This window comes from Nelumbo lutea, chromosome 1 (assembly GCF_056320005.1).
Source record: "Nelumbo lutea isolate HS-2025 chromosome 1, American lotus-T2T, whole genome shotgun sequence".
Lineage (NCBI taxonomy): Eukaryota > Viridiplantae > Streptophyta > Magnoliopsida > Proteales > Nelumbonaceae > Nelumbo > Nelumbo lutea.
In genome coordinates this window covers 75,523,228-75,641,667 of record NC_142684.1, presented here as the reverse complement: position 1 = coordinate 75,641,667, position 118,440 = coordinate 75,523,228, and the positions used below count along the sequence as shown (strand labels likewise).

Below are 118,440 nucleotides of genomic sequence, written 5' to 3'. Positions count from 1 at the left end.
AAATTAATTAATATCATTTAAAAAGATTTAATAAAATATTGTGAACTCGAATATATATACACCGAAACGTAATCTCGGTCCACCACTACAAAAAAGGAACGATCAGACAACAACAAACACTTCCTAAGCAAACCGAAAATCCAACACCAAAACCAGCAAACCTGTAAACCCGATAACTGCCACTCTAGCAAGCCAATCTACCATATAGAACACAAATCATAAAGGGGCTCTCCCTCTCCCTCCTCTATCCCTACAAGATTTTCTCTTCCTCCCACTAGCTTTCACATCGCAATCTACGTAGAAATCAATTAAATTTCTAAGCTTCTGCTACACGGAGACCCCCAAGATTAAAGCCTTCCTCGGCTTCATTAAGTCATATATTTAGTAGGTTAAACATACCAACCAAATACTTGTATTAAGACATGACTTTCCGAAAAACTCATTCTCTCTCTCTCTCTCTCTCAATTTCTCGAAACCAAACCAAATATTGATGTTTCTCAAATTAGGGAGTGATGCTGCCAAACTTGGAGCCTAGGGCAGTGAAGTAATTTTCGAGTTCTAAGGACTATAGGTCCCACCTGCTAAGAATAAAAAGATATCAGAGGTCTCGGGAGTGTTCCTAAGGGTGAGGATTCCGACGGTCAAGTTAGCTGAGAGTTTAGAGTAAGCTAAAGTCATCACAAGAGTGTAAGTGATAGCTCAAATATATATGTTGTACCGTTTAGCCCATATAGGGAATAATGAATGGCCAGTAATTGTCCCATAGATTGTGGTCACACGGGAGTAAATGCGACATAACATTTAAGGGTGAGGATTACCCGGTTGCCCTTAGGAGATTGTCAACTATCAAAAATACCCTTGGCCAATTCCACGTGTCAGGGTCTGGTGGGACGACAAAATATACCTATATCATTTGCTCGCCACTCTCGAGGCTGAGGCCGAGGGTTGCGAGTGAGTTGCATTGAGGCCTTGGCTTTGGATGACGAGAGTAGTCAGTAGCTTTGTTGTGCCTATTCACTATTTGTGGTCCGTAAGCAAAACCGGTTAGTGCGGCCGTGGCTAAGTCATCGTGGCCTGTACGAGTGCTTGTTTCCGTTGCTTGACAACCACAAGCGTCGGTTTCATCGGTCAAGGAGTCATGCCCAAAACAAGCTTGGCTTCAGCTATTTAGGAGTTGTGTCCAAGACGAATGGTTGTATGGTCACGCCGGTTCAGCGTACCTTGAGCTTGCGACAATGGGCGAACCGTCTTTGGGCCTCAGCGCCGTTTCATCTTTTGAGGTTGATGCCATGTGGAGGCCATTGGCATGGGCGGTTGAGGTGGTTTCGTTACAACAATTGGATAGAGTGAACCTCTGTAGTCCATTTTCCTTTGAAAATAGGGAGGAGACATGAGAGACCTCATCCTTTTCTTATAGCAGGTTTGCTTGTAGTTCCTCAAACCACCTCTGCTTCTAGTAAATCGTTCTTCAATCCTTTCTTCATAGAAAAAATAGAAAAAAAAACTTTTCTTGGTAAGTTCTAAGGACACTTCTCGAACATCTAGCATGGAGGTCCTACGAGAGAGGGTCATGTCTCGGGGGCCAAGTGTGACCATCAAAGTGCAGACTCTACTAATGATAGTATTGGGTCTACTAGGCCGAAGGGTGATGTCTTTGTGCATCCTTCCGTTGGGCCTTCAAGGGTAGATGCCCCAAGGAATGCACTTGCACTTCCAATGGTGGTAGATGCTGAAGAGGCCAAGGGGCCGATAGGTGAGGAGGAGGCCGAGGCATGACCTTCAAGCATTATCCTTGCTTGGACTTAGATAGTATACTCGGTAGGGAGCATATTACGACCTTGTTCAAGAAGTATTTTATTCTAGGGGACTATAGGAGTAGAGTCCCCCGTATTGGTGATAGGTCGTGGCTCTACCCCAAAGGGGTAGTGTGCATTCATGTGCATTACCTTCATTTTGGGCGGTGCTTTCCTTTGCACCCTTTGATCCCTAAGTTACTGAATCACTACAAGTTAACCCTTAGCCAACTTGCCCCTAATTCCATCAAGACGATAGTGCGCTATCTTGGTGATGGCTCATCTCCAAGGGATCTTAGTAACGATGAACATATTATAAAGCTTGTTTGCCTTAAGAAAACACCTTGAAGGCGAAGGGTTGTAGTACTTTCAGGGCCGACGGGGAAAAGTGGTGGACGACTCATCATTTGTAGACAACTGGAAGAATATTTTTTTCTTCAAAAGTTGTCCTGAGGGCTGGTCCTTCTGAACCGGTTGGGGAAGCCCAGATGTGCTGGCCGAGAGGATCATGCCACATATCAATGATGAGGAGAAGGCCACGATGAATCGGCTTTGGTTGGGCGGGATGATTCATACCGGGTCCCTGGTAAGGGAGGAAGCCTTGGTGATGGTCAGCCTTAGTCCTACCCCTTGGTATGGACACTCCTGCTACTCGGTGATTATGGCTTTAATCGGGCTTTGGTTCATCTTTCTAATGCACAAATAATTCCTCGTTGTAGAGATGGAGGGCGACACGAAGGCCATATTGTTGGCAGAGGCGGCCACTTCCAAAAGAACCGCAATGAAGGGCGTGGCTGAGGGTACACCTCGGAGGCAGCTAGAGGAAGGTATGGCTAGGATGAGGGCTAAGGCCGACGCATCCAAGAAGAAGGTGGTTGATTAGAAGTGCCCAGTTAAAGGCGTTTGGGTTCCTAGGGCCACCAAGAAGCTGTCAATGAGGGATTGGTGGGTCGAGGGGCCTTCCGATGGATATCGATAGGTTGCTCCTTGCTCCTAAAATGCTCTAGATGATGGGCCTTTGACCAATTGTTGACTATATAGGCCAACCTATAATTTCAGAGAGGGGGATACCTATCCGACACTGGGATCAACCGACAACTTGTTATAGGGATGGTGTTTCTTGGTGACTATTAGTCTTGGACCTAGCATTCCATTAATTCGGTTTGAAACACCTTGTTAGACAAGGTGACCGTGGTATGATCTTAAACTTCATCATTTCTTTGAGAATTTTGATTAATTCAACTTGGCTTATATCTTTTTTCTACAGATGGTCTCTTGCTCTGTTGACCTCTGCAACAAAGTGGAGGTTTAGATTCAACAATTACGGCAGGCATAGGAGGAGGTTGAGCGGCTCAAGTGTTAATTAGCCAAGATCTAGACTGGGCGAAAGACAACTGAGGGCAAACACCATGAGAAGTACGAGCATCGTAAGAAGGCCGAGGCCAAAGTCATGGCCAAGAGGGAGTTGGTGAAGAAGCTGAAACCCTTAACTTGATGGAACGCCAACTCAAAGAATCATCTTCCTAGGTGGCATCCAACTACAAGGCCTTGGATGAGCATAAAAGGGAGTTGTCTCGCTTCACTTCCCGTGTTTATCTAGAGGGTTTCGAGGTTTGCAAGGTCCAAGTGCAAAAGGTTTTCCTAAACTTTGATATTAATCAATTGGATCCATTTCTTAACACCTAACATTCGAGGTTGTGGAGACAATCGATGACCAAGGTGGTGATGCTACTCTATAGGTTAACGGGTTGTTGCTTTCTGTCTACCCTTTCTAAAAATGTTTTCTCTGTCTATTGCTTTTTTTTTTATGTAAGTAGAGGGGCTGATCCCCCCAATAAGCATTTTTGTTAAAAGGGACAAGTATGAATAGAACATCTTTTTTGAGAACAAAATGCATTTTTTGCTTAAATGCATGCTTATTCTCATGTTTAATTAAGTGCTTAGTTAACTTAGGTTGTTTTTCTTGCACTTTAGTTGTTTTGCCCTGGAACTTTGATACTAAAGCCATTAACTATGAGTCACTTAATACGAGTTGTTGAAGTCTAATGGTCTCGTATTCCAGCCAAAGAAGGCTTGTTGGGTGTATAACCTGTGGAAGATTGTATGCCACAGGCCGGGGCTTGTTGGGCATTTAACCTAATATAAGGTTGTGTGCCATGGGCTATCGGTCGATGGATTCTGGCAACCGAAGAAGTGAGAACGTTTATGCACAATGATTGGCAAAGCAAACATAAAGGAACTTGCTCCTCTTCATTGATACAATTGTTTCAAGATACATTTGAACTCATTGGTAGTACATACAAAGGTTCTCTGAGTTCTAGGTATGAGTTATTGGTCATCCACTCAAATATTTTAGTTAAAAGGCATCGGGCCCTACCACTTACTTGATTCTGTAAGGCCCTTCCCAATTTGGGTCAAGCTTCTCGATGCTAGGCTCAGGGATGATGACTTTTCTGAGGACAAGGTCTTCTTCTTTGAAGCGATGCTCCCTGACCCAAGAGTTGTAGTATTTTGCTACTCTTTGTTGGTAGGTGGCCACCCTAATATGAGCTTGCTCTTGGGTGCCCTCTAGCAGATCAAGGTAATTTCTCAATTCTTCATTGTTCTCGGCCTCATTGTACACTTTTGTCTGAAGCGTCAACTAGCCAATCTTTGTTGGAATGATGGCTTCTATTCCATATGTTAAATTGAAAGGGGTTTCTCTTATGGTTGTCTGAGATGTTGTTCTGTATGCCCATAGTACATTGAGAAACTCATCTTCCTAAAGTCCTTTGGCTCTGTCCAATCTAGCTTTTAACCCATCCAACATTGTCCTGCTGGTGACCCCAACCAGCCCATTGGTTTGAAGATAGCAGACCAAGGTATATCGTTGCCTTATGCTTAGAATTGCACATTATTCTTTAAACTTAGAGTCGTCAAATTGGCAATCGTTGTCAGTGACTAGCATATGTGGAATGCCGAAGTGGCAGATGTTGTTTTTCCATAAGAAACTTTGGATGGTCCTTCCTGTAATGGTTCCAATGCCTCGGCTTCCACCCACTTTGTAAAGTAATCTACCACCATAATCTGATATGTCCATCCCCCACTTGGTGAAGGGCCAGGGGCTATTAAGAGCTAAGAGCGTGGTAGCAGGCTGATGGGAAATGTTGGAGTATCATTGGCATTGGTAATATTTTTGGACTAACTTAATTAAACCTTTTAAATGGAAGGACAAAAGTATCATTGTATGCTATCCGTGCAAGGGCCTTACCCCTTAGATGGTTGTTGTAGAGGCCTTCATGAATTTCTCTCAACACATATTTTCCCTCATCTTGGCATAAGCATCTAAGGTAGGGTAGAGTAAAGGATCTCCTATACAACTTGTCCTCCAATATGACATATCGAGTTGACTGTTGTCTAACTCTTTGTGCTTCATTATTGTCCTACAGTAGTTGCCCATGCTATAAGTATGCAAGCATGGAATCCATCTAGCAAGGGTCAGCTTGAATTAGGCACACTGACCTCGAGGAGATGAACTGCTTGGAGAGGGCGTCGGCTTGGGTGTTCTTGACCCTAGGCACTTGGTGCAAGCTGAAATGATGGAACTGTCTAACTAATTCTTGGACTTTGTTTAAGTACTTGGCCATATTAAGTTCTCTGGTCTCATATTCTCTGTTCACTTGATTCACAACCAATTGAGAGTCACTGAAAATTTCAATATGCTCAGCTCTGAGATCTTTTGATAACTGAAGGCCAGAATGCAATGCCTCGTACTTGGCTTCATTATTTGAGGTAGGAAACTAGGAAAACAATCCAACTTGTTTTCATCTAGAGTCAATAATATGAGGCCAACTCCACTCCCCCTAGTGTTGGAGGATTCATCCACATGTAAAGTCCAAGAGGGACGAGGCTCTCCCTACTCAAGAGCATTGTTGTGGATGAAAGTACACTCGACTAGAAAGTCTACTAGTGCTTGTGCCTTGATTGCAGGCCTTGGCTGGTAATGGAGATCAAATTCTAACAATTCTATAACCTATTTGGTTAGTTGTCCCGAGGTCTCTAGTTTCAGCAAAATTTTCTTCAGAGGTTGGTTAGTTAGGACTATAATAGTATGGGTCTGAAAATAAGGTCTTAACTTCCTGAACAAGATCACTAGTGCAAATGCTGTCTTTTCTACTTTTGGCTATCTAGTTACGACATCATGGAGGACTTTGTTGACATAGTACACTCGTTTTTCCAACCCCTTGCCTTCTCGTACTAATACAGAATTGATCACCTCATTCCCAACCAAAAGGTACAAGAAGAGGGTCTCTCCCGAATTGGGTCGGGTGAGTAATGGTGGTGAGGCCAAGTATGCTTTTAACTCTTCGAAGGCTTTTTGACAGTCTTGTATCCATTGAAAATCCTTTAACTTCTTGATGGTCTAGAAGAAAGGTAGACACTTGTCAGTCGACTTAGACATGAATTGGTTGAGGGTTGCAATTTGACTAGTGAGCTTTTGAGTTTCTTTGATCAATCATGGGGATTCCATGTCAAATATGACTTGTATCTTTTTAGGGTTGGCTTCTATGCCTTGTTGAGTTACCACAAAACCAAGAAATTTTCCCAAGGTGACTCCAAAAGTGCACTTAGTTGGGTTCAACTTCATGTTATACTTAATACACCAAAGGTTTCGTCAAGGTCAGCAATGTGTTGACTTGCCATGAGGCTCTTTACAACCATGTCATCGACATAGGCCTCGACATTTTGGCCGATCTGTTCTTTTAAAATTTTATTCACAAGTCTTTGGTATGTGGTCTCGGTATTCTTCAGCCCAAAAGGCATCACTTTGTAGTAGTAGGTCTCGTACTCAATGATGAATGATGTTTTCTCCTCATCATCGAGGTGCATCCTTATTTGTATGTAGCCTAAAAAGGCGTCCATGAAGTTTTGCAGTTCATATCATGTTGAGGCATTGACTAGGTGATCTATTCTTGGCAAAGGATAGTTGTCTTTGGGGCAAGCCATGTTGAGATCTATGAAGTAAATGCATATATACTATTTCCCATTAGTTTTCTTAACCATGACCACATTAGATAGTCATTTAGGATAATGTACATTTCTAATGAAGTCAACATTGAGTAGCTTTCTTTGATTGCTTTCCAATGCTTTGATGCAAAGTTCCTCCTATTTTATTGGATCGGACTATAAATCGAGTCCATGCTCAACTTGTGAGTAATGATTGAGGGGCCCATTCTTGGCATATTAGTGGCAAACCAATCAAATCTGTCGGCATTGGCTTTGAGGAAGTTGACCAGTTTTGAAAGTGTGTCATGAGGGAAGAGAGACCTCACTAGCATTGTCTTCTTGGGTTCAACCTCGTCTAGGGGAACCAAGATGAGGTGCTCAACTGGGTGACCTTGGTTGGAGGGTCCTTCCCTGAGGTCGGGCCCTTCTATTGGTAGGGCTTCTTTGTTCTTGCCTTTTAGTGTTATGACGTAGCACTGTCTGATAGCTTCCTAATTTTCCCTAACCAGCCCTATGCCATGTTCTGTGGGAAACTTCATGGTGAGATGATATAAAGAGATGACATCCTTGAGTGCATGGAGAGTCGATCGGTCGATGATGGCATTATAAGGCGAACCAACCTTCATGACTAACTACCCTATAGTGATGGGTAGGGTTATTCTTCCTTCTGGTCTCACAACTACTCTGGAAAATCCAACTAGTGGTATATCAATGGGTTGTAGTCAGTTTGGTTTTAGTTTCATCTTCTCGAATGCCTCGTAGAGCATGACATCAGATGAAGATCCATTGTCTATGAGGGTTCTTCTCACTTTGTAGTTGGCAATTATCATTGAAACCGCCACTACGTCGTTGTGGGGTATGGACACCCCTCTTAGGTCATCATTTGAAAAGGAGGTGAGCTCCTCTGACCTCTACTTCTTTGGTTTCCTTTGTTCAACGTTCAACTATCGAGCATAGGCTTTTCTGGTTAAAGTAGTCTCTCCCCCAGAAGCTGAGCCACCAATAATAACTTAAATGACCTTGGCTAGAGTACAATTAGGCTGGGGATTAGCTGGTGTCGGTGTAGATGATGATGTTAGAATTTCATCATCAATGTAGTCTTTCAGATGTCATTGTCGAATGAGGGACTTAATCTCATTCTTGAGATCGTAGAAATCGTCAATGTCATGGCCCATGCCATGGTGAAACTTGCAATATTTCATGGGATTTCCCCTTTTGGGGTTCTTCTTCAACTTGGTGGGCCACTTCATGTACTTTTGCTTCCCCACTTGCATGAGAATATGAGTTTGGGAGGCGCTTAATGGAGTGTACTTGTCAAATGATAGTGCCGATGGCTCCTTTTCATTATTCTTGTTGCTTGGGCCATTGGTCGGTCCATCTTTATCTTTCCTTTTCTTCTCACTAGGGCCAGCCTCTAGGTTTTGTAGATGCTTGTTGGCCTTGGCTTCTTTAGTTGCGATATATTTTTGTACTTTTTTGAGGAATTTTGCCTTGTTCTTAAGTGGTGTCTTAGAAATAGACCAGTTGAGGGGTTGTAGGTGGAGGCCACTAATGGCGGAAGCCATAGACACCGAGGAGTCGAGGTCTTTAACTTCACGTTCCTCTTAGCTGAATCTTTTCGTATAGGCTTGAAGGCTTTCCCTAGGCTTCTACTTGGTGGACATCAAGGAGATGACGGTCTTCTGACACCGTTGGATGCTCACAAAGTGGGCTAGAAAAAAGTCTGCAAACTAGTCCCTATAGTTGATGGACCAAGGGGGAGTGTAGAGAACCATCTAGAATAGCTCCCTTGGAAGTGGCCTGAAAGGCCTTGCACACCAGGGTGTTAGAGTACCCGTGGATGAGCATTAGGGCTTTAAAGCTTTCTAAGTGGTCCTCCATATCCGTGCTTCCGCCGTATGTTTCAAGAGTAGGCACCTTGAAATTAGGTGGGAGCGGCTCCAAGGTGATAGAGTCAGTAAAAGGTTCCATCCCAATGGGTGAGGTGGGTTGACTGGTGGAGGCATAACCCCTACCCTCCTTCACCAGTCTAATCTCATCCTAGATGGCGCCTATCTGCGCTTGGAGGTCACCAAGGCCTTGGTTACTCTAAGGCATGGGAACTTCAACTTATTCCCACGGCGATCATTGAGGTGATCATGGAGATCTGAGACTAGTGGAGGAGAGGCACAATGTCGACCAGCTCCAAATCTATTAGGGGGGTTGTAATGGTTAGAGTGCCCGTTGTCGTCCCTATCGTGGTTGGAGGCGGTGTGGTCGGCATGACGATCCCTATGGTCCTTTAGGGCATCATGGACATGGGAGTTGAGGTGATTCCCAACTCGGTTGCATGGAAATCGAGATGTATTGGATCAGTGCTTGCTTGCTCGGCAACTACTGTTGCCAGACTTCGTGGGGTCTCCACTGATGCACATGCCTAGGCATTGGCTCACTGAGATGGGAGTAGATTTCTTGCCCTGTTGTTCATGTTCATTGACAGGGCGGCCACTATGTGGGAGGCCTACTGTAGAGCATCGTAATTCATCCAATTGTTGGGCCAAGTTGTCCACTCACTAGAGCACCATGTTGAATTGTCCATGAGTGACCAAGTTTTGAGCATCAGGGACAGGTAATTGTTAAAGTTCTGTTAAAGGGGAAGATGCTAAGTCATTCCCACAGATGGCGCCAATCGATATTGTCAAACTTGGAGTCTAGGGCAAGAAAGTAATTTCTGAGTTCTGAAGACTGTGGATCCCACCTGCTAAGAGTAAAAAGACGTAAGAGGCTCTAGGAATGTACCCAAAGGCGAGGACTCCAACGATTAAATTTTCCGAAGACTCCCATAAGAGTGTAAGTGATAAATCAAGTATGTATTTCGTACCTTTGACTTAGTGTCCCTTTTATAGTTGGGATCATTAAGGTAGGGAGTAATGAAAGACTAGTAATCGTCGTGTAGATTGCGGATGTAAGGGACTAAGAGAAGCGTCTCCTGCACCCGCATTAAATGCTCCATAACTGCTAAGGCTGGGGATTACCCAGTTGTCCTTGGGAGATTATCAATTATGAAGAATACCCTTGGTATATATATCTACATCAGGGAAACATATTGATGCCAAACAATCTCCTGGTTGGTAGTCCTTTTCATACATTTGAATGGCTACAATGCTTTTGGAGCAGTATGGCATGATTGATTCTTTATACAATTATTCCTTGTCAGCAAATGTTTTATGATGGTAATTTCACTGCCTATTGGCCAAGTGGTTGTTTTAAAATACAAAAGTAATCCTATATATAGATCAATTTTTATCAAGTAAGCGTGGAAACCGAAATTTTGGTTATGGATTATTAGACTCTTTGTTTGAATTGTAATTTTATTTGCTCTATTATAAATTCACCGGAAGAGTGTTATTTTATTTCATTTACACGGTAAATCTACAAAATGGGATAAAATTTGAAAGGAAAATAAATAAGAATTTGCTTCAATTAATTTGTTTGTACTCTGGCACTTTTTCCCCTAAATTGATTTGTTTATTGGTTTTCTGAATGTATTATCCTAAACCCCATTATTGTCCAATACCTCCTCTTGAATTGTGAAAGATTCTCTCACACCTATCACTCTTTTCAATTACATAAACTCATAAAAATTTCTAAGTTGAAGGAATCAATATAGACCCCAAATTCTCTATTCAATGTAGGTCCTAATTTAGCCATTCTATTGAAAAAAGTGAAAAGACCTTGTTTGATTACATTCTAATAAAATGAAATGATGTATTGATTAATAATTTCAATTTCAGCTTAACGTAATGGCATACGCAAATATACATGACCCGTTGAAATTGTCTTTGTTTATTTGCACTAGTACAAAACTACAAATACATGGGAGAACAAATAAAAAGAATATAAATTCTGATTTAATTTTGCTTTGGGTTTTACTTTATTATGTTTCACATCTTATTTTATTTAATTTGTAATGCAGTAGAGAAAACAAGGTAGTGGATTGGCTGAAAAATGATACTGCTAATTTTTAGAACTACAGCAATAAGAAGAGAAAATTCAATTGGTTAACCAAGAATATTGAGTTGAAGATGAATTGGATTAAAATAAGTGCTAGTTAACTAGGAATTCTTTATTCTAGGCCAGATAATAGAGTTTATCTCCCTTTTTTGGTACCAATGTATCTTTTCTCTCAAATTTTAATGAAATCTGTGAGTTTTTGATGAAAAAAAGGAAAAGAAGGTAAAATTTGAAACAAAAATAAATCAGAATTTAAACCCAAATCATTTGCATATGCTCTAATTTATTTGCACTACAACAAAACTTTGTGTGAATGCAAAATTTGCACTACAATCAAACACAGAACACGCTCTAATTATTCTTTACTTCATTCCACTACACGGCCATCACTTTCAAAACGTTATATCATTAGGTGATTGAGACAAGGAGTGTTCTCCTCTCCTGTGGACGTCACAATCAGTCAATTCTTGGAGTGAAACCGAAAGGAAGAAAGAGAAGATAGAGGACCCACCCCATCCACGCCCGGGAAAAAAAAAAGGGCACCAAAGCAACAGACTCCACCCGCTCCAGTTCGACCCAACCAGATCTCACAAAAACCCTATACACACTTCACTGAAACCAAAAGCTAAGACTGAACAATCTTCTTATAAGAATAAGAATAACCTCCACCATTCACACACATATGGATTGATATATGAATATATAGATAGAACTGTTAATAAATCGGGTTTGGGTTGGGGCCAGTTAGAACTGGAATCCATCTGACATAAAATATTAAAAACCCGGAACCGAATTACCAAATCGGTCAGTTCTCAGGACAATGGACACGATTATAATAAATAAATAAATAAATACGTTTAATATATATATATATATAACTCGGATTGGGTTTGAACTGATTGGGGACTGGGTGGAACCGGTTTTAAATCAATAATAATCGGGATACTATATCAGAACCCGGATCTGACCCATCGGTTCGAGTCCATGGAATCCATCACAGCCCTATAAATAGATAGAAGTAAGCAAGATAAATAATGGTAAATAGTGAAGAATGAATGCCAATATTGCTTGTGTCTCTAAATCCATTATGAAAAACCGAACTGTACTACTTCTAGGAAGGAGCCAAAGTGAATTCTCCCACCCCTCTCTCTCTCTCTCTCTCTCTCTTTCTGTGGGCTATTTCTTAATTAAATAGGGGACACATCTGAGTTGTTATTCTCATTCGTTAAGCACCTAGCTATATCATGGAATTTTCATTAGCGTTTCTTCTTTTTCTTGTCCTTGAGACCACCTCATCCCACTCTGTATTAAGCGATGACATAGGAGAGAAGGAAACCGCAAATCCTTCTTTCTTCCCACTAGACTTTCTCTTTGGGACTGCTTCCTCCTCCTATCAGGTATAGCTGCCTTCCTTTCTCTTTCCATGATGCAACTACTATAGCTCTCTTCTTTCTTCTACTTCTTCTTCTTGTCTATTTTTCTGTTAATTGAACAAATAGATTTAAAAAGATATGATGGTGGTTAAGTGATCAAGAGAGCTCTCTATGTTCCAGTTTGAAGGCGCTTTCTTAAGTGATGGGAAAGGCCTGAACAATTGGGACGTCTTCTCCCACAAACCAGGTGACTCTATATTTTTATTACTCTCTCTTTCTCTACTGAATATAGGACTCTATATTTTCATTAATTCTCTATAGGAGATCATATATAAGCATGGGTTAACTGTTGCAGGTAATATCGTGGATGGAAGTAATGGAGATATCGCCGTGGATCACTACCATCGATATTTGGTACTAATTAAACCATGACTCGAAATATGGATATCTATCTATCTCTTTTATCTATCATCATATATATAACATTATTAGCAGCATCTGCAACTAAAAGGGCGACGCCATTGGAGTTCTTTTTCCTTTTCTATTCATTAAAAGGAATGACAACTTAAACAGGAGGTCATCCATCACAAGAAAGAAAGAAAGAAAAAAAGAAAAATATTTAAAACGGAACGACAAACGGCACCCCCAACTTTTGTTGGAAAATGGAAACCTAGGAATGGGGAAACCAAAAACAAACCAACCCCTAAGAGGAAGACGTCCTTACCTGTGGGACTCACTTTCCATTCCAGGAACAAGTTTAATTAGCTGCATGAGGAAAACAGCCTGAGCTGTTTTGAAGCTTCACCCCAGTTAGATGAGATCTTTATAATTTTGTCTTTTTTATAGGAAAAATATTGATCACAATTGCTCTTTTACCCCTTTCCAGGGGCTCAGGTCTCATGCATATCAAGCTTCAAAACAGTCCAAACTGTTTTATTTCCAAACAGCCAAACTTTTCTCCTTGGGAGTCATTTAGTTGAAAGTAGTGGTTTTACATAGTACCGGTCCTACCGGACCTTTTCCTTTTTTCTTCTGACTTTTTCGGGATATAAAAAAAAATATTTTTTGGTTAGGTTTAAAACCCTAATATAACACCGAAAATAGGGGGTGCAAAGTCACGTGAGCTGAACCGGGTTTAAGTTCAAGCCAGGCCCAACCCTAAGAATTGAGCATAAGGCTTGAGTTTGGCCCGAGCCTAAGGTCAAGTCTTAACAATCTAATTTGGGCTTAATTCACACTAAAATTTGATGAACTCAAATTGGAATCAGGCTTAGGCTAGGCTCTAGTTGGTTAATGAACCGGTATCCACATTAAAACTTGACATAAATGTAAACTTATATGCATGCATGTATATGATTTACAACAAAACAAAGTATGTATATATATGTGTAAATATGTCTATATATGCAAATATGTATATACATAGTTAGATTGAACTCGGGTTGGGATAAACTTGGATCAGGCTCAAGCTGGGTTTTGGCTACTAAAGGGCTAGGCCTAGGCCCAAACCCATGGGTCCTTATTGGTGTTGGTGCGTGCCTTCAAAGGCATGGTGGCATAACTTCTTGCTCGGTTCCCATAGATAGTAATATACTGTAGTCAAAATCTATCCAACATGTAAAGAGAATCTGAGAAGGAAATAGGGTAAACTGAGATGAGTAGTTGAACGAACTGCTTCCAAAGACTTGCAAAATGGTAGAGAAATGTCCCTACTCCTCATATGAGCTCTTTGATGCTTAAGTCAGTAAGTGAGGGAGGAATTGTTAGGCAGAGCTGAAAAGGCTATTAAGCAAGGAAAGTAAAGAAGTAAGGAGCTAGAAAGTATTTATTATGTACCTTTTAATGAGGTTGTACCTACATATAAGAGAGGTGTTGTGTTCATAAAGGAATTCTAGTCCTGCTGGGAGACAGCTACCAAGCCCAAGGATCCCAATGGCTTGTCCTTATCTAAGCATACCTCATGGTTCGTATGAACCAACTAATTGGATCAATGGTCGGTTTGATTTGTTTCATTGGGAACTAGTGTTTTAAAAACTGTGTCCGAGGCCAAACCGTTTTTGCCTTCAGGTCTGGGCCACCGGTTCAATCGGCCAGGTCAAATGGTTCAGGCCATGCCATATCATTGCATGTATGTCTGTATGTATATATATATACACATTATATATGTGTATAAATATATATTTTAGTAATAAATAATGTATAAATATGTTTTAAATATGTTATATGCATTATGTTATATTTAATTTATATTTTTAATTCAGTTTTTAATTTTTTATTTTTAAAAAATATTAAAATTTATAATTTGATGCCAAAAACGGGATTTTTTTTCACAAAAATAGCGAGGAAATGTGCCTATGACTTCTTAGGATGCATAGATCTCGAAAAGTTACCAAAAAAAAGAAAAGAAAAACACCCCAATTGGACATCAGAGTGCAAAGTTATAGCCTCCAAAAGTTTTGCATACATTGAGTGTGTAACCCACGAGCCGGTCATTGGGTCGAATGGGTCAACGATTCAACTAGCCGAATTGAGTGGCTCTTGACCAAATCCACAGTTTTTGACCATCTAATGGGTCTTAACTGAACCAGACCTGGAATCCTGACCAGGTGACGGTTCAAACGGTTCAACAGCGGATTGAAAACATTGTTGGGAACTCTCTGATTCGTTCTAGGATACGTGGCAACACGGGGTTGGACTGCGTGTATAAACCTGTAATTTTTCATCAACAATAATGATATTGAGAAATCATTTATCAAAAAAAAATAATGATATTGAGAAATCATAAATCTCTATAAAACTTTCGATTGGAAATAATTTGGTCGCGCAAACTTTTGAATACGATTCCTGTACTCTTTGTCCTGAATTCATGAAAAGATCAAAAGACAAGCTAGAAAAACAAAGTTTAAGTCTTTTCATGATTCCACTTGTTAGTAGGGCAAACTCGTTTTTCATTAGCATTTCTGTACATGAAAAGAGGTTCCCTTATTGGGTATTTCTCCCACTGGAGAGTTGGGAAAGGATTCTCCTTGATGGGCCAAGCCAAATCGCTCATCCCACTTCTGAAGCCAAGCAAAAACTGTTAGGTTGTGTTTGTTTGCATTAGTACAAATGTATGGGAGTGTAAATAAAAATAAAATGCAAATTCTCATTTAATTTTGTTTTGGGTTTTATTTTATTCTGTTTCATGTCTTAATTCATTTCATTTGTATTGTAATTAAATAAAATAAATTAAAATTTAAAACAAAAATAAGTTAAAATATACATTCAAATTATTTGTACTGCCATAGTTTTACAATAATACAAATTTATTTACATTGCAACCAAACACAGCCTTATGTACATTTATCAATAAATTTGGATTTGGGTGGAGAAAAGATGAGGTTTGGTTTAGTATGTTGATCAATATGGGAAGAGATAAGGTTAGTATTTTTTTTTAAGCCATGAGATGAGGTTAATATTCGAATTAGACCAAAGCTATGAAAGCGATCCTCCTGATCGTGATGGAATGGAATAAATACCCTCTAGCATTTACTTTTTTAATACTCGTGATTCATTAGTGGGCTGGGCCCTGTCTAGCTAGGTTAGGGTATATTTAGCCCCAAATAGATAAAGAAAACATCTGGGTCCAATTTCCACTCAGGTCTGTAGGACCCAAATTCAATCTTGGGTATACCATGTCTGACCCAATAAGATATGAACCTACAGACCTTTAGCTACTAATCATCTTGTTCGCTTTTCTCAAAATAGTTTATAACAAAAGGACAACAGTTTTTAAGTATCTTATATAATATTAGATTCTGGATCTACTGCAATTTTTCCCCTTAACTGCCATTTAATATGTAGCGATTTCCTATTATATATGTGGTTTCATATACATCAGTATTTATATAAGTTAATGGGATAACAGCAAGAGGTTCTGACTCTAAAATTATCTATACTATAATAAAGTAGATAATTGTTTTGATTTTAATGGAGGTCATAAAAATTAAATTTAATTATATAGTACCAAATTGTCAATTTATATCTTTATGTTCATGCCCTTAGACTAGTTTAAATAAACCATAAGAAATATATACAAACTTTGGCCGGTTAATTGTTCGAATTGTTGATTTTAGTCAGTAAATTGCTGAACCGGCTAATTAATCGTTCAAACCGTTTAAACGGTTTTGATCATTTTTTTTTAACTATTTATTTTTTTATCAGAACGGGCTGACCGTTCAGGTCAAACGGTCAGATGGATCGAATTGGTAGCTGGACCCCTGACTGGTTAAAATTTAAAAATCATGATTTTAATTGACTATGGGTCAATTAGTTTGATGGTTGACATCATAATTATTATTATTATTATTATTATTCTTGTTGTTGTTAGATGGAATGATGGATAGATGGGTTGGTAGTTTTTTTTTCATTGGGATTAGTTTTGATAGACTAGACGTTTGGGAGTATATTTAATTTGTGGCACAATATATCGAATTGTAAGATTACATTCCATGAGGAAACTGGAAACACTGATGTGATTGAATAGACATGTAGTAATTATATATGCAAGAAAAGTTAGGGAAAAAAACATTTATGCATACTCGAAACTTGCATCCAAGAAAAAAAAAGAAAATAAGAAAAAGGATCAATTTATTAGAATACCCCTTATAGTTTTACATATTTATTTATACCTATCCTTTAGTTTTTATTTTACTAAAACACCCCATATAGTTTGTAATATATTTACTTAATTGACATTTCATTAAGAAATATTTATTTTGTCATATGAAAATAGTAAAATGATCACCTAAACTAAGTGAAAAAAATTCAAGGGCATGGACCCATGGTTGTTTATTCCAAAAGTACCCCTAAACTGAATGGAAAATGTTCAAGGGTATGGATCCATTGTTGTTTGTTCCAAATGTACCCCTATCACTTTTTTGTGTAGAAAAATTTTGACCAAATAGAGAAAAATAGAGTGGTTGTCTATGTTTATTAGGAACAAAAATGGTCTTGTTTTTAGTTTCTTTTGATTAAATCTATTTGAATAGATGATAAGGTTAAAACTGTCATTTTCCATTTTCATCTAAAAGAAGGTCGATTAAGTAAATTGATTTCATACTATAGGGGATGTTTTGGTAAACCTCAAACGATAGGGTAGGTTTCACTAAATTTATGAAACCATAGGGGGTGCTTTAATAAATGACCCTAAGAAAACCTATGGGTTTACTAATAAATAAGCAAGAAAAATTGTGGGTGTTATATAAGCTTTGATATGTCAGTGGTTAGGGCACAACCTTGTTTGGTAGACCAGTGCATCCCTAATGAAACACAAGAAAAAAGATAGGGAAAATTCTCAATTAGTACCCTGAACTTTGGGCCTAGTGCCACTTTGGTTCCCAAACTTTGAAATGCAACAATTCAATACCAGAACTTTCAAAACGTGTTAATCCAATATCTACCGTTAACCAACTGTTAACCAGCCGTTATGTGACATTTTAAAAAGACGCAAATGCCCTTCAAATGTCATCTAATTTAGTGATTTTCTTTATCAACCATCTAAACATTGACAAAAAATTAACAATCCCAAATCCTTACCTCTTATATTCAAGAAAGTTGGGGTCACCAAAATGCCCATTGAGATGTGACCCCAACTTTCTTAAATATAAGAGGCAAGGATTTGAGGCTGTTAATTTTTTGTCAACACTTGGATGGTTGATAAAGAAAAATAGTTGACACTCAAAGGGCATTTGTGTCTTTTTCAAATGTCATTTAATGGTTGGTTAACAGTAGGTACCAAATTGGCATGTTTTAAAAGTTTAGGTACTGAATTGTTGTGTTTTAAAGTTCAAGGACCAAAGTGGCACTAGCCCAAAGTACATGGTACTAATAAGAAATTTTCCAAGAAAGATAAAACCCATTGATGTCTAATACAAATGAACTATAGGTGTGATGTGGGCCTTACTGGGTTCCGATTGCATTTTTGTGCCACCCACATTATTGTTGATTGTGCTGGCAGAGTAGGAGGAGAGTCTGACATGAGCTCAGAAAATAATAATAATAATAATAATAATAATAATAATAATTTAATAAGAATACAAAATAAATAACAAATTAGGAAAAACTCTTAAAATTTTGTTTCACATGAATATGAATTTCAGTATATACAATTGTTCCAAATAATAAAACGAAATTAAAGAATTAGTGGAGTAAAATAGAAAATCAAAATTTATAATAATATTAAAAAATTGTATAATTATTGAATATTGGCTACACTCTTCTCTTAAACTTCCACCTCCTTGATTGACTTAGTAATTGGGATAAAGTATCATGTCTTCCTTAATCTTGTAATCTATTCTCCCCATCTAACCAATCTTTCTGCACCTGCACATGCCAAGTCGTGTCAACCCACAGGCAGCCCAACCCGTTTTAACCTTGAAGCTGAACCAAATTTTTGCATATAAAAAAGTGATTACTTTCAAGGGATCTATAATTATTAAAAACAATATAAAGATGGTTGTTTTTTTTTATCTCTATTGCTAGTGATGATTAATTTATTACAATTTGTTGGATTTTAATCTCATAAGAGATTAAATCCAATGGGTTTGGTTCGTCAATTACATGAGAAATTGCACCTGCACACTTGATTGAAAAATTAGCTTTTCTCTTGTAAAACCCGGTTTTGAACTTGTCCCACATTGGAAAATTATAAGATTTGTTTTTAATATTTTAATAGGAGCTGATTTACACTCCTTAGAAATAGTAGATAATAGTATGGGGGTTTGATACTGCACAATGCACGCACATGTGTGTGCAGTGCCTTCTCTGAACTAGTACCTACATTTTCTTTATACTTCTTCATAAACTATTTAAGGAGCATGAATCAGATTTCAAAAACATACAATTTCGAAACAACTTATTTGGCTAATTCGCTCTTAGGAACTAAGAAGGAAATTAATAAGTTCCTTTCTTCTACATAATTCTGCCAAGGGAAGCCATGGTTTCTTTCTGCAGAACAGTTGAATTGATTTCCCCTTGAAACCATTCTCCTTGTCCGGTCCAAACTCAATGTTAAGAAAAAGGGAAAATAGAACCCACTAAAATCAGATCAAGAGAAGGAAAATAAAGATTCAATATGGGGTATTATGAAAAAACAGGAAGATATAGAGCTGATGCAATCTCTTGGAGTTAATAGTTATCGCTTCTCCATTTCGTGGGCAAGAATTCTACCGAGTAAGTACACAAGTTAGTCCATTCACATATAGTTCCCCTTCAACTGCAATGCTTTCTATACTGAATTGTTCTTTATTTTTGAATTTGAAATTAAATCAGAAGGAAGGTTCGGAGAGAGAAATCCTCAAGGCATTGACCACTACAACAATCTTATCAACGCTCTCCTACGCAAAGGTTGTTCTTCCTATTCTACTTCATCATGGGCATTCATTAAATTCAGTCTGAAAAAGGCATTCTTCTTCTACGTATGACATTTTTTAATCTTTCACAAACTAATCAAAAATGGTTTCTTTTATTTTACAGGGATTGAACCATTTGTTACTTTGAATCATTATGACATCCCTCAAGAACTTGAAGACAGATATGGAGCTTGGCTAAGTCCTGACATACAGTAAATATCAGCATTACACTTAATTTCGTGCTACATTTACTACCTTTGTGACTCACACTATTAATTTCGTGCTACATTTTTTTTTTTTTTTTGAGAGGGGGAAGTGGTTAATGAGTTTTTGGTTCCCATTGACCAAGATACCCATTTTCGTTTTTCAGATTTATGTGGGCTTTTCTTGGGTACCACTTACCTGGAATTGGGGTCTACTCCTCACAGAGCACACCTCATACTAACCTCACAGTCACATCCCACCTTGAATTGAGAACATCTCCGCATGAATTATAAATGCAAGTATGGGAGATATTCCCGATGTGCGGCCAGGACGTGCTGTGAGGTAGGTGTGAGGTGTGCTATATGAGGAGCAGATCCGGACTCCACTTACCTGAGTAAGTGATGCTCATTTCCTAGGTGGGTTACTTTTCCACCTGGGGGAAAAATTTTCAACATTTGGATGGGACAAAGTCGCATTTAATAATGGATTTTTATGATTAAAATGGTCATTTTTTATTTATCTGGAAATAAAAGAACATAATAAGTATTACCCACGTAAATAACTTTTCGAAAAGCAAACACAGCTTTAGTGGCTTCTCTAAAGCAACTCAACCAAAGCTTCAGCCTTCCCAAACAGGGCCGGAGTCATTAGCTTTTGTGCTTTTGTTCCTGCAGGGATGATTTCGGATATTTGGCTGATGTGTGTTTTGAGGCCTTTGGAGACCGGGTGAAGTACTGGACCACCTTCAATGAGCCCAATGTCGCAGCTGTGCGTGGTTACCGATCAGGGATCCACCCACCATCTCGTTGCTCAGCATCATTTGGGAATTGTCTACATGGAGACTCAAAGACTGAGCCCTTCATCGTGGCCCATAACATCATCCTCTCTCACGCCATTGCTGTCAATATTTACAGAACCAGATACCAGGTATTTTCTTTTATTTGGGTTTTGTGGCTCCTATTTTTGAATCTCTTTCCACAAAAGAAGCGTCAAATTTCATGGGCTCAACCCACTTTCTGCATTAGGGCGTTTCAACCTTCAGAAAGTATCAAAAGCTTTTCTATAATTTATGCCAAACTAGACAGGATACAGAAAATATAACTGAGCTTAATTAGCAACACAAGCTAAAGAGACAGTTCTTGGAAGCTAGAAGCCTACAGCAAATCATTTGGAGCAAACTATTCTTTTTACAGCCTAATTAGCAATAACTTTTTTCAGTTTTCTGTGTTAAAGGTTACTAATAACTTCCCTCCTTTTCTCGTTAAACACAGAAGAAGCAAGGTGGCAGCATTGGGATTGTGATGAATGCCATATGGTTTGAACCACTTACCAACTCCCCGGCAGACAGGTTAGCTGCCGAGAGAGCTCAGTCATTCTATCTGAACTGGTAACGCTCTCCATCCATTTATCTATATATGTATGTAATGACTGAAACCATCTTTAATTTATATCTGCGTGTATGAAGAAACCCATACGAGCTAACTGGTGATTGTGTGAATGTGCCTGCACGGCTTATTTGGAATGCAACAAGTCTTGCAGGTTTTTAGACCCCATCATATTTGGGAAATACCCTCCAGAGATGCATGAAATTCTAGGGTCTATTTTGCCTGAGTTTTCAAGAAATGAATGGGAAATACTGCAGACGGGCTTGGATTTTATTGGCATCAATCACTATACTAGTCTCTATGTGAAAGATTGCATTAGTTCCATGTGCAAACCCGGAACTGGAGGCTCTAAGACAGAAGGTTTGGCCTTAAGAACAGGAAGAAAAGATGGTGTCCCTATTGGTGAACCTGTATGTAACCTCATTGCCAAATAAATACAAATTTTCAACTGATTGAAGCTTTACTTCTCTCAGTAATTTACTATTGTTTTTGTTTGATCTTGTAGACTGGGATGGACTGGTTTTATGTTCACCCACAAGGGATGGAGAAAATCATTATCTATGTTAAAGAGAGATACAATAATACACCCATCTTCATCACAGAAAATGGTGAGTCAAGATACAGGTTTTGTCATGTCTTTTCATGCCTGTCTTCTATATATTTCGAACTTCAATACAAAGTTATGTTTGATGTAGGGTATGGTGAAGAGAATAATGCCAGTTTCTCCACTGAAAATTTCCAAAATGACATCAAGAGAGTGGACTACTTGAATGGCTATTTGAGTGCACTACAGAGAGCAATGAGGTATATAACTCCATTTTTTTTTTTGGTAGAATGACTCCACTTACAAGGATGAAGGAACGAAACCTCTAAAATATTGGTAGTTCAAATTAAAACATGGAAAAATTTTTATACTTGGCTTTTTTATTTTTTGGCTCATGCTGCTCAATTTCAGAGTTCATTGAATTAAAACCAACTACCAAACATTCTGAATCTCATGAAGTCACAGTTATGTGTGAACTTTTAAACATGACTGTTCTGACTGTGCTTAAAGACTTACAGTATATTTGTTACAATGAGCAGGAAGGGAGCAGATGTCAGGGGGTACTTCATCTGGTCCTTGCTTGACAACTTTGAGTGGATATGTGGATATACAGAAAGGTTTGGGCTTTACCATGTTGATTACAAAACAATGGAGAGAACTCCAAAGCTATCAGCAACCTGGTACAAACAGTTCATTGCAAGGCAGAAACCAATCAAAGCTATAATTCCCCTTAGCAATCAAGAATTCTCCTAAAAAGTGAGACACTGATGTTTCATCTGCATGTGTAATGAGTTGAACAAGATCTAAATAAAAACTTGACCACAAGATGGATGCACATTAGATCATGGATTGGTAGGAAAGAATTTTAGATACAGGCATCACAAGGAGGAAGACCATTCTATGTCAATCAAAGCCATAAACTAAGCGGCCATGATTTGAAAAACAATTAAGAAAAAAAAAGAGGAAAAAGGTAGAATGATGCACTTAATTACTTGGGATGTATGACATATTTGCTTAATGCAACAATAGATGTATGGCATATTTGTTTCAAAGAAACCAGCCAAAATACTACTATTTTCCAGTAGTATATTCTAAAACATGAAATACAAGTATGAACAAGAACAATCAAAATTGCATAGCATTCCACAAAACACATGTCTTCAAGGAATCCTGTGTACTTTTCTTTCCAGAATCACGGAGAACAATCATCTTCGAAGAACCTGCTTGAAACTCCCAAATGTATTCTTGTTCCAATAGATGATTCCATTGCATGGAACAATAGAATGGTTCCTAAAGAACCTACCTAAAGGAAAATATTGGAGGTCTACCCCTGCACATTACAACTCAATTCACCTCATCAGCCTTAATCCCAACAATTTGGGTTGGCTACATAATCCTGTCCCACCAATGTGTTATATCAAGAGCCATGTTTTTCCTTTTTTTGTCAAGTTACAAGCCTTTAAATAATTTTTTACCACTTCAGATCATGTTTTCATTGACCTTCCTTGTACGTGCAACCAAAACAAGTTACAGAAATTGATACAACCGTAAATCCCAGAACTCTTCAAACATAAAAGAAATAGAAATAAATGATGTCTCAATCTTGAGTAAATCAATGGACATCTCATTAAAAGAACTATGCATCTTTTGTTGACATCTCATAGAAACCCATTTCAGGGGAGTTGCCAGATAAAGCATAATTAATTACAATACCATGAGATTACTGAGTATTGATCATCTTCCAACTTCTATAATCCGATGACAAGTGACAACTTCTCTAACAGTTCCGTCTATCTTGTAACAGAAATAAGGGAAGCTTTTATCATTTTTCATCTATTGTTACATTCTGGTTTTAGATAAATGACTACAGTCCTGTTTGAAAAATATGCAAAATTATAATTTACTAAATGTTGAACTTGGATCATGGCATAACTACAAGATCAAACTCAAGGTAAAGGGAAAGAGTATCCATCCTTTCCTATTTATCCTGATTCTATAAGGGTCTTTTGCATGATCTCCCTACTTGATGCCACTTTCCTTAATGAATGACCTGAAGAATTGACCTCAGTATTAAAGCTTTTTTATTTTTCATCTCCACCATGGAGATCCAGCCTCATAAAAATGCTCCCCCTCGTCCCAAGAGATCTGGCATGCTTGGAGTCCAATAGCAATGCATGGTTCTTTCCCATGATGAACAATCCACTCTTCAATAGCTTTTGTTCGATTATCATCGTTTGTATATTTCATCCCGTATTCACCAAATGGATTCAGCCCAGGATTGGTCATCTCAGCAAGTGCAGCAGGCATGTACATTGAATCACCCACTATAGGTGCACCACAAGCAGCCAATTGTGCTCGGACCTGCATACTTAGACTGTGGTCAAATAAGATTTTCCTTTAATTAACACTACTGAGAAATTTTCTTCCTCTATGAAGGTAACATAAAGAACAAATTTCTATGACACCCATTGGGATACAGAGATAAGTTTTAGCAGACCTAAAAAAATTGTGCATTCACTCTCTCTATGATCATTGAGAGAGAATTATTATAGACAAAAAATGCACATGATAGGATGTGCAGCTCTAACAAAAGATTCAGACAACCTTCCTCCAAAAATACTAGGGAGGTAACTTTCCATTAGTATACAGGAAACAGCAACAACGGTTTTCCAACATTCTTTTTCCTTCCAATGGACAGATACCAACCCATCAATACTAGGGGTCTCCCCATTAGAACTCTTAAGACATTCCATCATCCTCCATGTCAAATTATGTAAACCTGATCTCCGAACCCAATCCCCTACATTATACATTGGGAAAACCAATATTCTCCATGAAAACATTTCAACCCTATAACAGTGGGAAAGTAAGTTACTTAATAAAAATGCTAATAAAACGAGTATTAACTTTTTTCCTGTATAAGAACATTAAGGGATAGGACAAAATCTATGCAAGGATGAAAAATTCTATCACCTGGTGAGTTCGGCCAGTCAAAAGGTTAATTTTACACTCATATGCAACATCCTTCTGAGGCCATCCACAATCATCAATGCAATACTCCTTTTCAATGTTGGAATTTGGCCAAGGTACCTCCTTGCATTCCAAGACCTCAAGTTTGCATAAATGCCATCCCTTGATAAAATCTGCAGATATAAGATTCATTAAAATCCATGATATCAGATGCCTGATAGATCAAAAACATACTAGCTCATAGTGTAGCAGTATGACAAAGAAGCCAAAGAGGACTGCTCTGAACTATATTCATGATATTTCTATCTGGCAAGGTTGAGTTCCATTTATAATATGTCAAAATGAAGCTCAATGCAAAGTTTCAGAATAGTACTGAAGAGTATAACCAAGGTGGCTGACATGTTACCAGATGCCTGGCATGTTCAAATTTAAAAGAAGCTCAATGCAAGTGCAACTCTAATAAGATCCAACTGAAGCTAGTAATGTGGTTAAAATAAATGGGATAGCTTCCTCTGAGAAAGTTGTATGCTTTGTCCGGTTTCAGATGTCATAACAAAAGGTCTAAATGCATGTCTGCTTATTTTCTTGGTATGCAGCATGGTGATAAGCATCAAGACATCTCTACATGTAACCTTGTATAATTCAGAAATACATAAATAATTTAGAATAGGGATTAATTTAAACTATATATAAAAATGCGGATGTAGAGTGAAAGTTTTTTATGGACTAAAATTACCCTCTATTTCTTTTTTTGAGAAAGGATATAAAAGTCATTTTATTACAGTCTTAATGTCAGCTTTAATATTAATGTATTAGTCTATCTCTAATTGTAAGAGTTGAAAATGTAACTTCAATTATTACTTTCCACCTTATTTAATCCCCACTCATTAAGTCTTATAATTAAGGTATTTCTCTTATTAAATCCTATATTTAAGTTTTTTTTAAATATATAAATCCTATAGTTTTAAGTTTTTTTTTCACTAATAAATGCTACTAATTAGGTCTATGTCAATATTTTTAACAATATAAACCCATCTATTTTAAAACTGACTAACAAAGTCATTCTTTATCCAAGCGGTGGCTAAGCAATTCAACAATCCGAATCAAATTGAACCACCTATGAAGTCATAGATAGGTAATAAAATTTTTAAAATAGAAATAAATATAGAAAATTACAAAAATGTAGAAAAAAATAGACACATCTATGATATTTTAATTAATCAAATTAAAAAATAAGTGCAATAAACAAGAATTATTTTTTATTGATAATGGAAGTGAAATACATAATTTAGAACTAACCAAAAATGAAATTATTTTACTGTTTTGCAAAGATCAATAGTTCAACTTTTGGGTATAATATCATATATTTACCCAAAAAAAAAACATAAATTTCGCAAAAAAATATCCAGGTACATGTATAAATATCATATATTTATCATATTAAATAAAAAGTAAGTGCGACATATCAAAATTATTTTTACATAGAAATACAAAAAAAAATATAGAAAAATTGAACACATCTATAATTCAATATTTACATTACTATTAAAAATATGAATAAGATTGTGGAACCTTCTTTTGACTAAAATATTCATTTTTGAATTTAGTCCCTATTTAATTGTAAGGTTTAAATTGTAAATTGAACTACTACTTTTCACTTCATTCAATTCCCCCTATTTAAATCTTACATTTTTTGTAAATGAACAAAAAAAAGATACACCAAAAAGATAAAACATTACAAAAAGAAGAGTCTAGCCAAGGAGGCCTATCAATGATACTTGAAACTTCACAACTCGATCCGATTATCACACATTTGGATGAGGTGTTTATGTTGGATTTTGGAATCTACATCCAATGAATAATAAAAAACAACAAAATAAAAAAATACATAAAGTTTATAGAAAATTTTGGATACATTATTACTATCATTATCATCATCTAGAATTGTCACATGCGCACTTACTAGTAGAGAAAAATGAAGAAAAAATTAAGGAAAAATAAAAGAAAGCATGAAATTGTGAAAAAAAATATCAATAAAAATCTGTCAAATTGACAGTGCAGTTGTCATACTCTATTTATGTCCAACCCCGCTAGTTAATCAAGGAGAGGAAGGAAGAAGGGTTGAAGAGATATTCTTGATGGGATATAGGATTGGATTGTAAACTTGTCATTTCTGTTGGCCACTAGATCCTTGAACCAATAAGATCACTTTGGAGATTGGAGACAGGCATGGAGAGATTTTTTATTAGGGATGCGTAAGTTCTTACAGGAATTATGGGATGTTGGTTGTTTGGTGGGCTCCACTTCTTGGTGGATAATCTAGTTGATTTGCTTGATCCATTTGGGGGATGAGGTCCAAGGATAGTGTTTTAAAAGGTGTGGGAGGCGTACGCCAGAGGCACTAACACCTCTAAGGCATACTCATGAACACCTCCAAGGCACTAACACCTCCAAGGCATACTCATGTGCTAGAGGTGTACGGCTCATGCGCCTCATGAACACCTCATATAAAAAGACTGAAAAAAAAACGAAAAAAGAAAAAAGAAAAAAAAGAAAGGAAAGGATAGGAAAGGAAAGGAAAGGAAAAGAAAAGAAAAGAAAAGAAAGGGAAGGGAAAGAAAAAAGAAAGAAAGAGAAGAAAAAAATAGAAAAGAAAAGGGAAGGGAAGAAAAGATAAGGGAAAAGAAAGTGGTATGCCCCTGATCCCTTCGGTTGGGGGGCTTCGCCCCCCTTTTCAATGCAGCTCTTTTTTGGTGTTAGGGGGGGTGGTCTTTATTCTTCTTAATATAGAAGATTTTTATTAAAAATAAAGAAAAAAACGAGATCCCCCCTTCCTCTTCTTCCTCCTCCCCTTTCTCTTCCTTCTTCCTCTTGACCCCCTCCTCTTAAGGAGGCGTAAGCCTCCTTGTGTTCGGGAGGCTTACGCCTCTTACGTTCTGAACTACACCTCATGCCTCTAGGTAGTGGAACGCCTCGCGTCACGTCTCCATGTTTTAAAACATTACCGATGACTATATACGACAACCATATGAACTCACCACTGATGGAATGTATAGGACCAGTATGGATTAATTACTTTTAGGCAATGGCTTAAGGGCTTCCTTCAATTGTATTTCAAGTAGGCCATTAGAACCAAGCTTAATGGGTCAAGGACAATGGTTTATTTATATAGAGAAGATGGGCCGAATGGCCCATAGGCTGTGGTTTATTTATATAGAGAAGATGGGCCGAATGGCCCATAGGCTGTTTATCTTTTTTTATCTTTTATGTTCTTTGCTGTAATGGACCTTAATCTGGGCTCTTATTCTTTCTTATGTTATGTTTTTAATTTTCTGCCCAACCAAGGGCCTCTCTGTAAATTACTAAAGTTTAACTTAATGAAATGGGATTAGGGGTGTAAGAGGAGATTATGTTCAAAAATCTCTCTCTGAACCCTAGTTGCCGCCACCTTCTTCTTCCTCTTCTCTCTTCTTGAAACCTGATTTCTGCTACTTTCTATTGATTCCCTGCAACTTTTTAAACAGTCCTTTCATTTCAAAAGGCTGTTTTTCTTCTATTTATAACCACAGTCTTGAATGGCCTTTTTAGTAAGTCGTATTTTCTAGTGAAAAGGTTATGCGTTTTTTTTCATGTATGGTTTAAAAGTGATATCAGTGCCTAAACTCCATATTAAGTGCTATAACCCAGTAAAAGAAACGATAACCAGTGTATCTATTATCATCTTTTTTTTTATGATCATGTTCTATGATATCTAGTCTAGGAGTGCCAATTGCCAAAATCTCCTGTTGGCATCCCCTTGGCTTGTCACTGGTCCATGGGAAGACTGTATTGCCAAGTCAAGGAACAACAACATAATGTACAAGACTACAAATGCCATCATGGAAAGGACCCTTGGTTTTAATAGCATGACCATTAATCATGAGTGGTAATTGGTAAACATTCAGAGATCAAAAGATTAAATTGCAAGGGATGCTTGACAATGATAAGGGTTACCCTTTGAAATAAGTCTTGGAGCAATATTGATTGGACGCATGTGGTGGGTGATTGTCCCAACTGGCACAGGGGCAGCAGCAAGAGCAAGATAAAGCTTTTTCACCTTTTTCTCCTGGTTGAAAATATAAAGTTCATCAGCTAAGAACCTAAAGAATATAAGCAGAAAAGACTTGTGTCAATTGATTAATAAAAGTCTCTTTTCCAGTTCAGCATTTATTCAGAAAGGAAAAAATAAAAGGACAAGAAACTCCAAAAGGAAAAGCAAGAGGGGAAAAATCACAAAAACCTTACCCTGATCTTTCCATGAAAAATAGAACAGTACTCTTTAGTCCTAGCTAACACGACACTGCAAGCAAACAAATTTAACTCGTTACTTATTTACCATATTCATAACTAGCAACTTGGCCATTTTGGATACAATACCAGCCTTCAGTGCAGTTGTCAATCTGATGTGTAGTCATTAAGGGAATTGTCAATCCCAAAGCACGAGTGGCAAATGTTACACAACTTTCTTCAATATTATCTGATGTTCCCCCCACCTAAACAAGGTTAACATATAAGCAGCAAATAATTAATAATTTTATATAGAGAAAACAAATGATTGATGTAAGCATCAAATTATTTAGTAGAAACTTCAGATGTAAGACAACAGAAAGCGACTACAAGAATAACCAGGTTTTCCATTGGCGATCTTGGTTGCCTATCTAAGAATTTGTTTACAAAACATAAAGTTTATAATTAATAAGTCCATTATTTTATATTTATGTAAACTCATTCTATATGTAAAAGTCAGAGTGATTATCATTTTAGTTTTTCCTTTATTTTAAAGATAGTGAAACAGACTCAGAATAAACCCAAAAATCTGATAGGATTTGAATCTCCTCCCAGAACCCTTTTTTTTATAAGTGGTACAAATGATAGTATTAATTATAAACTACAGGGGAGGGCAAGAAACCCTCAATCGTGTACAAAAAGTGTGTTTGTAAGTATGCACAAAAGATATACATTCAGCTCCTATACATAGAAATAAAAAAATAGGAGATGGAACTCCCTCAAAAATCCTTGAAATACAAGCCCGTTTTTTCAGGGACCATTCCACGGTTTCCACCTTGCTAATGACCACCTCTAATGGAGCATATTTAACTTAAAATGTTCTGCAATTCCGCTCCTTCCACACTGCCCATCAGATAGCAAAGGAAAGATAATTCCATAGGAACTTCCCTTTGGTTGAAAACAGACCCATTCTCCAAGAAGATAATAGCTCGGCCAGAGTGAGGAAAGACCCATTGGACCTAAAAGATCCTAAAAAAGTGGCACCAGATCTGGTAGGTAAAGGGGCAATGAAGTAACAAATGTGAAAGACTCTAAAGCCAAACCACAAAGACTACACATAGCATCCATCTGCATTCCCCATCTCACTAAAGTCCACATCATCTGAATCCTTCCACTTCCAGCAAGCCACATAAATAAATTAAAAAAAAAAAAAAAAAAAGATTTCGGATGCCACCAAAGATTTCCAAATCTCAGATCATGCAACCTCTTCAAAAGGCCCCAATAGGGCAGGGCAGCAAGAGTTAGTTGAAAACCGGCCATCCTTCTCCTCAACCCACAGCCAACTATCGTTGGATATGTGATAATTCTTCACCTCATACAGCCTGCTAGCAAGTCCTCAAGGAAAGTAACTTCCCAATCATTTAAATTTTTGAGGAATCTGGGGGACCGGACTGCTTGGCCATTAAACAGCTCAACAAACTCTTTAATTGACCCTTTCTTATTAGAAGCAATGGCAAATAGAGAACGGAAGAGCTCACAAAGATGTTGATCTGAACACCAAGAATCTTTCCAAAAATGGATGCTGCTGTCATCCCCCTGTTTGTATCTAATATTCTTCTGGAATTGAAGCATCCTAGCTATCCCTCTCCACACACTAGTGTCGTAAGACTGCAGCCCTAAATATATGCATTCAAGAAACTTACAACTACATCCCAAAAGGCCAATATTATGGCTAAAAATATATAATTACAAGGAAACTCCTGAAGGACTACATTCATTATACAAGATATATGAAGGGGATGAAGAGTAAATACAAAAGGGACTAAATGGTAAATATAGAAAATATAGGAAAGCTAAAATAGTAAAATATATAGGTTACTTCTCATTAGCTGTACAATATTGATTGTTCCCCCCTAGAAATATTGACTATTGCAATACTTTAATTTTTTTATTTAGTAACTGCACACATAAAAGAGCTTATTTTAGGCACACCACTAGGATTTTTGAGTTCAAGTAGGGATGCCAATTTTCCCCGTCCCTGACTGGGATCTCTCTCAAACAGAGATCCCACACCATTGCAAGTCGCAAGTCTCTCTCTCAAACAGATCTGAATCTACTTCCAAAGAGCAACTTTGCAATCTGGGATCTCTCTCAAACAGATTTGATTTTTGAAATCTCAAACAGATGTTACAGATCTGAAACTTTGCAACTTGCAAGTCGCAAGTCTCTCTCTCAAACAGATCTGAATCTACTTCCAAAGAGCAACTTTGCAATCGGGGATCAGGGTCTCCGATGGGGAACTCATCCCCAATGGGGTCAGGGATGGAGGAGCATTTCTTTCCCCAACTGGGATCGGGGACGAGGATGGGGGATGATTTGAAAATCAGGGTCGGGGATGGGGAATGTAATCCCCGCCCCGTTGCCATTCCTAAGTTCAAGTGACAAGCATGTGATGTCCATGTGTAAGATATCCACTCCCATATGTATTTTTTTATCAGAAATGGTAACTTTCATTAAAGGTAAATAAAACTGAGATACAGGAGTCAACCCTTATTAGAAGAGGTTGATCTAATAAACACCAACCATTACAGCACTGCCCAGTAAAGTCTCTCCCTTACAGTCCCTTGTTTAGCTAAAGCATCCACTCCCATATGTGTGTGTGTGTGTATATGTATATATATATACACCATTACAGCACTGCCCAGTAAAGTCTCTCCCTTACAGTCCCTTGTTTAGCTAAAGCATCCACTCCCATATGTGTGTGTATATATATATATACACGTAGATAGACAGGTAAGCAGGGGCATGCAGGCAGACATACAGACGAAAAGATTCAACTTTAGTAATGTCATCCCATCATTCACTGCTTGCACATTATGCATCATATACCACCATTATATCTTAAAATTTGATATAGAGCAGTGAAGTAATATGCTATTTACATACTGATGTACCAGCAGGTTTGTCCAGAACTACATAGGATTCAGTCACAGCTATAATTCTTGATCTCCAGTCAATTTCATAGCACCTGATCAAATTCAAAGACAACAAAACCACATATGAAACACATTAATTTCCAGTAAAAGCAAATGGTAGTCAATGCAGGTTAAATACTCAGAGAAAGGGAAATTCCAAAAGAAGTTGACGATGCAGGAGCAGATGAGTCAAAGTTGGTTTGTCTAGTTATAGTCTGCTAACGTTATAATTTATGATGTAAATCATGATTTGAACCATGAATCCAAGGATCATGATGATATCTTAGTCTTACAACCAAATCCTCTTCTAAAGAAACCTATTGTCTATTGCTTGAATTGTTAAAACTTGATTTTTGCAGAAGGGGAGGTATACTCAGAGAAGTGTTTTAGGTGTACATGCACATGCAAGTATTTTCAAATTCATTAATGTGGGTTATCCAGAATGTTTTCTGTGCTTCCTGTACAGATTTATAGCCAGATATTATCATGAACCTAGGGATCACGATAATATCTTACAACCAAAACCTCTTCTGGAGAAACATATCATCTATTGTTTGAATATTAAAACTTGATTTTTGCAGAAGAATTTTCTAGGCAAATATAAAGGTTGCCTGTTGATCAATTACCTTGGGAAGCGTTTTGGGTGTACATGCACACGTAGGTATGTTCCAGCTTCAACAAATTCATTAATGTGGGTTATCCGGAATGTTTTCTGTGCTTCCCGTACAGTCTTCCCTTTAATGGAAAGTCTATTTTTAAGAACCGATGGTGCTGTCACTTCTTTATATACACGAATTTGCTCAGGCGTTGCATTTGGAGGTGGCTCTGGACAAACCAGAGCATAATATACAGCTCCAAAATGGATGAGATCTGCAACAAATCTTCATAGACAAAGTTTTCTACCCATCACTCAACCTGTGCTAGTCTCAAGGTACTAATATACTGAAGAAAATTTTCCGAACAGTAAAAGAAAGAAAAATGAAAATGGCACTTACAGAGGAGGAAGATCTAAAGCTTTGCTAATATATTCAAGAACAGGACCTCCTTCTGAAACAACAAGATGTTCAATTCTTGGTGGACCATTTTGTAATGGGCAAGGAAGTAAACGAGTGTATTCAGGATACCTGCAACCAATAGTTCTGAGAATTAGTATATCCATAGTAAATGGCTAAGAGCCAAAAGAGAAACACAAAGAGAAAATTGAAACCATTTCATGTCAAATGGACAAAAGCAACTACAACCTATTTCTGGACAAAAGCAAAATATCTCTATCATACAGGTCACACACACACAGATGGCAACTACAACCTATTTCTCTAACATGGAATGCAAATGAGATTTAAGTTATTTGCGATGGAAGGCATCTAAGCATCTTATCTACCAAGTACCAATTACATGAGACAATAATGTCACTATAAATTTAACATTTTAGGGCCACACCTTCAGAAAGAGCAATAAGATGATAAAATGCATTTTTAACTATGAAACCTCCCTTCAAGAAAAGACCTACATAAGTAAAAAAACACGAAAAACAGGTATATTCATGCATGCACATATGTTTATGTGTATTATTGCTATAGCTAATGGAATACAATAACTTACAACAGTTTTAGAGACTGCACCACAGCACCAGTAATAATGTTTTCTTTTCTTTTCATAGGTAAAACCAAAAATAGATATTAAAAAGAACATACATGGACTATGTGGCAGTCAAAGTGGCAATTGCACAAAATTAAATAAATTATAAATATGCATGATGTCCTTATTAATTATGTATCAAGCAAGAGAAAGAAATAACATAAGAAAGAGTATATGCTATGCATGACTGGTTCACCTAAAATGGTATCTATGTTCTGGCAATAAAGAGGCTGAGTAAAGATAATCAATCACTTCTTTTGGACAAAATGCTTGACTAGGATATTTGATTTCATTCCCAATATTGTTTCAGTTGTATTCCACTGCTTTGATTGTCTAGAAGTTAATAAAGTATTTTTATCAACAGTAAGAGCATACTTGAATTCAAATAAATAAATGCATTCTAAAATGTACAATTAGTATCCTCAAGCCCTAAGGTATATTAAAAACTTCTCTGGTAGAAATAGCTCTCTCTCAGACTGAGACGAAAAGTAGCACACAATATAAATGATCCTCTGGGATTTAGGTATTCCATTACCTGTCCTATTGACCATCTTGGACAACATTGGATTTGAATCAATTGAAGGTCTCAGTATGCTCTGGGTACAATACAACATTTTAACAGTTGAAATAGTACACCAAGAAGCACACGGCAGAACTTTGAACAACCATCAACCAATTCAGAATCCTGTAAACATCTTACAGACTCATGCGCTATTAGTCAAGTGAATCTATTCATCCTTTTATTCCTCATTTGTGAGGGAGATTCGGTTTTAGGCAGTTGATAAAAGAGACTAAAACACTGACCATTAGTGAGAATGCATTACAGCCATGTAAATTGACCGAAGCCATTTTGCAGTTATAGTGTTATACTAGCATTTTGTATCTTCCAAGCTCTACAAGAATATACAGACAGAGATATACGCCGTGGAATTTTCTCCAAAACATAAAACCAAGTCAAAATATGAAATCTGGTTCCGAAACAAGCCGAAGGTGGATGATCTAGCCCATGAACTAAAATCATCAAAACCCAGTAGATGAGTACACGGGATTCCATATCTTCAATAAAGAAGTTCCAACAATAACAAATCCAATTTGCATAGCTACTACGCAATATCCACAACAATTAGTTTGAGAAACATGAACTTTGCCACAAAATAAGCTGAAAACAGGAACAAAGATAAAACAGACAGCCCAAAAAAATACAATAAAAATAGAGCATGAAGATATGAAGTACCCGTTAGCTGAAGGACTGCTGACAGGGGCACTAACATCTGTTCTTGAATTACGGCAGGAAAATCTGGAGTGGCTTGAATCCCAAGAACACCGACCCAAGTTCTTGTCTCGCCTTCTGTAAACATTATTGGAGGCGGCTAGTCTACGCACAAGAGCAACGGAGCCTGCAAAAGCTCTACAGTGTAAAGAACCCAAGCTGGCACAGAAGACTAGAGAGTAACTTAAGGCGCCAATCGCCATTTTCAGATGAAATGAAGAGAACATAGATAGAGGGAAATCCAATTGAAGTATCACCAGCTCGGTGATGTGAGGCTCCCAGTCCTACTATATTAAATTATTATCAGTATCTGAACCGTTAATATTAAGATAAATTTATTATTCGTCATCCAAACCGTTGCTTGGTTGACCATAAAGGTGTGGAGAAATGGTCTCATGGGCAGATGGGGTTCATTCCCTCCCAGACACACAACATTCGACCTGTAATGGTTGCCGTTTCCCGCCATTTGAGCAGAAACAGGTTTTTAGCCTCTTCCCGTTGTTACCACTCTCTACAACAAATCCAGCAGTTAACCTTTCTTCCATTCTCTGAACAACAACGACAACAGAAACTCTTAGAATCTAGACTTGTTTCTCTTCTCCATAGCTGCAACGATGTCAACCAGATCAGGCAAGTTCACGCTCATCTCATTCGGAAAGGTCTCGATCAGTGCTCATTCGTTCTGGCCAAGCTCATCCGGATGCTTACTAAACTTAACGTATCCATGGACCCTTACCCCCGTCTCATTTTTTATCAGGTCCAGCACCCAAATCCATTTCTTTGGACGGCGCTTATTCGAGGCTATTCTCTCCACGGCCTCTTCAGTGAGTCAATAGTACTCTATAAGTGCATGAGAAGGGAAGGTACAGGTCCTGTATCATTCACTTTCTCGGCCCTCTTTAAGGCTTGTACTGCGGCCCTCGATGTCAACTCTGGGCGGCAAATACATTGCCAAACTATTTCGATTGGTGGATTCGAGTCGAATCTTTACGTAAGCAACACATTGATTGATATGTATGTGAAATGTGGATATCCGGAATGTGGCCACCGAGTATTTGATGAGATGCCTGTTAGAGATGTAATCTCATGGACGTCGTTAATTGTTGCTTATGCGAAAAATGGAGATATGGAAGCAGCGGCAGAGTTGTTCGATGGGTTACCAGAAAAAGACATGGTGGCATGGACGGCAATGGTCACGGGTTACGCCCAAAACGGAAGGCCAAAGGAAGCACTGAGATTGTTCGAAAGAATGCAGGATGTAGGTGCGGAAACAGATGAAGTCACGTTGGTGGGTGTCATTTCGGCCTGTGCCCAACTAGGTGCATTGAAGTATGCTAGTTGGGTTCGGGATATTGCTGAACAAGCAGGATTAGGGCCTCCTTGGAATGTTGTCATCGGGTCTGCTTTGATAGATATGTACTGCAAATGCGGGAGCGTGGTGGACGCATATCAAGTTTTTGAAGGAATGACTGAGCGGAATGTATTTTCTTACAGTGCGATGATTTTGGGATTTGCAGTTCACGGACAGGCTGTTTCAGCAATGAAATTGTTCTCTGAAATGGCACAGACAGAGACAAGGCCAAACAGGGTTACATTTATTGGGGTGCTTACTGCATGTAGCCATGCAGGGATGGTGGAGCAGGGACGTTGTTTATTTTCAAGTATGAAGGAAGTCTATGGGATTGAACCATCCGTGGACCACTACACGTGCATGGTAGACATTCTTGGTCGTGCTGGACACCTGGAAGAAGCTCACAATCTTATTAAATCAATGCCAATCGAGCGCCATGGAGGTGTGTGGGGAGCACTTCTTGGTGCATGTCGTATTCATAAGAATCCTGACCTTGCTGAGATTGTCGCCAGTCATCTGTTTGAGCTTGAGCCCGATGCTATTGGAAACTATGTATTGCTTTCAAATATCAATGCATCCGCAGGTAGGTGGGATGATGTTTCAAGGGTAAGGAAGTTGATGAGAATGAGAGGCCTTAGAAAGAACCCAGGGTGCAGTTGGATGGAAACAGAGGATGGGGTCATTCATGAGTTCTTTGCAGGGGACATGACTCATCCTAAGTCCACTGAAATAAAACAGGCTTTGGAGGACCTTCTGGAAAGATTAAAGCTTGATGGATACAAACCAAATCTCAGTTCTGTGGTTTATGATGTCAGTGACGAAGAAAAGGGGAGGTTGCTAATGAGCCATAGTGAAAAACTAGCCTTGGTGTTTGGGCTTATGACCACAAGCCCTGGCAGCACCATAAGAATCATGAAAAACCTTAGGATGTGTGAGGACTGTCACTCAGTTATATGTGGTGCCTCTAGGATCATGAGTATGGAGATTATAGTGAGGGATAACATGAGGTTTCACCATTTTCATGATGGGTTATGTTCCTGTGGCAATTTCTGGTGATTGAGTTGGAGATCCAGTTAAATTTGATTCGCAAGGTTGGCCTATTAGAAATTTAGAATCATGCATGAGTATAACAGAGTTGCTTCTTTCCCTATTCTTGTGCAAGCTGATGAATCGTGGTTGTTGGTGTCAGTTTTTTGTTAATAGCCACATGTCAGCCACGTCTGCAATAGGGCAACATCAACAAACTAAGGGCTGACTTGGATCCCATTTCTGTATTCTTTGGAGACCTCGCTGGCTAGCCTTTATTTCTTGACATGGAGCGTGCTTGACTGGTACCAGGGCAGACGCCCTGTTGACTGTTGTCTTCCCAGGGTGATGGTTGATCTCTTGCATGAAGACTACAGATAAACTGATGGTGGACGTCCTACCTTTCCTTGCGAGAGTCGTGTTTCTCTTGCCCTCATCTTGACAATGAGTGTATGTGAAGTGAGGCCACAGTAGCAACATGCGATGCACCTTGCGAGAGTCGTGTTTCTCTTGCCCTCACAGACTGCTGTTCTGTGAAAGCTTCTTTTTCATTAATGTATGCTGCCTATATTTTCCTTTTCTCTAACAATATCAGACCTGACTTATCTAAGATCTTCATGGTATTGACTTCTACTTTTATTTTTATTTTTTTGTTTTTTTTTTCATTCCTTAAGTTCTTGGATGATGAATTGATTTAAGAAATTGGTACCAAATTCTACGAGGCACATATTCGTATTCTCTATATACACCAAAGGTGTCTCCATTATGGTGGCATGCTGGCATTGTTTTTCCCTTGTATAAAATCTAATCCCCATTGTCTTTCTTTCCAGAATGTTTCTGTTAGAACTACATGGTGCCAAGTTATTATGGGCAGATGTCTGCATCCTCTGCTGTACCTAAGATGTCTTCATATGGTGGAACTGCTCTATCCACATATATAAATCTAATCCTCGTTGTCTTTCCCTCCAGAATACTTTTTTTCTTTCTTGATCAGCAGTCTTTCTTTCCAGAATACTTCTATTCACTATATTATTTTAGTAAGTTACCTTTTTTATTATCAATAAGTAATTACTTATTACATACACCTACAGAATCTAGTTGCCTTTCCAAGAAAGAAAAACTGTGTTGCTCGACAGATCTTCCAAAAGCTTGAATATGTAATTGAATCAGTTTGCATAGAGTAGAAATCACTATTTGCTGATTTAGTCAAGCTTCTTGTGAAAGAAAAGAGGGGTAAGGTGAAGATTTCAGCAGTAGAGAAGGAAGGAGAAGAAGAAAAGAGTAGGAGGTCAACTAGGATTGTGAGAAAAGTTAACCCTAGCCGCCTACCTCTCATTATATTTATATTTAACTTAAAGATGAGATATTATAAGGATGCCCTTAGTAGGGTGGCTACTAGACCTGTTCATGGGCCGGGTGGCCCGATCCCCGAACGGGCTTGAATAGGTATATAGGCCCGCGGGCTTAACCTAAGGCCAAAAAGCCCGGCCCGCAATAAATTCGAGTCGGGCTCGGGATTTGTCAAAATAGCCCGGCCCGACCTATAACTAAACCTAAAAACCCTAGTTGAATATCCCTCTTTTTTTCACCTCTTTCTTTTCTTTTTCCAACCGAATTCTTCTTCTCCACATCCTCTTTCCCTTCTTTATATTATTTTTTTAATATAAAGAAATTTTGAATTTATATATTTTTTAATGTAAATAAATTCTGATTTATATTGATTATTGAATAGGGAAAATTTCTAATTTTTTTTATTAGGTCGGGCTTCAGGCTCGGGCTCGAGCTTCGGGCTTTTTATTAGGGTCGGGCTCGGGCCCAAGTTGTAAGCCCATTGGTCGGGCCGGGCTCGGGCTCGGGCCTAACATATTTCTGTTAATGAAGAGTAAAAGCCCGGCTCGAGCCTGGCTTGACCCGGCCCATGAACAGGTCTAGTGGCTACTAAAACTGAACAGTCACAACTTTAAAAAATATAAACTAATGGGCCTAGGCCCAACAACTTCATAACTAAATAAAAACAAACTAAAACAAAATTGGGCCACTCAACACTCCCCCTCAAGTTGGGAGTAAATGTCACACATTCCCAACTTGCTTAGATCATGCTCCAGCTTATTCTTTGCAACACCTTTTGTGAGAAATCGACGAGGTGCAGATCAGAAGTAATGTATGGAAGGCAAACTTCTCTAGAAGTTACCCTTTCTCTGATAAAATGTCTATCCACTTCAATGTGCTTAGTTCGGTCATGCTGGACTAGGTTATGGGCAATATTAATTGTTATCTAGTTATCACAGTATATCATCATGGGTTTTTCTACTTATACATCAAGGCATCATGTCCAATCTGCATCTATATAAGCCTCTAGTTTCAACTGTCCATGATCAGTGAACAATATGCCTTTGCCCAGGTGTCCCTTCAAATAAGCAAGAATCCTGTCAACTACCTCCCAATGCTGGACTCGTGGAGCATGCATGTATTGACTTACTACACTCACTGCATAAGAGATGTTTGGTCTTGTCATACACAAGTATAGCAGCCGACCCACAAGTCTCTGATATCTTCCAATGTCCTTTATTGATTCACCTTCTGATACATTGATTTTATTGTTCTAATCAATAAGGGTGTTAATTGCCTTTGTTCCAAGCTTCCATGTCTCTTGAAGAAGTTCCAAGACATACTTTCTTTGAGAGATAAAAATTTTATGTTTCGATCTTGCAACTTCAATGCCTAAGAAGTATCTTAGTTCTCCAAGATCCTTAATTTCAAATTCCTTATGTAGGGTCCTTTTCAAACTATCAATCTCACTCAAATCATTCCTAGTGACAATAATATCATCCACATAAACAATTAGGACTAACACCAAAGATCCCCTGCGCTTCACAAACAAAGTGTGATCGGATTGAATCTAAGTGTATCTAAAAGCAATAAAAGCCATTCTGAATTTGTCAAACCATGCTTTGGGAGATTGTTTCAAGCCATAGAGTGACTTCTTAAGCTTGCATACCCTTCCGTTTTCAATGTCATTGTAAAAACTAGCAGGAAGATCCATATATACTTATTCTTGTAGATTCCCATTTAGGAAAGCATTCTTCACATCTAATTGAAACAAGGGCCAAGAGTATGAGGCAGCAAGAGAAAGAAGTATCCGAACAGATGTCATCTTTGCAACTAGCGCAAAGGTCTCTAAATAATCAATGCCATAGGTCTGTGTGTATCCTTTTGCAACAAGTCTTGCCTTGTACCTTTCTATGCTTTCATCTGCCTTATATTTTACTATGTAAGCCCATCTGCATCTAGCTGTCTCATTGTCATCTGGTAGGTCCACGATGTTCCATGTCTGATTCTTAATCAAAGCTTCCATCTCTTCCTACATAGTTGTCTTCCACTCAGGTTTGGAAAGAGCCTCACTAACACCCTTGGGTATAGATACTAAATCAAGAGAGGAGAAAAAAGCACGGTAGGAAGGAGAAAGTTCATTGTAGGATAAGTATTGTGAAATACAATGACCAGTACACTTTCTCTTCCCTTTTCTAGTAGTAATAGGAAGATCAAGGTTATCTGTAACAGAGTTACTAGGATCAATGGGAACTGAAATAGTAGCGGGACAAAGAGGAATACCTGAATCCATGTCAGCCGAATCTGGAGTCTCTAAGGGATCGACTGGAAGTGGTGTGAGTTCTGCTATAGTAGAATCAATCGCTTTGTGAAGTCTTTGTCGTGAGTAATACTAAGAAACAGAACGCAAAGGAGGTGGCAAGGTAGGTGCCACAGGGTGGTGGTCAAGCATAGGAGTAGACACAAGGACTAGAACTGGGAGAGGAATAGATTGTTGACTTGCTTCCCCAAAACACTCCTCCTGAGAAGGATTCTTTGAGAAAAAGTACGTGGATTCAAAAAATGTGACATCCATGGTAACATATCGGCTCCTAGAGATTGGATCATAGCAGTAGTACCCTTTCTGATTTTCTGTATATCCAAGGAGGATACACTTCTTTGCCTTGGGATCAAGCTTCGAGCGGTGAGGACCAAGGATATGTACAAAGCAGACACACCCAAACACCCTTAGAGGAATATGAAACATCTCCCCTTGAGGAAAAAGAAGACTTAATGAAGTATTGAATCCAAGTATACGAGATGACACCCTGTTAATCAGATATACTGTTGTAAGAATTACATCACCCCAAAATCAAACCAGAACTATAGATGTGATCATCATGCTTCTTGCAGTCTCAACAATGTGTATGTTCTTCCTTTCTGCAACACCATTCTGATGTGGACTGTCGGGGCAACTGTTCTGATGGACAACACCATATTCTAATAGATATGAGGCAAGATGTCTTTCAAAATATTCTTTGGCATTGTCAAATCTGAACACATTTATTCTTGTTTCAAACTGTGTTAGTACCATCTGATGAAATTGCCTCACCAAGGATAGTACCTCGTCGCGGGATTTCATCAGGTAAATCCAAGAGTATCGAGAGAAATCATCCACAAATAAGAGAAAATAACGATAACCTCCCATAGAACGGACATGGTAAGGGCCCCACACCCGAATGAATAACACCAAAAGAAGAAAAACATCTTTTATTACTAGGTTTAAATGAATGTCTATAATGTTTTCCAAGTTGACAACCTTCACACTCTAGACTTGACAGACGAACAGATTCAAAAAGTTTTTGGAACAAATAACTCAAAGAAGAAATATGTAAATGACCAAAACGATTATGCCAAAGCATAATTTGACTCACAGATCCTGACTCACTATCCCTATTGACATGATGACTCTAATGAGGAGGAAGTACATCCAAGAGGTAGATTCCATTCACTTTACGACCACTCTCAATCATCCTCTTTGAATTCAGATCCTGCAAAATACAACGTCTAAGAGAAAAAATTACTGAGCAGTTCAGGTTTTTAGTCAAACTACTAAGAGATAACAAATTAGTATTCAATCTGGGAACATGAAAGACAGATGGTAGACAAATAGAATCACTAATCTTGAAAAATCCCTTTCCCAGCAATAGGAACATGGGATCCATCAGCTACGGAGACCCTATCTCTGCCAAAACAGAGCTAGTAATGAGAAAAATAGTGGAGCTATGGGTCATGTGCTATAAGGCTCCAGAATCTATAATCCAATGAGGTCTCTCTTTACCTGAAGTGGAAACATAATTTGTAGTGGCGTGTGAACTACATGTGTGAGCAAAGGAGATAGAGTGGACTCCACCAGTGCTACCTGTACCTTATTGTCCGTTGGCGGCTGAACTGGAACTAGTTGTATTCCACTGGTTCAGAAGTAGCCCATACCTCTTAAGTTCGGCCCTTACTACAGCAGCTGCAATAGACTCCAAAGCAGTTGTAGTAAGAGGGGCCAGAGTGTCACCGGTAATTGCCATGTGTGCATTGCTCTTCTTATTTTTCAACCTAATCGACATAAAATGTGAGTGAAACTTCTAGAAAGTATCTCTTGTATGTTTAGGCTCCTTACGGTAGTCACATATCAGATCTTGTTTGTCTTCTTTCTTGATTTCATTGCCACTTTGTTTAGGTTTCACAGCACTTACCATGGCTGACTGATCAGAAATGAGGTTTTTCATCATCACATCCCTCATGCACTCCTCCCCTGACACAAAGGCATATGCTTGGGAGAGAGTGACACTATCCTTGAAAAGAAGATGTCGTGCAATATCATACTCAGGATTAAGGCCAGCAAAGAATTCAAACACCCTATACTTCTCTAGATGTTTCTGATAGGTAGCTACATCATTAGTGGTTTTCCAAGCAAATGTCTCTAAATGGTCAATCTTCTGCCACAGGGTTTTAAGGACTGAAAAATAGGCTGCAACAAATCTATGTCCCTGTCTTGTAGCAATAATCTGATTTCTCAGTTAATAAGCCCTAACAACATTCTCCCTCTGTGAATAGGTTTCTGCAACCCCATCCCATATCTCCTTAGCTATATTTTCCCATAAAAAATTTTTACTTATATGTGGCAACATGGAATTACACAACCAAGTCATCACCATATAATTTTCCTGCACCCATTGGGAGTTGTTAGTTTCGGGTTTTACTTCTTCACCAGTGATATACCCTAATTTCCCACGAGCACCAATGGCCATTTTTGCAGATTGTGACCATTCCAAGTAATTTGCACCATTCAACTTGATTGTAGTAATGGTCCAAGTAATTTGCACCATCCAACCTAACTGTAGCACACTGAGAAGTCTGTCATCTTTTGACTGATGTCTTTTTACCAATAAAACAACACATGCCTTAAAAAAGTGTTATCAAGAACTATAGCCAAACACTTCAGTACTAACAGAATGTATTCTATAAGTGATATTTGTGATATAAGAATTCTATGATATGTTTTGCAATGCAGGAATAACCATAGAAGTAGCTATTACATGTAACTCAAGCATTTAGGTAATCAATGCAAACAAGGAAATTAAAAGGTTAATTGTTGGTTGAAAACTAATGCAAAACGGGAAGCAAGGAAGAAAGAAGTCACCATCTTCTTCAATGAGAAAACAATCCTTGAATCCACAAATAATGAAAGAAAAGAACCTCAAAGACAATTATATTTAATTTACTATATGATTGAACATGTACAATGGCCATGTTTGTAGACAATTCATCAACTAAAATATTAAACTCTTAATTAAACACATAATTTCTAAAACATTGTATTTACTCAAAAAGTAAACTTCTTAATCCGATTCGGACTCAAAAGCTCATAGCTAGCATTTTTCAATTTCTTGCGGTCAACAGTGCACACCTTAGTAAAATGGTGATAACTTTGTATAGGAAACCCCAAATTTGATTCCATTTGATATTCTAGAAAGTAGACTTCAAGAGTTTTCCAAGAACATAACTTTCCCCTGCACTTCCCACAATATACAGTGCAATTCTGCTGCAAAGCCAACCTAAGATGCGACTCTGTTTTCAGTGATTTGAATCTCCTCTTCCTTACTTTGTGCTCATGGGCCTCCAAGAACCTTTGGGCCACTTGTAATAAGAAAGAATATTCCTGAAAGCATACTTAATAGGACTCAATCTTTACTTTCCTAGTTATAGAAACTACTAGAACAGCAAGAAAAATTCTAAGAAATTTTCAAAAATAAAAATCTTCCAAATATCAAATCTAGCATAGGATCTTCATCCTACACAAAAAAACAGTGGATAAAAGTTGTTTATTACTCAAAATCGTCTCATGATGATGGGTTTAATTTTTGTAATCCACCCCATTATATGCATTAATATTATTGGTTTAATCATACATCCACACAATAATCAATGAGTGATGTACACAAAAGCTGTACCCAGTGAGAGGGTGCTCATTGGATCGATCACGACTCCAATGCTATGCTTTCAAATCTACAGTCCTACTTCTTTAAACTCAACTAACTTGGCAAGAGAGAAGAAGGGCCACCATTGATTTGAGCCTGTATGTTGATTCTACACTTGAGGCTTATCTCATTAACCTCAACTTACCTAGAAATGAGCGAAGATGAAGCCATATCTTCTGAATGGTGATAATGAGTTAATGACATTCACAAACACTACAAGTTAATATTCGCGTGTTCATATGGCAATAATTAATTGAAATTGAAAGCCATTCTTACAGAAAGATTCGATGCTCCTAAATTTGTCAATTTTAAAATAAAGCCCATTCTTAACAAGTCAATGCTTACACGTTACATCAGGCTGGGAGCCTAGGACCTAAAAATATCTTTGTATCCTTCCGCCAGAAGTCTGTTTAGAGGTGTCAACGGATCGGTTTTGGGTTGAATGAATGAAAACTTTAATGGTGCAAAGTATTTATTGGATTAGATTGGACCGGTCCATCCATAATGGATTATATTGAATTGGGCCAGACTAAATCAATATACGGTCTATTGATAGAAGATAAGAATGCGGACCTATTTGTTTTTTTTTTTTTATTTTGAGAGGGGATTTTGATTCCTATTGACCAAGATTCCTATGTTTTTTATTCAGATTTAAGTGAAGTCCAGAAAAAATTTATTTTCCCTTTCGGGTAAGTGATACCCATCTCCTAGATGAGTAAATAATCAATATCCGATCCATTGATAGAAGATAAGAATATGGACCTATTCGTTTTTTTTTTTTTTTTTGAGAGGGGATTTTGATTCTCATTAACCAAGATACCCATGTTTTTTATTCAGATTTAAGTGAAGTCACAAAAAATTTATTTTCCCTTCCGGGTAAGTGATACCCATCTCCCATATGAGTAATAATCAATATCCGGTCCATTGATAGAAGATAAGAATACGGACCTATTCGTTTTTTTTTTTTTAATTTGAGAGGGGATTTTGATTCCCATTGACCAAGATACCCATGTTTTTTATTCAGATTTAAGTGAAGTCCACAAAAAATTTATTTTCCCTTCTGGGTAACCCTAGATGAGTAAATAACTTTTCCACGCAGGGCAAGTTTCCAATACTTGGATGGGACAGAATTGTCCCTATTAATAATGGCTTTTTATCGCTAAAATGGTCATCATATTATTTATCTGAGAATTAAAAGAACACGAGTAAATGCACTTACCTGGATAAGTATTAATAACTTATCGAAAAACAAATGAGGCATATGGGTGTCAATGGACCAGGTTTGGTTGGAACCAATCTAAATTAAAACCAATTTAAACAGATTGGACAATCCACACATTAAATTGGACTGATCCAAAATGGTCCAAAAAAGTATTCATTGGATTGAATTGAACCTAGTCCATCTGTAAAAGACTCATATCGGATCGGATTGGACCAAATCCAGTCCAATTTGACACCCCTACCTAATAATCAGGTTGTGTTTTCACCAACTTTCTTTAACTGCTCGGTATGATAACTTCTAAAAAAAAGGATAAATTTCTGGTAGTCCTGTATCGAGTGCCAATCTAATACTAAAACTTTTTAAATGCGACAATACTTTGACGCTAGAGCCAAATTACAGCGTACTTTCGGCACCATAGTCAGACTCTTTAGCTAAACAAACCATTCAGCTCTTTGGTATAAGTCAGCTTCAAACCACGATATAAGAATTCTTGGTTGAGGCTTCAACTCAAGGTTGCCGTGTGCCACTCGGTGCAATGAAGTGGAGAGCATTGGCTATTGCCAAATGGCAACTTTTCATAACCGAATCAACTTTTGTTCTCTACTAGTTGTGTCACTCTCTCTTTCTCTCCCCTCTTTTATTGATTCCTCAACCTTTAATACATCTCGCCCAACACATCACACCAGTTTAGTATTTTCTTTTACGTTTTCACATACAAATCACAATGCTTTCCTGGAAAAGGGAATAGGAAGGTGCCCTTCCTCTTCATTCACACACACACTTGGTTTGTCATAAGATTACATTTCTATCTAGCATTTTGCAAAAGGGAATTCCCCAGGTTGGGACCTTCATTACTCCATATACAATAGACAAGGTGCAATATCCACATCAGACATCACGTGGGTCCCAACAAAAACAAAAAGAAAAATGAAGGGCTTAGAGAGATTGACCCCATTTCCATCTGCATCTGATGATCATCTTCTGGTTTTCTTTCTTTTTTCTTTTGTTTGAATAATTTGGTAAACCAGTTTGGCCCACTGTGCCCACAGATATGATCATATTCATATGAACACTCAGGATTCATTGAACGCGGAAAGGAGACGTGGTGTCTATTCAAACATGGTGTCTATCCATCCTTGTACCCTTTGTTTTCTTTTATCCTTCCTTTTGAGTTTTGTGGTTGTTACTCTGTTTGAGAATACGTCTAACACCCTTGTGGTACTCAGGAATGGAGACGTGGTCTCTACTCTGCAATTTTCTTCTTCTTTCTCCACACAAATTCAGACAAAAGTAAACGCAAACCCAAACCCAAGTTTCTGTTACTGGGGACTTAACGACTAAACAACCCGGGAGACCAATCATCTCCGGTCGTTCTTTTACTGGAACTAAAGTGAATTTGCTATTTACAGATCGACTGCCAGTGAGATCTTTACGGCCAAGAAACCATTAGAAATCAATTATGGGTTCTCCAACTGTCAGATTTCGCTCCACTGTCCACGGCAAGTTGAAGAGTTTGGCTGTGATGAATTTGAAGACCTTGTTGACGTTTATGTTGTGGGTGGCACTCGAGAAGAAGAGGGTTGCTTTCATTGCCCGCGCGTAATCTCTTGCCTGGTGGAAACACAACAAAATTCAAAAGAACAAAGGAAAGTTTAATTGGTCAATCCAAATTAAAACAGTGAAACTCTTAGAAAATAAAGCAAGCATAAACTCGTCCTAAAGATGGTATGAGCTGAACTTTAAGTCTAATCAGATCCAGGTTCCTTGGATGATATGATGCATCAGATCAGTTGATGACTATCCATGGCACCCGGTTGTTTAAATTCTAATTTATAATGACCCACTTGGTGCTCTGAAGCAGTACCACACTGTTGCTGCAACTGAGTTATAAAAAAAGGCTAATTTGTACCAGAGAGAAAGAGAGAGAGAGAGATTCAGAGGTTGTCTTTTGCAATGGGCGCCTAGTGTTTGTCGTTTTGCTTAAAGGACAAAAGTGTTCATCCAATTCCTTCTCCACGTTTACACCTAAAGATGATGGCTAATTTCTAAGGTTTGGCTCTACCCCATCTGTCCATTCAAAATCCTTTGGAGGAATTTATGATGAAGCTGTTAAATCCACAATTCAGTCTTTCTGGGGTATTGGGTCCATTTAGGACGACGAATCTCACGCTCATCTTTGTAATTATATGCAAAGAAAGACAGAGATAGCTCGCCCATTCATTTGTTTTGACATAAACAGTGCATTCTGTAAAAAGCTCAATTTCACTTGGGTGGTTAATGTTTTGAGAAATTCTTACCTGGCTAACTATTGTCCATTGGAGATCCAAGGGGAGGTCGACGAAATCATCAAACTTGGTCCCGATTAGTACAGGAACCGCCGTCTGTAAAAGCATATGATAATTGAAAAACTAGAAGTTTTCAGAAATCTAATGTGAAAATATAGAGAAAATACAGAGGAGAAGAATACATCATATTTCACCCTAATCATGCATTGGTAATCTTTATAAATTGGTTAATAATTTCAGCACCATAACTAAATGCTGAAATACTTTGATGCCGGTGACAGCCTGAGACTTTTCAGGCTGAAATACTGAAAACCCATTAAACAGGAAACTGTAAGAGAAAGAGGTTTAATTACCCGATTCCATTTCCTTGCATGACGATACCAGCCAAGAACACTGCAATCATTAAAAAAAGAAATGAGAAGACAGGTAGAAGTCTAATCAATAGTTCAGTCAGAACTTCCATTAATAGAATCGGGAAATGGGTTCCTTCTAAGCTAACCCACTAAATTTCAAAATCCTTCTTTCGCTAGGAAGAGGGGAAAAAAACAGAGACAGAGTGCGTAAGTCGGACACCAAAATGATTCTGAACGAACCTATTCAGAGTACATCGACTGGTAAGATCAAACATGAAGAAGATTGCTGCTGCATCTGTACATGCAAGTGGAACATGATCAAGAGACTTATTATGATCACCTGCATCCAAAAGTTCAAGTTATCCATCCTTCGTTTCCTGAAAACCAGTCATCCAAGAAAAAAGCAGAAATAATATCAACATTACCTCCTACATCCCAAATACTAAAACCAATCCTTGCACCTCTAACAAATAATACTTTGTTCATTAAATTCAGTCCTTCCATCTGCACGCTTTTCTGTTCTTGCCCATCTCCCACATACTTGGTCTTCACCATAAAAGGAAAAACAGAATCGTTAACTCCCCAAGCAAACAAAAATAATTTAAGTTCGGACCTAGAGGTATTAAATCAAAACTAAAAACCCATTAACATGGATAAATCCTAAAAGAGAGCTGCAATTGAAAACCCAGAAGGGAAAAATGGGGGGAAATATGAAATTTATCTTTATCATTATAGCAGAGAGAAACTCACCACAAAACTAGTTTTTCCAATCTGACAATCACCCATCACGCTAATCTTGAGGCTCACCAAATCCGGATCGACATCATGATCACCGGACGCCGATGTCAAGTCCCCAGACACCAAAGCACGCTCTAACGCAACCGGAGACGGAACAGACACACTACGAGGCAACCGCCGGTACCTGGACGGCTTTCCCACAGAACAAACGAGAAAACGATTGCAAAGGACCCGAAAGAAGCGTCGGAGGAGCGCGGCCCTGTCCACAAGACTCCATTCGACGTCGAGGTGGACGACCTTCCGGCAAATCTCCTTCTCGGTCATGGTCATGTTGGTGATGGCCTCAAGATTCCTTTCAGCCATGAAAATTGAAACTAGCTCCCGGGTGGATCATATTTGCGTTTGCTTGGTTTTTTTTGGAAAATCCTCCTATTTTTCGTCCCCTGAACTACTCATGGCTACCCAGTCTCTGCGTAAACCGAACGGTTGACCGTTTTTTAGATGAGAGATCTTAGAGTCAGGAGATGAACTCGATGGATCATCAATCATGGATTTTTTATGGATTGGATATTTGCAATTGGATTGGATTGGGCTGGACATCTGCCCAATGCCCACCCTAATAGTCCAAAAATGCTGGCCTCTCTCCTTCCTCTTCTTGGGCTTCGCGCAGGTGCCAGGTGGTGGTCCTGATGGAGTTATTTCTAATTTCTAAAGGAAATTTTCGTGTTCGTCAACTTAATTAAGGGTAGTTGGGTCATTTTGTCGACCTACGTATAGCAGTAGTCAATAGACACAGAGCACAATCTTCTCGTGAGCTACGCTACATAAACATAAGCAATCTCGATAATTCACCAAAAAAAAAATGCAATCTCGATAAATAAACAATGCATTTTATAAGAAGAAGTGATCAAGTGGATGTAGGAGCACATCTTTCATGGTCCATGGCTTTATGCTGCAACAGAAAAGTCAATTGATCAAACGGTAGGTGGTGAAGTCCAATCGTTGATTGGAGAATCTGGATTCATGTAGATGTAGGGAAGGAAATTCGTATAAAGTCTATAGAGATGGAATAAAACCGATCCGAAAACCCGCATGTAAAGCCGTGGCTTAAGCTTCTAATAAAGAGATTTTGGTCGATGACCCACTTACTGTTCTGTATCGTTTCAGTATGCTATGAAATGAACCGGATCCAGTCAGATCCAGGTTGATCATTTCATATTCAAGCATCAACTTTCCATACACGTTCATATCTGAATTAAGAGCTAATGATATGGATCTTCCCCACACCCGACAGAAATACTTAAAGATGCAACTTCAATGCTGACTTATCCTATCCATCCGAGTTCGATGTACATATTCTTGCCTGCTCCATTTAAATTCAAACAAGGACCCGGTCCGACTGACCGGATGGCATAACACCAATGGTCTCAGTGACATTATTGTTACTTGCTTTTTAAGTTTTACCAATATGCCAATATGGTTCTGGTTGTATAAACTATAAAGTATTCATTATAGTAAGGAAAACCCAAAAGAAGGAAAAGAAAGTAATGAGAGAGTATTATGTTATGGACCATATGGTAGATGGTCATTAGTTGGACACCTAGATGTACATTTTGCTTACAACAACCGGGTCACGACCCAGCTTAGATTCGGTAATAGGACCCATATAGAATCCATTTCGTGTTACTTCAAACACGTGTCAGATTCTCAAAGCACAATGAACATACACCTAGATCTTCATCAACAAAATGATACCAATCCAGGAAATAAAATGTAGTGATGACCCGACCCGGACCGGACTCGCTTCTCTTAATAATAGAACATATGCGTATTATAACTTGTTTTCCAAGTTTAATTTTATATACCCTGTTTTTCTCAAACCTTATATAGTAAGGAAAAGAAAAGAGCAAATGGAGGTAATTAATGAGATTATGATACGAAGGAGATATCATTCCAATACTATTCAAAGTATTAAACCAATAAGAAAATGGGCTCCAAATTGGGTGTTAGATGGGCCGACTTTGGAATCCAAGACCGACTGACCATTGACCAACCAACTAATATAATTTAAAATATATAGATTTCATGCAGAGGAAAAGGATAGAAGATAGGTTTGGGTGGGATATCACATATCAGAAAGTTCGGTTTCGGTACCAAAATCAAATTAAATATTGCAATGGCGACATGGCACATTCAATCAAACCTCCTTCTCGTTGAGCTTTTTGCCCGACCCGACATTGATGTATCTGACATGTCCACACATGATTGTGGCCTGATACCAGTAGTAATTGATTAATGGGTCCTCAGCTGCCTTCCGGAAGAACCCAATTCGGATGCCCTAGATTTCAATTTTCAAGGTTTGGAAAACCTAATCCGGTTTGGAACTTTGGATTATGCAACATATACCCAAACCGGAGCCGGAGGATAAAGGGGTTGACCGGGTGGAGTCCTCATGGTAAAACCAGGATGCAGGATCCAAATCGACCCGAAAATTAGAATGTCAGACATTGGCCAACTGAAAAAAAGGGAGGCTGCTTCCGGCTGCCTCCCCCGACCGAACTAAAGTTAAGGCGCGATGCCGTGATCTCTTCCAAGCTGTTCTGGTGTCGTGTCACACAAACTGACAAACTCCTCCCTTCGGTACGCCACGTCTAATGCTCGATTAGCTTGGGACCGAGCTGGAAGTATCAAATTCAAATGATGATAAATTTGGCAATTTAACCTAAGGAACCCATTAAGGGGTGTTCTTTATGGTGGATGAGAAATTGATGACATCACACCAAGGCAGGGTTTTACGAACCATTGTTGATCTGAACGGCCGGATCGTTCGACCTAAGTAATTAGTTACTTTTCACCCTTGACCTGGTCTTTTCTTCCAAAAATCGTCGATTTAGTAGTGACCCACTTACTCGAGTGGTTAAACCGTTAATTGATTTAATTCAAATGATAATTTTTAGCCATTTCTTTGTTTTAATTATTTTTTAATTTTTTAAATTGGAATGGACCATCTTCAAATCAGACGGTTAAACTGCTGACCCAAAAACTAGTGGTCAAAGTAGTTCTAGTTCTGAGTCAATTTTTAAAATATTAATGTCAGGGATAAATCCATATTACACCATAATCCACAGTTGTTTTGAACTATGCATAGACTATGCAAACAAAATTAGTCTATACTCACAATTGTGTTATGTATTTTGATTCCATGCATCTCACATATACTTTGTTAAATTGCTATAGAATCCATTATAAATGAATAATTATACACAATTTAATTTGGAAATAATCAATTATAAATGTTAGCTTTGCAAGGAACAAAAACTCACAATTGAATGGAAATCTAAAAACAAGAGAAAAAACTCACAATTAAAATATGACAAAATTGGGAGCATTATGTACCATTTTCATTAGAGAAAACCAACAAGTGGTGGTCGACAGTGGGTATATGCTCAATAAGCTTAGTTTGAAAGGAGTATAAATGCAAATATATACAATACAAATGTATGCAAAATAATATAAAAATAGCGAAGGGGGCCCTACGTTGTAGGGGCTCACTCATAAACTATCAGGCTTGATGTAGCACGATCTAACTACTCCCTACTAGAGGATGATCTGGCTTCCAATCGAGCAACGAGCTAGGTGAATCTGCAAGACAATGGATCAGAGAACCCGGGGTGGCTAACCCAGTGAGGTCGCTCTGACGCTTAAGTTAGTATACTGGGGTGCGAGCTGAAAGCTTTGAGAGCTAGAGAGCTAGAGAGTAGAAAAATCATGCATACCTTGTGTCATTGGGGTTGGTGCCTTTATATAGTTGAGCTCTCGCGGGTTTTGCGGGTCGGTTATGAAATCTTTGCTCTGAGGGGATCCGTTTCCGCTTTAATTGGGGAGTAACGTATCAAGTAATAAAGATTATCAATTTCTCCTGGTCTAGGTGGGGAGAAGATTAGGCCTGCCGTTACGCGACGTGATCCCGTGAGGTTCGAAGTCTGTTGGAGAAATTTTCGGAATCGTTACGTGGCGGTTCGGGTCGATAGTCTTGAGTTGATACTTCGGTTCTTTAGTTCCGAATTGGATTGAATGCCGAGGTGCCTCAACGCTAAGGTGATTCTGTGTCGAGGTGGTTGAATACCCGAGCTCAGTCGTTGCAAACTAGGCTTACTAGGCCGAGTTGTCATCCCTTAGTCAGGTCGTGTCCACGTGTCCCCTTTTTGCTAGATTGGGCCAAATCATCCTTTATCAATTGCCCCCCACTCCCCGAGCCGGGAGTCTCAACCCATTGTGGGGAGTTCATGACGAGTCCAGGTGGATTTGGCATGAGGTCTAGGCGGCTTGACGAGCGAATCGCCGGTCGGACCTATTCAGCCGCCCGACTCAACCAAGAATAGCCCAAGTCTTGTCTAATCTATGCATTGATGTCATGCCATTTATAAACTCTACGAACGTCAAAACACGCGCTAAACCGATTTCAACCTCGGGGGTCGTGCAACCAGTTTTCCTAGGAGTCGTTGGATCACGATGATCTCGACCGTTGATCCCCGGATACACCAGCTATAAATAGGGGCAAGGGGCTCATTATCTTCGCCAGAAGTCCGCTAATCCGCAATCTAAGATCACGCTCAAGTCCTTCAATTCGGTGTCTTTCCGAGGTCGTCTTCCTTTCTTCGGTCTTTCTTTTGGTAAGTCTCCCTTAGCTCTCTCATTTTCGATTCCGTGTCTTTCCATCATGTCTAGCTTTAGTTTTGATGGCCTCTTAGACGGGAGCGGTGATTCCGTTGAAGCCACCTTGGCTCAAGCCGTAGATACTCGTCCTACCGAGGAGGTTACTTTGGGTTAGGATGCGGTCCACGGTCCTCCTGAGGTGGACTCACCCCAGAGGGAGCGAGAGGCCTCTAGTAACATGGCTTCCACCTCACATCGAGGTTGGATGCCAGATAACTTTGGATCGTCGACAATGACGACACACAGGCTCCTATCCTTAGTAGTCCGGTACAGACTTCCTAACGACCTCATTAAAGCATCCCTTTAGGTAACTTCCCTTGGGAACATGGTCACGACGAGATTGTGATCTTCGAGGAACAGCTCGTAGCTGGTCTTCGTCTTCCACTTCGCCCTCTGATAGTCGAAATCATAAAGTTATTCAACATCACCATAGACTAGTTGCACCCGAACTCCATCCTCAACGTCATAGGGACTGTCTCTCTTTTCCACGACTACAGTCTTCTACTTGACCTCGACATCTTTTCTTCTATTCTTTCCATAAAAAAGAATTTGTCTTGTGTTCTACTCGAGAACAGGTGAACTTATTATCTGTCACCTTGTCTTGGCTTCAAACTCTTGCACGAGCTCTCGAACAAGGTCCTAGCCTAGAAGAGGTGCTATTTCGTGGTCCGCAACACTAAGGGGTGGCCTTTCTCGACTCACCAGAGGGAAACCATCTACGACCCCGGTGTTAGGCTACACCTGAAGACAAGAGAGCCGCTCCGGTCTTGGGCAGAGCTCGGCCTGAAGTTTGAAGACTTTGTGATTGAGAAGAAGCTCGTGCAGGCCAGTTTGAGTCCTGGTAGGTCATTGTTTGTTGTATTTTTTCTCTGCTTTACTTTGGTATGGTATCTAATAGCTCATTTCTTGTTGCAGCTATCATGGAAATCCCCGCCAACGAACTCTTCCGAAGTATGAAGGGGGGGGGGGGGGGGAAGAAGAGAGCTTCAAAAAGAGCTCGCGTTGAGTCCCCATCAGCTGCCGTTCTAGAGCCCGAGTAGCCATCAATCGCCGAACAGCCTCCAGTAATCGATCTAGTTGAGGAGGACTTGGGCAAGCTCTCCCCACCCCGCATGCCCGAGGAGGCTACATCTTTGGAGCCCACCTCGAGAGCTGCCCCTTCTTCAGGCAGAGACAATATAGATCAGAGCATTTTGACTTCAAAATTTGACCTCTTCAAGAGCAAGGGTGCAGTATGTGCTGAGGAGGTTACTAGTTGGGCTGAGCTGCCGGTTGCTTAGCTCGGAGTCTGAGCGGCTACTCATTGTATGGTGGTAAGTTTTCAGATTTGTCTTCTTCGATCTGTCTTGTACTTGGCCTTTTATATGCTGACGCTTGTTTTCTTCTCTTGGCAGGTGAATTCCACCATCCACGCATTGGCTTATCAGTCCGAGGTGAACTTGAATCGGGCCCTCGCAACCGAGGAGTCTTCCCGTGAAGCACACACCGAGTTGAACTTAGCCCACAATGAAAATAATCAGTTGAAGAATGACACACGGGCTAAGAAGGAGCTGCTCACGTTACTGATGTCAGAGAAGAAGGAACTCGAAGAGCGTGAGGCGGCCTTGAAGAGGGAGCTCGTGGAGTGGGAGGCAGGACTAACGAGGGAGGTGGAGAACCTCGAGGCTCACGTGAAGGAGTGAACTGAGATAATTTTTCAGGCAATGGAGGAGGCCAAAGTTAAGGTCGTCGAGGAGTACAAGTCTTTAGCGGAGTACCCGAAAGAGATGGTCGAGGTGGGGACGACGAGCTACCGCAAAGGTTTTAACCTTAGTAGGTGGCTAACCCGACGTGAGTTACCCCAGCTCAACCTCAGTGTCATAACCACTTCGAGGATCACAGAGGAGATGGCCATCGAAGCTACTCGAGATCCGGACTACGAAGCAGAAAGCGATGGCGACCTATTCAATGATGATGAGGAGACCAGTGCTGACGAGAGCCACATGGAGACGGATCCTCCTACCGAAGCCTCCAACAAGGGTGAGGAGCCCCAAAGTGACTAGATGCCTCTTTTCTTGGACCCTCTTCTGTAATACAGCAAGCTTGGTGTATTGTAAAAATTTTTCCTCTTTTTTTTTTGTACTCGGCATGCCATATCAATGAAATACAAATATTTTTTGCAATCCTTGTGCAAGAATCTCTTTTTTTTTAAGTGTAGATAATTCCCGAACTGGCAAACTGAATCGAATAGTAGATTTCTGTGTCGGTTTTTCTCTCTCCAATTTGGTGATCACAAGTAGTACTTTCTTATGTTGTCGATGTTCCATGCTCGAGGTACTTGCTTCCCTTCTAGAGTCTCGAGCTCATACGTACCTTCCTCGAACACCCGTCTTACTTGGTATGGACCTTCCCAATTCAGTCCAAGCTTACCAACGTTGGGCCCAGGTACCATAACCTTCTGAATAACTAGGTCGCCGATGCGGAAGTATCACTTTCTGACCCGGGCGTTATAGTATCGAGCTACTCTCTATTGGTAAGTTGCAGTCCAGATGTACGCCAGGTCTTGTACCTCTTCCACCAGGTCTAGTTTGGTATGGAGCTCATCATCATTCGTCTCTTCGTCATAGGCCTCCAAGCATAGTGTAGGCACCTCGATTTCTGTTGGGATCACCTCTTTTTGTGCCATAAGTGAGGTTGAAAGGAGTCTCACATGTGGCAGTCTTGATGGTAGTTTGGTAGGCCCAGAGTACACTGGGCAGTTCATCTACCCACAACCCCTCGGCTCGAGCTAAGTGATCTTTCAATCCATGAAGTATGGCTCTGTTAGTGACTTCTGCTTGCCCGTTCGCCTAGGGGTGTGCCACCGAAGTGAAATTTTGTTGAATTTCCATTTTGGCACACCAATTCTGAAACTTAATATCCTCGAACTGCTTCCCATTATTGGAGATGAGTACCCAAGGTAGCCCAAAGCGACAAACTATGTTCTTCCAAAAGAAATTTTGTATATTACGGGCTGTGATTGTTGCTAGAGGTTCAGCTTCCACCCACTTCGTAAAGTAGTCTACTGGTACGACCAGAAACTTCCTCTGTCCTGTCGCTGGCAGGAATGGACCAATGATGTCGATTCCCCACTGCGCGAAGGGCCATGGGCTAGTGAGGTATTTCAAATTGGCAGCAGGTCGGTGGTGGATGTTGGCGTGCTTCTGACACTTGCCGCACTTCTTGACGAGCTTGAGTGCATCTGCCTTCATCGTGGACCAGTAGTAGTCTTTCCGCAATGCCTTCTGTGCGAGAGCCCTACCCCCAAGTGTCCGCCGCACAAGCCTTCATGGGTGTCACGGAGTACATACTCGGCCTCTGAGGGTCACAAGTAGCGCAAGTAGGGGAGCGTGAAGAACCTTCAATATAGTTGTCCGTCTATAAGGACGTACTTAGTTGACTGGCGCTCTACCCTTTGAGCTGCATTGCATTCTAAAGGGAGGATCCCGTGAAGCAAGTAACTCACGAGTGGGTCAATCCAGCTCGGTTCCGCTTGTGCTACAGGAGTGACCTCTCCCGCCCCCCTAAGAATGCTAGGTCAGGGTAAGTCCTCTATATACACGGTCTGCATGGTGTTACTGCTTGTGCTGGCTAATCGGGACAAGGTGTCAGCCTCAGCATTCTCAGACCTCGGGATCTGTCTGATGAAGTAGGAAATGAAAACGCGCAAGATCTCCCTAACCCAAGTAAGCAGCCATAGTAGGGTCGTAAGCTTCATACTCATCGATGACTTGGTTGACTACGAGCTGTGAGTCGCTACATATGATGAGGTGCTTTGCATTCATTTCCCTTGCTAGGGTGAGCCCGGCGACCAATGCTTCGTACTTTGCTTCGTTGTTTGATGTCGCAACTCGAACCAGAGTACGTATTCCAGCTTCACCTCGCTTGGGTCGTATAGAATTATTCCTGCACCGCTTCCTTGTTGGTTGGACGAGCCGTCAACATGGAGAATACAGGGCTCCTCATCCCAGGTCGGACCTGCTCTGACTGGGACCGGTGCCGCACTGGTTGAAGCTTCCATCGAGTGTTCGAACTCGGTCAGCTCAGAAATTGTAGTACTAAACGTACATTCTACCCCAAAATCTGCCAAGGCTTAGGCTTTGATTGTAGTTCGAGGTTCATACCGGATGTCGTACTCACTTAGTTCGATAACCCACTTCGTTAATCTGCCAGACACCTCGGGCTTGAGCAGAATCTATCTCAGAGGATTTTTGGTGAGGACAACGATGGTGTGGGCTTGGAAGTATGGACGAAGTTTGCGAGCTGCTATGATTAGCGCGTACACTAGTTTCTCGATCTCCGGGTACCTGGTTTTTGCATCCTACAAAACTTTGCTAACATAGTAGATGGGTCGTTGGACCTGATCTACCTCTTTGATTAGTACCGAGCTTACCACCTTGTCACTCGCGGAGAGGTACAACTTTAATACATCCTGATGTAGCATGATCCAGTCGGTCCTAGTTGTCGATAGTCTTGCCGCTGACGGGGCGGGAGATGCCTGAAACAGGAAGGGAAAGAAGATCTCCGGGGGAGGAACCCGGTGGGGATGCTCCGAAGCTCAAGTTAGTATTTTTGAGAAGGCAAGGAAGATGGGAGACCAGAAGGTGCGATTTTTTCACTTACCTATATTCTCGGGGGGAAGAGGGCCTTTTATAACCACCCTGGTGCACTCGCTCCCAAACCTCTGCCAGATCGGGTATCATTACCTCTGCGGGGACAGGCATAACCGCCACTGTCTTCCCTGTCAAGGCCATCTCTGCAACAACTTGAGATGACGGTAGCAGGTGGCCGTTGGAGTGCGATTGTCATGGGTCAGACCCCTAATCAGTCAGGCGCGCCGCCTCAGAATACGAACTTCTTTGGTGTCAGGTACGGTTGTTCAGTCATGCGACCTGGAGCTGAAGTGCCGGAGCGGTGTGCGAGGTGAAGTCTTGAGTTCGGATAGAAGTGTGGCCCGAACTGCCTCGAGGTGGGTTAGCTCGGGTTTTTTCCCTTTGCGCTCCATGTAAGGCTCAGGGCCTCTAAGGGAGAGCTCGGGTCATGGGTTCCTTTTTGGGGGAGCTCGGGACTCCTTTTCTCGGAGCTTGGGTCATGGGCACGCTTTCGCGCCGAGCTGGCGCTCCTGCTAGGTCACTCTCGGTTGCTTCCACCTGTCGCGTGGCCAAGGGGTCGAGCCAAATCTCCCTCCATCAATTGTCCCCCACTCCTCGTGCCCGGGGTCCTGACCCAGCGTGGGGAGTTCACGAGATGACGGGTGGATTTGCCTCGTGACGCTTTGGACTTGGTTTGGAGCTTCTCCGGTCTGACCTGCCTGTGCTTTCGGCCCGATCAGGGTCAGCTCGGTTCAACCATGGGTCAATCCCGGGTCGTGTGCAGCTCACGCGCGGATGTCAAACGATTATAAATTTTCGAACATAAAAAATTCACACTAAACTAATTTCACCTCGGGGGCGCATAGCCGATTTCGCTGGGAGCCGTTGGATGGTTATGATCTTGGTGGTTGATGCGTGAGTACAGTGGCATAAATAGTGGGGGGGGGGGGCTTGGTCACTTTCCTTCGCCATTTTTCAGCATTCGTTCATTGAGCTCGCGTCCAAGGCTATCAGCTCATGTCGTTCTTCATAGCCCGGTAGCTTTTCCCCAGTGAGTCCTCAACCTTCTTTTCGATTCTTTTCTTTTCAATGTCTAGCCCTGGTAGTTTAGATAGTCTTCTAGGGGGGTCAGATGTTGGGTCCATGAACCGAGCTGCTGCCCCTGACAACCTTAGTGAGCTCGAGGCGGGTTTCGAGGTAGAGCTTGAGGAAGAGTTCGAGCCCGTAGGCCGAGTCACCTTGGGTAGCTTGGCATCCACCTCCCGTCGAGGTCGGATGTCAGATAAGTTCGGGTCTTCCGCCATGACGCCCGAGAGACTTCAGTCCCTTATTGCTCAATATAACCTGCCCGAGCAGTATACTTACATTTTACCCTCGGGCGACTTCCCTTGGGAGCACGATCCGGACGAGATCATGATATTCTGGGAGCAGCTTGTTGTTGGGCTGCGCCTTCCTTTCCATCTCCTTATCATCGATGTCATGAATCACTTTGGCATTACTGTCGGTCAGCTCCACCCGAACTCCATTCGTAACCTTGTTGGGACCATCTCCCTTTGTTGCGAACACTGCCTTCCATTGGACCTGGAAATCTTTTCTGCCATTCTTATGCTCAAGAAGCAAGCAGGTCCCTTGCCCGGGCATAGGCGGGCCTACTACTTGTCTCCTCGTTCGAGGTTCAAGCTTTTGCACGATCTTCCAAATAAGGTTCCGGCATGGAAGCGGGACTACTTCATGGTTCGAAGTGCTATGGGGTGGTCGTTTCCTACCGAGTAGGGGTTGGTTGTTCTTGATCCCGGTGCCACATTAGATAAAGATACGGCGAAGGGCCTCCAGGATTGGGCCCGGCTTGGGCTCAAATGCGGAGACTACCTGACGGAGGCCAGGCTAATTCAGGCCAGTCTGAGTTCGGGTAGGTTTCTTGCTCAGAGGCTTGCTTTTGCTTTGTTTTTATTCTCGTCTTTTGATGTCAAGCTCCTTTTGCAAGTGTTATGGAGGCAGAGAAGATTCGAGGTGCGAGCTTGTTTGATGGTATGAAGAGGAGGAAGCGAGCCGCTAAGCGGGTCCGTGCCGATCCTTCCCGGGTTGCGGAGCCCGAGGCACTGAGCCCTCCGAGAATGGAGCCTCTTGGGGAGCCGAGGTGGCCCCTCCAGTTCAGAAAGCGGCAGGGGTCCCTTATGCCGATACTGCTTATACCCGGGTTATGCCTTCAGGCTTGGGAACTCAGGATGGGGTTGGGAGCGTGCTGACGCCGAGCTACGCTCTCCGAAAAAGTAAGAAGGTTGTTTGCCCTTATGCCGATACTGCTTATCCCTCTATCCCATTATCCCATATCCCAGTCCAGGTTAAACCATCGATGGGCCAATTTCTGCAAAATGTATATATAAATACTAGTGGGGACCCGTGTAATGCGAGGGAAAATCTGAAAGATTGAATAATTTTATTTACTATTAATTAATTGATAAATTAATAATCAAAACTTGTTAGTTAACTAAAAGTATTCAAAGTTATTGTTAATATTTAAAATTTTAATAATTGTATTTTTCATTTAATGTCAATTTATAAAAAATAATTATTTTTAATTTAATATAAACAAATATTTTTTAATATTTTTATTTTATTAATCATTTGTAGTAATTTTAATAATTGTTATCATTTTCATTATTTTTTTAAATGAAACTTTGGTTGACTTTAAATAAATAAAAATAATCACAGAAGTTCATATTTTTATTAATCTACTAAAAATTAAAAATTATATAGGAATGGCAACCAGGCAGGGCACCCCATCCCTATCCCCGCCCCGTAGTCAAGAGACTCTACCTCATCCTTGCCCCATACCTAGTGTTAGGTGGGATCAAGGCAAGGCACCCACTCCCCGTTAAGGACAAAGAATCCTTGAATCCCTCCCCTCGTCCTCAATGTTGGGTGAGTTTAGAGCAAGGCAACATTCCTCATCAAGGATGGAGAATCGTAGAATTTTCCTTGCCCCGTCCCCAATATCGAGCAGGTTCAAGGCAAAGCACCTACCCCAATATTCAATTTAATGACAAAAATGACCAAAAGGATATACTAAGTTTCAACCGCACGGTAAATTTTAAAAGTACACAAATCGTCTTTAATTTTTTATGAAAATTTTGGAAAATTTATGACTTATCTAATTTTGAAAATTTATTATAATTTATTTTTAAATTGTTGTTAAATATTTATTTTCTTTTTAAATGGTTTACTTACAAAATTACACTAATTTATCATATAGTTTCTAATATAAACTAATCAATAGTTTCCTATTTCCAATATTGTACTAATCTATCTTAATAATGTGTGTAATTATTGGTTCAAATTATAGTTTTCCATTTCCCATACTCATTTATCTTTAATGATTTTCAATAATTTACAATGAAAATTACATAAGTTTTCAATAGTTTCTAAATTCTATCAAATGTAATAAATTTTCCAAAAATTTCTAAAATATTCCAATAATTTTCAATAATTATTTAATACATTTTAAATAAACTTTCAAAATTTTATATATTTTAATTTCTAAAATGTTATTTTACGAAAATGTAGTTTTATGAAAAGTTTTGAAATTTTTATTACATTTTGTGTAATTATGGAGATTTATTGAAAATTATTTTAAATTATTATTAAATATTTATTTTTTTAGGTAGTTTACTAACAAAATTACACTAATTTATATTTTATTTTCCAATATAATTTAATTAATAATTTCATTTTCCAGCATTATAATATTTTATCCCTCCATCTACATTTGGTTATTAACTATAATAATTGTGAGTATGGTGGTAAGGCTACATACGGGGGTTTCCTAGAAGGATGAAAGAAAGCTGAGAGCAAAGGGTAGGCTAAAGGCTAGGGTGAATAGAGTGATAGAATGATTATCTCATTATGAGTTAAACCTCTTTTAGTCTTATCGGGCACTCTGTCACGTGCGACATTAGTAAATCATGTGTTTCTTCGCTCGCTTCTAACCTGTGATGGTCTTGGACTCATCATAGGTTTGCAGTAATTCTGAATTCATCGCAGTTTGTGACGACTTCATGCTCATTGCAAGTCTGCAATGGATTTGAGCTCATCGCAACCTCGCAATGGCCTTATGTTCATCGCAGGTTCACAATGGCTCTGAGTTTGTTTTCATTATTGCGGTTCTGGGTCTATTGTGGGCCTGTGGTGGTCTTGAGCTCATCACAAGCCCATTCCAGACTTTGGGCTCATCGCAAGTCTTTGCGGGCTCTGAGGTCACCATGGATGTGAGCCGAGTCATGGACTCGTCACGATTGTTCTTATGGTATCGGTTTAGCGCGTTTTGTGCCCCCATAGTCGTGGCATCAACATATACCTACAATAATAGAAATAACTAAAATTTCATACTTTTTGATAATTGTTAAATATAATTCTCAATTTTATAGAAATTAGTTAAAGAGCTTTCAATTTCTACAAAATGTTGTTAATTAACATGAATATAACAGTATTTACCCAAAATGCTTTAAAAGGTCATGATGAGTTAATGAGTAACAATAATTATTAACTTTTGGAAATTTACTAATCGTACTAATAAGAATATTTAATTTTTGGTAATTTACTAACATTATTTATTAACTTTTGGTAATAACACCATTTAATACTCATTGAATATGGGTTGGATTAAATATTAACCATATTTAACTATTTATTAATTAATATGCACATTTTAAATGAGAGAGAGTGGATATAGATTGGGGGGGAGATTTTAGGAATTGATTGGGGAGTGAGCTAACATGTTCCTAGTGGCTTAGAAGAGATAATCTGGGAGAGATTTTATGAATATTTTTAGGTAATTGGGTTGGGAATGATGACATAGGTTAATGGGAGTGGTGGAAAGGAAAGAGAAGAGAGAGTCAAGGAGAATGCAGGGTGGGAGTAATGGAGAAAGGAAATGCATGATGACGTGGACCGTCCTGCTTTATATATATATAGACAAATCCCACTATCCCACTATCTTAATCCTGGTTAAACCACTGGTGGGCCAGTTTCTGCAAAATGTCTCCATTAAAGGCTTGGATGCTGAGCCCAACTATATAAAAGACCATGGCCCATGGGTGTAACCCCAAGCGACAAGCCCAATGAAAATAAGCTGTCTTATTCGTACGGTTTCATGTTTTGGATTGGGGTTTGGCAGCATCACAGGGAGATGGGATTAATTGAACGCAATAGCCAACAGGCTGTGAAAGCAATAATAACCTTCCGCACCAGTCATAAAATGTATTTCTTTCACAATCATTCAACCTCTCAGTGTGGATGCCATGTATTTTTTTCACCGGGCATTATCATTGACTCCACAGCTAAAACGTTCAATTAATCCGAATTCCATTTGTTAGGGCAAAACAAAAAGGATATGGATTGAAATAACAAGAAATGGTTTGAGCACTTATAATTTAACAATTAATATGAAAATAAACAAAACAGCACTCATGTAATAGACCCCATATTGGTTGGGATGATGATGTTGATGATTCATTTTATCCTCAACTCATTGAATTCCTCTTTTGTCCTAAGTTCTCATATCCGTTCCTTTCATGATACATTCTTGTTTCTTGTTAACCATCCTTGGTTTGCAGTATCCAGGTTATATCTTGCACGGCAGCCCATTTCACGTGACTGCATTTCTGTGTGTTGCAGGCACGTGACATAATGAATCAGCTCTGTCACGTACCTTGCAGTCTTGCATTTGCAGAGCTTATCTAGTATTCATATAAAAGGTTAAATCTTGGACTGTAACACGTGACCTGTAAATGGGTATTGCACCTCCAAACTTACCAAGCGCTGCTCTAAGGATCTAGAAACGCTACTGAAAAGATCCTACCCAGGAGATTAATTGGACAAAGATGATAGACCATCTCTCTCTCTCTCTCAACAATCATTCTATAGAGCTTATGTAGTACCAAGAATTAATGCATGGTCTGTTTGCACTTGAAGGCTATGAGCATTTAAGCATTTAAAGCCCAAAACGACATTTTACTTAGGCATGGGTATTGGGTAAGGCCCTAAAGGCTAATGGCCACCTGGCAAAATAAATTCTTTCCCTATGAATTTTCCAAATCGAAGAATATTAACAAAGAATTGCAGTTTTTTAATGATTCCTTGATCATCAACATCCCAAGCAAGCTGTCATTGATCCTGATATACATGTAAACACTCTTTAGACACCACAGAATACATTTATCTGTATCAATGTCAAACTTAGTACTTTGAAGTAGCTTGATTTTTTATGAGGGTGGATTTGGCCCTCCAATGACACTATGACATACGGTATCTCGAAACAGCTGGACGACACCCAAACGCCACTTAGGTGATGATTTGAAATCTCATATCGTAGTTCGTTTTTGCCCCAACCTGGCAACCTGCCTTTACCACCAATCTAGCGACTTCAACCATAACTTAGGCCGACTAGGAGCACCTCGTCTAGGGCCGACTTGTAGCACCTCGCCACTAGCTGATGTGACTTCGATCCGAGGAGCGACCTCCTTCGAAGGCTTGCCAACCTGACTGAGGTCCAGGAGGCGACTTGCGAGTTGTGCTCGCTGACAAATTTGATATGCATATCCCAACACTCCCAAGTTTCTCGGAAATTGGCCCACGTACTGAGTGTTCCAAAGGATGGCCAACGTGCGTGATGGTTACCTCTAGGGATCTCGGACCGGTTAGGCGACCTCCCAGAAATCTCGAATGCGGTGCATGAAAAACACACCAAACAAAACCTATATAAAGGCACCAACCCCAATGACACGAAAAGGTATGCGCGATTACTCACATTCAAGCTCTCTAACATTCTTACTTTAATTCGCAAACACACAGTATACTGACTTAAGCATTGGAGCGACCTCACCAGATCATCCACCCCGGTCCCTCTGAGCATTATTTTGCAGATTGATCCAGCTCACCACGCAAGTACGTCCAAGTAGTTCCCCAACTAGGAGCTTCCAGATCGCGCTCCATCAATTTTTTTTTTCCAACAGTGATTGAAACCTCCAAGTTGGACTTCTTCCTGACACAGTTGCTTGGTCACTGGTATTAGGATTCTACACATATCTATGTTTTTCCTTTATATACCCAGCCCAGTCTATGTTTACCATCAGCATTCTAAGTTCTAATTAGTCAAAAATGCAAGGCCAGGATTTTCAATACATTGGAAAGCTGTACTCATTCAAGAAATTGATTGAATTATGAGCTTTGTCTACAACAATTGGTACCTATCTTTCTGGTATTTTAATTCTCATTTTCCACTGAAAACTGTATGAGGAATTTATATACTCACCCACCCAACTTATGGTTCCCCATACTGAAAATGAAGGTCGTATTATACAAAGCTTCTCAAGAACTGGACTCTCCATCTGAGCTCTTATTACTTTGTTGTTGCTTACTATCATATACCTTCTTCTTGAGCTTGTTCTTGATCTCTTCTTCTTTCTTATCAATAAACTCAATTAAGTTCTTGAAGCTAGTTGAGCGGGTTGCTTGCTGAGACACTGAATTGGAGTCTTCTTCATCCTCCTCCACCTCTGGGTCATACCTGCGGTACTGACGAAGTACCTTAATGGAAAACACAAGAAGTGCAATGAAGCATGCAATACCACACATGACGAAGAGGCCCCAAAAACTACTGAGAGACAACCGGTTGGAATCTACATCTTCAACTTCCATGGAGCAGTCATTTGTTGACAACCATTTATTATTGATCCTCTGGAGATCACCATTCTCTGAGAGCTGAAGGATGGCGGTTGACAAATCAACAGAGAGAGGGGAGTCCCTCTGGAATGCCTGCCAAGATGGAGGAAATCTAGGTTTAGGTCCATGTAAAAATTTACAACTTTGAATTTTTCAACAAGAGAATTTCAAGGAATATTCTTGCAACAAATTAGAAAAAAAAAAGAAAAATATGATATGTTCCAAGCTAGCCAAGTTTTCATAATAAACTGAAACATTAATAACCTTATGGGTATTTCAAAAGAGTTTCAGGTATATTGGAATGGATGATAGAAGAGAATTCCATTTTAAAGCATTATCAGAATTTGCATGGAGGGAATTATTCATTCTGTGTATGAGAACGAAATTTGAAGTAGAGACTTCCAAGTGTGATGAAAAGTGTCAGTAATACTACTTGAAGTTGACATTCCCAGGTGTAAAACAAGGATGGGTAATAATTGTTTGAAATTATACCACTGTAAAAGAGTCCAATATTTATGGAAATTTGGGAATACCAGCAAAGAATCAGTAACACATAACCTCACTAAATTTCCAAGAATTGGTGAATAGCATAGCCACCAGTTTATCCTTCAACCATCTACACTGGAATCCAAGACCTCAGCTAATTAAACAATTCAACATGGGCATTATAATACAAAACTATTTGCTTGTCCAAGGTAAGAGCAGAGAAGGTAGAGGTTGATACTTACAAATCCCCATCCACTTTTTGTGAACTCCTGTCCCACAATCCTGAATCTGCAATTGGTATTGGACAAGAAAATCTGAACATAAGGTAGTTCATCAACAATTGCAGCAACCCCACCACCTTTTGGTCCACGCAGGAGGGCATCAACATATTCCTTCGGGTCTCTTAGGTTCTTGAGCCTGGACTCTGGAATGTTGAGTTCCTCAATCATATATTTTCTTGCAAAGGACCCATCCTGATACCCAATAGGTTCATTACTTGATATCAAGGAAACTTAGTTTTCAGCACAAATTGGAGAACCACCAAAAAATCCAGACAAGCACAAAGTACTTAAGTTAATAAAACTGATCGATATTTCTGTTTCTTTTGTTTTTGGTAATCAACAATATTTCTGTTCCAAGGGCAAGAAAACTGAATCAAACTAAACTGAAGATCTCAGCAAAAAAAATGTTAGGTGGTTTTATAGAAATCATGCAAATGATTATACAGTGCTGATTAAATGATCAAGCATTGGAAGATTTAATGCATGAAATAGGATGAAAAGCATGGAATCATGGTAGTATACAGAGTATGGTGAGTTAGGAAGCAGAGGATCATAAATGAGTGCACAGAAAGTTGCAAGGTGCATTAAGTAGGACACTGGTGAGTTGTATGTAGGTAGCTAAGTGATACATTTTCTTTAATAAATCATGAACTCGAGTTGATTCTTAACCTTCAAGGCATGAACATAGTTAACATGCATGGGAGGACACAAAGGGTCTAGATTCATCCATTTCAGTCTACAAATACCCTATCCTTCGGCATGGAGGGAAAAGTTGATAAGTTTGTTTCAGATATTTTTGTCAAAATTGAGAGTTGAATGACTCCTCCCTTGGTGGTCTGAGTGGTTCCTACATTGCGATTGAGCAATTCCTGGCTTGGATTGAGTATTCCTCCCTCCTATCGTATGATATTGCCTTCTATTGTTTTGGCTGTGGCCTGTTATTTTGTGTGTTTAGCAAAATTGTCCTGAATTTCTCTATTTATTGTTTGTGTTATGTTTCAACGTTGCCCCCATGAGTGGCTCAAATTCCCTTGAACAGGGTACTGGAGCCAATTGGCATTCCAAGTTTACAAACAAAATGATTGCATGATTTATTGATTTAACACAGCAATAAGGACTCTAAGATGGGAGTGCTAGAGAAAGAAAAGTGTTTCATGGAGAGTTTTGGGATACTGACCAAAACACAGTTATAAACTGTTGTCTTGGTGGGCCACGGAATTCAGAATTCGATCTGTGCTCAAGAATCCAAACAACAATGCCCACAAAGAGAAAGAAAGCACCTGTTGTACACCACATTTCTACTGTAAAAGGCTTTAGAAAAGCCCAAGCAGTAGACTTTGTTTGTCGGACAGGAGCAACTATGACAAGGCCTGATTCAATGAAAGGCTGTGTGAAATCCACAATCCTTGTCCTATTTGTAACAATAGTTATGTCTCCAACAGCTGCATCAAAATCCTGAAGAAGAAAAGAGGATACGAATTAAATAATTTTCCTACAGCAATTTAACATCCGAAAATTAGTGGACAATAAAGAGGAGTTATGAACAGTTCAAGCCAAAAATAAACTAGTCAACCAAATGAGAGGCCATTCAATGGGGTCCCACTAGGAGATCTATGCCAAGAACCGATTTAATTAGATATCATAACCATCAGACTATTTGCTTTTCCTCAGATGGTCAGCACAAATATCCTGAGCTTTCATATCAATAAAAGTGAAGTTGTGATCATCCAATCATCTCAGTTTTACAGTACAGAAACCCCCCAATGGGACACATTGAGCTCTTTGTCCTGAACCTGCACATGTACCTTTTTCAATAACAAGTAAGAATTCAGAGACTATATTGAATTTATAATGATTAACTTAAAATACTTACATTATGGTAAACCATTTCAACAAGTTCATTGTAATCAGGATTTCTTGAACCATTCCCATATAATATGTATGTATGTGGAACAGAATACTGCAACAGGGACACTGCAGCTTCAAAGACATCTATGCAGAACCCTTTCACCCCAAGGGCACCCTTATCCTTTGTTACAAATTCCTTATAACTTACTCGATAAGGAACCCCAATTCTTAGAGGCTTCCCATTATTGGGGAACACCCACCCACGTGGCCTTTTTGTGGTTCCACCAGGCCATACTATGTCATTAAGCTGTTGGCTACTGCTAGATGTGTTAGGAGGCTTTGTATACAAGACCTCTGGAACTACAACTGAAAGACCTGAATAATTCGACCAATATCCTATACTGATGTGAGACCCAGTTCCACCAATATTAATGATATCATAAGCTGGATGGATCAAATTTCTGTCTGAATCATATTGAATCTGACCAGTTAGACCCGTAAAGTTTATTGTCATCAATTTCTGAAGCAGCACCTGCCCTCCATCAAAGGATCGAAGCATTGTTAAATGCATTGTGCTTCCATTTGCATCATGCAACCTGGGATCACTAGAGAATGAAATATTTCTTCCTTCATTCAGGAACTCATCAAGAGCATGAGCAATTAACCAAACAGAATCATAGGCATAGAGAGCATAAGAATTCAGGCTTAAGCTAGCATTCCCTTTTTTCTGTAAGCTGCTCCACCGAGAAAGGAAACTCCTTTTGAGGTCAGAATCTGGGGTGTGATGGCGCAGTGCAACCACCCCTGAGAGATTTATCTTCTCGAGGCTCATCGGTTCTGATGAATCTAGAACAGAAGAGAGCCAATCTGTTGCAATCCAGGCATAGCCAGTGCCCATCATCTGAAGAGTGTTTGCAACAGAGAAAACTGTTAAACCAGAATCAGGATTTACATGTACAACATAAACTCGAGATTCCATCATAATTACTGTAACTAATAAGTCATGAATCACATTTCTTGAGGCTCCTGGAGGGAAGGCAGCTTTATATGAGATCTTGGAACGTTTCTTAGCCAAAGCATCATCCAATGCAGATATCCCATTTCTCCCATAATCATTATCCACAAAGATCGCAATTACCTCCCTCCATCCATTAAAGTCGATAAAATCAACTATTGCCTGCATCTGGAACAAGTCACTATGTGTCGTGCGGAGGAAATAAGGATACTGTAATGCAGAGAGAGTAGGATCTGTTGCCGCAAATGACAGAAGTGGCACATGAAGTTCATTAGCAACATGAGTAATCACATGAGCTACAACGGAAGATTGTGGACCAATTATTGCAACCATATCTTTCTCCAAGAGCTGCAAAGCTGCATTAGTAGGGGGAGTCTCCAGTCAAAAAATTGGCATCACTGATTAGAAGAAAGGAGAGGAGGGAGATGATGATGATGATGATGATGAATGTCATAGATGCAGAAGAAAATCTAGTTGGTTCAGAAATTATTCTGATTCCATTTCTTACCAAATTTGTCTTGTTTTATGTTCATTCTTGTCAAGCCCTTGTTTTCTGGAAGAGTGAATTTCAGAATGCAGATTCTTTTGATATCTTCAAGTGGGGTTATAAAGATCCTTGTGATTCAGAACCACCTTGGAATATTGATAGAAGTCGGGCAAACCCTCTTCCCATTTTCATGATTCATCATTCGTGAAGCTCCTTAACCTTCAAATATTTTTCTATTGCATCAGTTAAGATGCACACCAACTCAGCTAACTTAATTTCTAAACTGTTATTTAGTTTCCAATTTTGGTTGGTAAAGTAGTATAATAGTATTAAACATGCCACTCGAGAATTTCAACCGTTTCACAGTCCAAGCAATAATAATATCTTTAAGTAGTCCCTCTACAGAAGCCCAAACGACAATAGCAAATAGCAGAGTCACAAGGAAAATAAAATGGAGACTGCAAATATGGTGCAGTAAACTAAATAGTGTCTGAACACCATACCACCGCAAGGCAATTGAAACACAGACTTGAATTCTATAAACAACACGATGTCTAAGTGATTAATACTAGGCAATACCTTCTATAGTACCAAGAAATCCACTGCAATTTGTGTCCTGCATGGAAACACGCAGCTTTGTCCGCCCAAGAATGGTAGGATCGGAATTAACATCATCAACAGCAGCTGAAATTGCTGGCATTGACACTTTACCAATGATGGAGTCGACGGAAAGCAGAGTTCCTATGTTCACAACACTTGGCACTGTGGAAGTAGTGGACCTTTGAGTCCTGCCTCTGACTTCCAGAGTCAACAAACAACAGAGGAACAGCTGAAGCAGTCTCGTTTCAAATACCCGACGGAACTCAAAAATCTGATGGAGCTCCATGGGAGACCTATTTCGATTGGATTTGTTCTTCGAGTTACAAGAACATGGTCTTGAAACTTTCAGCTCAGTACCTGCATACATGAGAAACAAAAAGAAAATAAAGATGCAGAACATAACAACAGCAAACCAGCAGCAGGAAAGAACAAAAGAAAAGCTTTTCAGCTTGGGGAAGATGCTCAATGTATATAAACAGTTGACTTGAAAGCTTCTTCGAGTTTCAGATACCCATGTATTATCTCCAAAAATAACATACAAAAGACTCAAATGCAGTAACCAACTGTACTGAAAAATCTCACATAATAAAACAATAAAAAGACTACTAATAAAAGGTACCGGAAACAGTTGGAGAAGAGCTTAGCTGCAGACAGCAGTTTACATTAGAATGAGCCTCACTGCCAATTCGACGTCAGAGCAGCTACAATCCACTATATATACGTCTGCCTAAGTAAGAAGCCCACCATCATCTTCAAGCACAAAATAAGAGAAAATAACAGAATCCCAAACAGTCCTCTATAGAAGTAAAGAATCAGTTCTTTTCTACTTTTTCTGATTCTCCAACCAACAAAGAGCAACCATCACAGTAATTAACTTTGTTAAAGACTCACCCCCCAACATGGGTAAAGCAGATATTTGCTCAAACTTTAACTAAATTTGCTGTGGGACATGGGTTCCGATTAATCCGCATCAAACCCAATACCTCAACAATGAAGCAACACGTGATTGTATGTCTACATCCATAATCTTCAGATTGAGGTAAAGATGGTGTGTCTCCCAGTCCCATCACGTCAAACATGTCCTCGAGATTTTCAGAGAGAGGTGACAGCATGACATGCACGATTAGCATCTGTAGACAGATATAGAAAAGGTTGAGAATATTGATATCGGAGAAGTAGGGATACATCCGATGCAGAACTCTGAATTCCAGCCCCTCCTACTACTAGCCCTATAACCCACATCCTGCTCGTAAATTTGACATCAATTCACGGTCAGGATGCATTTTCTGAGACTATATAATTCTGATCTGGGCTGATTGATCATTCTCCCTATTGATATAAGAGTGCTAGACAGATCGGAACCTTGATGCGTTTTACCAACAAAGACTAGATGTGTCGCCTAGCAGAAAACGGAAGGGTTTCCAAATTCCAGTTTTGAAAACGATGGGGTCTTATAACAACAGTCCAAAAGTCGCCGTGCCTTAAAAAGCATCAATGGACGCCCGTTGCGTTTAAGCATAATCAACATTGCAAGGCACCGCCATTAATCTTCTTTTGCTGGGTTGGTGGGTCTCTCTTACTCTACTTCTTTTGTGGCTTCTGTGAATGTTTGTCCAGTATTTTGGAAGCTGAGATGGAGGCGATATTGAAGGCTATTGTTTTTGCCAAAATTCTTGTTTTGATTATATTTGTCTGTTTGTTTATTTTGGGAACAATCCATTAGGAATAGCATACAAACAGAAGTACTACTACTGGTCTGAAATTCTATGGCTCAAATCTTTAGTATTCTCTTATTTATCACCTGTGTCTACTATTTAGGCAGAATGCCGTCACCTATTTTCACTAAGAAACTGAAAGAAACCTCAGAAACAGAAGTACTACTACTGGTCTGAAATGAATTCTATTAGTTTTGTTCATACAGTAGCCCAAAAGCTTAAAACATCTTAACGACTGTAATGCTTTGGTTATCAATAGGACCAAGACCAACCAAAAGTGGATCCTATAAAACTTTGGGTCTACAGACAATTAGAATCAAGACTTTTTATGGCTTCTTCTGGACTGATTTTAGTGACAAATCAAGGTGATAACTGATAAAGACAAAGGTTGGGGTCCATGGTTATAGCAACATAATAATGGATTTATGGCCCCAGAGGACTAGCCACTTGTAAATCAAAACACCTTATAGACTGTTTATTTGTTTTTCGAGACACTTTCCCTGGATTGTGTAGATCTAGGCGGTTTGACCCACAACTGATCACTAGTAAGAGTAAAATCCGCATTAGGGGTGTAAACGGTATTTAAAAATTCAATTTTGAATGTGACATTTAACATAATCGAATCGAATTTAGATAATTCGAATATTTAATCGGTTAAATTCAGATATTTTATTTATACCGAGTAGTTAATCGAATTCGAATATGATCTGATTCGATTCGATAAATATCCAAATTCGATCAGTTATTTAATTTTTTATATAGTAATTAAGTTATATAAATAATTTACATATTTATATACTTTATATCAATAAAATATTTATTAATTATCTAAAATAATTAATTAATCAAATTCGAATTGAATCAAATGTTCAAATATTTAATCAAATTTGAATTCAAATATAAATTTTCAATATCCGTCGAATATTGAATCAAAATTGGATATCAGATTTTCTAGTCAGATTCGAATTGGATATTACCTATTCGATTCGGATTCGATCCGTTTACACCCCAACCATCAACGGCCAGGTTATGGCAGGTCACACACAAAGGCAGAAGCATCGAAACTCAAAAGCAAGGAACCACACTGCTTCAGCCTCGTGGTTCACTTTCAATATCGTCCCTCAAGTTACGCAAGAAGATATTCCCCAAGGCTTCTATGTCCATTCCCAATATGCCTCACTCAACAGTGACATCTCCAACCCCTTGATCCCATGCTTCCCCAGTTGTTTCAGTTGTTTCTTTGTCGTGATCCGCTTCATTTTGTGCATCCGATCCATATTCAGTTTATGAGTCCGACCGAAGAATTATGCACTCGGGAGTTTTTTCTTTGTATACCAGTCTTTGGGGTTTAAGGGTTTTTTTTTTTAATGCACAATTATGTACTCTTCACCATTGTTTATTTTATGGTGAATTTATGCTTTTGCCCATGTACATATACATAGGCTATAAGTAGAATCATGTAAATGTGTATTCTCTTAATAGTTGGTATCCTCTTTCCTCTATCCTGATTTCTGATGTTAGGTGGGTTTCACTTACAGAACATGGTGGGTGGGTAATGGGTGTTGTTAGGGTTGAAAGCAACTGGTATTGAGTTAATAATGGAACTGAAATATGGTTTAATCTTATTGCCTCCCATGAGATCACCCCTTTCCAGTCCTAATAGCAATCTACACAAACCTAAGGCATGTAATAATGTGGTACAACACTTTGGGCCAAGTGCAAAATGGAGAGAGAATGACTGGGATAATCACGATGCGTTACATGTCATTATCAGTCTAATATGTAGGACCCATTTTAACAAGGTTGGCCTGGTCTATCTCGATTGACCCACAATTACAAGTGGAATTACTCTAGATGATTAAGAACTCAAAGTTAGTTTAGACAGTTGGGAGAATGCCAGAATGGGTATGGTTCCTTTTTTGTTGGAGGGAACCAAAGCCAATCCAGGGTGGACTGTGGAGTGAGATCCTCAGTTTGCTAAAGTTACATGAGAGAGAGGGAGAGAGGAGTGTTGGCCAAAATTTAAAGTCTTTCTTTGGTTGGCACTTGTAGTGAAAAATAAACTCCCACCCAGGAAATTGGTAGAGGGTAGGGGCCTGAACAGTCTGTAACTGATCAGACATTTACTGTAACTTGAGTACATGCTTCCTCATGTGGATTCAAATGTAACCAAAGAACCTCTTGGGAAAAAATAAAATATTATTTATCATTTCCATTTAGTAAATGGCAGTTGTTGAGAGTGAATCTTGTACTGGAGACAATAATAGTAACCATAAAGTATTATCAAATTGTGTAAAATGCAAAGAATGAGGACATGTTGGCAATAAACTGAGCTATTATCAAAGATTATATGTATTAGCTAGCACATTGTAAGTACATGAACCCTCTTGGGCAGATGGATCATATGTGTTTGTGGGTTCTTATCCCTCATTTAGTTTCTTTCTTTGGGCTAACTACAAGCCTAATGATGTTTATTCTTGTGGGTCACCATGAGACTATGAGTGTGCCAAAGAGTCTTGTTAGTTTTCTCCTTCACTGGTCCTCTGACCCTATTCTTTCACAGTGGTGATGGGGACTATATCATGCAACTACGGCCAGTTGTATTCTTATGACTTGTCACTTTGTCAATATGCTTACGGTGGTGCTTTTTTTTTTTTTTTTTGATAAGAAAGATTTCCATTAAACCAGAAAACAAACATTACATCAACAAAGAAAACACAACAAACAAAGAAAAAACACAAATCCACACCCAACAAACTTAACTAAGGCTACCACCAAGGTCCAATCTAATAAAATCTGACAGCACCAACGGGACAGCATTAAAAGCTATAAAACTATTCTTCAACCCCTGCTTTGCTGCCGAATGAGCTACAGAGTTAACAGTCCTGGAACACCAGTGGAAAGAAACACCACTGGAAGTTCTATTTTGTGTGCTAGGAGTTTGTGATTTTTGTGGGCATTGGAATCAGTGGTTGGATGAACTCTTCAGCACCAGGAGGACCCTAATGACTTGATGACCAATTGCCAAACTTCATATGGCATGCCAACCTTGATCAATTCACTGGAAAACAAACTACTATTGGGGGCAATAGCCCCATATGCTACTTCTGTTTTTACTGGCTTACAAGTCGTCAGAACTCATAGTGAATGGACCAATCTCATCAATTCCCTTGATATATCTTCAGTGTTAATCAGCTTGCCTGAGGCTGAGGATTGTCACACTGCTTGAACATTTTTTTTGTAGCTTCCTCCTTTTCATCTATAAAATCAAAGAAATTATAAATGATCTGAGAACAATGAGCACTTGAAGACTCAGAAGATGAGGCAGAAGAAAGGTCCCTCTGTTTCCCTTTGTATTGAACAAATTGACGAACCATCCGAGCAAGAAACACAAGCAATGCAATGATTGTAACAATCCCACATAAAAGAAAAAGACCCCAGAAGCTGATCATATGCAGTTGGTTAGACTTGGATTGGTGTCCTTGTCCTTCAGTGCAACCCATCTGACAAAACCACTTCTTATGGATCTTGTGGAGTTCACCATTCTCAGAAAGCCTCAGAATAGCTGTAGACATGTCAACGGCAAGAGGAGAGTCTCTTGGGAAAGCCTGAAATAATGTGTTGGAAGAGATTAAATAAGAAATTTCTGAAGAAGAACAGTTAATACGGTACAAAATGGATCAAGCTGTAACTGGGTAAAAGAGCAGCCCAGTGCACAAGGCTCCTGCCAATGCGGGGTCTGCAGAGGGACCCTGCATTGACTTATAATTTTGATCATTCAGTTACAATCAGACCTTATTCAGATCAAAGTTGACATGGATGTCCCATAGATGGGCAGTTCCCAATTTCCAAAATGACTTCATGAACCATTTTTGCTTGAAATTTCCTTGAAAATGGTTAAATAACCTCCATAATTTCTAGGTACATTGACTTATCACATACCTAATGGAAGTTTCATCATTGCTTCACAAGTTTTGTAATGGTACAGTGTGTGCTTCAAGGTTGTGATCGGAATGCCAAAATTATAAGAATGAAAACAGAATCAAAACTGGCAACCAAATTCCTACAAGGATTCAACTAGCACACCCCCAACCAACCCCCATCCCCAAGTAATTTTAAAACCCATAGAAAAAAGCATTATTTAAGGCTTCAAGAAACCATAAGTTAATGAGAGCATGATATATTCATGAATTTCTATTTTTCAAGGATAAATTACAGATAGGTACCCTGTACTTTGGGGTAATGACATTTAAGGGCCTGAACTTCCAAGTGAGACATTTTAGTACCCTGAACTTTCAGAAATATACACTTAAGTCCAACTCAGTTAAAACTGACATTACAATGAGGACAAAAGTACAAAATGCCTATGTTTAGATTCTGTCTTGCTCACTGAACTTTTATTTTATTCTTTTTTCCATATGAAACCATCTCTATACTTCTTTCTAACAAAGAATAAATGCACTTGAAAGGAACAACGGAAAACAGTGAAAAAAAAGAAAATCCGAATATGGGCATTTTGTAATTTAACCCTCACTGGAACATTATTTTTAATAGAGTTGGACTCAAGTGTATATTTCTAAAAGTTCAGTGTACTAAAATGTTGCACTTGAAAGCTCATGCCCTCAAGTGTCACTACCTCCAGAGTACAGGGTACCCACATGTAATTTACCCAGGGATAGTTCAAGAATTTCCATTTATGAGTCAGAAAGCTATAAGGGAGCACAACGGGGAACCTATGCTAGTCAGCAAAAGGATGCAGATCACTGAAGTTTGAAATTTTGGAAAAAGATGCGAAGCTTTAAAGTGGAACTGACTGCATCTAATTCAGCTAATTACTTTCATTCCCTAATTTCACAATGTAGTATACCTTATGCAAGATTTCATATTCAATATGCACTTGGTCCCATCAGACTCGTACATAAATACAACTATGCATGCTAACGTGGATCTGAATAGAGTTCAATTCCAGTCTATACTTGTAGGAGCATAGAAACATAGGGTGATGGCACCACCATGTTAATCATGTGAAGCTTAAGGTTCTCTCCAACATGAGCAACATGGCAGTATTTTCCACCACTCCCAAGATGTAGAGCCAAAGTATTTTCACCCATTTGTCATTTCCCACATAAGGGCAGCCCAGTGCATGAGGCTCCTGCCAATGCAGGGTCTGGGGAGGGACAGATGTACACAGCCTTACCCTGCACATACAGAGAGACTGTTTCCAAGATTACAGTAAATAAGTTGTTTATTACCAAAAAAAAAAGATAAACATGACAATAAAAGAAAAATAAGAGAAGAAAATCCATATGTATTTGAACCCTAATAGTTTCACTTACAAATCCCCATCCATTCTTGGTAAACATCTCGCCAACAATCCCAAAGTCAGTTCGGTTTGACAAAAACAGCTCTACATATGGAAGCTCATCTACAATTGCTGCCACCCCTCCATTCCCCGGCCCAAGCCTCAGTGCTCGTTCATAATCTTCTGGACTTCCAAGAGAAACCAGCCTTGACTCAGGTATGTTAAAATTGTCTATCATATAGCTCCGAGCAAATGATCCTACTTGATATCCAATTGGCCATCTGCTTGTGGTCAAACTGTCTAGTCCTGTAATGGGTGATGTCATCTTTTGGATTGTAAGAATTGAAGTCAAGTTTGCTGTGTAGCTTGATGTGATCACCATCAACAGGAAAAGCCATACCATCATTACCATACGCCCTAGTGCACTCAAAGTTTGTTCTTCTGTAATTAAATAATGGAAGAGTAAACACCAGGCTCAATATCAAATTTAGTCCTTCAAATGTATAAAAAAAAGGTAGAGATATCAGTAAGGGTATAAATGTCAAGGTCTTTCTTACGGTTTGTCTTAAAAAGGGTTGAGAAGCTAAACCTGCAATTTAAAGATGGTGAGATGTGAGCCTAGAAACTAGGATATCTAGGGAAACAAAAGTAAATGGAACTGAAAGTGCAAAAGCATTCAGAAAACTAAAAGAACATGCTGAGCTCCAAACTCCCAAAACATAAATAAGTAAATATGGCATGTAATTTAATTAAAAAAAAAAAGATGACAAGCTTACAAGAACATAGTTATGAGCTGCCGTCTAGGTGGCCCCCGGAAATCATCATTAATTCGATGCTCCAAAATCCAAATAACTACCCCAATCAAGATGAAAAATGATGCAGTAACACACCACATATCCACTGTGAATGGCTTAAGGAACACCCAAGCACTTGACTTCCCATTGCTGATGGGAGCTACTATGACAAGGCCTGTAGCCGCATAAGGCTGAGTAAAGTCAGTAATCTTCATTCGGTTAGTGACAATAGTAATGTCTCCCACAGCTCCATCAATCACCTAAAGCACAATGACACAGAATAAGTGAAATTAATGATCTAGGAATAATACCCTGTAGACAGTACCATATAGCAGTAAAGTGAGAGACATGCAGCAGAATAAAAGCACCATTTGATGGTTTACTGGAGATCTACTAGTACAAGAACCTAAGTGAATAGATTATCCTAACTGTTAAATATAGTTTACAATTATCCAAATAAATGTGGAAAACAATTAGGGTCATCCTATTGATGATTTTTAGCATAAAATATTTAGAATAAGAGTCACAGGACCTCTCCAATTGATATTCCAATCCATCCAGCATGTGGCCCATGTGTATTGGTAGGCCATCCTGACTCTAACCAGTGGGGAAAAAAAGGCCATTACCCATTTTGGTCCCAGCTATCTAGGGCCTTGGGAGGGGTGAACCAGATATAGACCTAACCTTTGACACTTTTTTTTTTTTGCACAAAGTGACCCCCCTAGCAGTTATGTAGTCCATTCTGTATATATATATATAGAAAGAGAGAGAGAGAGGTAGCCCATTCTGTAGAGAGGGAGGGAGGGAGGGAGGGGGAGAGAGAGAGAGTCACTGCATACATACATTTTCCGCAACCATTCTCACAAACTCATCATAACTGGGATTGGACTTGCCATCCCCAAAAGCCACAAATTTGTAAGGAATGTCATAGGGGACTAATTCCCGTGCTGAAGTGAAAACATCAATACAGTATCCTTGGAAATCTTTGGTGCCATGAATTTCTGTTACAAATTCAACAAAACTAGCCCTATATGGGACTCCAATTCTCAAAAGCCTTCCATTGTCTCCAATCACCCATCCACGTGGTTTTTCAGTCCTCTTGCCAGGCCAGGTGACATTTTTGAGTTTCTGGTCTAAATGGGAACCATGACACTGTCCCCTCTTTAATGTCTCTGGGGGCACAACTGAAAGGCCCGAATAATTAGACCAATAACCAATCCTTCGAATTGTTTTCTCATCAATATTAATGATGTCATAACCAGCTCCAATAAGGTTCCTGTCTGAATCAAATCGAACTGGACCTGTTAAACCTGTGAAATTCATTTGCAGTAATTTGCTTCGTAGAAGAGTCCCACCATCAAATGTTCTTAGCTTTCCCAGCTTCAGAGACGATGTTTGCATACCACGTAATGCCTTATTAAATGAGAATGTGATGTTGCCATAATCATTCAAAAAATCATCAATAGAACGTGCAACAGCCCAAACCGTGTCATATGCATAAAGTCCATATGTATTCAATCCAGAGCTTACAAGACCTTTCTGGAACATATGTTTCCATCGAGACACAAAAGCCTTCTTCCGCAAGGATTGTGGAGTATGTTGGCAAAGCCCAACTACTCCTTGCAGGTTTTGAAGTGATGTTTGGTTCATGAGTGGAGAGGAATCTAGAGTAGCACAAAGCCAATCTGTTGCAAGCCACACATAGCCATTGGTCATCATTTGAAGATCTTGGGCCACAGAGAAGATTGCAATACCTGAGTCAGGATTAGCATGAACAACAAAAACACGAGTCCCAATCAATTTGGTTTTATTGAGAAAATCAGTGATGTAGCTAAGATTGGATCCAGTGGGCCAGGCCAGTTTATAAGAAATCTTTGACATTTGCTTTGTGAGTTCATTATCTAAAGAAGATATTCCACTTCTTCCATATTCATCATCAGCAAAGATAGCAATGACCTCTCTCCAACCATAATAACCAATCAAATCAGCCATGGCAGTCATCTGGTAAGCATCACTTTGTGTGCTCCGCACAAAGAAAGGGAATTGAAGGGCAGAGAGACTTGGGTCTGTGGAAGCATATGAGATAAGAGGCACTTGAAGTCCATTGGCAATAAACGAAATCATATGGGCTATTGTAGAGGATTGTGGGCCAATTATGGCCACCACTTCTTTCTCAAGTACCTGAAAAGCTAAACATAACAACCAATACAATCAACATCATGTAATCCTTCGGGTGATAAAACCACATAACAGTCTATTAACACCAATTGCAGTGCAAATGATGCATAAATCTGGCCCAAAAACCCATTTGGTGGGTCTTAAAAAGGAATGGAACAGCCTAGTCCTAAGAGTTGGCTCTAAGTAAGTCTTCAAAGGCATGGTCCAACCAAGCAACTTGTTTAATAGTATGTTTTCTTTATTCTGTAGATTTAGAACTAAAAATTACATCTCCATTGCTGAAATTCACAGGAGGGATACTCCAAAAAAAGGGAGAATAAAAAAACAAGAAAAAGGGAAATAAAAATTAGATAGAAGATCCAGTTGATGAAAATTCATAGCTGAATTCACTTTGGCATCATAACAGTGAGTGAAACTGATGATTCCTTTAACATACGAAGAATAGTTCTGGAGACCATGTCATGTGGAGCACAATTTGGGGCCAACTAATGGAGTTTTTAAGCAAAGTTGTTCAAACTATTAACATAAGATATTTACTCAAAACATGTATATCAATTAAGAAAACAATACAATTTAACTTCTGAAATAGATAAGAAAATAAGCCAAAAAAAATATCACATAATTTTTACCTCTAGATAAATTCAATTTCTATCACATATCTCATCAAGAATAAATTGCAAAATTAAAAAGAAATTCCACTCAACAAGCATTATAGGGGAAAGATGGAGGGAAAAATCAATTGTGATCAATGTGCTACCAAATCAAATTCCGGTCAATCTCAACATGCTATCTAAGCACATTTTTTAGACAATCTTGTGTCACACAACCCCAAGATTTTCAGAAAATTGTATTTTGACACCACAGGTCTGGACCCTTCTATGATGATTAGGACAAAAATAATGAGGAATGGACAAGTGATAGAAAGGAGAGGAAAGGGTAGAATTTCACTTCTCAACGTTAATCCAAGGAATAATGGGGAGGACTAAGCATAACTTGGAGAAGCATAATATTCTCCAGACACTACTTGTATAATGCCACTTAGAGGAGAGACAAAAGCCTCCTTTAGATGGAAATTCTAACAAAATTTGATAGATTAATAAACCTAAGAAACCTGCAGAGGATACATTTTAAAACAAGAAAAGAAGAAGATAAAAATAAATGACCATCCACAATTCAATAAGCATGGCCTCATTTGAGAAGCTTCTCTTAAATAGATGATCAGTATCAAATCGGACTAATCACAACAAAGGGAAATTCAAGGTATCTACCTGGACGCATATTAGATATCCAATATCTCTGTCCAAAACGGGCCAAACTGAGACTGATCTTGCTCATGGATTCCATTCAAGAGGCCCATAAGAATAAGCCTGTGCCAATAGCCACAAAATAAGGTGTTTCAAACCTATTTTGGTAGACTAGATTTATGAAACCGGGCCTTTATGCAATTCTCAGATCAATTTACATGATTCAAAGTTTGTCAGTTTCTCTAGAATACAAGTTAAAGAAAAGTGCCTGATTTGGTTACATAATTTGCTAAATCAGTTAGTACTAAGTACTCTTTGGGATCAGATAATGGTTATCTAAAGTCTAAAAACTATCAGAGCATCACTTACCACATGAATGTGGTTTAGTGTGAAGGATTGTACACGAATATCAAATAGAAGAACATCAATCAATGTACTTGTGGTCCCTTGCTACAAGCTAAAGACACAATTGGAAAATTCTCACTCAACACGAAAGACAAAAGTATCAACATGGAAATGGATCAACAGTAACCTGAGCATGTGATGAATAAATGTCTAACATGCTGACCTGTGTAAGGATATGAGCATAAGCAAAAAGAATAAGATGGTTATTTAAACCACTATGGTATAGTAGTATACATCCATTAATCAGTGTTAATACAAGTCTCGAGCTCAGTACATATACAAACTGCTTATTCTAGAGTGCAAGGAGAGATAGCTGCTGCTTTAATCCTTATGACAGCCCCAAGAGATATTCACTTTTCGACATCACAAAGTAAATTCATGTCTGTAATTTGATGAGCACTATTAACATCAAAAGTAGAGAAGAGCCAATATTACCTACAAAGCTCGCTCAAGAGAACCAACAAAATTTGTGAAGCAACAAAATGATGCATCCCAAAATTTCAAAAAGTAGAAAGTTGTATATAGATTCTTCCTGTGGAATATTGTTGGGAATGACAACTCCATCCAGAAAACAGAAACAACCCAAAATGAATAAATAAAAGAAATACTAACAGTTGATGAAAAAAATACAGCAGTGAAAACCATTTAGATGCCGACTAGAGACATCATTTTTTTATTAGTCTCTAGAAACATCAATTAGAAAGTTTATGTACCTTGGACTTTCAATGGAGCCATGAGAGATATATCAAAGGGGATGCGAATATGAGTGAAAAAATTTGCATACATACAAGATGTTGTACTCAGAAATCCAGAGGAAAAAAAGAATATAGGGATTCAGCATTTAGGCTTTATATAAGTTAAAACAAATTTTACTAGTGATGGTATAAGGATTTTAGCATTGCTTCGTATAATGGTAAAATTTCAAGCTGACAAGTATGAGAAAAAGGCAGGTTCGAATCTGAGAGTGGCTACTTTATGCAAAAAATAACCATCCTACCCCTCCCAAATCCCAAGATAACTAAGACCAAAATTGGGTAATGGCTTTCTTAAATTTTACTAATGATGGCATATTGTTATCTTAAATAACTGATGTAATAATTATAGAAAAATGATCAAAGATGTAACTACACATAAAAGAACAAACCAATGGAAAAAACATTATCCAATTAAACTAATATATGAATTAATAAAATTTTATAAAGAATTGAAGATTTTAAATTCACTCCAAAATATTAACCCGAGAATATGATATTTTATACTCGCATAGTAAGGAATCAGAAAAGAGAAAATAAATCTCAAAATCGGCCTCCACACATGTTGGCATGTGATTCTTTTGGGGTTTCAAAGGTTCCATGCAATATAGAATCAGACAGTTTGCTGATACCATAAATTTGATGTTATCTAGAAAGGACAATATTACCAAGCTATATTAGGACAAAAGAAAAACAATTTCTCCTTAGTAGATTACTGGAGAAATGATATGGTGCTTTATAGGTGGTACTTCTAGCTACAGAGGCTGGAGGGCGAGCATAACAGAAAAAATTAAGAGCTTATGAAATCTGTATAGGATAAGGGAAAATTTTCTAGTAAAACGCTGTTTAATAGACAGTACAACAACCATCAAATCAGAGAGTACATGGTCAAAACAGTGAGGGCAGGCATCTCTAGTAAATGCACAAAATGAATCAAGTTAAAAGTAGGTGAGGTCTAAAAGAGACCATATGAAACATGACCTAACCTGGGTCCCTTCAATACTAGAGAGACCAAAGACACTGAGTGCAGGGAGAAATATATTCCGTATTCAAAATCATGATATTCATTTCATGGTAACTGTGAAAGCTTAGGGGCTAATGAAATGGAATAAAACACAGTTATATGATACTAGGCTATAGCTGGTAAGTAAATGTGCAAGAAAGTACATATAGGATAGAAAGTTTAAGCTTCCAAATGATCCCTCTGACATCCTTGTTCATCCTTAAAACAAAAATACTCTGTTCTCCCTTAGTAACTGGATCTCTCATTAAGAAGCCAAGAAGATAAATATAGAATCAGCTTAATCAATTTCAGTCACTACTTAGATCTAGGGGTACCACCATGTTATGTCTGCTCTTCTCTCTTACATAAATGGCAGAATATGCTTCTTTCCCATTCTCCAAGTTGGATATTTCTGCCTTTAACCTCTCTTAGGATCTCCTATCCTCTGCCACCTTCTCCAAAGGTAACATCTTGAGAGTTTAACCGAGACTAACATTTCTAAATTAGTAAGTCTGATGTAAATTTTATATTTCCAAATTTTGGATAGAATTCAAGTTGCAATTTAGAATTTGAATGAACTCTCTGTTACAGGCAACAGTAATATTGTAATTTTTTTTTTTCATTTCTTCTTTTATCCCAAAAAAAGACTACTAGAAGAGAACATCCTGAGAGTTTAACTGAGATTAACATTTCTAAATTAGTAAGTCTGATGTAAAATTTATATTTCCAAATTTTGAATGGAATTCAAGTTGCAATTTTAGAGTGAATGAACTTACTGTTACAGGAAACACTAATATTGTAATTTTGTTTTTTTTTTCATTTCTTCTTTTATCCAAAAAAATAACCTACTAGAAGAAAACATCGTGAGAGTTTAACTGAGATTCACACTTCTAAATTAGTAAGTCTGGTGTAAAAATTATACTTCCAAATTTTGGATGGAATTCGAGTTGCAATTTTAGAATTCGAATGAACTTACTGAGGCAACAGTAATATTGTGATTTTGTTTTTTTTTTTCATTTTTCTTTTATCAAAAAAAAAAAAAAAAAAGCTACTAGAAGAGAAAAGCTGAGAACAAAGCCCTCTAGGAATTCACCTTATCAGGCCTCCCAAATCTCAACAAGGTTTATTAATATCTAGCCACTAAAGAAAAACACTAAATTGAAAAAGAAAGAGCTCAATAAGACGTTATCCACGGATTAACAGTATCAAGTATCAACAGGCAAAACCGCAAAACAAGCATGAGAAAGAGACTGGAAGCTACCTCCAATAGAGCCCAAGAAAACATTACATTGCGCATTTGCCATTATTAAGTTCAGTCGAGTTCCATTGAGAATGCTCTGATCCGCATTGATATCGGCCACGGCAGCTTCCATAGCTACCTTGGCATCTCTACCGATAACCGAATCATAAGTGAAAACCGCACCAACGTTTACAACTGCAGGTCTTTGGCAGTAAACAAAGCCACTGAGGAGGACCCACATCGAAACGAAGAATGACACAAGCAGGGCGGTCCCCATAGCTGAAGCTTCAAAGTTCAAACCAAGTAAACCGAAAAGCAAAGAGGTAAATGGGGTAGCAGAGACTTGAACTGTAAAAGATATCCAAATTAATAAAGAAGTTGTAGAGCTCTTTCGGTAGTTGTTCCTAGAAAACAACAATTAATATCTAACAAAAGTAAGGGCATCCCTGATTGATGATAAAACACAAAAGCAGGTACCCAGTTCAGCTTGGTTTTGCAGAGAGCACCCAAATAACCAAGAACAAGGTTACAGGGGCACCTTCTACTCTGTAAATTGGACTACTTTTCTGAAGAAGGACGTACGCGGAACACCCAAGTGCCCAACCGAAGAGCAAGCAGCCATAGAACTACAGAAGGCTATTAATTAGAACTAAAATCCATTGCCTTTTTTTCTTTTTTTTTTTGCGTTTGAAGTACAAAAATGAAACAAAGAATTTAAAGGCAAACCACACTCTTGGAAACCTACTTTTGATTTGGTGAAGACCCATGTTTGATCGTTATGGCTATCTACAGGGGGGTCCCCCCTCCACCATGATTCAGGTCGTTGGGACCATTAATTGAATAGAAGGAAGAACAACTCAACAGCGGAACACCCAGGCCCCATCACTGGAGCTTACTGACAATCGCCGATTGACTAAAATTAATTGAGCATCAGTACCCTTCTTCGTTTTTCACGTGCATGGGAGAAATGGGATTCTACACCAACATGCATTGGCATTCTACATACCCTTGGATTGGAATCTTTCCTTGTCTAAAGGTATGAGGATCTGGACCCACAATGCTTGGCTGTGATTTATGAGTTATGACGAAGCTTCTTGCACACTACACCCTGGGGCCGACTTGCAGACTTTCAGCAACTTGGAATAGTATATTGATTCGCTATAGTTTTACATAGCACTGGATTGGAATATTTTATTGATGCAGTAAGCAAGTGGATTTGCTCGACGCATCGCTCACCTCGTGACAAATAGATTTGGAGTTCAAAAAACAATCTCCCATGCGATGAACCGGTCAACGGGTAAAATTGAATTTTGGGGGCTGTTATTTTCCTGAACGAGACTCATCCATGTATTATTTCTTGATTTCTTCTTCTGTTGCTGTTTAATATAATATCGTATTGAACCTAGTTCCAGCCTGTCTCTTTTCTTTATACCGGCCGGCCGGCAGTGATACCGACGTTCCCAAATTTTCATGCAGCTGCCACATTCATTCGTTGTCGTCATTTGGCAAGCTCTGAACTCCATATTCTAATTCTAAGCAAGGTGCCAACTGCGGAAAATATTTGGCCCATGTCCCTTTCATTTAAAGGCATTTTGTACAGTAAATTTAAGGTTCAGGGTTAGCATTTAAGGCTACGTTTGTTTGTTTGTTTGAGCCATGGTTTTGAAAACCGGATCGAACCATAAAGTAGGATCTGTTGACTTGGGAATAGTCAAGTAATCAGTTCCGTTTCATTCTAAAATCGCTTTTTGGTAAAAAATCATTGATTTGGTCAACAATTTATTGAAAGGAAAGTTAAATCATCAAGTCGGATAATGGTTTTTGGCCATTTTATTTTATTTATTTATTATTTATTATTTTTATGTTTTTAAGTCAGAATTGGCCATTTGTTCGAACTAGACAGTCGGATTATTCAACCCGGGAACCGGTCCCAGAACGATTTTGCGTCTGACCCGATTTTTAAAACTTTGGTTTAAGATTTAAATACACATTTACACCTTTGATTAGGAGTCTTCTAGTTCGTTGAACGATGTAAAAGGGAATCGTTGATTTTTTTAGATTTACACCATTGTTGTTTGGTAGTCATCATAGTGTAAAAGTGTAAATACAAGTTTCCATCAAATTTTGAGAAAAAGATGGAGTTTTATATCGATTTTGTTCGGGTCATGGCTGAGCTAGCCCTGCGAGACACGTGGTGCCCAGTTGTCACCCGACTACATCATCCTAGCTTGGGCACATCGGCCTAGTTCGGCCATGTCGACATAGCTCGGCCACGTCAGCATAGCTCAGCCGAGCTACGCTATTATGGTGACCCCCCATCTCCTTTCAGCCACGTCGACTACATGTCAGGTGGATGAACACAACTACGGATAAAGAGGAATAAGGAACACTATTCCGCTAGGGAATGGAACTCTATCTCAAATACCTCAGCGGCTAACCTCATCCTGACAACTCCGGAAGTGCAATCCGACTAGGACACAGATTTTCGACTATAGAAAGGTACTCCATGCTCGAGGTAAGGGATCCCAACTTTTGAGACCTACACTACTATTAGCTCGGACCAGCATCCTTATAGCTCGGCCTAACCACCTATCACCTCCTACTGACTTGAGCGTCGGAGTACCTACCCAAGGATAACTCCTCGAGCCTCTGACTTCTACTTCCTTAATCACAGGTCTTGAAACATGGCTTCATTCTTATAGCTCGGCTCTGCCCTAGCAAAGATTATCTGGTTGCTCTCCTCAGTTCATGCACCACCTCGGATTGAGCAGCATCATATTAGCGTTGTCAGTGGTAACCGTACAAAAAGCCTTTTCCGAAAATCCTTCCTCACCGCACTATCAAGAAAGCGATCAAGATGCCGAAGAACCAGCCCGAACAATCAACAAGCTGATCCTCATTGAGGGAGTCTTGCCACCACAGTCCTCCGCATCAAGAAATTCCACAACCTCCAGTTGTGGTTGATCATGAGCAGTTTTGAGCAATGCAAGAAAAGGTCGACAAGATCTTCGAAATGATGCAGAACCTAGGATCCGTGGCACCGCCAAGCAACACCGTCCCCCCTTATGCACCGACGCGCACGAAGGATGATCCTCGTCTTGAGGACCCCAAAGTGCGCCGAGTAGACAAGGGCATAGTGCAGTCCAACCACGAAAAGCAAGATACAACAAGAAGGTCGGCCCCCTCGGCCTGCTCTCATAGCAGGACGCACCAAACCACGCAGATCCCTACCAAGGAAAGGCTCGGCAGATGAATGTCACCTTACGTGGTCTTTGTCGCCGAGTCTAGCTCTGTGAAAGACCGTGCCACGTGCCCCAAGAAGGAAAGGGCAATGCACACCGCGGTCCCGGACCAAAGGGATGATGAAATTCGGGAACTCCGACAATGCTTAATAGTGCTAGAGCGCAGCCAGAGAAACATGGGGCCGATTGTAGATCATCCCACACCACCGACCATGCCCACGACCAAGGAACCACCCTTCACCCAGGAAATTGTGGACGAGGCACCTCCCACAGGATGGCGGGCACCTCAGCTTGACAAGTTTGATGGAAACACTGATCCCACTGACCATATCAAGGCATTGAAGGTTCAGTTGATGTTGCACGAATCCTCCGAGGGCTTGATGTGCAAAACCTTAGTGGCCACCCTCGCAGGTCCAGCCCTAACCTGGTATTCCTCCCTGCCTCCACGCTCAATAGCATCGTGGGAGTAGTTGGAAACCCAGCTCTGTGCTCAGTTCACAGCGAGTCAAAAGCATTAGAAGACCTCGGCCAGCCTCATGGAGGTGTGACAGAGGAAAAATGAGTCCCTCAGGGACTACCTAGCAAGATTCAACAAGGAAGCACTACAGGTTAGGAACTTGAACCAGTCTATGGCTGTCATCGCTATTCAACACGGCCTCCACCCATCTCCAAGAACCCTACGCAAAACTTGGTTGTGCTGATGAGCCATGTGCAGAAATATATCAGTGCAGAAGAAGTGCAGACACAACTACGAGATGAGGAAGAGAGGTCCGACAAGATGAGAGATACTGAGGAGCGAAAGTAAAAAAGATTAGATCGAGACCATAAGAGGCAAGACTGCCGACCCGACCACAGACCACGGACACCCCTACCGAGCTATCGAAACTTCACGCCACTCAATATGTCGCAGTCTGAAGTCTTGATGCAAATCCGCGATTGCAACTACGTTCGTTGGCCCAAGAAGATGAAAACGCAAAGCAATAAAAGGAATCGTGACAAGTATTGCGAGTTCCACAGAGATAATGGCCACAACACGGAGAACTGCTTCGACTTTCGCAACCACATTAAAGACCTAATCAGGCGTGGATAACTCGGCGGGTTCATCAAGAGCAGGAAGCTAACATAGGAGGAACAGCGCACAGAGGATGCTCGACCACTGCCTTGAACTCCCCCTGCTGGTGTGATCCATGTCATATCAAGTGGAATCGCCGCAAAAGGGGAGAGTAGCTCGGGGCGCAAGAAGTATGTGCGATTGTGCGAAATCAACAATCAGGGCACAAGAAGAAGCGTGGCCAATCCATCACATTCATCGATGATGACCTCCGAGGGGTTCACACCCCGCATGATGATGCCTTGGTAATCACAACCGAGGTGGCCAACTTCGAGATAAGGCAGATCTTGGTTGACATAGGTAGCTCCGCCGATGTACTCTTCCAGGATGCATTTAAGAAGCTCGACATCGACAAAGAGCACCTCACCCCCGTCAACACTCCCTTAATGGGCTTCTCTGGGGAGTCCCTCCTGCCTACTAGAAGAATAACCCTCCCCCTACTGATTGGAGATAATGACATTACTGCGACGACCATGGTAGACTTCATTGTGGTTCATTACCCCTCTTCGTACAATGCCATCCTCGGTAGGCCGACCCTTAATGCTCTACAGGCTACGATCTTCACATTCTATCTCACCATGAAATTCACCATCGAATATGGCATAGGGATAGCATGTGGAGAACAAAAAACTACACGTCAGTGGTACTTGCTCTCCTGCCAAGGGCCACACCTAGCCACAAAAACATTGATGGCAAAAGCTTATGACCTAAGGGACGAGGTGAGAGCACAGTGCGGCCAACCTGTCGAAGACCTCATCCAGGTGCCGCTCAACGAAGAAGACCCCGAAAGGACAGTCTAGGTCGGTTTTCTCCTTGGCGACCGCATCCCGGAAGAGCTTGTACAGCTATTAAAGGACGACGCCGACGTATTCGCCTAGTCGACAACAGATATGTTGGGGATCGACCCCGAAGTCATCACACACCGCTTGAACGCCGACCCCCGCTACCGACCTATCAAGCAGAGGAAAAGGAGCTTCGCAACAGAACGGTAGCAAGTGATTGCATACAAAGTACAAAAGTTACTCGACATCGGCTTCATTCAGGAGGTCAAGTACCCCGACTGGCTGGCCAACGTGGTAATGGTAAAGAAATCCAATGGAAAGTGGAGGATATGCATCAAGTTCACTGACCTAAACAAAGCCTGCCTCAAAGACAACTTTCCTCTACCAAGGATCGGCCAACTTGTCGATGCAATGGCGGGCCACGAACTCCTGAGCTTTATGGATGCCTTCTCAGTGGCTTATATTGTTACAAGGTCACGCCCTTCGGCCTCAAGAACGCTGACGCCACTTACTAATGGCTGGTGAATGAGGTGTTCAAAGATCAGCTCGGCCGAAACGTAGAGGCATACATCGATGACATGGTAATAAAGAGCAACAAGGCCGAGCAGCACCTTGCCAACCTAAAGGAAGCCTTCAGCACCCTCAAGAAGTATAAGATGAAACTGAACCCGACCAAATGTGCTTTCGGGGTCGGCTCGGGTAAATTCATGGGGTTCATGGTGACACAAAGGGGGATTAAGGAAAATCCAGAGAAAATACAAGCCATCCTCGACATGCAATCGCCCCGAACCCACAAAGAAGTGAAGCGAATCACCGGTAGAATAGCCGCCCTTAGCAGGTTCATGTCCAAATCCGCGGACCGGTGTCTGCCCTTCTTCAAAGCCATCAAGCGACCGAAGGACTTCCAATGGACCGAGGAATGTGAACGGTCCTTTCAAGAACTGCAGTAGTACCTAAGATCGCCGCCTCTCCTCACCAAGCTGAGCCTAGGGGATGAGTTATTACTCTACCTCTTGGCCGGAGATGAGGTCATTAGCTCGGTACTGGTCAAGGAGGAAGACCAAGTATAGAGGCTGATCTACTACACCAGCAAAGTCCTTAGTGGCGCGGAAACCCGATACTCCAACTTGGAGAAAATGGCTCTAACTTTGGTCACCTCGACCAGAAAGCTCAGGCTATACTTTCAAGCCCACAGTATTCGAGTGCTCACCGACCAGCCGCTTAAGCAAGTCCTCCAAAGGCCAGAAGCATCTAGCTGCTTGATCAAATGGAGCGTGGAGCTAAACGAGTTCGACATTGAATACACACCCCAACCCACGATCAAAGCTCAGTCCCTAGCCGACTTCATTATTGAATGCACATTCACCATCGAGGATCCTCCCTACCACCGCAAGTATGGACCCTGCATGTAGATGGCTCATCAAACCAGCAAGGCAGCGAAGCCGGCCTTATTCTCCTCAGCCCAAATGACACGGTGTTAGAGCATGCCCTCATGTTCGAGTTTAAAGCATCCAACAACGAAGCTGAGTATGAGGCCTTGATCATCGGGCAACGCCTCACCCTAGACCTAGGAACTCAGAGAGTAGAAGCATTCAGTGATTCTCAACTGGTAGTCAACCAGATCCATGGACAATTTGAGACAAGAATGCCCACGATGGCAAGTTACCTATAGAAGGTGTAGGAGTTCATCCACCGACTTGAGCACTTCAACATCTAGTAGATTCCTCGAGCCAAGAATATACGAGCCGATGCGCAATCCAAGTTAGCCAGCTCTCCAAGAACCGATCTTGGTAGGACAGAACAGTTTGACACTCTGGCCTAGCCGAGCATCGCACAGATAGCTCTCCTCATCCTCTTAGTAAAACATGACCCATCCTGGATGGACCCCATAGCACAGTACCTTTGAGAAGGCACACTTCTAGAAGATTGGACAGAAGCGAAGAAGTTTCAGCACAGATCAGCCTGGTATTGCCTTATTCAGGGTCAGCTCTACCGCCGCTCACACACTCTCCCCTACTTGAAATGTCTCTCCCCATCGGAAGTAGACTACGTCCCTAGGGAGATCCACGAAGGTATCTGTGGAGACCATCCCGACACATGCACACCAGCGCACAAGGCACTCGGGCAAGGCTATTTCTGGCCGACGATGAAACAAGATGCAGCTCAATTAGTTCGAAGATGCGACAGTTGTCAACGACACTCCAATCTCCATCACTAGCCTGCAGTTCCCCTGAAGCCAATCACTAGCCCATGATCGTTCACGCAATGGGGGATGGACATCCTCGGCTCCTTCCCCACTGCGATTGCTCAGAAAAAGTTCCTCCTAGTGGCGGTGGACTACTTCACCAAATGGGTGGAAGCCAAAGCTTTGGCACGCATTACTACGCATAATGCCCAAAACTTTTTCTAGCAAAGTATTGTTTGTCAATTCGGTATTCCACGCATCCTCATCACAAATAATGGGACACAGTTCACCGACTTGAAGTTTGAGGTCCTCTGCTCCGACCTGAAGATCAACCATCGGACCAAGGCTATACACTGACCCCAGAGCAATTGGCAAACCGAGGTGACCAACCGAACCTTGTTGCACGGCCTGAAGACTCAGCTAGACCAGGCCAAGGGGAGGTGGGTTGAGGAACTACTGAGCATACTCTAGGCATACAGGACTACTCCGTGGACAGCCATCGGTGAGACGCCCTTCAACCTGACCTACAGAGCTGAAGCTATGGTACCCGTAGAGATTGGCTCTCCAACCCTCCGAACCAAGCTCTTCGATGAAGACCAGAACGACGAGGACCTTCACGCAGAGTTAGACCCGATCGAGGAAGCCCAGGACCGAGCATATGTTAGGATGGTAGCACAGTAGTAGAGGATGGTGAAGTACTACCACACTAAAGTCAGAAGACGCGAGTTCAAGACAAGTGACCTCGTCCTCCGCAAAGTCATAGTGCTCGCGCCTAGAGAAGGAAAGCTCAGACCAAACTGGGAAGGGCCCGTATAGGGTCACGAAGGTTCTTGGTCCGGGCACCTACAGGCTCGAAGACCTAGACGGCCGACCAATATTGAGGAGTTGGAACACAGGAAACCTTCGAATGTACTATCAATGATTCAGTATTAATAAAGAGCACCTTGTTCAAGCAAACTGTTGAGCGCTCGACACACCACATGCGTGCACACCACACAGAACACACACGCCATTACACGACCGGGCTACACGACTGAGCTTCACGACCGCACTACACGACCGAGCTACACGACCGCACTACACGACCACGCATGTGTAGCTCAGTATAACCCATTGACTCGGTTGACTTCCAAACGTCCTAAGCCCACAACGCACAGCTCGGCAGCGTATTGCCACCTACCTAACTCAGCTGACCTCCGAACAGCCTGAGCTCACAACGCATAGCTCGGCAGTGCATCACCGACCTACCTGACTCTGCTGACCTTCGAATGGCCTAAGCCTAAAGCGGAGAAGAATGCCCCTGCTCCTCACGGCCTGAGGATGGTCAACCAAATTCCGCTCGCCTACCGACTAAGTCAGCCAGAGCTAGCCGAGCAATGGCTATCCCTTAAAGGGCCCCAAAGGCTCCCGAGACCAGAAACTGAGCATCCCAAAGACAAGAGCTCAGAATGCATTGCCAATTCACTAGTCGGAGGCTAAAGATCTCGGCCAAACCAAACCTCGGCTAAGGCAAGGCCGAGGAAACAAAGATAAAATATATAAGTTGCACACAAGTTTGGAACAAGAAAATTTCATTAAATTAAAGCAACTAGTACATTAGGCGAAAGCTCGGCATACCGAGCCATTACAAAAGCAACAAAAAGAAAAAGAAGGGACCCATGGTAGTTCAATCCGCAGAAGGGAAGTTGGTGGCCTCGTCATCCCCATCTTCATTGGTGTCACTGCCTCCGCCTTCCTCACCAACAAGCTCATCCGAGGCTGGGGGTGTTTCATCGTCATAGGCTTCCCAAGTCTGCGCAACATTGGCTAGCTTGGGACAGTGATGCAGCGCTCTCCGCAAGAAGACATTAAAACCTGCTTCGGAGGAAGCTGAAGCATACTGATTCATGTCCTACCGAAGTTCCACTGAGTTCTTGTATCGTGCTCTCCAGTGTAGCAGATTGCTCCCCAATCACATGAAGCTCGGCCAATTATGCCTTTAGCTACAAGTACGCAGAATGCTCCTTCTCATACCACCGCCGCAACTCACAAAGGCAATCAACCACAGCAATGGTCGAGTGTGAGTTCTGTGGACACCAGAAGCAATGTTAGCATGAGGAAACACACTTAAAACAATGAAGGCACTTAAGTATGAGTTTACCTGAGCCGCAGCCCGGATGAGCAAGCATTATAATGCACTGCTCCCAATACTCCCGACCTCTTTAGTGATGAAGGCTGTCATTATTCCGTGGAGCAGCTGCTCGTGAACTCCGGGAGTCTCTAGCCTGTCCTGACTATGAACTGTCCAGCGCGACACATGGATGTCTGAGCTGCTCCTCTCCACCTCGACCTGCATAGGGAAAGCGGTTTGGTGAGCTTCCCCGGGTTCCACGACCACCTCGTCCTCATCGTGGTTCCCCCGCCGCCAAGCTCTCTTCTACCGGCACGGTGCCCTCTCAGAAGACCTCGAGGGAGGAACTACCTCGGCTCAGACCTATGGTACTGTGCCAGCCCGGTTCTGCCTCTGGTGATTTTCCTTCATGCAGCGTACGATCTCCTCTTCAGTCGCCATTTCTACACCTGCATCACGGAAGCACGACAGTAAGTATAAGAACAAAGAAGTAAAGAAAGTACAAAAAGATAAAGCAACGAAAAGGACAGACCGACCACCCTACGCATCAGCCCACCAAGCATCAGCATCTCTGAGCATGTATACACAGTTACGTCTATCTCATGGATCATGCTTAGAGCCGACCTTTTCTCCCAAGTAAGTGCCCACCATTGTGGTTGGGGCACTCTCGTTCTTAGCTCTTGTAGCACAGCCGGGAAGGGGAGGCCCCCAGGATAGTGGAAAAAGAAGAAAGTCTCCTACCAATGCTTCATAGAGGAAGCAACCACAACTAGTACTTTGACATTCTTCCTAGTCGAGAAATAGTAATAACCCTACTGGTGAGGTTTGAGCTAAAGAATGAAGCTCACCATACCCAGGGTCAACTCGATATCACGGACGGCACAGTAGGACAGAAGGCCGACCAAAAATCAAAAGGACTTCGGCATCAACTACACTGGCAATACTTGAAACCATGAAAGTACCTCGGAAACCCCTTCGTTCAAAGGGAACCTCAGCCCGGCTTCCAGATGTGTTCTCGTACACACAAAGTTCATTGAGCCGAGCATCGGTGGCCATCTCACTGGGCTGCGGGCAGCTCATTCGGAAGTCCTCGGAGATGTCATACATAGCTCGGATTCGAGCCATATCCTCGAGGTCCAATGCACAAGGTGTGTGATCCCAAACCAGCGACTAGCCCGGAAACGGAAGCTCAGCTTCTGCACTAGAGGGACCAACCTCGGCCCTCTCAACCTCGGCATCCTCGAAAACCCCAACCTCGGACTCACAATCGGATCCACTAGAACTAGAAATGCTAGAAGTGGAAGAAGAATGGGAAGATGAGGAAGACATCTTACCGAGCTTAAAGCTGAGGAATAAAAATAAAGCATCGAGCAATGTTGACAACACCCCGTCGAGCTATCCCAGCAACTCTTCTCGCAAATGGCAAAGGGGAAATGCCCCTCCACCCCTTCTTATAGCCTATAGGAATGCAAATCGATGCCAAATCTATGGTAGAGATCAAGTGCCGCCCTAACAAAGGCTCGGGAAGACCAGCCAACGTGATTGTCACTACACGCGCAAAGCCTCATAAATCGAAGCGACGACCTTGACAAGCAATGACCAGGGCATTAATTTCTTTGGTCTACCCTGCGACATCGGTCCAACCACCAGTGCAGGTGCTGGAGGTTTGCCCAGGCCCACTGGGTCAACCAACTCCCTTGATTTCCTCAGGACGCCCAACAGCAACGGAGGCCTCGCTCTGTCCCAGCCGAACATCCCACTCTTCGACTTCGGAACTAGGGGAGTGATGCTTGGATCTTGGAATTTCAAGTACAAGTTCCTTAGCCCAAGAGCATACCCTCAACCTCCAAGCTCGGCAGACCACAACCGAGCATCACGATAGCTCGGCACCTACAAAGCCCCCAACTTTGGAGTTTGGTAGACCACAACCGAGCATCATAATAACTCGGCACTGACGAGACCCTCAGCTTCAAAGATCGGCAAGCCACAGCCGAGCATCGCAACAGCCTCAGCTTAGACATGATGTGTCATACCAAAGCTCGGCACATCATGGTTGAGCATCACAACGGCCTCAACTCCGAAATTCGGACCCAACTCCAAAGCTCGACGCACCATGGCCAAGCATCACCATTGCACAGAAGCTCAACTTCCACTTGGAATCAGAGCCATTCCTCGGCTCCACCAGGAGGACAGACCTGGAAGCTCAGTTCGACACCTCAGCTCTCTACTGAGCTACACAACTGCACAACACTTCGCACCAGGCACTCCCCTTCCTTGGCTACAGAACTGGGGGAGTGGTGTTTGAATTCTGAAGTTAGAGCTCTTAGAGTTCTGCAGTCGATGATGGGAAGATTCCTCGGCCACTTTCCATATTGCTCGGTTCTCAAAATTGCGACAGGTGTCGAGGAACACCAAAGGGCCAGACGCCCATTCAAACATCAACTTGAAGTTCTTTAGCCAAAGAACGAATTGAACTACTCCATTCCTCAACTTCAGAACTAGGGGAGTGGTGTTCGGGTCATGGCTGAGCTGGCCCTATGAGATACGTGGTCACCCAATTATTGCCCGAACACGTCATCCTAGCTTGGGCACGTCGGCCTAGCTCGGCCACGTCAACATAGCTCGACCAAGCTACGCTATTATGGTGCCTCTCCATCTCCTTTCAGCCACGTTGACTACACATCACGTGGATGAGCACAACTACAGATAAAGCGGAATAACGAAGACAACTCTGCTGGAGAATGGTACTCTATCTCGAATACCTTAGTAGCTAACCTCATCCCGACAATCACGGAAGTGTAATCCGACCACGACATGGATCTTCGGCTATAAAAAGGTACTCTATGCTCAAGGTAAGGGATCCTAACTTCTGAGACCTACTTTGCTACTTAGCTCGGACCAGCATCCTTATAGCTTGGCCCGACCACCTACCACCTCCTACTGACTTGAGCATCGGAGCACCTACCCAGGGATAACTCCTCGGGCCTTTGACTTCTGCTTCCTTAATCATAGGTCATGAAGCGCGGCTTCGTCCTTGTAGCTCGGCTCCGCCCTACCAGCAAGGACTATCTGGTTGCTCTCTTCAGTTCGTGCACCACCTCGGATTGAGCAGCATCAAATTTTATCAATAGTAATTTTTCTTTGAATCTCAATGTAAAACTTGCCTAGAGTAGAATTATACACTCGTTTACAATATAAAACATCACATCTATTTAATTGTGCATGTACACATCACGTGCTCTTACATTGAATCTTACCCATGCGTCCATCATCCAACACCCTGATTTTTACATTTCAATTCTACCATTCCTTGATTTCATATTTCCAATCCTACCCCCTCTTAAAATGATATATATATATATATATATATATATATATATATATATATATATATATATATATATATATATATATATATATTTGTATCTGTACCATTTATAAAAATAAGGATGGTGACAATGTTCCATCAAAAGCTTGATTTTTTATTTTCCATTTTTACCCTTTATCATGTTTTTTATTTTAAATCTAGATTTTTACTTTCCATTTTAACCCTTTATAATTTTTTTATTTTAAAGCTTGATTTTCACTTTCCATTTTAACCCTTTGTTATGTTTTTTTTTTTTCAATTTTATAATTAATGGTTAACACTTGTAATTGGATAAAACAAATAAAATAACAGTAAGACTACTGTGGAACCTATTCCTTACCTTATATGATCTTCTCCCGATGTACATACTTAATGAACCTCTTCATTGATTAGAACCAACACGTGTCAAGTATCGGATGGTTTGCCCAAACCATGAATTTGAATTGAAGGGAAGAATGAATTTTTTTCAACCTCTCTTTTCATCAGGGAACAATCAAATGATTAAATGAAACTTTTTTTCTCCCTTTTTTTTTTTTTTCAATTATCTCTCTTAATGTAAGAAGTTGTATTGGATCAGGAAATGCTCTTAGGTTCATTATATTTATTCATTTTAGGTGTTTTCTCTCGATGATCATCGGGCCAATCCAGTAATCCGACACCCTACCAACGTAATATCGTAGGGATTGTACTTGGTAGGGCCATATGGGTTTGGAATGCATTTTGTTGGCAGGAGATCTAGATTCTTCTATATAAATCGAATGAATGTTCCATTCGAATCTAAATATAAATGAATCAGGATTAACCTATATCCTAATGCTAAATAACGACCCCACCATTAATGAGCAGAACGGCAAGAGGCAAAAGGCCAAATGTAATCATTCACACATGAAGCGAAGACATAAATCCTAAAACCCAATTCTCTGCTTTAAACCCTTCTCTGCATAGTGTATATCTTATCCACTCCCCCTACTTTACAATAGGAAGGAGGAAGCAGAAATAGCATTTCTCTTATCCTATGCACCTTTTTCCTCAAAATGAAGAAAACAATATAAATTACAGAAAAAACAAAGAATTACGCAAACAAAATTACAAAAATATAGAAAATTATAAAAATTTCTATGCCATACTAAAAAATGAGAATGTTGTCTGTACCATTTATAAAAATGAGAATGGTGACAATGTTTCATGAAAAAGCCTGATTTTCACTTTTCATTTTTACCCTTTTTTAGTTTTCTAGTTTTATTTAATTAACAGTTAACACTTGTAATTGGATAAAGCAAATAAAATAATAATAGTTTTTTATTTTTCCAATTTTATTTAGTTAACTGTTCACGCTTGTAACAAATAAAATAATAATAAAACCGCTATGGAACCTACTCCTCTTTCTTCCCTTAGGCCTTATCCAATCTTCTCCCCAAAAAGGTTGCAATCGGATCAGATTTTGATTGGATGTAGCAAAATCCGCATCTGATTCGAACATTAAGAACCTACATTCAAATTTGATCCAAAATTCGATTGGATTTAGAGACAAATATTTGAATTTGAATCCTAACAAACTCATATCAGATTCGGATTTAATCCTCCACTTTAAATTCTCTAAAATACCATTAAAATTAAAAAATTATTTATTTTTCAACTTTTATATATAATAAATTAATATAAATATAACATACTAAATTTATTATATATAAATTTATATATAATAATATTTAAAATATATTTTTTATAAACTTTAATATAATTATAGAGAATTTATATATTAAAATTAATAAATATTATAATATAATCATATTCAAATTTTAATCAAATCATATTGGGTCAAATCCAAATTCAATCTGATTATTAATTGGATGTAGATTGTAACATCTCAATCTATTCCGATTACATAAATACGTAATCTGAATCCAAGATAATTAGATTGGATGTCAAATTGGGCCTCGGATTTTCGGGTATCATTGACAGGCCTACTTCCATTAGGCCTACCTAACGAACATCTTCATTGATTAGAGCCAACACGTGTCAAGTATCGGATGGTTTGCCCAAAACCCACGAATTCAAATTGAAGGGAGGAGTGGATTTTTTTGACTTCTCTGTTTTCATTATCTAACAATCAATTAGATGATTAAATGAAGCCTTTTTTGGTTTTCTCCCTATTTTTTTCCCATTTCCCCTCTATTTCAATTGTCTCCATTAACATAATAAGTTGTATTGGATTGGGAAATGCTTCTAGGTTCATTATATTGATTTGTTTTAGGGTGTTTTTTCTCGACGATCATCAAGCCGGTCCAATAATCTAACACCCTACCAACATAATACCGTTGGGGTTTGGTACTTGGTAGGGTCGTAAGGGTTTGGAATGCATTTTTTTGGCAGGAGATCCAGACTCTTATACAAAAATCATATGGATATTCAATTCAAATCCGAATATAAATGAATCAAGATCAACCTATATCCAAACGCTAGCCGTTAGATATGCAAAGAATGGCCTCACCATTGACAAGCAGAACGGCATGAGGCAAAAGGCCAAATATTATCATTCACACATGAAGTGAATAAATAAATTCAAAAACCCCAGTTCTCTCCTTTAAACCCCTCTATGTATAGTGTATATCTTATCCATTCCCCCTACTTCACAATAAGAAAGAGGAAATAGAAATGGTGTCTCTTTATCCTATGCACTTTTCTCCTCAAAATAAAGAAAACAATATAAATTACAAAACAAAAAAAAAAATACAAAGAAATACACAAAAGCATTTACAAAAAAAATAGAAAATCATAAAAGTTTTTATACCATGCTAAAAAAATGAGAATGTGAAATACACAAAAAATTTACAAAAAAATATAGAAAATCATAAAAATTTCTATACCATGTATGTCTTATATACTAAAAAAATGAGAATGTTGCAATTGGTTTGATCAAAACACCCTGATTTTACTTTCCAACTTTACCCTCAACTTTATATTTTGTTCCATTATATATATTATCACTACAAAATAATTATGAAAAACATAAAATGAAGAAAACTTTATAAATTACAAAAAACAAAGAAATACATTGAAAATTTACAAAAAATGTAGAAAATCATAGAAACTTATATATCATACTGAAAATGAGAATGGTACAATTGGTTTTGTCAAAACACTCTAATTTTACTTTCCAACTTTACCCTCAACTTTCTAATTTTCCCATTATATATATGTTATTGCAAAATAATTATGAAAAAACACATAAAATGAAGAAAATAATATAAACTATAAAAAACAAAGAAATATAGAGAAAATTTACAAAAATAAAGAGAAAATCATAAAAATTGAAGAAAATAACATAAATTACAAATCTATACCCGATATATAAAAGCATAGTCAAACATCACCATCAATATCAAATATCATGGGCATCGCACGAGCCATTCCACTAGTAATATATAAAAATCTCTTGATATTTTTAATTTTGTTATATTTTATGCATAAAGGAGCAAATTTCACAAATAATACATAAAATTATCATTGTTAAAAAAACATATTTTATCAAAATCTAAACAATTTAGCATTATAGTTTCAATTTTATCAAGATTATGGTGTTGTTTGGCAAGTATTTTTTGAAAGATCTTCCAATAGACCTGACAACCAAAAGATGATGTAAGCTTTTGCACTAAGATCTTAGCAGCCCGAAAACCGTTTGGTTAAGGCATGTCTTCCCATATGTCTTTCCGCACGAAGATGCGATGAAAAGGTCAAAAAGATCGATTTGGAGCTTCCCAAAAATAGCCCAAAATAGGCTCCGTGCATCTTTTCAGATAGATATCCTTTGGTGACTAGATCTTTTCCCAATCAAACAGAAAAAGACCAAAAGACAAGCTACCGGGCTTCTAAACAGTCGACAGCCCGCATGGAAAGACGTGCCAAACATATTATCAATCATCAAAATAAAATTCTCAATTGTTATTTTTCTCCCCATTAATAATAGGAATGAGATTGATAGTCTAACTATTTGATACATCCTGTCCTGAACCAGACCCGACCCATTGACAGTGGTAAATTCATATCCATTTTAAGCAGTGGGCTGGAAGCAATGTTCAAATTATCAATATGATACACCCCGTATCAAGCGTATTATATCATATCTTTTGGTCTCGGTACACCTATTTACAGGTATTTCAGGATCCTCATTTATTTCAATCAAAAAATCTTCAAAAATCAAATTAAAAAAAAAAAGCTAAAAAATTAAGCGGTGATTTTTTTGTACCGATACACCCTTATTGATACTTTGAACCTTATTTGGAAGTGGATATTGGATAATCAGTCGGGTCTGTTTAAATGTATTATATTTGGTTATGTGAGGGGTATCCATTTGGTAAGATTATAAATTTCAATACTTGTCAATTTTTGGTAGTAGGTAATAAGTATATTGTCGTAATTAAACGTTTGTTTATTCAAAATCGGATAATGAATAGAGGAAAAATAGATAAATTGTTGGTCCACACCCCACAAAATTCCCTTTATAGTGTCTATCTTTCCAACTCAACAAATCAATTCAGGCGCAGAGATATTCTAAATCATAGATAATTACATCAAATCCTATTTGCATTAGGCATCTCTGATACCGATGCTTGATCTCAAAGATCAATAGGAATGGCAACGGAGTGAGCAGCGACTACATTCCCGTCCCAACTCCCAATTTTGAAATTAATTTCCATCTTTGTCCCCAATCCTATCAGAGATAAAATTTGTCCTCCATCCCTGATCTTCGACAGGGATGGGTTTTCCATGGGACCTGAATCCCGAATTTATTTTAGATAATAATATTTTTTTAAAATAAATTTATTTAAAATAAATAAAAAGTTTAAATTATAAATAATATTTTAAATATATTTTGATATATAAATAATATATGTTTAATATAAATAACATTTAAATAAATAAATATATATAATCGGGGTTGGGGCAGAACAAAGACCTCAATCCCTACCCTCGCCCCCGAACCTGATCGGGGATTCTTATTAATCCCCGTCTCCGTCCCTACCCCGCCAAAACAATCCCTATCCCCGACCCCATCCAATCGGGGAAGTCGGGTCCCCGTCTCCCTGTTTTGTTGCAGTGCAATTTTATTTGCCCTAGTACAAATGTATGAGAGTGCAAATGAAAAGAATGCAAAATTTAGTTTAATTTTGTTTTGGATTTTGCTTTATTCTACTTTGGGTCTTATTTTACTTCATTTTTATTGCAATCAAACAAAGTAAGGTGAAATTTGAAACAAAAATAAACCAAAACTTGTATTCAAATAATTTGCATTACCATAATTTTGCATCAGTGCAAATGAATTTGCTTTGCAACCAAACACAGCCTCAAAGACTTTAGGTAAAAGTAAAAATGGTTCATTGAAATGGTTGAACCATTGGCATTTAAGTAGAAAAAAAAAATACTTTGGCACCATCCCTCATGTGATCCCAAAATTGAGCATATATTTAAGGACCCATTTGGTTCGTGGGATTAGAGGTTTGGAATCGGAATCAGAATCCAACTATTTGGTTAAGCAGAATAAGATTCTCATTCTCATTTCTGGTGGAATGGCATTCCATCCCTCTCCTTTGGAAATAAAATCCCATTCTAAATGATTCTAATTTCGATTTTAATTCTTGATGATGCACGATCTGGAAGCTCCTAGCTAGAAGGTTGCCAGGACGTTGCTCACGTGGCGAGCTGGATCAAACTACAAAACAGGGATCAGAGAGGCCGGGGTGGATGACCCGGTGAGGTTGCTCCAATGCTTAGTATTCTGGTTGTGATTGCGAGCTAAAATGGTTAGTATTCTGACCGATGTGGATGACCCTAGAGGGGTTGATGCCCTTATAAAGTTGAGTTGTTGTAGGTCTCACAAAACGGTTCCGGGATCTTCGGCCTAAGTAGATGAGATTCATTTCTGCTTTAGGTGGGGAGTAATATATCAGTCAATAAAGTCTATCATTACCGCTCGATTCGGGCGGGGAAAGGAAAAATCCTGCCGTTACGCAGCGTAATCCCAGGAGGTTCAAAGTTCGTGAGAAGATTCTGAAGTCGATTACGTGTCACTTCGATTCTTGGGACCCGAACTGGCTTAGATGCCGATCTGCCTCCTTACCGAGATGACTCTATGCCGAGGTGGCCTTATACCGAGGTGACCGAACACCCGAGCTCTAAAAACTACTGATTAGGCTCTTCTTGCTGAATTGTTATCCTATTAGCAGATCGCATCCACGTGACCTTTATTTACTAGGTCGTGCCAAATTACCTCTCATCAATTAACCCCCACTCCTCGTGCCAGAGGTCCTAACCCAGCGCGAGGAGTTCATGACATGACCAGGTGAATTTGGCACGAAGTCTAGTTTTAACCAAACAAATTATGGAAATAGACCATTTTAATTCCAACTATAAATCAAAATGATCCTTAGTTTTTTCTTTTTTTTTTTTCATTACTCATAGGAGATTAAGCTGATAATACAAAGTGGATTATTAATGGTTGTAGAGAATTAGTGGGTGGTGGTGAAGGGATGAGAGATCCATCATATGGATGGCCGAACCCTGTAGGAAGGTTGGGCAAAATTTCAAAAATTTATCTCTCTCCCATCTGGGAATCGCATTCCCTATTTTAGAAAACTGCATTTTCAATGATCAATCTTGAACCAAACCGGACCACATCTGAAATCAAAAGGGAGGAGAGGGATATACTTGATACGAAGTAGTAGTAACTTCCAATGATGGTGTTCATGCCCAAGGAGAAATCCAAAAACTACTTCCATTGAAAATGACACAGTGTGAGATGAAGCAGGACCAGCAGGACGACTCTTCGGCAACAACCGAATTCTTCAGCAAGAATGGGGCAGAGGGTTGGTGAGCACGACTTCAAATTGCCTCTTCTGCCAAGAAGCAATATCAAGAACAATTCTTGATCACTTCCACAAGTGAAAATCAAACTGGGTAGGGTGGCAATAACAGGGGAGAACTCTGCAGATTGTTGTAATGTCTTATTAACCCAAACATTGATTTACACATCAGCCACATGGGTTCAGCCCAGCCTTTGTTACAAGGCCTGGCCAAATTCACTGTAGAAGACGGTGAACCCCTAAGTCCATCACCATAGGCTCTTAATGGGCCCAACATTTACACTAAATGGTCCTTGGGTCTAGCCAGCTTATGAAAATCCAAGGATTGTGGGCAGATGTAAGATTAGCCTATTAGGTATTACCCTCAATGGTCTTACACTTAACCTCTCAGCCCATAATGATCAAACACTACCCGACAAGAGAGGACCTCTCCATCGGCTGCGAGGAACAGTGCTGCACTCTCTACTCGCATGGATCCCGGGAATTAAAATCTTTTGCAAACATTTTGAAACCTTAATATATATATATATATATATATATATATATATATATATATATATATATATATATTTTATTTATTTATTTATTTATTTATTTATTTATATAAATATATTTTGCAAAAAACAAATTTCAACGGTTGAAATCAACTGCCGGCAGTTTAAATTTCCATCAGAGAGAGTGCATCCTCGATCATTCACTTTGTCCAACAAAATGGTTGATCCTGTCATTATGATCACCCACTCAGATGAATTCTTGGACTGTCCCAACATACCCAAGTTTTGACCCCTTCTAAGGATCTCATTAATTGGCATATCAAAGACAACCCAATCCGACACCTAGTGTAGTACCATAATCGAGTCTAGGGGTCAGGTGTAACATTTCAGTTTTGCCCATCTATCTCTAAGGTTCAGGGCAATACTGAAATTTTGGTCTGGTTCAGGGTTTCAAGAAAAACCCACATTGCATGTATCTCAAATCTCACCCTGACAGTTAAGACAAGTCATCCCAACCAACTTGACAGTACATCGGTGTTAGCCTTAGCAGGATAAATCTCCCCAGATCTATCCAACGGCTGTGAAGATTCTTAACTAATACGAGTCTCATATGCGTCCAATTTAAGGGTATTACACAAAAGTACACTATAATAACATGAATCAAATATATACTTTATTCATTTATAATAAATATCATAATATACATCATGATGATTGGAGCTAAAGACATACACTATCCAACAAGTAGGTCTTTAATTCACCCATGACCCAACCAAACCCAATCCAATGCACCTCATTTGCACCTATATAGAGTAAACGGTGAATGGGCCTGGGTCTTATGACTTGCTTAAAACCGACTTCAACATGAAGAGATTGGGACCAACCCATTTAGGTTGAGGGTGGTGGGTGATAGAATGGAGATCTGATCCATGCATTAATTACAGTGTTCTTAACCTTATAAGAGCATTTTTAAATTTTGTTTTTCAAATGTTGGATGCTTTATTGGGGCATGGTTTAACTAACATTAGCCAGTAAAAAACAATAAAGATCAGCACTCCAAAAGCTTATTTGGTCACAACTTCGAGCCTGAAAAAACTCTATAAAGAAACAATTGGAATTTAAATGGCAAAGAAAAACGATACGTGGCCATATTTGCTTCCAAAGAAAAGTGCAGATAAAAGTGACAAAAACTTCTTTTTTTGTCTGATGACTGATATGATGGTTTGTCCAATTGCTTGTGGGAGAAATGTTGTGATTGGAACTTTACTTTTTAAGGCAACAAACGATTTAAACTTTTAATTTTCTTCATAAAATAGGCCTAAAAATGTATCCCTTATCTCATCTATTTCCTTCAGGGTTCAGGCTTTTTCCCCTTCTTGAAGAGTGAATTTAAAACTACAAGTCAACACTATAAGAACTCTATGTATAAAGCAAGATTTTTAAAACCGAATAGGTGGTCTGGTTATTAGGTCCAACGATTTAATTATTCGAACCGAACAGTCTGTATATTCTGACAAAAAATAAAAAAAAATTAAAAGAAACAAACGAAAAATGGTTAAAACTGTTTCAATTGGTTAATCACCCGAGTCAGCAATTTGTTGATCAAAACCAACGATTTTTGGAAAAAAATCCGATTTTGAAGAAAAACTGGAACCAGTCCGGTCTGATTTTAAAAACCATGGTACAAAAGTACAAAATTAATCGATACCACACATGTATCTGTGGATCAATTGGATTCTAATTGTTTCTTCAAAAGAAATGATAGAAAGGGTTCTAATTGTTTAACATGGTTGGTTATGTCTAAGGATCAAAATCATGGTCTTTCTAACATTGTCTGCATTAGGGAATTTCAATATTAAGAAATAAGAAAGACATAATACGAAGCAACAAACATATAGCCAATCAAGAGGGTTTCATATCAGTTGGGATACTAGGCTATGTTTGGATAAAGTTTCGGGATTGTTCTTTTAAATCCCAAAAGCATAAAGCTTATATAGGGCAAAGTATTTTGGCTTCAGATATAGGCAAGCCTTGTTAAGTGGATTTTTCGACAACCCAGCAGACCAAAAGATGTACGAATTGAAGCTTTTTAGGGATTGTCTTTCAATACCAAGACCGTTTGGTAAGCATCTTGGGTGATGTTTGGCATTGATGTCGATTTCCCAAAAATTGGCATCGGAGTCATATGGAATAATGAAGAATCATTGATTTTCAACCATTTGGTTAATTGATTTTTGCAATTTTTGAGAAATCGGCAGAGAAATGATTCCTGAAATCGGCCCATCTTGAGGTATCACCATTTTCGGTGATTCCGGTTCTCCAAAAAAAAGATGATTCCAATGAAAAATGAAGAATCATTGACCAAACATCACCTTGGTCTGCTATGGTTTACCGGACCGACAAACAAAAGATTTCATGCATGGAAAGATGGCAAATTTACTAACTTTTGGCCCTTTTAGGACTTCTTCAAGTTTTTTGGTTAGGGTTTTTTTAACTTCCCGTCTTTCATTTCGCTTTCATATTCAAATGAACACAAACTCTGATCTTCTTGACTTTGAAGATCAGAAGACTTACCAAACACCTATATATGGTACTTTTAAAAGCAATTCATACCAACTATTCAAAAACGCTTTTTCACTCGATTTTGTTTTTCACAACCCAGTCTCATCCACTAACTACATAAAGCACCGATTTTAGCTAATGGAGTAATGGACGGGATATCTTTTGGTGGGATCGACAATATTGACTAACTTATATAGAGGCAGGCGTCAACGATCTCTTTTGTACTACCATTAGTTGGGTCTACTCTGACTTGGTTCGACCACGATTCAAAGTTTCCAACTCAGTCATGAATAATAGAGAAAAGAGATGAAGCCAAAGAATATATAGAGTTCTCACATTCCACAATCTAGAAACGAATGATTGGCAGCTTTACGAGCTGCCAGCTAGCAAAAGCAACTAGAACAGCATTTAGCTTTATAATAATATCTGAGAGCAATGAGTCAACATCTCGAGGAAGGAACCGTAGAAGATGCCTATTGTTGTTTAATTAAAACATCCCCAATCATTCATTGGCATCTCTTTAACGGATCACATTCCCAGGAGTAAGCCTTTAATTAATAATTAAGGCTTCGCCGAAAGCTTCAATTTCAAAACAAGGATGATCAGCTTTCGCATTATTATTAGCTTTTGCATAAAGCTACTGAAAAAAAGCTCACCTTGGACTTTTGCAATCACCCAAGCCAAGCCAATGTCATCCTTGAAGAGACGAGCCGGAGAACGGAAAAGAGGAAACCATCAGCCAATTAGTTCCATTTTACCCTCCAACCGTTCCTTTGCCAAAAACTGCTGATTTAATCAGCAATTTAATAACTTGTACAGTTAAATCATCAATCAATCAGTTGGATTCAAATAATGATTTTTTGCCATTTTTTTTTAATTTTTTTTTTAATTAAAACGGTCTATCTATTCTGACCAAATAGAACTAATGGCCAAAACGGTTCCAGTATCGGGTCAATTTTTAAAACATTCCTTTTAATTAAATTTCCCGAAGCTTGTGTCACAATCTCATAGATTGACTGCTGAAGCTTTAGCAGCAAAATAATTGGATGATTGGATTTGGACAACTGAGCATCTCAAGGGCATTTGGGTCAATACATCTATAAATTATAGGGCCTAAATTTTCGAATTTAATTAAAATAATAAAAAAAGTTAGTAATAAAGCTACATAAATACTATAAAATATTAATAAAATAATTAAACTATATTGAAAAACAAATCATCAGTAATACCAATATTTAAAAAAAAAAAAAAACCATCGTTGATCAAGAATATAAAATGATCGAAATTTCTGAAAGTTGAGATCCATGCAACTTGGTTGGGCCACTTGTTACACTTCTACATGCAGCAGATTGCTAAGTCTCTTTACAACATAAGGCTTTCTAAATGAATCAAATAGATATTTTTGCCAAGTAATTGCTCATTTGAAATTTGAATTGGAATTCTATCATTGCCACGAATTCAATCGTTTATATTGGATTAAATATACATACATACATATTGAATATACATGCATACATACATACATACATGTGTGTGTACTAGTAAAAATGATAAGTAATAAAAGCATGGTGTGGTACTGCATTTAGATTTGATATTTTATTTTCATTGCTAATAAAAAGGCTTCTTCTTTATTATATTTATTTTTGTTTAATATGATAAATATATGATATTGGAGATATACACAAATTTTATATACAATTTTTTGTGTTTTCTATATTTTTTATTTTATCTATTTTTAGTTTTTATTATATAATTATGACACCATGTTGGCCTATTTGACTTGAAAAAAAAATGCAATCTCATTTTTAGGCAACTTTAAATTTTTTATTCCACTTGTGTAATTAATTCTAAAAATAGTTATTGTTTATCACACTTTTTTTTTGTTTGATATGATAAGATTATAATATCTATATATCTCAAAATTTTTATACATTTTATGTAATTTTTTTTTTGTGTGTGTTTCTATATATTTTTTAATTTCTATTATTTAATTATGACAATATTCACTTATCCAAATAATTGAATCATTATGGTGCTAATCAAGTAGGCTGGGCTAAATTTAAGCTTAGCATAGGCCCAACTGTATGCATTAGAGGCTTCAAGCCAAAGTCAAGCCTAATATGTTCAACTTGGGCCCAAACTCCAACCAGCATTGAAATTTGACACACTTGGATTAGTCTTGGAATTGAGTCTATCAATTTAGCCACATGATAAAATTTGACATAAAACGTATATGTATAATTGTATATACATGTAGTGTATGCAAATATGTGTTATATATGTATTTATGATTGTATGTATATAACTAGGCTTGACTTTAGCTACTCAAGTGATAGGCTTGGGCCCAACCAAAAAAATAAAAAAGCCAAACTTTTGAACTTAGGCCTAAGCCCAAGTTGAGGACCAAAAATTGAAGCTAATTTGTCAAAAATTACGAGCTAGGTCGATTCAAACTCGAATTAAGCCCACCTAATTTGCTTCCCTATGAACCAAAGACCATTAATTAGATGCAAAAAACAAGGTTTCTATTAGTTTAGTTTTTAATTCTATTTCTATTATTAATAAAAATAACTCTTATCTATCACACTTATTTTTTTAATATGATAAATACATAATATTAAAGATGCACCCTAATGTTTTTTTTTTTTTTATGAAATTTATATGTTTTTAATAAATTTTGTGTCTCTATCTTTTAAAAATTTTTATTATTTATTTATGATATCATGGATTTATCCATTTGACCTAAAAGGTAGAATCATTGGCGCACCATTTTAAAAGGAAAATGGTTTCATTTTGGGTTAGTTTTAAATCTTGCATTTGATTTCCATCGAATAACAACATTTTTATTTAGTATGCTTAATGTGTTTGATATGATAAATAGATAATATTAGAGATGTGCCTAATTTTTCACAATTTTTTTACATTTTTTGTAATATTTATTTTTACTTTAAAATTTTTATTATTTAATTGTGAGAACATTGGTTGACCCAGTTGAGTAGGTTTTACATTATTAAAAATGCTAGTAAATGTGGGTGTGTGTTGCATGTTGAAATTTTAAATTACAATGATAATTATTATCATCACCATTATTATTATTATTATTATTATTATTATTGTTGTTGTTGTTGTTGTTGTTGTTGTTGTTGTTGTTGCTGTTGTTGCTGTTGTTGTTGTTGTTATTGTTATTATTATTATTATTATTATTATTATTATTATTATTATTATTATTATTATTATTATTATTATTAATTTTGTATTCCATTTTCATCATAAATAAAAATAATTTTATTTAAAAAAAAATTATTTAATATGATAAATATATAACAGTAGAAATATCTCCAAATGTTTTTGACAAAATTGTATACTTCTCTTTTTTGTATTCTATATTTTTTAAAATATTTATTATTCAATTATGACATCACCATGAGTTTATTTGAAAAGTTTGATATCATTGACCCACCATTGAGATAGGAAAATAGCTTTACTTTCAAATCAATTTTAAATTATATATTTTATCTACATTATATAAATAATGTTTGTTTATCATACTTAACTTTTATTTGATATAATTAATATATAATATAATCATGTGTCCAAATTTTTTATAATTTTTATGTTTTTGATTCTTTGTACCTTTTTTATTTTTAAAAAAATTATTATTTTATTATAACATCATTAGTTAATCCATTTCACCAAAACCATTAACCCACCACCCAAACCATTTATTATTGCATTTCCATCATTTATAAAATTATGTACGAAATTATTATTTTTCAATATAATTAATGTATAATATTATAGATGGACTCAATATTTTATTTTATATATAACATCAAATATGTGCTCAAATTGTTCTCTAATTTTTTCTTTATTTTTGTGATTTTTTATTTTTATTTTAAATTTTTTATTATTTGACTATGACATCATTTGATTTAATTTCCAGGTTTATTTTAGATTTGTAATTCCATTTTCATCATTAATAAAAATATTTATTACATTTCATACTTAATTTTATTTAGTATAATGAACATATAATATTACAGATATTCTCAATTCATTTTTTTTTGTATATTTATATATTATTATTTTTTTATTATGGCATTATTTGTTAACCCATTTGACCCAAATGGTTGAACTGAATTTTTTTTTTCAAAATATTTATTTTTATACTATTAAAATCAATGTTGTGGATTTAATTAATAGAATTTGATGAAGAGAAAAATATATCTTGAATACAGGATTTAATGAGAGAATATATACCTTGGATATGAGACTTAGTGAGAGAGAATAGGAAAATAGTTTTATTTCCAATTGGTTTTAAATTTTATAATTCATTTCCTTCATTAACATAAGAACAGGATTTAATGAGAGAATATATACCTTGGATATGAGACTTAGTGAGTGAAAATAGGAAAATAATTTTATTTCCAATTGGTTTTAAATTTTATAATCCATTTCCTTCATTAACAAAAGTATTTCTTATTTATCATACTTTTTCTTGTCTAATATGGTGAATATATGATATTAAAGATTTCCCAAACTTTTCTTTAGTTTATATATTTTTTGCATTTTATCAAGATTTTTATTTTTTTATTATTTAATTGTGGCAACAATGCAACATGGGTTGGCCTATTTGACCCAAAAACTATTAAATTTCTTACCACCACATAAAAATACTGCTTTTCAAAGTCAATTTCAAAAGTACAAGTTTTTATGTTATTAGAATTGTTTATGTGTGGATTTAATTAGTGGAATTTAGTAATTAAAAGAAACAAAAATGCCTTAAATGTATGGTTAAATGAGGGTGAATGAGAGATAATACCTTAAATGGAATTTAATGAGAGATAATTGAATGCAATGAATAATAGTATTCATATTACATTTTCTGCCCTCATAATAGATAAGGACCCTATTTCAAAAAAAGGGGTATTTTAGTCCAAAAAAATCCAGAAATCTTAGACCCTATTCATACTATTTTATATTAGTATATAAATATAGATATAGATTTACTTTGTAGAATTTATTGGTGAGAATAAAAAATACTTCAAATAAATTGTCTAAGGAGAGGGAATAAGAGTAAATTTAATTTAATGGAAATTAATAGTACTTTGAATTTATTTTTTGACTGTATAGTTAAAGAGTAGTTAAATTCATAAATAGGGGTGTTTTAATCAAGAAAGGTTCACAAAGTTCATTTATTTAATGTGCCTTAAATATAAGATTTAATGAAAGGAAATTTGACTTAATGCCTTAAATATGGGACTTAATGATGAGAAATAAAATGAATTTAATAAAAGTAGTAGTTCAAATTATGTTTTTTACCCTCATAAATTTTCGTAGGTTCAAGTTTCATATAAGGTATTGTTGTTTTTCTGAAAACATATTTATCTGAATAATGCATTTAGCCATTTTTTGGTCAAAAAAAAATAAATTGGATAAGTGAGATAATTTTCCAAAATATCCCTAACTTTTGTGTGTTGGAATGAGCATTTTAATCCTACAATAATTTGGCCAACTTAACTTTATTCGACGGAAAATGTATTTTCTATAGGTCCTACAAATCTCTACAAAAGAACATAGTGACCAATTCTGCCATTATATAGCATAAAAGAACAAGGCCTAAGTAAATTTCAATTAATTTTGTTCATAAAATATAATACTATATAGTTTTTTTTATCATATTAGTTTGATTTATTTATACTATTCAGTATCCAACTGCAGTCTCAATTTCTTTTGAATCCAACATTAGTTCCATAAATAAAATCCTACTCGAATCAAACATAAACAAATCAAATTTGAATCTACTTATATCTAATCCGATTCGATCTATTTCCAACTAAACATTGGTTCAACCTCAAACACTAGTCTTTGTATTTATTGAAAAACTACTAGTGTGCTTATGTATATATATGTATGTGCTCTCTCTCTCTCCTTTTGTATACTTGTAATACTTTTTTATTTACACATTTTTAAATCTTATCCTTGTTTTTAATAACCTGTTAAACAAAAGTTTCACTTTACTTGATATTCAAACTTTTAAGTATCCAAAATATCCTTTCTTTTTTATTTTAAGGTCATTTACTAAATCACCCCTTATATTCAGGGATTTACTAAAATCTACCTATAGTTTACATTCTACTACAATAACCCCTATAATTTGCAACCAATTTATTTAATTGACCTTCTGTTAAGAATCTCTATAAATGGTAATGTGACCATATTAAGAGAGTGAAAATATTTAAGGGCATGAGCCTATGCTTTTTTAGTCCAAAAGTACCTTTAAAACTTCATATAAAGCTTCTAAAAAGAAACAATGTTTGATTATCAATCCCATAAAAAAAATGATTGACTTCAGCAGAATGAAGAAGAGCAAGTAGTGGCATTTAGGGTTCTTCATTAGCAACGGCATGTCTTCTTTCTTCAAGCAAACAACAAATTTCATCAAATAGGGAGTTGTTGCCCGCATTTTACTAGGGACAAGAATGATATTTCAATTTTTATTTTTTATATTTAAATTTGTTTGAAGAAATGTTAAGGTCAAAGCTGTCACTTTCTACTTCCATCCGATTAAGTAAATCGATTGCAAAAATTATAAGGTTGGTTTTAATAAATAAAACTAGAAAGGGTTAGTAATCTGAAATTGGGTTGAATATGAGAGTCTTAATGGGATCTAAATTCAATCGGACTCGGATTTAATCTTAACACCACTTGATGAAATCAACATTTCTAACAACCAGGCAGAGCAGAAAAAGCCCCTTTATGGCGGGCAGTTTCCAGTTCTAGCGCTCAAATCCATTATTTGAATCCATATTAAATGATTCGACCATAAAAGGCCGAAAACACAGGGGCCGGCTCTAGTCCCAACAAATTTCAGATACTGGGAATCTTGGAATTTTGTCTTCAATTCCAACAAAACCACGTGAATTCCATGCTGTGGTTTCGTAGACAGAAACCAACGCTATCTTTGGACTTCTCTTGAGATTCAATTTTTGTAGTTTTCTTGTTGGACAATGTGGGTGTGTCCTTGGTAGGAGACCAACCACGATACATTTAACTTTAGGGGGTTTTAGGGTGGAGATAAGATTTTTAGGGGTGGATTGATGCTAAATTTATGGGTAAGATGCGGTTTTAGGGGGGGGTCTACTAATAGAGATTAAGAAGGGGCTGCAATTCAGATTTCTGAGATGGATTATAGTCCACTTATCCCTAAATTTTAAAGAAGTGTTTTTTTTTTCAGTTTTTGATATTTTTGTCATAATAAGGATTATTTTTTTAGATATTGAAAGAAAAATAAAAAGAGAGAGAGAGAAGTAAAAATTAAAGGAAGTGAAGAGAAACAGAATAGTTTTCCTCGTTTATTGTTTGGTTAATTTGCTGTAGTAAAAACTAAGGTCCTGTTTGATTTGTGGGAATAAGGGTCTGGAATTAGAAAGGGTCATTCCAATTCCAACTGTTTAATTGGATAGAATTTGAATCTCATTCCCATTCTTGTTGGTATAGCATTCCCCTATTCTTTCCCCCTCCCTTATGATGAAATCTCATTTTAGCTGAATCAAATTCTCATTCTAATTCCTCTCCGAGGCAAAGAGACTATAGCAGCCTAATTTTTCCTTATTGATTACACAAGAAAAATAGATGGTTAGGTTTAATATTTTGGGGGTTACAAAGCTCGACCTAGCCCATCTCGAAAATTTTTAGTATTAACTTATACTTATAAGCCCAGTTCCACTCGAGAGAGAGAGAGGGGCCCAGTTCTGGGGGCGGGACTCAAACAACCCTAAATGCTGTTACCTTGGTCCAAGATCATCCCTGATTCCTTTGTGAAAAAACATTTCTATTTGAAATATTTCTTGGCTTCTTACGAGGCGATTTTCTTTTGTCATCATAGCGACTTTATGTGATTTATCATATTGTTTTCTTCAATGATCATGTAACATGACAAAATCATTGTGTTTGGTATCTTGGGTATCATTTTGTTTTTTTTTTTCAATCATTATCACGAAAAGATAACACCACTATTTTTCAATTTTGAAGACTAGTTTTCTCACTCTAATGAATGGTTTGCCGGCTTTACACCACAAGTACCGAGACAATGCATGTTCTTGAGTGCTGCTTGTTCCTAGGGATGTGGTGGAAAATAAGTTGAAATGCAAAATAAATTACATTTTCAGGCGCTGATCTAGAGATCGGGCCATACTGAGCCGGCATGGTCCATAGGTCAAACTAGGCCGTGCTTTCTTACTGGGATACTTCACGGGATTGGCATGATACAGCCCACGACTCGAGTTCATGCGGTCCCGTATCGTGTCATCGATTGAACCTTGGGCCAGGCTAAGTTGTACATTAAGCCAATTTATGAGAGGTATTTTTAAAAAATAATAAAAAATTTAAAGTAAAATAATAAAATAGACAAAAACAGAAGTCTTAAAAATTTATTTTATATGAATTTTGATGTATACAATTGTTTATATACGTAATAATAAAATGAAATAGTATAAAAAACTGAAAATAGAATTATATATATTAATACATTTTATATTATATATAATATATAATATATATGGATTGTGCTGGCACGTGGGCTGTGGGCGGCATGATACACACAATCGAGCCATGTCGTGCCAGCCCATGGACCTGAAACCCCAGGCCCGACATGGCCCATGTTCCATCGTATTGAACCATGGGCGGCATGGCCCGATTTACACCACTAAGCTGATTCAACTTTTAACTCCGGTCATGTTTCCAAATTCAAACTAGAAAATTTAGCTCATATTATTTAATCAAATTAAATTTAATCTAGTTTCTGACTCAAATAAAAAGCTTGGTAGATAAGCTTGAAGGACATTGCATCATTACAGGTTCGTTATTCTAGACAAAGTGTGTTATTTAGGCCAAGGAGTACAAATACAAATATGTAAAGTACAAAACCTAGTATTTTATATTGTTTTGTATGCATTTGCACTGTACATATTTGTATTTGTACTATTTCTAAACTGAAATTAAATACATGTTTTTGTATTGTATATATTTGTATGTGTATTCTTTTCAAATTGAACTTAGACTCCATTTGGAAGGAATACAAATACAAGTATGTAGAGTGCAAAACCTTGTATTTTATATTATTTTGTATATTCAATTTGGGAAGAATATAAATAATATAAAGTGCGAATGCATACAAAACATAAGGTTATGCACTTTATACATTTGTATCTTCGCTCCTTCAAATGAAGGAATACAAATATGTAGAGTGCAAAACGTTGGATTTTGTATTTATTTATACTATGCATATTTACATTGATAATAAGATGCAAAATTACATCAATAAAAAAGAAATAAATTTGCATTCAAATGGGAAAAATAAAAGAAAAAAACATATGCTTTATAGGAATTCATGTTTGCATCCATTACAAGTAAAAGTCTGTTTGGTAAAAAGGTAAATTTGTCAATGTAAAATTAACCCAATTTTATAATTTATATGAACCGTTTCGCACTACATATTTACATTCACACTTATTTGCATAGTTTCCAAACACAGCCTTTATTACAAATCAGACCCATTTAATCTCTTAAATCATATTAAAAAACAACTGAAATGATTCAAAACTTATATAACGAGTCCAACGTTCAAAGTATAAATATGATAAAAGACAAATTTAAGAAACATCATGATGCAAAGGAAAAAAAAAGGTGGAGATACACATGGGTAAACTACTGGAGTTTATATAAATCCCAAAATCACATTAGCAATGCTAAATACAAGGCTTAAAACATAACGTATAAACAAATAAGAAACATATATTTTAGTTATGCAAAATGTGAGCCAAGGTTCAAAATAATATAAAAGTGAGTTAAGAGTTGAAATTTACGTACCATATTTCTTTGACAAGTTGTCATGGTATGGTGTAATGGTGAATCTCCTACACGGCAAAATGAGATATGCCGCCTGAAACAGCATCACATGTCTTACATGCGTTCAGAATAAGCTATTGCCAAACTCTTGCCATCAGTAGAGCCTGCGTATAAGATTGATAGAGAAATCTCTGGCTGTTGGCCATGACACATTAACCCATTGAGTTCGGATCTAACTCCAACACAGGGTCCCTACAAAGTGGGCCCAACAGCTGTTGCATTCATGCATTGGGAATATCTTCCAGTGAGATGTTCTAAATGTATAACTGTTACAGTAACAGTTGGAACCGGTCCGTATCCCTTGTCTTTTTATCAAA

At 38.7% G+C, this 118,440-nt stretch overlaps 6 protein-coding genes across 11 annotated transcripts; 2 read left to right on the top strand and 4 right to left on the bottom strand.

Moving 5' to 3' along the window:
• Positions 1 to 11,808: 11,808 nt before the first annotated feature.
• On the top strand, positions 11,809 to 22,509 carry BGLU47 (beta-glucosidase 47). The gene is made up of 12 exons (XM_088964699.1): positions 11,809 to 12,169; positions 12,326 to 12,392; positions 12,501 to 12,559; positions 19,282 to 19,357; positions 19,457 to 19,531; positions 19,661 to 19,748; positions 20,415 to 20,667; positions 21,012 to 21,127; positions 21,280 to 21,535; positions 21,631 to 21,733; positions 21,821 to 21,929; positions 22,209 to 22,509. The coding sequence occupies exons 1-12, from the start codon at positions 12,017 to 12,019 to the stop codon at positions 22,420 to 22,422; spliced, it is 1,569 nt and encodes a 522-aa protein (XP_088820825.1). The 5' UTR covers positions 11,809 to 12,016; the 3' UTR covers positions 22,423 to 22,509.
• Positions 22,510 to 23,272: 763 nt separating this feature from the next.
• LOC148875435 (Pseudouridine synthase family protein) lies at positions 23,273 to 35,091 on the bottom strand. Of its 2 annotated transcripts, none has more exons than XM_088964702.1 (9): positions 34,753 to 35,091; positions 32,876 to 33,004; positions 32,507 to 32,761; positions 31,852 to 31,933; positions 29,056 to 29,171; positions 28,924 to 28,978; positions 28,633 to 28,744; positions 24,643 to 24,812; positions 23,273 to 24,043 (listed from the first exon to the last, which is right to left on the bottom strand). In XM_088964702.1, the coding sequence occupies exons 1-9, from the start codon at positions 35,013 to 35,015 to the stop codon at positions 23,987 to 23,989; spliced, it is 1,239 nt and encodes a 412-aa protein (XP_088820828.1). In that variant the 5' UTR covers positions 35,016 to 35,091; the 3' UTR covers positions 23,273 to 23,986. The 2 variants fall into 2 exon arrangements, with proteins under 2 accessions (XP_088820828.1, XP_088820827.1); XM_088964701.1 differs by having other exon boundaries at positions 23,273 to 24,030.
• Positions 35,092 to 35,191: 100 nt separating this feature from the next.
• On the top strand, positions 35,192 to 37,798 carry LOC148875434 (Pentatricopeptide repeat (PPR) superfamily protein). Its single transcript, XM_088964698.1, has one exon. The coding sequence runs from the start codon at positions 35,192 to 35,194 to the stop codon at positions 37,193 to 37,195; it is 2,004 nt and encodes a 667-aa protein (XP_088820824.1). The 3' UTR covers positions 37,196 to 37,798.
• An 8,660-nt stretch (positions 37,799 to 46,458) lies between these two features.
• LOC148875433 (septum-promoting GTP-binding protein 1-like) lies at positions 46,459 to 49,803 on the bottom strand. Its single transcript, XM_088964697.1, has 6 exons — positions 49,119 to 49,803; positions 48,794 to 48,914; positions 48,609 to 48,708; positions 48,369 to 48,408; positions 48,028 to 48,111; positions 46,459 to 47,341 (listed from the first exon to the last, which is right to left on the bottom strand). Exons 1-6 carry the CDS (start codon positions 49,467 to 49,469, stop codon positions 47,177 to 47,179), a joined length of 861 nt encoding a protein of 286 aa, XP_088820823.1. The 5' UTR covers positions 49,470 to 49,803; the 3' UTR covers positions 46,459 to 47,176.
• Positions 49,804 to 65,607: 15,804 nt separating this feature from the next.
• Positions 65,608 to 71,412, bottom strand: LOC148875432 (glutamate receptor 3.5-like). Its single transcript, XM_088964472.1, has 5 exons — positions 70,848 to 71,412; positions 68,792 to 70,137; positions 68,088 to 68,373; positions 66,880 to 67,148; positions 65,608 to 66,244 (listed from the first exon to the last, which is right to left on the bottom strand). The coding sequence occupies exons 1-5, from the start codon at positions 71,266 to 71,268 to the stop codon at positions 65,798 to 65,800; spliced, it is 2,769 nt and encodes a 922-aa protein (XP_088820598.1). The 5' UTR covers positions 71,269 to 71,412; the 3' UTR covers positions 65,608 to 65,797.
• A 3,784-nt stretch (positions 71,413 to 75,196) lies between these two features.
• Positions 75,197 to 86,400, bottom strand: LOC148875431 (glutamate receptor 3.7-like). Of its 5 annotated transcripts, XM_088980967.1 has the most exons (8): positions 86,247 to 86,383; positions 85,979 to 86,127; positions 85,523 to 85,786; positions 79,523 to 80,868; positions 78,662 to 78,939; positions 78,443 to 78,474; positions 77,920 to 78,326; positions 75,197 to 76,191 (listed from the first exon to the last, which is right to left on the bottom strand). In XM_088980967.1, the coding sequence occupies exons 3-8, from the start codon at positions 85,776 to 85,778 to the stop codon at positions 75,775 to 75,777; spliced, it is 2,736 nt and encodes a 911-aa protein (XP_088837093.1). In that variant the 5' UTR covers positions 85,779 to 85,786; positions 85,979 to 86,127; positions 86,247 to 86,383; the 3' UTR covers positions 75,197 to 75,774. The 5 variants fall into 5 exon arrangements, with proteins under 5 accessions (XP_088837093.1, XP_088837080.1, XP_088837086.1 ...); XM_088980954.1 differs by lacking the exon at positions 85,979 to 86,127 and having other exon boundaries at positions 86,247 to 86,399; XM_088980960.1 differs by lacking the exon at positions 85,979 to 86,127 and having other exon boundaries at positions 85,523 to 85,780; positions 86,247 to 86,391.
• Between the last annotated feature and the right edge of the window lie 32,040 nt (positions 86,401 to 118,440).

Excerpts from the sequence above, each read along its gene's own strand:
- BGLU47 (XM_088964699.1), top strand. The coding sequence starts at position 12,017 with ATGGAATTTTCATTAGCGTTTCTTCTTTTTCTTGTCCTTGAGACCACC. Across the intron at positions 12,170-12,325 it reads CTGCTTCCTCCTCCTATCAG|TTTGAAGGCGCTTTCTTAAG; the intron begins GTATAGCTGCCT and ends TCTATGTTCCAG. Across the intron at positions 21,734-21,820 it reads CATCTTCATCACAGAAAATG|GGTATGGTGAAGAGAATAAT; the intron begins GTGAGTCAAGAT and ends TGTTTGATGTAG.
- LOC148875435 (XM_088964701.1), bottom strand. The coding sequence starts at position 35,015 with ATGTTCTCTTCATTTCATCTGAAAATGGCGATTGGCGCCTTAAGTTAC. Across the intron at positions 33,005-34,752 it reads AGCAGTCCTTCAGCTAACGG|GTATCCTGAATACACTCGTT; the intron begins GTACTTCATATC and ends TATTGGTTGCAG. Across the intron at positions 29,172-31,851 it reads ACAAACCTGCTGGTACATCA|GTGGGGGGAACATCAGATAA; the intron begins GTATGTAAATAG and ends AACCTTGTTTAG.
- LOC148875434 (XM_088964698.1), top strand. The coding sequence starts at position 35,192 with ATGGGGTTCATTCCCTCCCAGACACACAACATTCGACCTGTAATGGTT.
- LOC148875433 (XM_088964697.1), bottom strand. The coding sequence starts at position 49,469 with ATGGCTGAAAGGAATCTTGAGGCCATCACCAACATGACCATGACCGAG. Across the intron at positions 48,709-48,793 it reads TAGTATTTGGGATGTAGGAG|GTGATCATAATAAGTCTCTT; the intron begins GTAATGTTGATA and ends TTTTGGATGCAG. Across the intron at positions 48,112-48,368 it reads ATGCAAGGAAATGGAATCGG|ACGGCGGTTCCTGTACTAAT; the intron begins GTAATTAAACCT and ends ATGCTTTTACAG.
- LOC148875432 (XM_088964472.1), bottom strand. The coding sequence starts at position 71,268 with ATGTTCTGCATCTTTATTTTCTTTTTGTTTCTCATGTATGCAGGTACT. Across the intron at positions 70,138-70,847 it reads ATTTCTTGGTACTATAGAAG|CTTTGCAGCTCTTGGAGAAA; the intron begins GTATTGCCTAGT and ends CTACTAATGCAG. Across the intron at positions 67,149-68,087 it reads AACTGTGTTTTGGTCAGTAT|TTTCCTTGATATCAAGTAAT; the intron begins CCCAAAACTCTC and ends CTGAAAACTAAG.
- LOC148875431 (XM_088980954.1), bottom strand. The coding sequence starts at position 86,268 with ATGGGTCTTCACCAAATCAAAA. Across the intron at positions 78,327-78,442 it reads AACCCTTTTTAAGACAAACC|AAGAACAAACTTTGAGTGCA; the intron begins GTAAGAAAGACC and ends ATTTAATTACAG. Across the intron at positions 76,192-77,919 it reads CCAAGAATGGATGGGGATTT|GCTTTCCCAAGAGACTCTCC; the intron begins GTAAGTGAAACT and ends ACATTATTTCAG.